The sequence below is a fragment of the Drosophila miranda genome, chromosome XR, assembly GCF_003369915.1.
Source record: "Drosophila miranda strain MSH22 chromosome XR, D.miranda_PacBio2.1, whole genome shotgun sequence".
Taxonomy (NCBI): Eukaryota; Metazoa; Arthropoda; class Insecta; order Diptera; family Drosophilidae; genus Drosophila; species Drosophila miranda.
The window spans coordinates 14,622,502-14,759,926 of record NC_046674.1 but is presented as its reverse complement, the minus strand read 5'-3'; the positions used below and the strand labels follow the sequence as shown (position 1 = coordinate 14,759,926).

The window sequence follows — 137,425 nt, the reverse complement described above, 5'->3', positions numbered from 1 at the left end:
CGCAGCAGTGAAGCTGAATGGAGAATGGCAGAGAGAGGGATAGCAGCGGGGGACTGACGTATCGAGTTGCTCCTCTAATGTGACAGCTCAATGCATTTTAGATGGCAATGACAAACTGAAATAGCAACAAAAGTACCAGCACAGCAAAGCACAGGCAGCGGCAGCGGCAGCGGGAGAAGCTGAGGCAGCGGCAGCAGGAACAGAAATTGCAATTTATGTATTCCGCAAACGGACAGTGGCGCAAAAAAGTTTGCAGCTGCTGATAAATCGTTTGCATATAATGCTTACGCATATTGTAAACCAATGCTCTACACTTTGTAGGATAGTTAAATGGAAATCAGCTGATAATTGTCCAACTATTTCATAATTCCTATGTTATACGTATATTTTAAATTGGCATTCAATGGCAGGGCGTCTTGCTTCTTCACGAACTTTTCCTACCCACTGTAACGTCGTCAGTTTCAAACACACACACTCACACACACAAATAACCGCTCGCTCTCCCGCACTCACACTCTCTGCCAATCACATTTAAAGGTAGCGCGAAATGACAAGAGTGCGGAAAATCATAACATAATAAGGAACCAGAAACAGAACGGGAACGAGCAATGGATACGATACCGTTGGCTGTGTTGCCTGAAGCGGCATGGAATCGGGTGGGGGCATGGAAGGAGGAAAAACAGGCAGCGCAACCGAAACTGTGGCTAAAAATGCAGCGCAAACAACTTTGAACGTCAATTTGTCAACTTGAGGCGAAAATTGATGGCAAAAAAAATCTCTGCACCGCAACGCTGACGCAGGCAGAGCCAATTTCGGACTGCGACTCACTATGCTTGCTCAAGAGGAGGGGGAATCGGCTGCAAGGAGCGGTCCACACAGCCGGTTTTCCGGACTGCATGAAAATGTCAGCTTAATGCCGTTATCGTAGGTGCGGCAAACACGTCGCTGCCGCCCGTCGGTAGCAGCAGTGCCTGATAATGAGCCGTTAAGGCGCGATGGAGAGAAAAATAAGAAGAAGCAGGCAAGGCAGTCGCGAAAACTTCCGCAATATGAAACAGCAGTGTGGGGAAGGGAAGGAATGGAGCTCAAGAGCACATCGAAAGCTGGAGGTCGGTAGAGAGAGATTGAACAAACTGATAAGCCCTCGCTGCCCTAGTCACTCTGTCCCTGTCCCTGTCCCTGTCTCTGTCCCACACACACACACACTGCACACTTGCAGTTACATCGAAATTCGGCGAAATGTGAAAACATTCGCACGTGCTGAGGACACGCAAAGCAAGAGAGTGAGTAGGCGAGCTACAAAGAGAGAGAATATGGAGAGCAGGTCGCAAGCAACCATAAAGTCTAATGTCAACAGTAAATGCAAAAACAAAACGAACACAAGTGGCCGCTGCGCTGCGCCTACGTGAGCGACGGCAACTTCGGGTCTCAGAGCCACAGAACGTTCCCCCCTCTCCTCACCGATCAAGCAACACACCATCCTCATGATTAACAAAAGCAAAAACGACAAGGAGAGTCAGCTTCGAAGACCGATGCCTCAATACCCTTGCAAGTCAATCAGCTCTGATCCGATTTTGATGTATTATAATTTGACTGAGTTATCTGGATCGAAATGAAAATGCACTGCCTGGTTGACAAGTTTTCTTACAAAGACTTGTTTTCCGATTGGCTTGGAGATGTTTCCTACGCTGCGTTGCAAACAGCTAAACAAAATATTAGCATTCTCAGTGTAGGGTATAAATTACTGAAACCCAAAAACATCCATATTCGCCGTGAAATGCAATTCCTTTTTTGATTCTTTTTCTGTTATTTTGCTGACTCGCTAAATTTGTTACCGTGTTTTCAGGCGTTTCGGTTTTTACGTTTTTTATTCGTTTTTACTTTGTCCAAATACAACAGCAACAACGCGACGGCAGCAACGATAACAACTTCTCTCAGTGTTGCTGAGCGTTAAGCGAGGAGGGAGCGGGTAGGGCAGGACCAGGCAGCGACAGCAACAATATTTACAGCTTTGACTGCCGAAACACAGTGGGGCAAAGAACATAGGGCATGGGATTGTTAAAGTGCAGTGGATAATGTGGGATTTTCTAATTTTCATATTATGTGAGCTGTTCAGCTTTTAAATATCGATATATTAATATTCTTATGGTCTAGTAATGTTCAAATATTAATGTTTGGAGTGGTACATTTAATTGTTCGCACGCCTTGCAAGACAAATATTTTTGTGGCATGTGTTCAGACATGCCACAATACAGTCACATTAGCCACACTGTCCACCCATATGTCTGTTTATTAATAGGTATTCATGTGTATATACGCGTAGTATATGGATGCTTGCCTCTCCAGGCAGGCATCATGGTCGCCATCACTTTTGTGGCTAAAGTGCCAGAAAATTTTCTTGGCAGCCCTGTGCCACATGCGCAGAAGGCCCAGCTAACAAACGGTGCCCACTGTGCAACGTGTTGCTGTTGACGGTAGCGGCAGCGGCAGCAGCAGCAGCGATCGCAACTCGCGACACGAGCGAGGCAACAACAAGCACAAGGTTGGAAAGGTGTGTGCGAGAGAGTGTGTGGTGAGAAGAGTGGAGAGGGAGAGTGCTTTGCGGTAGTGGGAGGAGGGGCGGAGGAGCGAAAAAGCAAGTGACGAACTTACGGCCAACAGCAGCAACAGCGGCAGCGGCAACCAGCAACCAACCGGCCCCGCTGCCGCTGCTTGGAGCAGCGCGCATGCCACACACAGTTTAAATATGTGAAATTAGTACAAATCGTGATTTCAACAGCGAACGACGAGCGCCGAACGCCGACGACGACGAAGCGGCGACAAAACGAGCGAGCAGCAACAGCAGCAGCAACAGGAACGTGTGTTGGTGTTGGGGATCGTAGCAGCAACAGCAATAGCAGCACGCAAAGTAGCCGCCAGCCGAGTGGCAACAGCAACCGCCGAGTGGCAGCGGCGTCGCACGTAGTGCGGCAACAACAACCACATGCAATAAAACAGCTGATAGCGCAACAGCAGCAACAAATAGAAACGAACACTACAACAAAGCAGCGCGCATTATCAGTCGGGCAACAACAGGTCTCTCAGTCTTCGTCTCCGTCGGCGCGCAAAAAAAAGCCCGCCTGCTGCCACCGCTGCAAGCAGCACAGCACTCACACACGGATAGACGGACACACGGACAGACAGACAGAGAGAGTCGCACACCTTTGCGTTGATTTTGGACGAAGCGACAGCGTTGACGTCGCCAGCCTGCCCTCGCTCGCTCTCCACGCTCACATTCTCGCTCTCTCTCTCTCGCACAAAGTGCAGCTGAGCTGCCGTTTGGACGCGCCGCTGCCTGCTCCCGCTGCCCGCGGCCGTACTTGCCGCTGCTGTTTCCTCTGCCACACCACACCACACCACACACCAGCAGCCGCCAACCGCCAACCACCGCCGCCGCCTCAGTCGAAAGTCAAAAGCAACGTGTTGTGGACGCTTTTTCGTCGTCGCGTTGCGTTCGCCTTTTTTGCTGCTGCCTCCTCTCTCTCTCTCTTTCTACTCTCCCACCACCACCTCCTCCAGCCGCAGCAGCAGCAGCAGCAGCCTGCACCTCCTACCCACCTCAGCCTCATTGCACCCACCTCCACCACCGCACCAGCACCCAACCAGCCCCATCATTGAGAACAACCAGCAGCTGCAAGGGGGAGCGGGCACAGGAAAACTTTCACCACGATGTCCAGCAGCGCCGCAGCAGCGCAGCAGCAGTACAAGCTCGATGCCAACTCCAATGCCATAGTGCTGCCTCTGCCGCTGCCACTGGCGCTGCCGCCATCCCCAACACCGACGCCAACACCCGTCGACCGTGTCGAATGGTCGCGCGCCACCATCCTGGGCTTCATCGAGGACTACCGGCGTCAGCGGGTGCTGTGGGACCCCAACACGAAGGGCTACCACATTAAGCAGACGAAGTACGAGGCCCTGAAGCTGCTCAGCGAGAAGTACGGCACGGAGATCCGCTCGATTCGCTCCAAGATCAAATCACTGCGCAGCTCTTTCCACCGGGAGCATGGCAAGGTGCTGAGCGGGCGCAACCGGGGCGTGCTTTACCAGCCCATGTGGTTCGCCTACGAGGCCATCCGCTTCATTCTGGACGGAGAGCGAGACGGTGGCAGTGCGCTGGACGGCGACATAACCGTAATGACCGTCGATGGAGTCCACTGCGATCCAGACGGGGATACAGAGACGGACGAGAAGCTGGCGCTAATGCACAGCCTGGATCTGGAACAGCTGACGGCTGCGGCGGCGGCCGCGGGAAAGCAGCAACAGGTTGTTGATCAGCAACGCGAGGAGCTCGTCGCCCGCATCGCTTTGGCCGCTGTGGCAGCGGCTGCGGAAGCGGCGAGTGCCAGGGATCGCGACCGGGATCTAGAGCGGGACCTCAGTCTGGACAGGGATGTGAATGCTGTTGGCGCCGAGGAAGATCTCGACGAGAGCGGCGATACTGGCGGAGGCTGCCGTCGTCCCCCCTCCTCAGCAACTGTGGTAAGCACTCCCCCCTCTCTCTATTGATTTTACATATTTTGCATACACATGTGTCCACTGTTGTATGCATGTACATACATGTGTATGTGTATGTGTAAACTTTTCGTTTGAGCTTTGCATGCGCGCGTGTGCGCGTGTGTGAGTGTGGTTTGACTTGTTTTGCGGCAGCCAGCAGCACACGCGCTGTCGCTGTCTAGCGGTTCCTCAGAAACAGCAGCGAGGCAGAGGCATCGGCGCAACCGAAGGCGCACAGTGGGGCGAGATTTCAATTTCTTCAAACTGTTTCCAAGGGTTCGAGGTTTTCGGTACTATGGAAGCTACATACATATATAACATTTGAATTTAAATCATGGTTTTACTTCAAAGAAGAACACTGTCCATCTGCATCCAAAGAGATGATGATGTTTTAATTGACAATTCAATTAAAAATTTCCGATTGCTTTATATGTACCCATTCATTTACATATGATTTTAAATATACCAAAATATTTACACTTTCCTAGTGCTGATCGCATGGTCCCACTGTGCTTAATCGTGGCTATTGCGTCGCATGCGCTTGAGAAGCTTGTATTGGCGTCAGTCTGCACTGGTGTGAGTGTCAACTGGCTTTGATTGCGCTGCTGCTGCTGCTGCTTCTGTTGCGACCATCATACAAATAGACACACGTACAACCATACGTGCACGAACAGCATAAATGTATGTGTGTTGCATCAGCCGTAGAAATCGACAGCCCCACGTTTTGCACCGACCCTGCCCCTTTCCCATTTATCACCGCCCTCCCATCCACTCATCAATGCCTGGCCGCCCCCAAACCGCAGCAGCTCGGCAGCGCAGCAGCAGTTCCAATACAGCAAAATGCTGGCTGGCTGGACTGCGTTTTGTTGCTGCTGCTTTTTGCTGGTGTTTGCTTTGTGCTTCATTCGCTCATTCGGTTTTTGTTTAATACCCTGCCGCGATAGGTATGTCTGGCACGAAGCGAAGCTTGTTGCTCAGAGAGGGAGGTGGGACGGATCGATTGAGAACGAACTGAAAGAGCATTCATTATTTTTCCATATATGTATATTATGGATAATCCAGTTTTGATTTGTTGTGCTCAACAACGTAGCATAATTCTCATGGGATGGGTAATTTTTTAAGAGGGTATACAAAATTCGATGCCTCTCGAAAAGTTTTGTTGCTTCTTGTGTTATTTTCGTTTGATTTTTCGTGTGTCTTGGTTACTCGTCTCACGTCTATCTGTTTTTCTGTCTGTCTGTCTGTCCGTCTACCCGTTGGTCCACTTCAATGTTGACTTGGTCCCTCTCGATCCGATCCGTCCCGCCCTGCCCCACCATGACTAATTCAATCGCCAGCGGGCCGACTCTGCGCCACTCGACTCGACTCGTCTCAGACTCGGGCCTCGGGCCCCATCTGTGTGAGCTTTTTCATCTGTGTGCTTTTCTTTATGATTATTCTAATTTGTTTTCTATTTCTCTTTCGCCCTCCCAACTCCGTCCCACCCGACTGGATCTACCTGTACTATTATTATTATTATTATTATTCTTTCTTTGTTGCTGTTTGTCTGGCGAATTCCCCGCTAATTCTCTCATTTTTTCTGATCTTTCGCAGACACGTTCCTCCTCCGATTTGGATGGAGAGAATTACTGTAGAATCAGCGCCGAAGATGTAAAAACAGAAATTGTAAGTACCCTCCGATCCGACTGTTAATCGCACTTTAATTGATCTGACAGGTTGAAGTTTTTCTGTGTTTTTGTTTTTTTGTTTAGCGTAATTTAAACTTGTTTTATGTTAACTTTAGAGTGGCCGTCAAATCAAGTGGGTTCGTGGGAGTAATTAGAGAATATTTGTAGAGTTTTCGAATGGCATGGGATTCAAAAACAATACATTTGGAGATATTGTTGTGTCATTACGAATTAGTTATAATAACATAATGAAAATTATAGATAATTTAATTGGATTTTCCAAAGCCTCCATCTTTCCTTGTACATACATACATGCATATTTATGTATGTATGTATGTACATACCTACTTTCCCAGACATAATCATGACTCGACTTTCGGGCCTTATCAAGGTACGACCTCTACCCCCTTAAACGTAGCGTAGACCTACGGAATGACTGACGATATTATTAGAATATAAAGCGATGCTCATCTGGCGATTAGTTGATGAAATAACCTGACACAGATTTCGTCAGACGCCAATGTCATTGGGTATTTTGATGTATACATACGTAGAACAGGTTCCGGTGTTTTCCTCAACAGACCCATCTTTGAATGATGAAACAGGCGCACAGACTTGACTAAGATAGGAAGAGATCTGCCGATTTCCCATTTTATTTAAAAAAAAAACCCTCGATGTTTTCGCCTTTTCTACCACAGATAGAGCACGAATCAGAGATGGGGATGCTGGACAGACAGAGCAGTACGCCCTCGCCCATCAACTACTACAAGCCAACGGACCTCACCTACAATCATCGCAAGCGCAAGGCGCTGGACGAGAATGGTGCGGGCGTGGTCCTGGGCATGGAGCATGTCGTGGGGGCCCTGACACTGACGCCCATCAAGACATCGTCGTCGCCGGCGACGGCGCAGTCGTTATCGCAGGGCCAGCAGATGAACCACAGCCAGCTCGCGTTTCACGCGCTGCAGCAGCACTTAAACCACAACCACAATTGCAACGGGCAACCGCAGCAACATCAACAACAGCAGCAGCAGCACCAGCACCAGCACCAGCAACAGCAAAATCAAGCGTTGCAGCAACAGCAGCAAAACCAGCAAAAACATTCCACAAACATGGCACAAAAACGTGATCGTGATCGTGATCTCTCAGCGTTGGCAGGAGGCAACACCACCAAAAACAGCAACAACAACAGCAACAACCACAACGGTTCCAGTTGCCACACCAGCAACACATCCTTGGACCTGCCCACGGGCACGGCCGTAACATCGAGCAACTGCAGCTCCAGCAGCAGCGGTGCCACACCGTCAAAGCAAACCGGGCTGAGCGCCAACCATGCGGATGAGTACGGCGTATTCGGGGAGTACGTGGCCATCACAATCCGCAAACTAAAGACCTCGAAGTCGAAGATAGCCGTAAAGCACCTCATAAATAATCTGCTTTACGAGGCGGAACTCGGTGCCTACGATCAGGGTATACCATCCACCAAGGAGCCGCCGCAGCTGTATAAGATGCAGTAGTAGAGTGTGAACCATAGCCAGTAGTAGTAGTAGTCCAAATGGAGGTTGAGAAAAGAGGATGCAGGACGAGAGGATAGAGAGACAACGCACTAGTCAGCAAAGCAACAAGGGGGGGAACACCAGAGCCAACAATTCTAAACTGGAAATCAGGGGCGGGGCACATATCGAGCATTTCATTCAGGGAAAACACTTTATCTATCTATCTACACGATATACATATATACACCGATATCTTGGGGATATCGCGAGAGTAAGTCAGTCAATCAATAGAAGAGTGGTGGAGCAACAAACATACCATTAAATAAAATGAATTAATTATAATTGCTTTACGTTAATTGTGTCTTTATACACCATATGAATATACATATGTATATATATATATATATATATGCCTTATTATCATCGTTATTCGATTATATATATATATATACATTTTTTTTTTCGTTATTTTTACTTTATTTGATATAAATTTGGCAATAACAATTTGAACTCAGGTGCCTTTATTTTTTTTTTTTAGTCAATTAAGTCTTGTTATCTTATGCATAAATAAAAGCGAAACAGAAACAGAAAAAGAAACAGAAAAGTGCATAACAATTGCAAAAATCTGCATACAACAAATGAAGCCTTAGCAACATGTAAATTTAATTAACTTTTTACCGCATATGCAGCAGAGCCATATGTTTAATCCTAAATCTGTAAATAGCCTAAAAGCAAAAACAAACAACAAAAAATACACACACACACACACGAGAGACAAATGGAACATGAAATGTGTAAATCTTAATTTTTTTTTATGCATAACCAATGTGTTTGCAGCAGCCTAATAAATTACGGAAATGTTGAGTTTCATTTTGAAAATGATGTGAAATTGGATTTATTCATTTTACGGATGGTAGATGGGGAATTGGCGCTGGGTTTTGGCTTGTGTGATGCCAAATTTGCATATTCATCATGTGCAGCAAATATGTAGCAAGATGCTCGTTCATCAACGGGTGTGAAATCCATGTGGTTCAGTTTTAGAAAGGATACTGTAATAAAACAGGAGGAAAAGTGTTGGGAACACCAGCAACCCTTCAACCGTTCTTATAGCCCTATTTTCTGCAGTTATTTCCTTGGCCTGGTCCAACAGTTGGGGGATATCCTCAGAAAGAATCATGTTCAGATGATCCGTAACTTAGGTGTTGGTATTAGTTTTTGTCGATCATCACTTTCTATTTTACTTGTACTACAAAATGATAAATAAACCCATTGTAATGGCTCATTTTTGATGATATTATTGCGCCTTATTACGACTTTCAGTTCTATTGAGTAAGCGTTGTAAAAAGAGATCAATTGTTTACCGGTGGTGGAGGGGGTGGGGAGGGGACTGGCTAATTATTCCGACTGTAGGAGCTATTGAGCAACAAGCGCCCAGAACAATGAGGCTCGTTGTTCGCCTTCGATACGGTTATTCATATTCATATCCCCACTCGCACATTCGCTGAGGGTCTCGTCCATAAATCACAAACGCTCTCAACTGTATCAAAGAACTAGGCAATTTTATAGAGGGGGGGCCCACAAAGCAAACATTAATTGCTAAATAAACAATTCAGAAAAATGTATGCATGTATACTGAAAATGGTTAATTCTGTTTTTATGGATCGCCTTAAGCAAATTTTATGCCTAAGGCAATTTGTCTGCGGCAATTAGACTTCATAATATGTAGAAAATAGATTAAAACTAAGGAATGGTTAAGGTATGTAGCTCTCAAGATACTTTTAAAACTATTTTATTTACATTAATAGCTAGGAGAAACCGAAAATCAACAATTCTTAATCAAATATGATCAAATTTTAACACTTACGTGGGGTTTCGCATCAGAAAAAATCAAAGGAGAGAAAGACAGATACATATGTATATTAATACCTATAGAAGTTAATATTTATTTGTGGAGTAAACATTTACACTCGAGCACTGCTATCAGTGACATGAAAAGCTTTCGATTTCCGATTTTGTATTTGGTTTGCTGTCGTTTTCCCATCGAGCTGTGATAAGTGATAAATTACTTCCTTTATAACCGAGAAGTATGTTTACTTGAACCTAATCAGCCAGTGCTAACGACGATAAACAGACTGATAAAATGAAAATTTCTATTGATCTCACATTGATCTAGGTCTTTCACAACAAGCCTTAAAAAACTAGGAAGTCTATGGCTATATATGGCGCCCAAATGGCTGCTAAAATAATGGTATATGATAATGATTCAAACATTTAGTTCAGGGCAATTTCCATATAGTTTCCTTACTTATTTTACTCCATTTTCTTAATTTTTAGTCATAAGTTGTGATAAACACACCTACAATCAACAACCAAATACAATGCAAGCAGCAATACCATAAATATACTAAAAAAAAACAAAAATGTAAGTGAAAATTTTCTAGATTATAGTTTATATTTTTGGATATAAACGGATCCGAATACTGCCTTTGTGATCCTTAAAATTTCTTGGGGACGACTAGATGACCAGAGGCCTGGCAGGCACTCACTCTAGTCGAGTGGTCGCTGTTCTGCTGCTGCCTTTTGGACAGCTTCTCATGTCTCTTCCCCACAGTAACAGTACTGGCCGGACTTCATCGCTGAGAAGGTGCTATAACTACATCGAGGTCGATTCCAAAGTCAAGGGCAAGGCAAGTCCCAGCAAGACCTTCGCCGAGGGAGCCAAGCCCAGTTATGGGTTTATTCTTCTTTCAAAACTTAGAAAACTTAAAGCCCAGATTACTGATCCACCAATAACCGTTCTATTTCTGTTCTTGACATTTTTTTGAATGTGTGATCTGCTTAATACTGATAGGTAGAGGGTAAATCGTAATTGAGGTATGCTTTCCCATGAAGCGGGAACGGAAAAGTCCCTCAATAGTTGAAATTATCTTAGTTTTCACTCCATACCCATCTCCAACCTCCAATACCCATAGGCCATCACCGAACCCAATGCCTTTCCTAGTAATTATTATCTTACAAAAGTACAAACTCCAATTTGCATCAAAGCTTGAAGATGGTCGCCCAACTGTCTGAAATATGCCGATTACGGGCCTCTTCCAATAATAGCTGCCTGCCCCTAGGGCATCCTGCTGGAGATACTATGACATAGAACATAGTACAAGTACTACAAACATATATGAATAGTGAAGCCCGTAGCTTCTCTGTGATTCCGCCTCTTTGTCTATAAGTATCTCGCCACACACTGATGTGCTGTAAGTAGTTGTAGTTTTATCACAACTTTTGCGAGTACAGAGTAATCATGGCAAGCAAATATCAATCATGTTCATACAGTCACATACTTAGTATATATGTATATATATGTACATATGTATCTATGCACATGTTTACTCGTATATCAGAGCTAATGTTTGCTTTCCGATATATATATATATGTATGTACAACGACGACGACGACAACCCCAAGTTCAGTTCGTAGAATTTTCTGAGTTTTTCTACGAACCAAACCCATCGTCGATTCTGATTGGGATCCAGCAACGGCGTGCTCTGCCTCTTTGGGGCAGGCAGCAGCCAGCGCTGCTTCGATCGTCTGCCACTTGGACCCAACTTTGGTCTCGTTGGATGAAGAAGGGGCACGGTGCGGCACGTTTGAGTGCCAGAGCATAGCACACTGGTGGCCTGATGCAGGGGGTCGGTTCGGCTTTTGCCATCTGGGAATGACGCAATGTTTTTGAAAACACATCAACACCAAAGTTGTCGGCTGTCGGTCTGCCGGTCCGTCGGTTGCTGTCGCTGGCCTGGCTGTTGTTCGCTTTTTGTTTTGTTTTGCTCGTTGCGTTTCGTTTCGATTCGCTTGGAGAAATCAACAACAGCCGCGATTACAATTGTTAATCTATATAGTATAGCATACACCATGCCTACTTATATGTATGTCCGACCATCTATACAGAAACTAATGATAAATTCTAGCAGCGTGCTTAACTCCTAAATGGAACTGACAGCTGAGCTTATGTTTCGGGGCTAGATATATGGGCATGGACGGGGTCTTAGGTTCGTGGCACATCGGTTCCACCAAAACAATGAGCTCTGAAAATTCGATCTACTGCATGAAGGCGAGTGAGCCGGGGGCTCATCCCCGCCCATCTCAACTGGTTTTGTTACTGCTGATTCTGTTCCCATAAACTTCAGATATATATATATTTCTATATTCTTGCAGACGAGTCTATATAGGTTTTTCAGTTGTACAGCTCTCTCTCTCTCTCTCTCTCTTGGTTAACCTTTGCCCGTATTCTTATCTGATTAAGCAAATTTGGCCATATATCTAATGTTTTTCTATCGCTGGGAAAACAGGTTTTCCACTTGGTAACAGCAATCGCCTTTCTATGCGCTTCACAAATGTTGCACGTAAGCGGTCTGTTGCTGTTATCTCTGTTATCCCCTTTTCTGTTACTTTTATCTATTCTCTTCCTCCTTCCTATTGCTGGCTTTGCTGCTCGGCTGCTTTGGGGGCCCCCCTGTCAACAATCAACAGTTTGCCATAAATTATTTTTGCAAAATGCTCAGGCTCCAATGCGACCCCAGGGAGACACACTCATTCGCATGTGTGTACACACACTGAATGATAAGCTGTGGAGCACATGAAAATACACATACACATAGACATGCATGTATATATGTATGGTCCCATTGCGATTGTCGCGCAATCGAGCGTTGAGCAAGTCCCAATGCAGCCCCAGCGGCCCCCCCCCCCCCCCCCCCCCCCCCCCATTACAGCACCAGTCGCGTAACCCGTTCCCTTTGTTCCTTCGAAGAATATTGTATTGTAAGTGCTAGTATTCGCAAGATACAGATAAGAGCAACAAATACTTGGTGGAGGAAGCCAGTGCCATACCAGGCCAGGCATGGAGGAGCCCTGCATTTGTCGTTTCTGTGTTGGGCAAGGTTCGAAAGTGTTGTAAATCAATTAGGAAAAGCCTTCGGAGCAGGCAGGCCAGCCAGCCAGAAAGTAAGTCAGCTTACTGCGTCGTTCCAGCACAGCCGAGGACTGTGGCATGCACCTCCCTCCGTCCCTTCGTCCCTCCATACCCATCTACCATTATGATTTATGGCAAAACAAAATGCACAAATGCTGTTCGATTCGGCCTGGGATTGCATCTCCGGGTCGTAAATTACGGACGGACCATCCGGCATAGGGAGGGGCGGGAGTGGGGCGCAAAGCTAATTTGTTGCCCTAATGGGACTCCGATCAGGTGCACAGCCAGCCATTCAGTTGGGCGGTGGGGGGCCACTATTGTGGGTGGAACTAGTTTCAGGTTTCTCTCTGGCTGTCCATCTCGATACAATCATAAATAAACGGGCGGGGATGGTGGAAAATTGCCATTTATTACCAAAATGCTGACACGTTTAAGATTTCTTCGAGATTTCCCATTCTCCATGAATTATGTATCCGGTTTATGTACAAGTTTCGTACAAGACACTTCATTTGGGTCCCCAAACAGAACCACACATCGCCCATTTACCTGTTCGTGTATCAATATTAATTTAGGTAATTTGTTTGAACATTTTATGTCAAGCAATTACAAAATCATTTGCTGAAAATGCCAATAAACACTGACCAAAAATTGGTTGCCAAAAATGGGAGTCGCATTTCCAATTAAATTCTGTTAAATATGTGATTGAAAGTATTATTTTTTTTTGGCCATACTCCAAGTTTGGTCCCATAAATTAGTACTGAATGAATAATTCAAGTAAAAATATACTCAGAGCCAGCCTCAAGGCATTTCTGGCATGAATCGTAAGGTAGGATTCATGTTAGGACATAATTTTGGAAATATAAAACAAAATAATACTTAGAGAACAGTATTTGCTGCAAAAGTTCGTAGGAAATGATGTAAATTTCTACGAAGGACTATAATAATAGGGGTATAGGGGTTTTGATAGTATTTAGCCATGACTTATAAATGAAATTATATGCTAAACTACCGAAAGCCTTTCCAAATTCCCGCAATTAAAGTTATGGAAAAGTAATGGAAGCAGCATAGTTTTTTTGTATGTTTCGAAATATTCATCAATGTATAAATTTTTTTATTTGAAATTATTTGTGTTTAGTTTTAAAAATCTTGATATATCAGCAATACATTTTTTAAGCCTGGAAGAAAAATAAAAGCAAGTATTTCACTGAAGAAAATTAAAAAAGAAAACAAATACGATAAAAGTATGCCGTTTCTATTATTTTTTCCATGGCTGTAATTAAAACATATACTAGAACGTTTCACATTAAAAATTGTTAACTACCGACTGCCCTTTAGAGAGGGCTAAACCCGACTTTAGGGGCATAAAGAGAACTCCTAAAAGATATATTCCTAGTTACAAATTTGTTGAATTTACTTATACTTTAATTTCCCAGTCAGATATTAATTTTCGTGTGGAACAAAGGTTCCACTCAACTCTTCTGCATCTTCGTTTCCCGCAACTGTCGTCTCGTCTCGTTTCGTTATTAATAATAACCTACAACAACAACAAAAATCACTGAAAAAAAATATGAAAAATAATTAAAAACCTATTAAAGTCAGGAGGCTAACGAAAAAAAAAAAAAAAAAAAAATGGCCAAGAGAAAAACAACAAAAGTGAGCAGCGCAACAAAAGTGAACAATAACGAATGGAGAACAGTCAAATCAAATTACCCAAAATATAAAGACGGGGGCAGAGTGGAGGGCAGGGAGCAGAAAATAATAAAAAATCATTAAATGCACGAAATGGCAGAGAAATGTGCCATGGCCATTAAGAATTATATGCCCAAATAAAAAGAGAGCCCCGAGAGTCGGGCTGGGAGTAATTATTATGCGAAGATCACGTATTCGCATTTTGCAAAATACATGGGGCAGGGATCCACAAGGATGGGGGGCCTATGGGCGGGGGGGAGTGCGCGAGTATGCAGGCCACAATAGAAGGACGACGATTTATGCGACCAGACACTGTGGAAAGAAATAAAAACATAAAGGCAGCCTCAGAGGCAGGACAACAGGAGGAGTCGAAGACCTGAGTACCCTATATAGAGATTTATGGAATTTGTATACAATAATTGGAACATTTTGAACAAAAACCATAAGGAATGAAATAAGTTCAAGACCATGAGGTAGAAAGAGCGTATCTTTGGCAATTTTTTGATCTATTACCTTCTTCGAAATTCTTCTAAAATTCGAAATGAAATCCCTAGAAATCCCTACAGTATACCATTCTATAAAGTATACCCAACATGTACGAGCAAAACTTATAGTAATCGTATACTAAAGGCATTGGCCCGAATTTAAGTAAAACAACCCATGGGGCTCTTAATGATAGTCTGAAATATGGCTTTTACCTCACAACTCCTCCACTATCTACCCTTTGCTAGGGTATCAAATCATAAAGCCAAAAACAGAACCGAACGGAGCGGAATGGACCGCTAAATGCTAAATGTGTAGCAAACAAAAACAAAACCGTGCCTGTTTGTGCATGTCTGACTCTGTATTTCGTCCGTGTGTGTGTGTGTGTGTGTGTGTGTTGGCCAAAATAAATTTCAATTTTGGTTTTTTGTCCTCGTTCATCTTCATCTCCATCTCCATCTAAACACTCCAACACCTTGCACCATCTCCAACAGAGTGCTCCTCCAGGCTTCGCTTCCATTTTGAGCCTCGTGTTCCCCCCCTCACACCCAGTAATTGGCTCAAATTACAGAAACTCAACCTTCCCTCCCATCCATGACCACAAAAGCAGTCGGTCCCAGACCCAGTACCGGCTCAAACCCATCCCCAGTGCCACTGCCAGCTCCATGCAACAGAGCCGTCCCGTCCCGTCCCGATCCGTCCACGACTCTTATTATTGTCATGGCACACAATATTGTTTCCAAAAATGAAACGAAACGAAACAAATACGTGACCAGAAATTAAAGAAAAAAATAATAATCATAAAGAAGGAACCCGTGGCGGAGTGGTGGAGAGGAGAGGCCCAGAAATATACATATACTCGTATAAAGCCGAAACTACGCCAGTCCCCAGTCCCCACCGAAAAACTGTGCAAAATAAAATAAGGAAACAGCAGAAATCGCGTTGATTTGAATTTTAAAATTTTTCATGGCATTTGTTTTGTTTGCACTGCCAGCTCCCCCCATCCCCCATCACCCAACCCCTACCCAATTGCCTCCCCTGCACTGCTCCCACCATCGCTGCTGTTCAGTTTTGTGGTCTGCCAACTTTGTTTCAGATACAGTGGGGCCCATTACACTCCATATGGTCTAGAGATGGTGATCGAAGTAGAAAAGAAAAAGTAAGTCATTTCCCCAATGGAATAATTTTTCATATTTTACAAGAACATTAGAAAGACCATTTTTCGTTTAAGAAATTGTAGAAAATAATTCAATAACATTTTGCATATAAGACTGGGCCAATCTAATAGAAAATTGATTCATTTATCGGATACAATTAAGTTTTTTCTGAAAGTCGCTGTGGAACAAGCTCTTAAAACATCAGTAACATCATTTTACGTACATTATTTACATATGTAATGTAGGGATAATCTTAACCTTTATATATGCGAAAGTTCAGCCGATAGCACAGGCTATGGATGGTGCTAGAAAGAGATATAATTGGAGAAGTTATAGTCCTGGATAGAGATAATATCATAGACACAAAAGTGGACGAAGTAGATAGATCATATCTCGAAGAATGAAGATGGGGTTACGAATTGGGTGGCAGAGCAGACTACAAGTAACACCAGAGAGTATTTATGTTCTAAACAATATAATCCCAAAGAATGCGTCAATGGAGCTTCCATGTCATAGAGTAGGTATTCTCTCCAATTTCCATTTTGGTTTAGCTTTTCTTGGGTATATTTTTCGTTAGCTCAACCACTGTGCCCATTGGTAATATCTATGGCTATCACTAAAAAAAGTTTTACACTGCCATTTGCTGTCATTGTTGCTGGTTTCGTTTCGTTGTTGCTTTCTGCCATTTGGTGGCAGCAACTTTGCAGCAGCAGCAACACCAACAAAGCCCCACACAGCCACAGAGTCCAACTGGAAGCCGCAACAAAGTTGCAAGCGGCGGAGCCCCACAGTAGACCTTATGCCTTATGTAAATTGTAAAAAAAAAAAATTGATAATGAAACTTTTCAACGCAATAAATAATAGCTGACAAGGGACGGCAATCGTCGAAATAGAGTGAGAGAGAGAGAGAAGAGGCGAGGGAGCGAGAGGAAGCAATAAAGGAAAAGCCTGAAATTCTACGTTTATTATTGATTTCGTGTTGAATTTTTGATTATTTCTAAAAATATTACACGAATGGTAAAAAGGTGGCGCCGAAGGTGGGGATGGGCTCTCCGCCCAACGAATACAGCTCTGCCCCGCGGACACGGCACGTGCGATATGATGTCGAATCGTCGTCTAGGTCAAGTTTTTGAGCATACTTATTATAAGTGAGCATACTACACGGCAGACAACACACCTCAACAAATATTAGAAGTACGATACAGTATGTCTTCCGACTAGCAGATACCTTCTACAAGTTTATGGAACATGATCTCTGTGGAGCTGCCATAGGGAACCAAAAAATGGACTAGAATAGCTCTTTAGAAGAGGCTCAACAAATTACTTCAAGAAGATCTTACATGAAGAAACATAAAATAATGTCTTAATGGTTCTGTTTGGGTCCTTCTGGCTTTAGAAATTGCTTGTAAAGGTTTTAAATATAGAAAACTAGGGGGCAATCCCCGACGACCCAAAACTTGTATTAAACATTTAATAAGACATTGAAATATATAGAAAATATAGCAGAAAATACATAAGGAAGGAAGGAATCGTTCGTGTCAAAAGGGACTAAAAAAAGACATACTCAAGTGCCGTAATCGTACCCTGTATTCATGGCAAAGCCCACCACACGCTTAAAAATATTTCTTTATGATTTTATTTATATTTTTGCGCTCTCGTTTTCGCGAGTTTTTTTCGAGACATAAAACTGAAAAATAAACACGCATAAAAAATAACAAGAAAACGAAAAAGAAGTATAAGTAGAAGGAGAAGAAGCGAATGAGATACAGCAACAACAAAAATTGCTATGCAAATAAAGAATAAGAATATGGCCTCCCTCTGCTCTATGCCTACACCCCCGAAAATCCCTTTGGGGACAGAGTGGGTAAACAAACACTCCTCGTACACCTCTCACACCTGGCACCACTCTCACACTCCCCTCAGCTCCCCTTCCCCCCACCCCCCAATCCACAACACACACAGGCACAGAGATAGATGCTTATGAGTTCCATGGGGTAATGGAAAAAGGTGTGCCCCGACAATGTCGTAGTCTCTCTGTCAGCGAAGGCGGGACGGTGCGGAGCGGGGGTTCGGTTCGGTTCGGTTCGGTTAGGAGATGGAGGTCTCGCCGACGCGCAATAAAAAAATATTCTAAAGCAGACCCAAAACAGAGAAAAAAAAAACTGACAAAAAACAAAGTTACAAACAAAAAACTATAAACAACAAAAAGTCATCAAAGTCGAGTTTCGGTTTCAGTCGCGCTGATAAATGTCGTATACCCTTTGCTCTGAGAGATACAAAAAAAAAAATAAAAATAAGAAACCGTACATAAAGAAAAACCCAAAGAAAAACACTTTCGTTTCCTTTCCCAATTGGATTTAAGAATATTCAAAAATTCAATTATAAGGAGAGCAAAAAGGTGGAAGGTGGCAAGATGGGTGGAAGGCTGGGTGGAAGGGGTGGGAAGGGAAGGGATTATGCTTGGGGGATCACAAATGTGAATTGAAAACTTTTCTTTCACTTTGAATAAATACATATCTGAGGCTCTTAGAGGATATAGCCCTGGGTTCCATTTGCAAAATTAAATTCATTGCATCGACTTAAACTTTATTTCAAATTGGATTTAATCTGCTCTTTGGTTGCTCTTTAATGTTTGTTTAACCTTTCAAATTTCTTTGAGTTGATTTGACTATTATTCAGTTCTTATTTTTATATAAACACCCTTCTCCATCTGACCCCCACCTATGGGTGTGCGGCATAAGAAGAAACTCAGAAAGACAGGGCTATTAAGCTAAGGATACCTCAGACCCGGAACATACCTACATATGCACATATGCATGTAATTGTCCTCAGACCCTTGAAAGTCAAGGAAACTTTATGTCATACCTGTCATAATCATAGCACCGTAATACCTATACAGTTACGACGTACCTTGTTACGCATATTTGAAATCGAGCGCAGAGTGAGCGAAAAAAAAAACCGAAAAGTTCGGATCTGACACAGTAAAAATTACGATAGCGAGCAATTCAATATGATAAAGACGCTGAATCCCTGACTCGAACTGAACGTACGAAGGGAATACCGAATCCCAACGAATCGATTCGATTCAAAACACATACTCAATCATTCCTCTATACCCCGTCTGCCCAATCACAACCGCGTAGGGTATCCGCCTGTCATAACTAGGCTTCACCCACAATCGAAAATTGAAATTGAAAATGAAACGACAGAAAAATGTTTTGCATAAAATAAAACTATAAATTGTGTCTGGCTCGAAAATTGGAAAAATAACAAAACAAAACAAAACAAAACAGAACAAGAACACCTAAAAACCTAAACAAAAACCTAATAAAAAAATAAAAAAAAAAAACGAGTAGAAAAAAAAAGAAATCGACTTGAAGCATTGCACGACGACAACTCATAAATATTCAAATTTCAGGCTGTTCTTCTTGTTGTTGCGTCTGTCTGGGGCCTGTAGTATTCTGTAGTTGCATTCTACGACTATACTTGTGTGTGTGTCCATTTCAGAGATACCCGTACCCGTACCCGTACTCGTACTCCTGCTCGCGTTCTGTCCAAGTGTCGTCTGACAGCGCAGAGTGTGTGCGCGCTTGTGTGTGTTGTGCTGTGGGGTATTTAAAATTTTTATTGATTACGTCTGTAAACAAATAGTTAAAATCGTAAACTCAATTGCAAATATTTACTCTCGACTCTTGAGGCGACGGGCACAGATCTGAATACTGATGCGATACCTGCGAGTGCTAGAATACCCATTCAGGCGGCGGGCCCACACCCTAGGCAGCGACTCCGAGATCCCCGATTCTATCGATCTCTCTGCGTAACCCGCCCAGCTCTCGGCAGCCCCTACCCCGCCTCCGAACACCTCCGGTATTATCGCAAACTATTGAAATTCACACGTCTCGTCTGGTTGGGCCTGTTCCTGTTGCGATTCGTTACGTATGAGATCTATCGAACGAACGTCTAGCCGTCTCGATCGTAAAGTACGATTCTAAAATGCAACAACAACAGATCTGAAATCTCTAAAATAGAAACTGGGGAGAAGGCATTGAGCATTGAGCAGCAGACCGTGTGTCGGGATCGATTCGCATTAGGGGTCCATTGGACCGGCCGAGGCTGAGGCTGTCACTGGGGCTGCGACTGGGGCTGAGGCTGCTGCTTGTAAATTGCTAATTTACTTGAGGTATCTAGAGTCTCAAGCGGATTGCAGGGTGTGGCCGTCAGACTCTGGGGTGCAATTGATTGATCATTTGAATCATGATTAAGTTGTGAATGCAATCAAACCGTTATATTATATTGGGAAGCAGCCGAAGCATCGATAGATTGTTTGTGATCGCAAGAAAACAGCCCCTTGAGCCCCTCTATTTGACAAAGAGATCGTACTAGATCAATCTATTGTTCATTGATTGAAACGAGCAAGTTTTGATCCTTAAAGGCCAAGTGAAAAGCACCATTTAATATTAACAAAATTCGCTCGATTTCTGATAAAGATCGCTTTAAGATAGAAATATGATATATTGACTCACAGAAGTTCCCCAAAATGATACCTCATATTGTTTTTCATCTCTCGCACCCTCTAAACGGTAATCAATATACATTAATCGATCCACTGACGATTATCCTGAACCCGTTCCCCTTGAAGTTGCTGCTGCTTCGCCTCGTGTGTGCCACATAAACGGCTCCACGGCCCACAGTCGGTTCCGACGAGAGCACATTAATTGCCACAATGTTCTATAAATGTCCCATGGGGCTCTCGCCCCCCCCTCCCAGCCAGCTACAAGCAGCGGTGCGGTCTGTTTGTGGCTCACATGTAACTCAATTTGCATTTATTCATATTAATAATATTATATGCCATATTGTTCAACGCTGACTGCAGTTGAGACTTCGACGGCGACTGCGACGGCGACGGCGACAGCGACGGCGGCAGCGATTGCAGGCAACTTTGGCTGCATCGAAATTTAAATATTTAATTTAACAAGTTTTTCAATTAAATTAATAATGCAAATTGTTTGCTCCGCTGACTTTTTCCTGACACTCGCCTTGGTCCGAGCACAGCCAGAAGGCGGGGTAAGGAGAGGGCACGGGGGGAGTGCTGCGACTTTTGGGCCAGGATGGAGTTACGCATTCGACGGGGCGGCCCTTTGTTGAGCAACAAGTAAACATAATTAAATATCTGAGTAAGCTGCGAATAAACAAAGAGAGGGACGAAAACTTTATGCCGAAGAATGAATGAAAACCCATGAATACTCTATAACAAAGAAATCGTCATCTAACATTTGAACTTACTTTGAACTTGGATCCGTGCAGATGAGTAAGCCCATCAATGGTTCTGTTGGGTTCTTAATTCCCAGGTAGCTCCACTTTTCCTGATGCGTAACACACACCAATTGACTCCTGTTTGAATTCGAGCGCATGACAATGCTATCCATAGAACCAATCGGCACTTTCGGATGAGCGTGTTAGAGAAATCAAAACTCCAAGATACTGGGATACATGTAAATATATCTTTTAAAGAAAATACCCTAAAGTATTTAACAATTCAGACCCACCCAAATTATGTCAATTTCTGTTTGTCGCAATGAATACTCGACTATACCCAAGACTGTGAGGGTATGAAAAACGGACATTAACAAGTTGAGAGCTTAATTTATTTGTAGGTCATTTTCATGTAATGTAAATGCAAACTGCAAACTGCAACAAAAACAGCAGCAGCAGCAGATACATCGGAGCAGCCAGCGTCGGCCATCGTCATCATCAGCGTTGCCTTAGTTGCCGCCAGCGCCTTTGCCGTGGCAGAACAATCATAAAACAAGTAAGAAGTATGGGATAAACGTTAAGACTTCAAGATACCCGATATAAAGGAACCAATAAGGATTCTTAAAAGATGGACATACTATTATTACCATTCTCCATTCATTGTTTAATTGATTTATTACGGCTGTCATTATCAGATTGCGATAGTTTTATTGTAGATTGTAAGATGGTACAGAGATGGTATCTCTAGGGAGATAGAGGGATGGTTCCTGCTCCCAGTTCCCTAATGCTTCACAGATAAAATATACCCTTGAACTCTAGAATTAACGGGTGTTAAAACAAATCAGCAAACAGCTAAAATAATACCCAGTACTCATGTTCTCTTGAGTACGCGACAGCGACAACAGTCCCAGGGGCGGACGGACGGGCTAGACTAACTATATGAGACATTTTTATATGGGGAGTCCGTGTCAGCGCCGTTTGCAAATTAGTTATGTAAGAGAGTTATGACAACAAGAACCAGACACAAAAACAACATCCATCCCATCCCAAACATACACCGGAGTACGAGCACGAGAGTACGAGTGTTTTTGTTGTCATGGAAGGTTAAGAAGTTGACATTTGAGGCGTTTCAGTGCTAGAAACTGGCAATGAGCTGCAAAATGATGAGCCTTTTAGGACCTTAAAACATAGAAGCATGCATATATGTACATACTTTCAGAATATGTAGTCTATATAGTATGAAAGCAGACAGCTTAGACAGCTCAGACAGCAAAACATCTCCAGCTCTTATCTTATCTGGGCCGACTTTGGCTGTCAGTATTTGACCAAATAAGTGTATAAAACTTGTAGTCTCAAGTGAAAGCAATTGGACAGTTGTTATCTGTGAACCAAATCGCTATAGAGGTAGGTATATTCCAGTTTTTCTATCTACGGAATCAAGGCTGCGGATCCGACCTTGGCTGTTGGCCGTCTGGGGTAAAATTGCATTACACTTTTGTAATATGAGGTATAAATAATTGTCTGGTTGATAACTGTAGCCTATCTTAATGCTCTTTATTCCGTTAAGAGCTGTGTTGAGTATTATATCGTATACCCTAACCATCCTTCTGTTTCCTTAGCTTTCTTCCCAAGGTTCTCTTTACACTTTCTACAAATACGTAAGCTTCAAATTCTGTTTATATGCTTCCATTGCCATTTCTCATTTCTCCTCAATAGACGAAACCCAAGAATCCCAGCAAGTGTAAACCGAAAATGATCTCTTTCTCCTTCCCGAATCAGCGACGACACAGCACTTGTCTGGCTTCCCAGTGAGTGATCATTGATCAGTGATCACAACATTGCTTCCGTTCGATAATAGTACTCTGCCTATTTAAGCATTTCTCTGGCATTGGAACCGCCTGATTGATTGGGCAAACAACAACAGTCTGTCTGCCTATCAAGTGTCTTGTTTGTGGATCTCGTCGTCGAGTGAGTTGGATTCAAATGAATTTTGCTATTTTCCTGCGAGTGATCATACGAATAAATTCTTTGGCTATCGATGTTGACCGAATTCTTTTCGTATTTTCGGCATAAACAAAAATTCTGGCGAAGACCGAACGTCTAGAAAGAGAGGCCATCGATAAGGTTTTACAATCGCTGGCTGTTAGAAGAGGCTGATAAGAAATGGCCAGGCCATCAAACCATCAGGCCATCAAACCCCGCTGGCCAACTGAATGAGCGTTACGTGGGGCTTGGGCGAGAAATCGCAATCAAATCGAGTACGAGTATACCTGGGGTCTAGAGTGGTTCTATTTAAAAGTCTATCATCTAGTATATAATATACTGTCTGGGGGTTTGCTTCTGCTGTAAGGGGTCTAAAGGTGGGGGCTCTCCATGCGCTTTGCATGCTAAGTGTATCCATATCCAGACCTCTGATTCATTGATAACACGTGCTGAGTGCACTACACCTGCCTGGAAGACAGGCAGACAACCCAGACAGTGTGCAGTTGCTTCAGCAAATACCCGTACTATTTGCACAGATAATTCAGCTGTCAGACAATGCGTTCGTTCTGTAGTACAATATGTAGTGCAGTGCACCATGTGACTCGGGATTCTCCGCCATTTCCCTCAAGTCCTACGTGCACTTCCAGGCACACTCTCTGGCTCTCTGTATGCTCTGTGTGGGAATGGGAACGATCGGAACTGACGCTGGGGGCGGGGGGTGTATGCTGATAAGTACTGCCCTGCCAGCTAATTGATATGGCTGCATCATTCGCCGGTGAACTTTCGACTGCCGTGACTATACGGAATACTATAGACGCAGACGCAGACGCAGACGGAGACGGAGACCTGGACTCAAATCGCTCAATTTTAGGATTACAAATCGGTGCTTTCATGGGGCACTCATATATGTGTGCATACTTTTGTGAAAGTCATGTCATGGCTTTTGAAGTGAAGTCAAAAGTTTTTGCTGGAACAAGGAAAGATTCTCATTCTGAAATTGAGCTGACATCATCGCCGCATTTAAAAAAGAACACTTATTTGCCACAGAAATAAGTTTATGTTTTTAATTTTAATGGACAATGATTCGACTTTCCTCACTTTGGGAATCCGAAGTAATCAAAAGGATGGCGGCTTTGATATCTTATATATATTAAGAATAGTCGCTCAGAATCATTTAGTTTGCTATTAAATACATTTTGGGAAACTTGATTGGAGTACATTTACATAAGAAGTTAGTCCCATCATTAGCTCAGACTGACAGATAATCATTTCTTAGGTCGGACAACGAAGAAACATTTCCATATAAATATCCCTTTAGCTTTCTTCCCAATGCATAATATTTTTTCCAAGCCGAATTCCAGACAGAGTCGCAGCCCCTTCCGACCGAGGGGCGCAGCCGCATGACGCATACATGCAGAAGAGAAAGACGTTACACCAATATTCAAGGAAAATTATAGGCAAGAGAAACGTATGAGATTACGAAGGGATTATATTCCGTTCCTTATTCACTATTCCTATTAAAAAATAAATCATTTATTAAAATATATTTCCAGTCTTTTGTGAATAAGTTTCCATATACATATGTATGTAGTACGTGTCTATCTGTTTGGGATTCATTCAAGGCAAGACCTTCCTCTGAATAGTATTTTCCAGTAATCTATAGCTCTCCGTAGATGAACGCCATATATCCGTATTTGTTTTCCTTAATCTTATCATTGTTTTCCTTCTATATAGCCAATACAGTAGACACTTCCGTGCTGAGTTTCTGAGCCACCCAAGATGGAGCATCCAGGTTGAGCCAAATGGAACTCCATAGAACTTTCTCTATAGAACTACGCGTACATATATCGTGGCTATATAGTAAGTAGATCTGTTTAAGTAAGTAGTAGTTGTATTTGCAGTCGGTGACTAATGGCAAAAACAGCTTGCATAAACAACTTTGAGGCAAATGTTTATTCTCGTTGCGGGTTCAAAATAATTTCAATTCCAAGTGGTCGGCGACGGGCCTCATGCAAATGAGGCCTCGAGTACATTAAGTACCCAAATGCACCCATACATCTGCACCAGGCTCACATTTACACACACACACACACACACACATATCCATCTAAGTATTACTTAATATCATTGACTAAGCGCTGCTCACCGAAAACCGAGCCATCAAAACAACTTTCGATTACGAAATTTAGCACAGTTCATGCCTCGGTCTATGGCGGTACCAAGGGGGTGCCTCTCGAGAGTGGGCTTACGGGGCGGAGGGGGAGGATGGGGGCTGGATGGGGGCTGCCGGTGCCCAGGGAGAAGCCAGCCAGAGAGAACTGCAAAGAAAACCAGACAACAAGAAAGAAAAAAACAGACTTAATGAGCTTTGCGAAATGTGTGTTTGCTTGCCCTTTCGATGGCTGCTGTCAAGTACAATAAACGACAACAGGTTGAAGCCCAAGAACCCAAAAACAACTCAAACAGCTGAAATGGAAAATAATACCAAGCACGAGTGCAAACTTTTGATACCCTTTCGTCAAAAGGCAAGAATTTAAAAAGAAACGAATCAAAGTAGAGGCTGCCTGTGGGAGGTTCATCATCGTTATATTTTAAAAGAGATGTTGATTTGTTGTAGGATTAATTCTACATAAGCTGTAATACGCCTAGTGAAATAACCCATAGATTCACTACGAAAACAAAGTTTTTTCAGTTGATTTAAATATATATTTTCATATCTAAATAAAATATTTGTATATGTAGATTAAATATGTTTCTTACAAATGTAATATATTGTATTTTAAATATATTTTACCTTTTTGACTATATCTGTATGAGTATATTATATTACTAAGGATCGTGGCCTTGTTTTCCGATCAAATCTTCTTCGATGTAGTACCTACCGTATTTCTGCCTGCAGGTTTCTAAAGTTAACTTAAAAAGTAAGCTAAATATAATACAATGATTCAATCATGACTAAACCCACTCTAGAGTAACCGTAACACCAGATCCCGACAATAAAAGACAGATCTTTGCATTGCCAACAGCTGGTTAGAATTCGAATACCCTGTTGCAAGTGTATGCTCAAAAGACCAAAAGCAAAATGCAACTGCTGGCGGTGAGAACGACTGACGATGACGATGGCTATTGATGATGACTAATGCCAATCTAAAAACTGAAACAAAACTGAAAACTCACCCATGGAACCCAAGTATAGGAAAAGAAGAACAGAACTCGAGGCGAATTTCGAATTAAAATAAAGTCATTGCTGTGGTTTTCGCCCCTCTCCATGAGTGTGCGCGATTGTGCGGTTGCGTGGTTCAGTGGTTTGGCATTGGTGGATCGCCTCGTGCATACGTTGTGGTGCACTGCCGTCATGTGGCCTGATCTTCAAATGTTCTGTGAAGTGTGCAAGATGGAATCAGACGTGTGTGTGGCATTGGCTCAGCGCCAAAAGGAAACTTTAACACAATTCGTAATGCAAATTGTTGTATAATAATAATGGAAAGTTAATGGCAAATCGAGTTCTTAAAGAAAGCTCTTGAATAGAACAGGAAATTGATAGACAAGAAACCCGAGTACGAGAGCGAATGGGAAACAGAGGCAGGAAACAGCAAACAAGAGTCTTTGCATTAAGAATTCATTTAAGCTGATAATACATTTTGTTCGAAGAAACCCAGAGAAGAAATGGTAATGAGCACGAGGCGGAAATGAAACTTGGAAAAACATCGGTGCTAAAGGGAAATGAGGAACCCTTGCAGATTAAAAGGTCCTTCTCTAAGTTAACTTCGAAACTCTTTAATTCATTAAACAAACAGAATCTTGGTCTTCGTCTTGGTCTGTGTTTGTTTCTGAGGAGAGCTTCTCCATCTGATTGGTGTAGAATCCATTGACGTTTACCCAATGTACCAGGTTAATAAGGCTATTGGCGTTTTTCCCGGCCGAATATTTGATTTTCAGTAGGAACGATACCAGCAGGTCCTTGAATTCCCAATCGAAACATTGGACACGCTCCACAAGGCTCTCGGACGGCTCCAACAGGCTCTCCTGCTGGACAAAGTCGCAGAAATCGATGCAGATCTTGCACAGCTTAAAGATGGCACGACTCAGGTACGAGGATTCGGTCATGACGCATTTCTTGAGGCACTCGTCAAGGAAGTTCTGGTGGTGCTCGAGCACCTGGTCCACGTTCTCCACCGTCTCCAAGCGCTCGATAAAGTGATGCCAATTGGGCACAATCACCTCGTATATCATGTAGTACTCGATATTCTGTATGGCGTTCATCATGTGCTGCCGCAAGATGCACAGCGACCGGTGCAGTTCCGTGAGCTGACGCGATGGCCGACCTTTCTGCGTGTGGTTCATCTTCCAGATCTTGCAGAGCTGTCGCTCGGCGTGCTTGCAGAAGAAGAGCTGGCGGAAGAGCAGCTGGTACTTGGAGATGGCAATGCGGTTGAGGACGAGCGAACAGGGCCACTTGGCCTCGTACGAGAAGGAAAAGCACTCGATGCCGGTGAGGTCCTGGCGGCGATCCTCCTCCAGCTCCTCCTCCAACTCTTCTGCCTCCTCTTCCTCCCCATTATGGCCCAAAATCTTCGACAGCTGGGTGACCAGGTCATACGTGAGCAGCTCGCAGTGCACATCGTCGTTGTAGGGGTCGTGGCGGGCCAAGGAGAGCCGCAGAGTGAGACCGAGCAGGTTCTCCAGAATCATGGGCTGAACGTCATCCACATTCTTGGACAACTCAGTCTCACAGGCGTCCATGAACTGTGTGATGAAGTCGCCCTGGCCCAGCAGCAAGTAACTCTTCACCGACTTGAGGTGCCCCATCAGGTCGTGCTCCGTCAGCAGCAGGTTGAGGAGCATGCTGGCTGCAAAGTAGTAGGCCTCGTTGATCACCTTCTCGATCCGCCCGCCACTGGTCGGCTGCAGCTGCTCGTCCAGTTTAACCACCTGGATGGGCAGCGTCCCCTTGCCGCACAGTCGGATCACGTTCAGGTACTTGCCGGTGGCCAGAATCATGTCCGTGTGCTTCTTCAAAAATGTGGTGACCCCGTCTCGGCACACGGTGTAGCGTTTCTCCCAATAGTCGTCCGAGTAGCGACCGGGCATAGTGTACAGGCGTCCTGTGTCGTTGTCATGCACCAGGAACTCATTGCTGTCTTCCACCAGCTGTCCCTTGTGGATCCACAGTTGCAGCTTTTGCATGTACGGCTGGGCTGCCGTATTCGTCAGATTGATCATCATCTGCTGGACCGCATTGTTGCCCTCCAGCAGGCTTATACGTCCGTACAGATGGTTCAGCACTGCGGCCCCCTGGCATTTATTCTGTTGAATATTCCGCATCACCTTCCAGATTTCCTCCATCACCCACATAGTGGGCTGCAGGTAGTAGTGGAGCATCTGTATCGTCATCTGCTGCCGCTTCATCTCCTCGTCCACCTTCGAGATCAGCATGTAGAAGTCGTTGGTCAGATCTTGGAGGGCACAATTGAGAGCGTTGAGTACCTGTCCGTGGCCATCGCCGGCCGCCATGATCCTCTGGATGCCCATGAAGTACGTGGCCAGGGGCAGCATGCTCTGCACCACCTCCGTGACACTTTTGTCCAGCTGACTGTCGATGGTAAAATAAGTATCGCCATCGTTCTCATCTGGCGGCAGGGGCTGAATGTAGATGCCTCGGACACCGACCAGACATTGGATCAGCTCTTTGAGTATGACCGGCTGCTGTATTTCCATTGGCAGAGTGGCCAGCTCTGGCTGCACTCTGCACCCATCCTGCACCTTGACGTAGTCCCATAGCATGTGTGTGCGATAGTTCTGCGAGTCCGGCGATGATCCGGAAATGCCAGATACCAAAGACAAACTGCTCGAGCTGCTGGAGCTTCCGCTACAGGAGCTCACCCGTGACGGAATGGGCCTTTCTTTAAAGCTTGCCAGCGAATCGATGCGGGTCAGAGATGGGTTGGAAATGGCGACCAACAAGCGCTCCTTGATCTCATACAAATCGTTGCTGGTTTGATTCTCCTTGAGCGCCAGCAGTCGCTTGCATCTTCCCAATAGCTCCATCGTGGAGAGGACCGGACGACGATTTGTGGGCGTTAAGGACCCGGAAGAACTGCTCTTTCCCACTATTTCGGACATAATTTTACTTGTGTTGAAAATTCGAAGGTTCGACAGCTGTGAAATGTCGGAAACTAAGTTTACTGTGAAATCAAAGCTAACTAGATCGAAAAATCATCGTATTTGGGTGCTGGAATCCTTGTACCGGATTCCCATATAACGTTTTCTGTTCATAAACGAACATTGTGCGGGGATGACCTCAACCTCAACAGAGTCAATGCTTCGTAAGAGCAAATATATGCGAGTACGAGTATCCACACACAAAGGAACCTGTTCAGAGATACAATCCCGGGTTCCTAGGCGGATTATCTCTCGTTTCAATATTTGTTCTTGTGTGTAAATACATAATTAATTACAGAGCTCGCTCTCTCCCAGTATAAATCCACCATTTTCTTTATATGACTATATATTTAGATGCGACTTATCTCTGGCCCACACAAAAATAGATATTCCTCATTTGCTGCACACAAAAGTAGGAATTATCATTGTATATTGTTTGGTTTTTTTTTGTTGCTTTCACGACCGTTAAGTTTCTCTCTGCCATATATGGAAGCAGAAATCTGCCAAGCACTAGGAAAAAACCAACAAAAAACAAAAAACAACACAGCACGAGATGAAGAATACCATAAATTCGCATTTAATTTGAGCATTTCTTTTGTGCTGCCAGATAAAAGCGTAGCGTATCTCGCAGATACACAGAAACAGCAGCAACAACAAATGCCGTACTACTATTATTTAATTAGCGTTGAGCTCTTGGCCCCCTTAGGCCCTCGGGCATGTACTTGAGTGCATATCTCGTATCTAGGATCTCGTATCTTTAGCTCTGGGTCTGACTCTTTGGATGGTGGCAGAGGCAGAGGCAGAGGCAGAGGCAGGCGGCTACCTATAATACGCGCAGATAAGTTGAGCGAAAAATTTACATTTTTTATTGCCTGAATATTCGCATAATAACTGCCTGTGGCCTGTGGGCCGCCACTTCAAGCCCATTCATATGTATCTCTCGGATACGATTTCGTACTGTTTCCCTCGAAATTAGTTTATTTAGCCAACGCTGGAATGGCCTCTGAGGGGATTACGGATATTTCTCTGGCTCTAATCTGATAATCACCGGAGTATTCCCGATGACTTTGCCTCTTATTCCCCTCCCCTTCACACACACACACACACACACACACACCGTCATCCTGCTTATCTGGCCCTCCCTCTCTCCCTCCCTCACTCGTACTCTCCTCTTCTTGGCTCTCAACTGTTATTACCTTCTCCTTTTGTGCTACACTTGCTTCATGGTTTATCTTTTGTTTCTATGCTAAACAATTTCTGCACATGTGGCCCATTGTTCCATGTTGTTGCTTTATGTTCACGAGGCCCATTGTCGTTGCTGCTGCTGCTGCTGCTGCTCTGCTGCTCCTCTGCTGCTGCTCTGAATCGAGCCCCTAGCAACACACACACACACTGATATACCCTGTTATTCGAGTACGACACTATGCTCGGAACATGGAACATGCACCGACTTGTCGATGAGTCACACGTTTTTTTTTTTGTTTTTGCACTTCGTTGTTTCTGTTTTTCTTTCCTTTTCTTTTGTTGTTTGATTTAAGTACACGGACGCTGTTTGTTTTTGTTGTTGGTGTAACTATTGTTGCTGTTATTGCTGTTGTTGTAGATGTAACTTTTGTTGTTCCTTCGATTTCCGAAACCTTTTGCTCTTTGTTATGCCTGTATGTACGGCATTGAGTCCCATGGCATACACCTTTGATTTTAATGGTGACCATCTTCAAGTTTCATAGCACTCAGCTTGGATTTCGTTTATGTATGTATGTGCATGCCTTTAATAGCAGGTTGCATCTCTGGCTACCTCTCTTTCAGCTGCAGTCCATAGCAGGCAGCTTTAAAGCACATGGCAAGCAGCCTGCTCTGTCACCTCCGACATCTGTTTTGAATGCAGTCCGCGCAGTTTAGTTAGCATATCATCCACCCCTTGAGTTTCGTAGCATCCAGTGTTGAGTTTCATAGCAAAATTTACAGTTACTTCAAATTGTTGGCACAAAATACTACAACAAATTTGGAAATGGTATGGAATTGTTGTTGTTGCAGTCGCTGCTCGTCCGCTGCTGCTTCTTTTGTTATACCCGTCTCATTGTTGCCACGCCAGGTAAAAATGGGAAAGTGTACAAACAAACACATATACATACATATATGTATGATGTAAATATGTATGTATGTATCAGGTGTAGCTATCATTCATATTGTGAAAACCTTGGGTCTGCTACAATTACTGTTGACATTTAATTTTTTTTTTCCTTTTTCGCTTTTCGTTTTTGCCTTCGCTGTTGTTCAGTTTCTCATTTCCGCTTTCGTTTCGTTGCCGTCTTCATCCATCGTCTCGTCATTTGTTTGTCACAGCCGATGGCTGCTTGGCTGCTTGGCGGCTTGGCTTGGCTCCGTTGGTAACACCGACAACAACCACAGCAACAACTAACAGAGGCAGGCAGGCCATCCGCAATGGTGTTGCTTATCAGTTAAAAAAAAAAAAACAACCAAATCTACAGCGATACCAACAATTGAGTCAGAGATACAGATACATACATACATGCATAGGGCAAAAAAAACAGCCACAGAAAGAGACGACAAGTTGAAAAACAAAAATTCGTAATGCAATCGTACACACAATCACACACACACACACACACACAGATACAGTGAACGCTCGATAATTAGAAATGCGATTCGGTTCAAGGTTATATGGAATTTTCTTTTGGGGGGAAGGGTTCCTATAGCCAGGATGGTCTTTCTTCGGTGAACCAACGTGATTCAGATCAGATGGATGTTCGATCAGCTAAGAAGATAGATAATGCCTAAGACTACATAGGTAGTCCTTCTAATAACTAAGAATTTCGAATATAGATGCCCCGTAGCTATCGAGCATCTACTGTTCATACGTAGGTACATCCATTACATACCATCCATAGACAAGTATCTGGGGTGAGAACAACTTGCTCATTGAACTCAGACCAAAGAAAGATTTCTTCCTCTGAAACATTCTCTAACAACTTGGAATAGTCGGGGGAAAGACAGCGAAGCAGTCGGAGGAGATAGAGAAATAGAAAGCAGGAGAAAGGAGAAAGGAGGAGGAGGAGGAGCAGGGGAAAGACCATGTCCAATCGAAATAATATATTGTACGATCTATTTGTGGTTTGCTTACAACAAAAGATAGACAGAAGGAGGGCCAGAGGCACAGGCACAGGCACAGCCAGAGGCAGAGGCAGAGTCAGAGTCCCCTCAAAAGAATCTTGCAGAGCGAAGTGCAGAGAAGAGGGCGAAACGAATTGAAAAGATTTGAAGGTCATAGAAACTGTCAAAGAACAGATAGATAGATAGATAGATGCATGGATGTATAGACGTATGGCCCTATGAATGGTATGAATTGGTTGCTGTGATTACCCATAGACAAATTGTCAAGAAACATGACAATTGAGTATTCTTTTGTGGGTCTCCTGCCTGCTCCCTGTTGCCTGGTGCCTGCTGCCTGCTGCCAGGGGCTGTGGCTGTGGCTGGGTGTGGGTCAAGTTTTTACTGTGGGAATAATGACACTTTGAGTGGCGGGACAAGCAACAGCAGGGAACAATCAACCACAATGGCACTGATGGCATTATAATATGGGAGCCGAGACAGTCCGTAGGCGGCTGCAATACGTGGCTTAGTAATGCGAGAAGACAGATGAAGCGATGCGGCAGGGCTAGACTGATAGGGGGATAGAGGGCTTCCCGGGCTAGCAGGTTAGCAAAAGTTTAGTTTGGTCAGGCTGTGGGTCAACGATTAAGTAGGAAATAGAATGAATTATGATTCCAAAAGTTGCTGGCTTAACCATGCCAGAACCAAATCAAGGGTATCAGCAAACAAGCGAACAGATTAAGTGAGATGTCACTTTTTCGGAAAGCATTTTTCAATTTTCAGAGCACTAAACTGTGTAGAATTCGCTGGGTGCTTGCTGCTAAAAAACATATTCCCCACACAGCGATTGAGTGGTCTGCCTCCGCCACGTGCCCCAAACGCAAATTAGAACATCGAAAACAGGTCCCCACCCACGACAAAAACAAAAAAAAAAAAAAAAAACAGAGCCACCAGCCAAGTGACAAGAGTGGCCAAGAGATTCGCTGCGCAAATACGATTATATCGAATCTGTATATGGGAAGGGCTTTACTTAGCTTTGCTTCGGTTTGCTTTGGACCCGACCCCACACGTGCCGAAGAGCTGGAGACTTTCCATGGGGCAGAAGAAATACCCAAAAACTGAAACTGAAATTAATTGGCTCGACAACTGTCAGGGAACGAACGTCTGAATAGAGCGGGATTGTTTGAAAATTAAGACCAGAGGACTTGACACAATATTTGGCGAATTTTTTTTTTTGTCTGTGGCGGCGTTGTTTTTGCCTTTTCGTTCTGTTCCGTTTGGTTCCTCTTAATATATGTACATATATGTATGTATTTCTGTTCCTCAATAACAGAAATTCCGCATTTGAAAATATGCAGCAAATTGTTGACAGAAATGACACACCCAATCTATTTATTCGGTATAGTATTTGTCTTCTAATGGAACGCGAAAGGAAAACAGGGAAAGAGCAATCGAAATAATAGAAATAGAAAGCAAAACAATGCCCGTATGGGAATGGTAATGGGAATGGGGGCCGCCGGAGCAAACAACAGGTTAAATAATATCGCAAATATTTGGTAAGACTCTTTTGAGTCTCTGGCTTTGGCTTTGGCTTTGGGTCTGGCGAAAAACCGGAGTCTGGTCTCTAGCAAAAATGCCGGGGAATACCATGCAGATGTTCCGCCGGAGTTCTGTTTCTGTAGATGCTATGGGAAAACTATGGGAAAATACGCATCGGCTACATCTGGATCTGGGCGAACGGAACGGAACGGAACGCGTGTTGGTCATAATCGAAACGTGTTTTCTTGTTGATGCGAAACTATCAGATACGTATATAGTGATCACTTCCCCGCATCCTGGCCACACACTTCCCACCCCCCCCCCCCCTTTCCCCCCACTCTGCTCTAAAATATTAATGAAAACATCTATAAATTACAAAGTCAAGGAAATTATCAGCGACAGACGCGTCAGAGGCATCATCATCAACATCATCAAATCGCCTTGAATGCGACACAAAATTTCAAAACAACAAAAAGTTCAAAATACGTATAAAAATATAAGAGTAGAGCAAAAAAAAAATGAAAAAAGGAAAAAGGAACCAAAATGAGCGGCATAAAACTGAAAATAAAACGAAATGTCCCCAAAAATATGCAAAACGATTGTGACGTGAAATTGATTTAATTAAATCTTTTATGACGTGACAATTGAATTCTATTTTCGCATCTAATTGGATCTGATTGTCCCATAGTTCGGTCCGGTCTCCGACCAAACAAGATTCCGCACAAAGAGTCACAGAGAGCAGATACTGGCACTGGCACTGGCACTGGCACTGGCACTCGCACTCGTACATGTACTCGTACACGTACTCGTAAATATATATGTATATTCAAATGTTCTGTCAACGATTTTTAAGTTCACTTGCACCCTTTCTCCGCCGTCTATTCTCGGACATGACGGAATATGACGACGAGTCCCGAAAGTGTTTGAGGTCTGTAGTTGCCCCCCAGACAGCATGGGTTATGCGCCGAAATGGTTGATGGCTTTTGCTGTGAGGTAACCTTGAAACGATTACAATTTGGGGGATGATAGATTGTCATTTAAACATTGTGCACCATCTAAATAGGCATAGTATATCCGAGAACATCTGTCCCACAAAGATTGAAAGAAATGGTTGGCAGCATCTATGGGAACTTAACCATAAGTATTCTGAGTTGTCTTTTTCGGTATGGTATGGAAATCCTTGAACTCTTACCCTCTCTTGAGCAAAGTACTAAAGATTATCCCAATATGAAATATCAAAATGGAATAGTTTTACCGGTCATATTATAGGTCTGCTCTTGACACTCTAGATCCCTCCTTTGTGAACCCATTTGACAATAGTTATGAGCACCTTTAGTTCCTCCTAGTCTATGGGAAGTCAAGGAAAAGCTAGCTTTCAGTATACAGATCTTTGTGGCAAATAACAGGCAACCCTCTTCTCGAGGATCCCTCCACCCTGCCTCTTTGCGTGGCACCACAGCCTGTTTTGGGCTGATGCTGCTGCTGCTGTGGCTGCAACGTTGCCGCACTTCAGCCAAGTTCAGAGTACTCCAACGTATACGTATTGTATGTGTACCCCCGGGAAACAACGGGTTGTGGGCCTAGCCCAAACTGGTTGCCCAATTGTCTTCCCCCTGCAGATCGCGGCCCAGCGATTGTTGCAGCAGCAGTGGCAGCAGCGGCAGCACCCAGCGCAACAAAGTTGCCATGGCCGTGGACGGGTTGTGTTGTGCGGGAAGCGACGTTGTCGATTTTCACTGGTTGCGTTGCGCCGCGCCGCTGAAAGAAAGTTGCACCCGCTACAAGCCCCCGCCGCTCAGCTGAGCGCAGCTCCGCCCGTGCCCCCCCTGCCACCCAGCTCTTGTTGCAGAAAAGAAAGCCGTTTTGTTTTAATTTTTTCCACAATTATTTTCCGCTAGCGCAGGAAAAATTATATGCTTTATTTTTTGTAATTTTTTTTGTTTTTTGCCTTTGTTTTTCTCTCTGTACGTGTTGAATGTTGATTTTTTTTGCACAAAATGTTTTTGCGTTTTGTTGGTTTTTTGTTTTTTGTTGGTTTTTTGTTTTGGTTACAAATTTCTCACAATTATTTGTTGCTTTATGCAATAAAAAAAAAACTTAACATTAGATACAATATACGTTTTGTTTTTGCTTTTATGCTTTTTAATGATAAAAAAAAATTAATACATGTATTTTCGTATTTTGCGGGCTTCTCTCTCTCTCTCTTTCTGTCTCTCTCTTTCCATCTTTCGGTAATAAATAGTTTTTTTTCGCTTTGATAGATACTTTTTGCGGGTAATAGATACTTTCGTGTGTGAGTGTTTTTGGATGTGTATCGGTGTATGTGTGTGTGTGTGTGTTTGGGTCGTGTATCTGTGAGAACATTAAGTTATCGTTTTGTAATTTTTTAAAATTATATCGCATTTAGTTTTACATTTAACTTTTCGAATTTTTCCTTTATCTTTCGCTGCTACATTTATGGTTTTCCTTCTTTTTTTTATATCGCAATTGGAGTTTTTACACAGACAAAAAATTTTACAAATTTTTTACGCTTTCACATTTACTGAGATATTTTTTGCCTTACATTTGTTACACGCTACATTTTATTTTAGATGATTTTTGTTTTTTTTTTTTTGTGTGGGTTTACCTTTTTGTTTTTTTTTTCGTTTTTGTTTTTGATGGGGGTACGCGCTATACATTTAATAATATATGTAAAAATTTGTTAAAATCCTAAAATTTGTTGGTTTTAATTAAGATTAATTAATAATTTAAAAATTTTATTGCAGCAAGCTGCGTCTAACTAAAACTCCTCCTCTCTAAAATCCTCCACTGATTGCTCAGCATTTTTAAAGTTAAATTTTAAATTTAGCAAGATCAAGTTTTTGTTTGTTTGTTGGTTTTTGTGTGTTGTGTATGTTTTTTTGTGGTTTATTACAATCGTACGGTCTATATAGCATACAATCTTCAAAAATCTGTTCTGTATGGGTGTGTAAGTGTGTTGTATGTGTGTGTTGTGGTGTGGTGTGGTGTGGTGTGTGGTGTGGTTCGTGGGTGTGTAGGTGTGTATTATCAACGTCCCCGGGCCAGGAGCCTGGAAGGGCCCTGGCCCTGGCTGGGGAGCTCTTAGCATCTTAAACAGTATCACATATTCATGAGTTGTCGACGGGCCCGCCCCCTGGGGGGTGAGGCTGCCATCTTTGAATTTCATGTTGGGTTTTCTTCTCGTTTCGCTTTTGCTTCTGCTTTTGCATTTGCATCTGCTTTTGCTTTGCTTTGCTTTTCTTTTTGTTTTCTTTTCTTTCTTCGTTGGTGAAAAAGGAGAAACAACTTAAAAGTCTAGTTATTATAGCACTACGCATCTAAGTAAATGGTGGTGAGAGTCACAATTACAAATTGAGTCGCAGAGAGAGGCTCTCTCCTGCTCTCGCTCTAGTATTAGTATGAGTGTGTGTATGTGTTTGTGGGTGTTTGGGGGGTGTGTGTGTGTGTGTGTGTGTGTAGGTGGGGTGGCTTCGAATACTTGCTTCGTCGTCGCGTTGCCGATCGCAACAAACTACTCCTCTCGTTTTCTATCTCTCTCTCTCTCTCTTGACATCACAGGGGTGTTGGGCGCTTTCTCTCACCCTTTCTCTCCTACACAGTTGGCGTGGCGATGGCTCGGCTTTGGCTGCTGCCGAAGCTGTAGCTGCGCCTGGCCCCCGGCCCCTCGGCCGAGTACAGCTTGTTCTTGGTGATCGTGTACTCGGGGCTGATCGTGATCGTGCGTGCCAGGCTCTTCATGAACTGCGGGAGCAGCGAGGCCCAGCCGCGGTGGTCCTGGCGCAGCGTCACGTACACCTCGAAGGTTGAGACCGTCTCGGGGTCCAGCTTGAGGGAGGCGATGCGGCGCGAGTTTTTCGGCTCGTCCTCGAACTCGATGTAGATGGTGCAGCCGCGGGTGCCGCAAGGCTCCTTCTCCGACACTCTGACAATGTCGGCCGCAATGCTGGGCACGAGGTCGCAGGGCAGCGACACCTCCGTGCAGGTGAGGTGGCGAGACTTGGCCGCCCGCAGCTCGTCCAGGAACCGCAGCGACAGATGCGACACTTCACGCATGTCCAGGTCGGCGGGGGCCACCTGCTCCTCCTCTTCCTCGGCCTGCACTTCGCCGGCGTAGTAGTAGCCGCCACTGCTGGGCTTCGTCTTCTTGCTGTAGTTGTGGGCATGGCTGGTGGGCGCCTGCTTGTGCTTAATACTGTAGTTGGGGGCATCGCCGCCGCGGGCGGAGGAGCCCTTGGTCTTGAGCGGGGCAGCGTTCACGGCAGCGTCAATGGCCACACTGGCGGACGCGGGCGGTGTCAGGGTGCTGGTCCAATCTGGAAGAACAATGGAAAGAGGAGATGCTGATGAGTACACGATTGTTTAAACAAACGCAAAGAGTGCGCCAGAGGGTGGGGTGGGGTGCGGTGCGGTGCGGTTGGCGGTGGCGCTGGGGCAGAGGAGCATCAAAGGGAAACAGCGGAACAGCGGACAGCGGAAAGCCGCTTGGCAACAACCGCTAGCGAACGGCAAGACAAAAGCGGAACACACAAAAACCGACTGTCAGCGGAGGGGGCAAGAGCCCAAACGAAAAATCACTTTTTATTGTTGCTTCTCTGCCTACGTGACCATGTTGCTGTTGTTTCACTCCCTCTCCCTGTCTCCCTGTCCGTTTGTCTGCCTTTTGTTTTACTTAATTTTGTTGAACAATTTAACATGATTGCTGCTGCCTCTTTTTTATGACATTTTTTCTGTTGTAATTGCAAATTGATTTTGTATGCATTTTTTGTGTAATTATTTTCGAAATTATTTACTGATGCCATTTTCAGGGCTATAGCATAAGGAAGACAACAGAGAGATCAATTCAACGGCAAAAGGGACTCTACTCTATTTTGAATTTAAATTTTGAAAAGTTAAAAAAATATATTTGTATTCTAAACTACACTTTTTTGGTCTGCCTTTTCGCACACTTCTTCCGGATGGTTCCAGAACTTTCTTTCTTTCCTTTTCTATTCTCTATCAGGGAGAAGTTCTCTCCGGTACACTTACCTCTAGTTTTGTTTGAGCCCAGCACACCGCCGTAGATGGATTGAACGGGAATAACCTCCATTTTCATTTGGGGTCGAGTGTGTATGGTGTGTGTGGTTTTTCGAAGGAAATCGAATCGAATCGAATCGAATCGGTTGAAAAATCGTATCAAAATCGTTCGCCTCTTCTCCAAAAATTTCCTCTGTTGGTGGATGTGTTTCGCCGACGGAATTTCTTCTGCTTAGCTTTTCTATCACTTGAAACGTTTTGTTCTTTTAACAAATAAAAAAAATGTTTGTTTTTCTTGCTTTTTCCTTAATAAATTTATCACAATTTGCTGTTGTTGTTGCTGCTGCCGCTGATTGCTTCAATTTGTTGCTGCTGCAGTGTGTGGTGTGGTTGTTGGTTTAGATTAGCTTTTTTTGTTGTTTTGTAGTGGAATCACAGCACTTTTGTTGTTTTATTAATTATTTAAACTTGATTTGTGGTTGTATCACTTTAATGGCGTTGGTCCGTTGCATTTGTTGATGGCAAATATTATTAATTATTTATAGTGTTCAGAAATCTATTTGCTACAAGTACATGTTCTTGCTGTTGCTTTATAGAATTCTTCGTGAGTTTCTGGTCGGACTGCTGCTCTGGCCACTGTCTGTCTCTCAGCAGTGTCTCAACTTGGTTTTCAATTTTCGGCCGTCGAAGCTACTATGAGACCCACAGTGGCAGCGACTCGTTTATATAGCCCTCGTCGGGCTCTGTCGACGTCGCTGCCCGCTGCCGCTGGCTCCGAGGCTCTCTCTCACTCAGTGCTGCTGCTGCTGCTGCTGCCGATTCCGCTGTTGTTGGTTCTCTGCGCAGGTAGAGGGGAGGTACGGCATGGCATGGCATGGCAGAAGCAAGCAAATGGCTGATGTAAGTCGTATGCTTTTTACACAGGCGGCTCTCGCCGTCGCACTCACTCTTGTCGCTCTCTTGTAACCTAGCAACAACGTCAGCTGTTTCACTACCCTCAACTCAATGAGTGCTCAATGCTCAGTGCTCAGTGCTCAGTACTCAGTGCTCTTCTCTGCTCGCTGTTACTGTTGCTGGGTCGCTCATGCGCAGTGCGCACCTACAACCCGGCCGGCGTCGCTGTCGCTGCTCACTCTTCGACGTGCTGCTGTGTGTGTTGGCCGTGCATACGTGACTTTTGCGCCGGTTGAGCGTGTTTCGAAAAAGGATGATGAAAACGTTCTCTCCGGCCGCCACCGCCAGGAAGCGTCAGCAACAACAACAACAAACCAAAGTAACCCTGCCCCTTCCCCTGCCCCGCTCTCATCGCACCATCCCTTCATGCAGCGTTCCACATTACTGCGCTGCCTCAGTCGTCATCGTCGTTGTCGTCGTCGCTGCCACCGCTGTTGCCGCTGCTGCTGCTGCTGCTGCAAGGAGCACTAAAATTTTCCACTGCAGTCTGCCACAAAATTCGACTCCCGGCTAATGGGGCAACAGCAGCCATTGCGTTGCAAGTTGCAGCCCCAGCTCGAGGCTCTGTTGCCAGGCCAGATACAAATGTATCTGCAATCCCACAGATACTCGCACTCGCACTCGTGCAACAATCAGAGTTTTGTTTGGTTTAAACCAAGCCAAATGCAAATTTTCCCCCCTCTTTTCTTGCCAAGTAATTCACAAAGTTGTGGGTCGTTCACGCACCGATTCGTGTTTTTGCGGCAACTCCAATCGAAGTTCATCTTTGTGTATCTTTGGGATGCGATTGGGAAAATCTAATTGAACATTTCTGTGGTGCCATGGTGGAGTGAGGGATGGGGAGCAGCATTTGATGTATTCCTTAAGGACTGACAAAGAATGAAAAAGTTCTCAAATAAATACAAATAAAGATGAAATTCATGATGAACATTTATTACAAAATATTAATAAAAGAAAATTTCAATTGAGTTTTTCAGACATTTTATTTGAGTATTGCCGGACGGCATTTACGGACGGATACCTTTCGTACCCTATTTGTATTGAGTGCTTGTTTGAGTTCTTTCTTGGCGATAAAACAGGTTCGGTTCAGGTCTTGTTTTCAGTTTTCATATTCTGGTGAAATCCAAGGACAATTTACCCGAATATTATTTATTCTTTCATCTGAAATATTAAAGAAAATACATCCAACAATTAGAAGATCAAGTATAACTCAGTCTTTCGTTTATTCTGAGACTGTTTGGTGTTTCAAAGAATATTTCCCTTAAGTTCTATACTTGTTCTGCCCCTGAAATGTATAAATATTTGGTGAACATTTTGTATATATAGTCGCACGATTCTGATAAAAGTAAATGACGAATTTCATAATAATTTTATAAGTTATGCTCGCTCTCAGATTGTATAATATCGTATGTTTTAGGCAGGGGACGACCTGTTCTTATGAATTTCATCAGCAAGTGAAAATTTTCTGACGAGTGCGGTGAGGGGGTTGTACAGAAAATTTCATATTCATATCATGATCCCTGACTGTGTCCTTTCCTTTCAATTGAATGCATTTTCCCTTCCTCGGTTCGGGTTATGCCATCTTCATGTTCATCTTTGTCGTTTCTCCAACGCCATTGTTTGCTGACCAGAGATGTTGCTGCTTCACGTAGATGTAGATTGAAAACGAAAGATTGAAATGTATCTCATGGATACACAAGCACACACACACACACGCCCGCTCCCACACTCGCAAACAGCCGAAACTCAAAGTCCGACTTGCTCTCGATGGCTGCCACAAATACTTGCGTATAAATAAAATCAAATTTCTTTCAGATTGAAATGAAATTCCTTGAAGCACGAATCCGTATCTCTATCTGTGCGATGTGTGTGGATTTGTGTGTTTGCGTGTGTGTGTGTGTGTGTGTGTGTGTGTGTTGCCTGTGTGTAGGATATCTTTCGTGCCACATTAGCTTTATGTAGATGTGTTTTGTCAGATAATAAATGAATTGAAACGAGAACTTCTCTTTGTTGCTGACGTGCCCATGCCCGTGCCAGTGCCCGTGCCCTGCCCCTTGACTTTGCCTCTTCTTTGGCTCTTTTCGAATATTGCGAAACGCTTGCTTTGATAACCTGAGCAATCCCAAGCATTTCGCAATCTTTGAAATGCGACACAGCCCCTTTGCGATTCAGATTCAATGCTCTAATGGGGCGTGGCCCCCACTTGATTAGAAACAGGAATCGGAATCAGAATCGGAATCAGAATCGGCAACGGAATCAAGAAATAGCCCAAAGAGTGGCAAAAATAAACCACAAAGAATTGTGATTCATGTGGCAACACAGAGGTTAATGAACAGCCAAATTTTATAGATCGTCTATAGTACACATGTATATGCACTTGTTTATATTTGATTCTATATCAAAGATAATAGAAAGTTTCGTTCATTTTTTGCGCGAAGAAAGGAAACGTATGTATATTAAATCGAAATCATTTCGCCGGGAGAAAAACTAACTTACGTATATAATAATTTTTCAGAATTCAGAATTTTTCAGAGTAAATCAATCAATTTTGGGCCTGAATTGGATTTTCTTTATGATTTTTCGATGTTTCGATGGGATTCCAATGGGGTTCACATATGTGTACGAGTATGTGTGTATGAAATGAAAAGAAAAACACCCAGGAAGAAGTTTACCTTTGCTGTTGGGCCCTCAACATTCTCTGTTGTGTCTGCTTTTCCGGGAAAGCCATTTCCCCAAAGTTTATGCCTGGGCTTTTGGCTTTTGGCGTGCGGCTGCTGCTGCTGCTGTTGCTGTTGCTGCCCCCCTCTGAAGGCAATTTGTAAATTTAAATTAGTTTTTTACTAAACACAACACATTTTCACCCCGGCACACAGACACACACTCGCACACATGCATAAATTTTCATTAAAAAAACGGAAAAGTGAAAGGTGGCAGGGAAAAATCAGAAGAAAATCACAAGACGTGTGCAGAACCAAAGAAAATTAACAAGAACAAGTTGGGGGAAAACCATTGCCAAAATGTTTCCCAGAACTGGTTGAGTGGTGCCAGCGGTGCCAGAGGGGCGGCAGGTGTGTGCGGCAAGTTACTGTGTGGCATGGCAGCAGCCTGCAAAACACTAAATTACGAGCAAATTATCCATTTATCCGACCCAAAAAGAGATCGACTTTCGCAGAATTCTCAAAAAAAAAACCACAAAACTATGACGAGCACAATTCGGGGAGTTCATTGCACGCAGATACATTGAAGATACAGACACAGATGCAGATGCAGATACACTGCCCTGCGGGCAGTGTGAATCCCTCAAAATCTATCTGTAATATCAAGAAAATGGGAAAACGGGGAAAGCGCCGGAAGCGAAACGGCGATAAGCTAATGTGATAAAGCCGTTTGATCGATCCACTGCGATAAGGGGCGAATCGAATGCATCAATTGAAAAGCGAAACTCATTCGATTGGGGGCGATAATTATGGACACGATTCGCTCAGAGATATGAGGTCATCGCGGCAGAGCCTGCCTGGCAACAAAAGGAAAGAGTGTGAATGTATAGCTATTCGATCGTCGTGTGGTGTTCGAGCCTTTGGGTATCTGGAGATAGGTAGAGATTTTCCCTCATCAAAAGCATGCCTTGTCCCCCAAATGTCCTCTCATAGGATCCCCAACGTAGTGTCTCCAAAACGAAGCAAAATAATCATTTTTCCATCAGAGAGAAGCAAAAACGGCATGCCTGGGGCCATCTAGCGGACAAAGTTTCCTTTGCAGCAGTTCAAAGCAGAAGAGAAACTAATTTTGAGTACTTTTGAGAGTCACAGCTAACCGGAAATGATATACCCCATAAAAGTTCCTTGAAATCTTTTACCCAAAAGTATCCCCAACTAAAGACAGAAATTATTTTTTCTTAATAATAAATAAAAGCGAGAAATGGCATGCCTGCCTCCATCTGGCGGCCGCCGTTTCCCTTGCAGCAGCGACGGACGTGACCGGCTCAATTTTTGAGTGGAATCGCAGCGAGCGAGCAAACGAAATGATTTTTCTTTGGCGAAATGTTGGAAATTGGAGAATAAATTGGACTTCAATTGAATTGAGATGTGGGCGGAAAAGTATACGACAGATTCATAATTGATTTATGCAAAATAAGTCGAGGAAAACTTTGAGGACCCTAACTTTGTTCTTGGAAAAAGTAACTGAAATTACTAGAAAATAAAACATCAAATGTCCGTCTATTTTGCATTTTTTTAGACAATTTAAACTTTTTGGATGCATTTTCCTCCTCCTTCATTACCATAAATCTTTATTTTTCATTGAAATTTTCATGGAAATTGTTTTCCAATTCTTCGTTTAGGTTTGAGTAGTTTCGAATAAGAGCAAAGTCTTAAATTGACTAGTTTCTCTTTGGTACTCTCAAGAATTTAATTGCTTTCGGTTTCCACTCAAGAGCTTTCGTTTCTCTTAAATATTGTTGGCAAGTCTCACTCACTGTGGATGTGCTCTCTGACTAATTTGCTCTCCACTCAAAATGAAATAACTGGTTTACTGCTTATTCGCTCTCCCTCTTTTGGTGTTCACTCAAACAGCTGTTGGTTCTCTTGTTCTCTTTTCGCCGACAGCTGACTCTCTCCTGCTTCTACAGACTGCCTCTTGGCTGGGAAGAGGGTAAAAACTGTTCGAATATGATTAAAACTTTAGATTATAGCTTAAATATCCAACTCGATTGGATATTTAATCAATTATTAAGTTTAGCGAACATTTTCATTCAGTTTTCACCGTTTCTTGGACCTGCTGCACTCAATCTCTCTCACACAGCTGACAGTGCTATTCCCTCTCCCGCACCCACACTTCTTCAAGTCTTTTGACAGTGCTTGCAGCGCCCTCTCACTCAGCTGGTTTTTGGTTCTCTCCCACTCAATCGCTCATATGCTAGCTACCTGTCTCTTTCTGGCTGCTGCAATTTGGGGTCCAGTACTTTACTGCTGCCGCTTCTCTGCCAGCTTCGCTGCTGAGTTTGCAGCTGTTTCGCTCATCATATGTTTTCCGTGGCTCCACTGCACCCCCCCCTGCAACATGCATGTGTGTGTATTTGCATTGTGTATACAAAATCAGCAGCGGCGGACGCTGCAAGAGTTGGTTGCTCTGCTTCGTCTAGCTCTGCTTGGGCTCTACTCCAGCGCTCTGTTTTACCTCTGCTCTGTCTCTGCTGCTCCAAACGCAGTATCTTGATTTTCCAACTCGTTTCGCGCCCCCCAAAAGGCACCCATACATACATACGTATATGAATGGTTACATATAAGTTGTGTGTGTATATAAGTGTGTATGCATGTTTTATGCCTTAGGTTTTGTTGCTGCGCTGCTGGTGCTGGTGCTGCTGCCGCTGCTGCTGCTGCTTTTGCCTCTGTGTGTGCCTCTGCCTCTGCTGACTTTGTCGTTTTCTTATTGCCTGCCTGCACACAGTGCACTGTTGCCGATTTTCACACACTGGGCCAGACGAGCTGCCTGGGAACGAGTTGCTCAACGGCAACGTTGCTTCCTCGTCAACGTTTCATCTGTTTTCCATTTGTGCCTCAGTTTCTGTGTGTGGTATTGTGTGTGTGAGAGAGTGTGTGTTGCGTTGCTGTTTGCTTGTTGTTTTTCTCTTTCTTTTCCTTTTTCTTTTAGCTTGCTTATTTATTTATTTGTTTTTTTGTTGCTTTGCTGCAAGCATCGCCAGTGAGAGAGAGAGAGAGAGAGAGCCAGCCCGGCCGGCCTTTCTCTGCCCGCAGTCAATGCAAAGTTTTGAGCTGCTGCTGCCGCTGCCTCTGCCGCTGCCGCTGATGGTATACCCTTCTCAGACGGTATCATGACTTTGACCACATGTTAGGAGTTAGAGGTTGGGTATGCATTTCAAACAAACGTAACGTAACTCAATCGTTTAAGAGAATGTGCTTGTATACATATACATACGTATGTACATAATATAGGCACATATTTATATAGTATAACAATCGCTCTGCAAGGGTATTAAAAGCCTCGGCATCCTAAGCCTGCCGTCCCCCTCTCTTGTTGTTTCTGTTGTTCGTTTTGCTTATGGGCAATCATCTGTTTTATTCTGCACAGACACACACACGCGTACATACATATCTATGCATGGAACCCTCGCATGCACATGTGTGTATGTATGTATGTATGTACGTATGTATTTTGTATCTGCTACAAAGTCATGCCATGTATCTTTTGTATCTTGTGCTTGTATGTTGCATTCGCCGTCAGCTTTTTTTTCCATCAATAGTTCATTTTCTGCCTGGCAACGGGTTCTTTTCTCACTCTTTCAGTCGTTCTGCTTCTCCCTCTCTCCCCCTTTCACCCTCTCTCACTATTTCTATTTCTTCTCCTCGCGTTTCGACTATGTATGTAAAGATTCATGAAATTGGAGAAAATGATGAAATTACTAGACATACCTCCGTACATGTGTTCTGGGAGGCAGCACTCCTCTTTCCACCTATCTGCACCTACACTCCCCCTATCATTTTTCGCTGCTATGCTGGCTGCTGCCCCCCCCCACCGCTTGCCATGGATTAGCTTCACGGGAAAACTATGCAAAATTTGATACAATATGTGCAGATAGAGCAACAGAACGAGTACAGGAATAGGTACATAAATGCTACATACATACATATGTACTTATGTATGTGCATACATGTATGTATGTATGTACATGTGTGTACTGCTGGATGGATGGGACTGGACTGGAGGCTGATTGTGACAAACCTGTCATATGAGATCCAGCTGAAAAGAGTAGCACAGAACAGCTGAAAAGAGAAGGTTAGTGGGTGTGAAAGAGAGCGAGAGAGAGAAAGAGAGATGGGTATGGAAAGAATAAACATCAGGCGATTCGAGCCCATTGCAAGTACAGTGAAAGCTCGATCTGAAAGAAAGATCTGTGACCTCTAAGATGAAGTGACTCTGGCACTTCTTATTGGACAAAGATAGCACTGATAATAGTCATAAGAGTGCTCGAATGATCGATTCTGATAAGGGGAATGTGACTAATTCTACATGACAGGTGAACCACCCATAAATAAAGAACTCTCTGTTCAAAGTCTTATCAAATGTATAAGTATTATGCACTTTAATTAATAATACGTATGTATATTAATGATGTCATAGGAAGATTGCTGGTTCCAGCTCGGACAACTGTGACCCGTACACCATTTAAATGAATGCTAATGTCAGAGGATATCCATCTATCTAGTTCTCAGAGCATTCATCTAAAGAACAGAAAAGAAAGCGTTCCGTAACCCCTTGCCAAGATCAACTACCCCTCCCTCTCCACAATTAGGGATGCACATAATAGGCACTCGACTCTTTAATGGACAGTTCAGAACTCAGAACAAAACTCTCAGCTGGAGTCGTACGGTACGGTACGGTACGGTACGGTAATATGCCAAAAGGGAAATGGACACCGTAAAAAAAACGCTGAAAAACGAGGGAAAACAATAGCAACCCCGAGCCAACATACAACTTCCTTTCCAATCAAGGCAATTTATCAATTTAGCACTCAACCCAGGCCCTGTCCCTGTCCCTGTCTCCGTCTCTGTCCCTGCTCCTAGTCTAGCACTAGTTCGGAATCAGCTCTCGACTTTCGATGGGAATGGGAATGGGAGTGGGACTGAGAGAGTGGTAAGGGAAGGTACGAGTAGTATATCGTACCATGTGCCCAACATCTGAACGCTAATCACCCTTAAAATTGCGTGTGCGACATCCAAGACGAAGGTCAGCTTCGCTTCGTCCACGACTAGACAGAAGACTCGAGACCCTGCTCTGCTCTGCCTGTTGACTCCCTCCGAGAGGTCCGGGACACAACCAAATTGAGGGAGTCGTCGGCTCGAACTTCGAACCCATCGACTAAAAATAGCTCTGAGCTCGCCAGAGCACATCATTTCGCTTCCCGGGTCATGTCGTACTAAATCAATTAAACAAAATTGAGTCTATTGAATAGATTTAGCATTCCAGCAACAACAACAGTACCAACAACCACATCTCGACAACCTATCGAGTGTCAGACCCCGTTCGCCGGGGTCTGCTCGAGCTGTGGATGGCCGTAATTTATGCAGACCGTGCAGATAGCTTGATTTCATCAGCCAGAAGTGTCGTCTCCTTCCATCTGTGCCTCTACCTGACGCCGAGTCCGGGTCCGAGTCCGAGTCCCTCATCAGGTTCAGTTTTCCATGCCGATACCTGAGTCGTCCTCTCAACCCAAATGATCCGCAAATTTTCCACAATGAATTTTTTTTCGGGTTTTTCCAATGTTTCCCTCTGGAAGTGCACTCACATAGCAACCAAGTGCTATGGCATATACATTTATCATAAGAGCAGGGGGACCGATATGCGTTCGGTTCTGGGTAGAAGATTAAGTTCCCTTTAATGTTCGAGAACTTTTTGCATGGAATATTCCAATGCTTAAATATTTATATAAACATAAACATGATCACGTCGAAAGCAGCCATAAACATATTTCCCTGAACTGAAACGTAACTTCACAGTGGAAGAAGAACGTTTGTTTAAACCTTTTTTATTATTGTTATGAAATATCAACAACATATCGAATGATCTGTAAATATGGGAATATGGCTAGATATACGATATTCCGATGTGGAGTTTGTTTCCTTCCTACTGAAATGGTGAAATGCTGGTTATCTGATGATACTCTATACAATGTGTTGAGAAATGTGTCAGCCAACTGGCTATGCTTCAGCAAAAGCTCTATGAATTTTCAGTAATTTCAGTAAGATGTAAAGTTCAGATATTAAAGATGGTATGGTCATGGATTTTCCTACCAAGAGAAAACAAGGAAACGAAAATCAAAAGTATCACAACTTCTTAAGGTAAAGAGCCATTTAAATCTTATAATATCCAAACAAAATACCAACAATACTTATAGCTAACGAAAAACAAAGGAGTTCCTTGTCGATCGAAGAGGATTGTACCCAAGATGATGCCTATGTACATATGAAATATGTAGTGCCTTTGTAGATCCTTCTAAGCATTCAGTCCCTTTGTCAACCCACTGTCTGTCAAGGAGTCGTATTTCTTTTGTGGGGGGGAGGGGGGTGTGGTTGAGGTCGTTGTTTTGTCGCCTATTTGTCTACCAGATGTTAAATACGATAGCGATAACACTGCAATTTGCGATTGTCTGAATATCAGTCAACAGTTTTCGCAACAAATATTTGCCCTCATTGCTCCTCCACCAACTCCTCCTCCTCTGCCTCCAGCCCCCCCTCAGAGAAAACTTATCTAGGTCCAAGCAACAAGCTCCAACGACGACGAATCGTCTGACTGATTTCGTGTACATATTCATATACAAATGTGTGTGTGTATAAAGAAGTGTAGGAGCGCTGGATAGGTGTACCTGTGTGTATATCAGAAGAATATTAAATCAATATTCAACGGTGCTAGGGAAAATATGCGTCACGTTCCTATATAGCACTCTCTTCTCTCCCCCTGACTCCTAGTTTTATGGCCCTTTGTCTTCGGTGTGTGTGTGTTCACCGGTGTGTGTGGTGTGGAATGGGCAAGGTCGCGTGTTTTATCGCCAACATTTTGCACTTCAGATACGCTGAAATGGCGTGGCTCCATAGCCCCCATAGGATCCACCACCCAGCCGACATGTCCCAGACCGCGTAGACAAAGCGTCTGCCCAGTTTCGCAACCTTCGCGAACAAAGACTGACTCTTCGTTTGGGCCCCGATTAGATCATTGGGCAAACACGATACTGATAGCGACTGATAGTGCCGCTGGTCTGGAAAGTGTGTCACGCCTCACGCCGAGCCTCCGTTTCGGGGCAGGAAGTGGAAGTCGCTGAATGGTCGCAGAACAGTGGCCAGATCGGTCGCGGATTGCATCAGTCGTCCAGAACTGAGCCCATGGCAACCCGATTCGCATTACTCAACCCACAGATGGATGGGTCGTTCGCTCTGTCTTCAGTATTTCATCAGCCGTGGGGCTCGTGTTGAGGGACACGTCAGCCCCGCCAGGCCGTCAGCAATGCAGATGGAGACGAGGAGAGAGGGAGACAGAGAGAGAGAGAGAGAGAGAGAGAGCTATTCAAAGGGAGAAATCCATTTACGTAAGAGACCGAACGAACCTCTGAGCCCACAGCCTATGGGAGCCTTGCCACCGAACAACAGCTGACTCCGTGACTCAACTTTCGGTTTCAGTGCGAAATATTGTACTCTCCAGCGTATGAATTTTTAATGGGTATTGCTAATTCTGGCTTCACATTACAGATGCTATATATATAGATAACCGTAGCGTTTATAATATTTTCACCACTTAAACAAATTACACTTAAACAATTATAGGAGTATTTGGACTTCCTCTTTAATCGTCCAAGAGGGTGGCGTGGATCCTTCTATCTGTTCAAAGTATGGGAAAACCAATTCAGATAATGTACTTAATGTACAGATCGTTTCAGATGTATTATATGTATATATTCCATTCTGGCATTACGTTTCATTCGTTAATGAAATTATATGCCAACTGGTTAAATTAGAAAATAATATCGGGACAAAGTAAATGGAAATCTATTTTGATTGCCTTTTGTTTATTTTTGCATGGTTCCTATAGGTACTATGTTATAGTATAAAACATGATGTGCAAATGCGTAACACGGGTAGATTTTTATGGAAATTTCCCTATGTAAACACAAAACATGTTCATGGCTATCCAATATCCAATATCAGATCTGTTCAAACAGTTTAATTTGCACGGTTCGAATGAAATAGTACCCCTAGCAGTGGACAATTTGCTCAATGGAGCACTTAATCTGTATATATATATTTGCATGTACATATCCATCTGGACTCCACAGAGCGCATGAAATTACTTGTCTCAATTTTGCAAATCAAAGCGCTTTTCTAGTTTCCATTATTGTTCTATAAATACAAAAAGCAAGAGAAACAGAAACAGAACGAGAGCTCGAAAGAGAAGTTGGTAATACACTGAAAAATTCATCAGAATCCATTAGATGTTAACTAGAGATCAAATTCGATCTAAAAACAATGGCAGATGGTTTTTATTGAACAAATTTAACGAGCTTGTGAAATAATATTTATGTAAGGCCTTTTGAGAGTTTGTTCGAGCAAATCCTAAGAAATGAAGAACGGGTGAAAGTAACTAAAGCTGTATTTTTAAAACTTAAGGATTATCGTTTAATAGTCGATGGGAATCCAATATCTAAAGAGCAAATAATACCAGAAGTTGTTATAAAAACACTCCTGTGCGATCTTTTTCATATGATATACTGGGGAATTCGACCACGACGACGGCCCAAAACTTTTTTTATATAAAAATAGATAGATAGTGTTGATCGGTAGGCATTGAATATTCTTGACAAAAGGTCAAAATAAAATTGTATACCATATGACTGTAAATATCAATGATACTCTTCCTTCGGCAAGGGCATGAAAAAGAGGCTCGCGCTGTCATGATTTTCACACACACACATTGAGAAATAATAATGAGTGTATCGGAAAAGTGAAACAAAATAAAATAAAATAAAATGATAGGCAAACAGCAACTGGCAAAGTGATTATATAAAAGCCGTTACCAGCAAAGCCGCGAGCAAAAAAAAAAAAAAAAGAAAAAAAAACAATGTGGGGAAAAAGGGGAGAAAAAAACGGAAAAAAGAAAGACCCAAAGAAGGGGCAAAAGAAAACAGAATAATGCCAAAGAACGATTTCGATTTATCAGCAAAAAAAAAGAAGCGAGAAACTGGAGGGGGAGTGGGTGAGGGAGAGGGAGAGGGAGAGGAGGAAGGAAGGAGGGGAAAATACGCGTTTTTATCTCGTTGCTCAATTGATTTACATAATCAACGAAATCGCTTTTTATTTCGCTCCCTCCGGCAATCGTCCCTCCATCGACCAAACCCCTACCCCCCCACACACATGCGACAGCCAACCCCTTTTGGCCGATTCTCTGTGCATTTAATTAAATGCTGATTAAGTTTTATTCAATGGAGCACACACAGATACCCACACGACAGATACAAATACAGATACACAGTGAGCGACCATACAGAGTTGTGGGAGATACACATATATTACTATTATGGAGCAGGGATAGTACGTATACGAGTATTGTATATGCCCATGTGTGGCCCCGTGCATAGATTCGTAGATTAGTCATTGATATTGGGACAACGTGCTCGCATCGAGTCCGGCGCTTTTGTAAACGTGAATAATTTAATAACGTTCTCATTAAGATAATGAAATTAGTTCAAATAGTCAATGGACCGGTCAGATAATGCAGCCATCCGCCACATACACTTTGATTAGAATGGGTTTTCTATACATACATATGTACATATGTACATATATACAAGTAGAAGTATATACATATAATGTACGTGTATGCTCGAATTTGAAGGCTATTCATATCGCGCTTGTGCTCCCATATCATGTATTCTAGAAACTAGTAAGGTTTGCCTAAACATCAATGCACAGTGCGGTACATACGCATATCGTACGACAGTGGGTTCCTTGTGCATAAATCAGATAGTTATAATAATATAATAAGTTTCAGAATGGAGCTGTAAGAATTTACTTCAGAAAGGAGAAATTTATTTCCCAACAAGCTAGTATTTATAATGGCAATATCTTAAAAAATACTAGTTTTTTGGTATAAAATAAGCAACTCAAATCGTGGACACGCATACAGTAGTGACTATGTGAAAACAAATTAAAAACAAAACAAAAATAAAATCCAAATTCGATTTTTAAATTAAATGTTTCTTAGAGAAAAAAATATAAAAAAAATCAAATTTTAAAATAATTTTTTAAATAAAATAAAAAAAATATTTATGGATAAGAACAACGAGTATTAGGTTTTAAATTTATTTAAAAATGTAATGTGACTAGCGCAATAATAATAAGTCGAAACTTGTAGCGCTGGGGTGTAGAATGAATTGTATAAATCCAATTTTAAAGAATTCCCCACCAATAATTCTCTTTCTTAAGCACTCGTACATTAATTTTGATATATGTATTTTCCCCCGTTCTATTTAATAATTTCACACCCACTTTTTGGTCTGTGGACTTTGATCTTTACAGACTTCCTTATTAAGTGGACTAATTACGTGTTTCTTAAGATACCACCATTTCGTGGGGAGGAATCAGAAACGGAAACGTTATTCAACTTAATCTCATTTGATGGGCATTAATTTGTGAAAATCTACGCCCAACAATATACTTAGAATGAATTTTAATATTTTAAGAGGCTTACAAACACACACAAACACTCTGGCACACACATGCGAGTATCGTATATTTGGTTTGATAATATCCAATTATAGATTGCAGGGGGGACAATCCATAAATTAACAGGCGATTCCCCATGCATTATATCGTAAATTAAATAAATATACGCATTTATATGAAGTTGGCAAAATTCGATTTGCATATTAAACAGGTTGATATTGATTCACTAATCAGGAATCGAGTGAGATAAATATCTTCTGGCTGGGAGCGTGTGAACCGAACTTTTGTCAATGAACTAATCGGGCAAGAGAGGAGCCAAAAACTTTGGATAGACTTGCAAATATATTACATTTTTCCCCATCTGTAAGCTGTAAGTAACTGCAAAAGCTTCACACATCCGCACAGAGAGCGATGCGATGGAGTCCGAGTCCGAGTCCGAGGATGAGTATGAGGATGAGGACGAAGACCCAACCCGAACCCACAGCTGGGGCCATAAATCAGGGGGGAAAAACTGTTGCCGTAGCAAACTTGCCGATAAGCAGAAGGTGGGAAAACTGTTGAATTATTTCCCAGGGCACACGCACACGCACACGCTCACACTCGGACAGGACAGGACAGGACAGGGACTGCTACATTTTCACACTCTAAGCCAAAGCCGTAGACAATAAACTGCAAAATTCGCATAAAATATTGTGAGGAAATTAGAACAGAAGCATATCTAATGCTAGGAGTCGAGGAGCAGAAGGACATGTGTGTGTCGTTGGTGGAAACCTCAAGGAACCCATAAATCCATGCTGAGAAAATCTCCGAGGGAAAACAAAAATAGAAAATGTGTCAATGCAAACAGGCAGCGACAAAGAGACCTGGCCATAACTGGCAGAGGGGCTCGCCGCTGTTGTTGGCTGTTGGTTTTTGGGTTTGGGTTTGCGCTTGGGATGTGTTGTATTGGCCATCGGCACCGGATCGTCGTGGACCAAGTGAATCTGGGCCATAAAAGGTCCATTGGACCAGCAAAAGCACCTCAGCTAACTCTCTATAGACCCCGGCTCGTTCCCATCGCATGCAATGCACTCGTTAAGAGGACAGACCCGGCATCGGCACCGGCACCGGCACCGGCACCGGCTGACACTTGGACATGGGAAGCGGTGGGATGGCGATGGAAATCGATTTCTGGGCTACCTGCGGGGCTCAGATCGGTTCGGTTTTGGCTTTGCTTTCGGGGACGGGGACGGAACGGGACGGGACGGGTGTTATACGTATTACCTGTACCTTGCAACTAATGGCCAGACGACCGCGCGACCAACATAAATCCATAAAAACACAAAAACACAAAAAGGTAAAAGAGAGAGAGAGAGAGAGAAATAATTAAATTGCAATTATGTGCAAACAATTCCAAATCCGGACGATTCGGAAAAAGTTAATTACACGACAATAAAGAGCAGAAGAGTGGTCTCCGTTTCGGCCTCAGTCTCGGTCTCGGTCCCAGCTTCAGTCCCCGACTCTCTCCTTCTCTCTCTCTCGCTCGCTCTGTGTATCTCATTCTGAACACCAACGCATAAGACCTTACCATCCATCCACCTATCCACATCCGTAGGTTGATTGTTGAGTTGAATGAGGATGGAGGAGGAGACAGCACTTTGCATTCGGACTCGACTCGGACTCGGACTCGGAGTCGACTTAAGCCGACATTAATGGGTATTTGAATGTGGCTTCTGGTTGCCTGTTGCTGGTTTAATCGGTTTGCTTGACTGATGCCCGGTGACACGTCGTCCACATTATCATTAGCGTCTGGGCCTTGACTCAGTCACCGTCGTCAGCCCCATGCGGATGATCGCAATTTACTGATTTCGCGACCACCACAACTGGCTGTGGGATCTGGCCTGCTCTGGTATGGTCTGGCCTGCTCTGGGTCTGTCTTCTTTCCTAATGAAGACGGACAGACAAATTAGTTATGGTCTTATGATAAATTAGCCCGATCCAATTGCCTGCAGTCGGGCAAAAGGGGAAGTGGACAGTCGTCGAATTAGTGACAAGATCGGATCGCAGCACTAACGACTACTTTCGATGTATGTAGATCTTCGAGGGGCATTAAGTGTGATTAAATTAATGCATATGTCTTCTTCTAATCTGCAGTCAACTATGGGCTGCATTTCTTTGGCTGGAATGGATAAGCATAGACGAGTGTACGTTCAATTGCGATACGGTACGGTACGGTACGATAAGGCTCTGTTTGCCTTAGTGGAATGAGAATGAGGTAAGAGGTTAGATAAGACATTGGCAGTTCGGATAAGGCTGGAGCGGATCGCAGCGGATCAGCAGGTAGGTTGGGTTCGGTCAGGACTGTTGCGGTTTGTAGTTAAGGAAAGTACCAAACATTTACTTTCTTATGGTTAGGTATGTACATATTTAAAGAAGGTTATGGCTTTTATGGCTACGATATGTTAGCCCTTTCAGATGTTCAAAAGAACAATCGATAGACATCGGTCTTATTCAAATTCTTTTAATAGAAGTCGAAATATTGAGAGCAGAATCCAAATGCAGACTCCATTCTTCACAGTCTGAAAGGGATATACAAAATGTTCGGGCTCGGGGTCACCAAAACAATAATTTCGAATGGTAGATGGTAGATCTCGTCTCTACATATTGCTCAAGGAAAATGTTGCCAATGGGGATATCCCATGCCTCGGCTAACGATCCATAAGAAGCATAAAATCTCAGGAAACTTTATTACAGGAGTGTTCCAAGCGACTGGAACTCCGAGCAACCTTGAACACGTGAGTTGGCCAAACATTTCCCCCTTCCAGATGACCAGGAGGCCAGCCACAAAACCCTAATTAGATTACCTAACTCAGTCGAAAGTTTAAATGTTAGTAAAGCAGGTCAGCCAACCCGACCGACGACTGACTGACAGTTGGGGGCGACCCCAGAGCCCAGAGTTCGGGAAAGTTTAATTAGATCTGCATACGGAATGAACAGCCCGGCCCGTGTCCATGTCCATGTCCATGTCCCTAAAAGCAGGTTAACGAACTGTCAGAGCCGAGAACCGGGCCGGTACCCAGTGTGTGTCTGCAGGTGAAAGGATGCGCTGGCTCTGGCTCCTGGGGCTCCTGGTGGCACATGTGTCTCTGACACTGGCTAAAGGCTGGACAGGACTGTCGCGTCACCTGCTGCCGCTGGATTTCTATCAGGCAGATCTGAAGGAGCTGCTGCAGAAGATTCTGTGGGCGGCAAACGTGAAGAGATGCTTCGGTGTCATCACCGACGACCTTCACTATCCCATCTACGATCGGAGCTACTTCGAGGCCGTGGGTCGCCGGCTGGTCCCCTTCTATGTGGTGCGGGTGAATGCCAGCGAGGATCTCCGCCGGCTGCCCGGCGAAGTGGAGCTCATGCTGCGTGCCATCAAGGCCAGAGACTGCGATCTGCACGTGATCACCATTCTCAATGGCTGGCAGGTGCAGGGACTCCTCAGGTTCGTCTACGACAACCGGGCCCTCAACATGCAGGGGAAGTTCCTCCTGCTGCACGACTCGCGGCTCTTCTCCCCGGACATGCTCCACCTGTGGACCGTCTTTGTGAGCAGTGTCTTCCTTAAGCGGCAGCTGGATAACAGGTGGGTCTAAGATATGCTCCGATTGGTTGATTGGATCCCCCTCTTGCAGATTCCAAATCTCCACTGTGGCCTTTCCGGGAATTTTGAGCGGCGTTTTGGCTCTGAAAAATCTCGCCCTTTGGGAGCTGGGTAAACGCATCAACGGAAGCATTCTCTTTCTGGACAATACAAGTGATCTAATGGGTACGGAATGTTCCTCCAACTTAAGCCATATTACGAGTAAATCCCATTCCCATTTCCAGGTGCCGCACTGCCAGTGGCCGTTGTCGAGCATGTGCCCATGGTCCAGTGGTCGAACACAACGAACAGCTACCAGGGCGTTGAGGTGGAAATAATGAATGCTTTAGGCCAGGCCCTGAACTTCCTGCCGGTGTACTATCAGGCGAACGGTAGCGAGGCCACGGATTGGGAACAGGACGATGAGTTTGGGGAGAACAAGACCCACATAGACTCCAAGCTTATCGAGGAACTGGTAAGCAGACCTCAATCTCCTCTGCCTAAGCGGATTTTACTCTGGAATGTTGTCCTGCACACAGGCTCTGCACAGCGCCCGGTTTGCCATTGGGGATCTGCACCTGTTCGAGGTCTACCTGCGGCTGGTGGAGCTCAGTCTGCCGCATAATTTCGAGTGCCTGACCTTCCTCACGCCCGAGTCCTCGATGGACAACTCCTGGCAGACCTTCATACTGCCCTTCAGCGGGGGCATGTGGGCCGGGGTACTGCTCTCCCTGTTCGTTGTGGGGACTGTTTTCTATGCGATAAGCTTCTTGAACGCCATCCTAACGGGCAGCGACCATGTGGGCTTCTCCCGATGCTGCCGCAGGAGTCGCGGGAGTCGTCTAGAGCCCCCGGACCCAAGCACCTATCGACGGCTGAGCTTCCGCGTGGCCCTCAGCCGCTATCGTCCGCCGCTGGGTGTGGGCAAGCACCGCGATCTCTTCGACGACTATGCCACCTGCTTTCTCCTCACGTACAGCATGCTGCTGTACGTGTCCCTGCCGCGCATGCCACGCAACTGGCCGCTGCGGGTCCTTACAGGCTGGTACTGGATCTACTGCATCCTCCTGGTGGCCACGTATCGCGCCAGCTTCACCGCCATCCTGGCCAACCCGGCGGAAAGGGTAACCATCGACACGCTGGAAGATCTGCTGCGTTCTGGGATACCACTAAAGGCTGGGTCGGCCGAGAACATACAGTTCTTTCTGGATGCCACCGATGAAGTCGCCCAGAAGGTGGGTGCCAAGATGGATGTCCTTGAGAACAACGATGATCTGGTAAGCAGAAAGATTCGAGTGAATGGAACCCAACAAGAAATAATCAATCAGATAAGATCTTGATTCAATTTGACAACTCCAATACTACAAAGCGTGTCACCTTTGAGCCTTACCAAAGACCCCAGACCCCGCACTATCTATCGTATTTGGTCTTCAGCATGGTAAAAAACAAAAACCAGTTTCAGTCAGTTCCAAATAACAGCAACTATCGTATCTTATCTCTGCGATAATCAAATACGGGAAAGTTTTCAGTCTTTTGAGCCTACAAATCACTTTAGAAATGACATAAACAATACCAAATATATTATAAATATCACATATAGAATCGCTCATATGAGATCACCCTACGATCAAAGTCTTGAATGGGAAAACCTTTCTTTGTATCTCTATCTGTGTTATTGATTCGCAGACCGCTCGCATTGCCAAGGGACAGTGCTCCTACTACGACAATGAGTTCTATTTGCGATATATGCGCGTGGGGGACGAGTCCGGAGGCGTGGGATCTGCCCTGCACATCATGAGGGAGTGCGTCGTTTACATGCCTGTCGTGCTGGCCATGGAAAAAAACTCCGCCCTGAAGCAGCGCGTGGACAGCTCCCTGCAGCACATGATCGAGGGCGGTATGTCCTCTCCAGATACTCCTCCGATCAAGTGGCTCCCCGACCTCACGTCTACTCTTCTTTTGCAGGTCTACTAGCCAAATGGCTCAAGGATGCGGTCAAACGGCTGCCGGCCGAGGCACCTGCCCAGCAGGAAGCTCTCATGAATCTCAACAAGTTCTGGAGCTCCTTTGTGGCCCTGGCGATTGGGTACGTGGCATCGATTCTGGCACTTTTGTTCGAGCATTGGCATTTCAGGCACATCATCATGCGGCATCCCATGTACGATGTCCTCAATCCCAGCTTGTATTATAACTTTAAGCGTCTCTATCCAGACGAATAAGTATGGAATATACTTTATAGTTTCCATAGAAAATACATACAAATTTGGAGCCACATAGGCTTTCCGTTGATCAACTTTCTGCCAAGAAAAGGGAAAGAAGACAAGTGCAAACAGCAAGGAGCCACGTAGCTATACAATAAGCCCGTGACTTTATGAATGAAACACAGGTTTTGGATAAACAATAATTTTATTGTTCAGCATGTTCCAACGTTTTTACAATTACAATTTGTATCCCTGTCGAAGGAATAGGCATCTTTTTTTTGTTGGAATCTCTTGGAAACCTCATCGTTGGCATCAAATCTGATTCCGCCGATCCATTTCTTCGGGTTTGGAAACCAGAAATAGTCACTCGTGGCTTCTTCAAATTTTGACAGCATGCAACTGACAGATAGCTGTTGACAGAAGCAGTGTTGCCAAATCCAATAGGAGGCGGGACTGTATGCCCTTGAATTTCGACAAGCAGAACCCCGCTTTGACCAATAAATTGATATATTTCGAAAAGGCTTTTTGTAACACTATAAGCATACCCCTCCGAATGATTCGATGGAATTCCCTTAACTCACTACAAAGTAAATTACTGCGATATGTGAAGGACAGGACAGATGGGTATTTGTACATTGGGCTTATACCCTCGCCCATAAAGGGATGATATAGAGGCAATGCTGATAATTACCAGCGGCAGATGACAAATGTTTTGGGTACTCGAAGTCGAATGGCAATTGAAAAGCTGAAAATCTGAAAAGCTGAAAAGTCTTCATTGACGCACCACGAAAATAGCGAGAGGAAAATACATGGAAGATGGGCGATGGGAGATGGGATGGACATAATGCCATATATCATGACGGGCCTCAAGTCCAAGTGGCCTCAAGTACCAGCAATGTGGTGAATAAATTCCAAGAGCTTTGCGATGCCTTCAATCACTTTTCGTAAATAATGATTTGCATTGTTTATGAGTTAATGCACATTAGGCATTATTTGTTTATGGCCATGCCATCGACTCGGCGTACGGGTATCACAAATCCTGCTATTCCGTGCCCCGATCGGATGCTAAATGCTAAAAGCCCATAAATAAACCGCTTTTAAGTGCCGGACTAAGCCCAAACAGACAAAGACCCCAAACATTTCTATATAAAAACGATGCCCCTCTCAAGAACAGAATGGAGAGAGATATCGTCGGATATTGCGGGGCAGGCACTCAGGGGCACTTCATAATCAGAATCCGCATCAGAATCCGAATCGGAATGGTAATGGCAATGGGAATGGGAATCAAAATGGGGGGGATTGCTGGAATCGGGGAATGGGAGGTAGCCAGAAAACCAGACGTGTTAATCCATAAACAACGCAAAGGTTAATAACAATCATAATAATTAATAAGCGTTTGTTTGGCCATCTCTTTAGCAATTTCTCAATAATTCTTTGTTCTTTTTTTTCTCTCACAAATAAAGAAATACATAAAATAAAAGAGAAGACTACGAAATATCTGATAAGTTCTCCAAAGAAGCGTTACGGGTATGTACATGCTGACATAATCCTCACGATGAGGATCACATGATCTCCTGTTGCCTAAGAGCTTAAGAGAAAGTGGGAGATCCTTGCAACTATTGGAAATTCTTTGTTTGGGAGAATAATCGAGTGTGAAGAAAGCAGATCGGAAAAAGAAATTTGAAGTGCAGGTTATCATATACTTATGTATTATTTTCCTTGGTCTCCCGTTTTTGTCTTTTCGTTCAGAATCGTTCCCATTGCTTTTACTTCTCATGTGCGGCGGAATCTCTTATGTAACGGCCCAAGACGATGGATCAAATGGTTAGATCAATGGTAAGCTATGGTAGGATTGCATTGTTGAAACGATAGGTTTTCCAATCCATGTGATTCCTATCGTACATTTTAAACTTACGATGTCCGATTAAATCCATTTAAATAATACTACCAATTGATAGAGTCATTAATGCCATACCAAACATTTATTCAAATTCGTTTTCAGCTAAGCATTGCCCCAATGCATACGAATTTATTTGAATATTTACTAGTTGTATTGCAAAATATTTAATTTGATTATTTCTGGGGTTCGAAACTGTTTTTTTCAGCATGAAATTGTTTTGTTTTGTTTCTCCTTTGATAAATATTTATGGGGTGTTTTATTTGTTTTGCCTTAGCGCTGGAGCTCGTTGTTTTTTTCATTTATATTTTATATAATTTAATTAGTTTTGCTTCATTTTATTGTGCTATTTGCTGGCCTCCCCCGCTCCTTGCCTCTCTCCCACTCCTCTATATATCTCATCCATCATGGGGCCGTCCAGTCTCTGCATTACAATCACACCAAGAGTCGGGGAAATTCTTGTTATTCACACTTGCTACCCCTCAGATATGGGGGTATTTAAGGCTTTAGCGTAGGATCCATATGGAAATAGAAAATGGGAATATCATTAGTAGATCCCTCAATGAATTATAGATGAACAATAGGTACAATAAATCTACTAATCATATATACATAAATACATAAATACAAACGAGTACAGAGTATCTGTAGGTGTAGAGTATCCTCCTCCCCTCCCATTGCATCATTCTTTCCACTTGTTTGGTTTGTTTTCGTTGTGCTTTCGATGTTACACAAAATCTAATTGACGTTTCCTTTTTATCCCACAGCCACCAAGCAGCAGAGCACCCACTCTCCTCTTCAGACGGACATTCCCCCATGCCCCATACATATAAACGAAATTTTGCTTCGTTTTTGTTCTGTAATTAAAATTCAAATATTGTTTATCTGAGAGTTTGCATTTTACAAATTCCACTTTCGTAATTTGTTTACTTTCAGCCAAAATACATTCATACTTTTACGAGTACGAGTATTCACGGATTTACGGATTTGTTACACTTTTAGCCTTGAACTAAGTTGGGAGGGGGCTCTATTGTTCAGAGATATGGATTATTGCCAGGCATTGAAGGTGCAAGAGAGAGAGTCTAGGATTGATCTTACCCTCAAGGATCTGTTAGTTTTGGATTAACTTCAATAAACTGTGACCAATAGGCATATCAACGGAATTCCAAGGGGTGTCTACTTCAGCCTTTCATGATATTTATCCTGTCGATACGATACGAATAGAGCACAACAATATCTCATCTATACATTGACTTATTCAGCTTTTTGAAGGCCACACAGTAACCTAGAACCCTCGTAGAACTGCGAAATTCATTGATCTTTCCCAATAATTTCCATTCAAACAAAACTGTATTTGGCAAATGTGTATAGTATTTTTCATTCGTTTATTTTTGTTTATCTAAAAATATTCGCGAAATCAAATAACAAGAAATAGGACACAATACGGTAAACAATTCGTTCATCATTGTTTAAATACTTAAAATATACAAATTTTAAAAATGTTATAGACGGCTGTTGATCAGTTTTACTTTTCCTTGTGTTAAAATTAAATTTTCTTTAAAATAGTAAATAATAGATGTGTGTTTTAAAATCGGGCAACTGCTCGGGAAACCCCATCAATGGACATTCCGAATGGCAGGACATTATCTGTTGAGTGCTGGATTTTTTAAACTATCTTTAAACGATATTCCTTCAGTTCTATTCGGTTAAAATCTATTTTGCTATCCCACCCAAATGACTCCAGATAAAAGGCCACGAGCAGTTGCGAATATATATGGACACCGACACCACTGGTTGACTGCTATGCTAATTCTGTTTTGCAGTTTCGAAAAAAAAAAAAAAAAAAAAACTTAAACAATTTAGTTTTAGTTAGTTTAAAAGCAAATACCACATATGCTCCGTAAATATACTATGCAGATCTCTGCATACACATACAATATATGTAGTATGTAGTACAACTAGTGTTTCCATTGCATGTTCATATATAAAACTAGATCGTATCATAACTAGTTATGTAAGCTACCTTCCATTGCGTGTTCTGTTCGCACATACCATACATACATGCTCGTACATAAGTGTATCAAAAAACCTACAGACATGAGTTCATGAGTTCATGAGTAACTACAAAATCCTACGACAAAATGAACTAATTCCTTGCATTTTCTTGTAAGCATATAACCGGTCGAAGAGAGAACTGATCTTAGCACAAATTACAAATTAATTCAATTCCTTGTGGTCCGTTGTCCCGATGGGGGATCAGCAATTCTTATAATACAAATATTTGTGTAGCACTTGGTCGCGAACCGCTGACAATAGCTGGGCCGGGCCACTTCTGAGTATTAGTTTTCCTTCATAGAGTGTATTGCACCATAAGCAAAATTGAAGACTGAAGAGACTTGAATTTGTAATCAGAAACGGAATCGATTGGCTATAATCTATGCTGTTGTTCTTTTACAATTAATACGGTTTCCTGTTTAGATTTTGAACAATTTCTTCTTTTGAACAAACATTTCTGTTTATGGCATTTTTGGACAGCATTAACTTTCTATCGCTAAGCATATTCTGTTTATTTGGTTATTCGATGATACTCGCGGCATTCAAAGTACAAATAAATCGAATGCGCAGAATGAAGGATCTGGTATTTGCAGTATGATCCAACTCAGAGAAGGTTCCATCGATCTCTAAGAAATACAATATGTTGTACATATATATGTGTATATAGTTATGTATATATCGAATCTATGTATCACTGTTGCTGGTTTCGCTTTGTGTTCTTGTTCTTTTTGTTGTTGATGTTGTTGTTCTTGCGGCCTACTCGGCACTGCCCTGGGCCGCAGTTTCGGCAGACTCCCTCTCGAACACGTCATCGGACTCCTGGCCCACATAGTCGTGCTCCTCGTCTGCCTCTGGCTCCGCCTCCGCCTCGTCGTTCTCATCGTAGTCGTCCACATATTCGCCATACTCTGAGGACTCACCAAGCGTCCAGGCGTCGTTTTCCACAGAGTTTCGAGGACTGTAGCCGTGGCCCCCGCCCGTGATAGTCATATTGTTGTTTGGGCGCAGCACACTGTCGAACACAAAGAGCTGCGATTAGTATTTCCATCTCATTCAACAGATATTACTGTAGTATAGCTTCTCTAAATGTATATATAGTTGGTAATGCAAACAATTTGGATGGGTGTTATGTGTATTTACTCGATCATCGGGTGGGTTTACCTCTGGGGAGAGGTCTAAAGAAAGCGTTTAATCTTTGTCTAGTATGTGGGTGGGGTATGCTGGTTGGTTGAGTGAGTATGTGTTGTTAGCTTGGTCTACTGGCTGGCTTATGGCTTATGGCTTATGGCTTTGAGTGTTAGCTTGTTAGGGGTGTGTGTGGTAGATGTGATGTCGGTTAAGTTACAAACAGGACAAACATTTGTACAAGTTTTGAGCAATTAACAAACGATTTTTAGTATTATTAGGGAACAAACTATATGTACTATACACATTCGTATGTGGCTAGCTGGCTGGTTGGCTTGTTAGATAGTTAGAAGAGTTGCAGAGGGAAGATCGCTTTGGGAACTGAATGATTTCAATTTGAACAAATTTCGAATAGTTTCAGAAGTGTCCCCCCTTCAATCCATTATTCTGCAGGCCAATCAGAGTTCAAACCATGAAATATTAATGGAAGCTTTTCATGATGTATTTATATAAAGTTAGAGCTGATGCAGTTTGGTTATTGCTTTTCGATCTTCAAGAGCACCTTGCGATTCGGTTGCTCAGCCAAAAACAAACCAAAAACGAAAAAAAAAGATAATCAAATGAAAGCCGCGCGCACAAGACAAAGAAACTAACGAGCTGACGAACGTACGAACGAACTGAACAAACTGGTCGAGAGACAATTGCACAACACAATTGCAAACAGCAACAAAATGATGGATATTTATGCATAAAAGTCAAACAGTATTTATACAACAGTTGTTCTGAGTGACTTCTCTATTACATTGGCAGCCCATGGCTGGCAGCGCGGCTTCTCGGGGTCGTTGTCGTTGTTGCTGTTGCTGTCGTTGCATGTTGCATGTAGCATGTTGCATGCTGCATGGGAAAATCGTATTTGGTGGATACCACGAGATAGATAGATAGATCGTTGTTCGATTTGATTCGATTCGATTCGATTTGGTGCGGACTGTGTCTAGCACTAGAACTGCCTCTAGTGTCCCAATCTGCTGTGGCTCTCAGGCTGCTGCGGCTGCGGCTGCTGCTGTTGCTTCTTCTTCTGCTTCTGCTCTTGCACCGTGTGTGTGTGGGTGTTAGATCATGTGGCATGTGTTGGTAGTGGAAAGTATTTGGTTTTTCTTTTTGGCTTGGTTTGTTGGTGGAAAGATAGCTGATTGAATGTTTGGTTTGGTTGTGGTCTGTGTTCTTTTGGTTGGTGTCTCAGAAGTCGGTAACTAGCACGCCCTCCGCAGGTCATAACTGTCCACGGCGATAGTGAGAGCGTGATGGTCTACCGATTCGATTCGATTCGTTGTAGGTGTCGAGTGTTGGGTGTACAGAAATTAAAAGAGAAAGAAATCAATTAGCGAAACAATAATTACAGAATGTTGCTTCATTTACGACTTAGTTCCTATTAGAGCGGTGTTACAGATACAGATACAGATCTTAGATTTCAGATACAGATACAGCGCTCGCTGCTTGTGCGCTCCGTGGCGATTACTGAGATTAAACCAAAGGCACAAAACGAAATCATAAGTATCTAAGCTAAGAAGGGTGGTTCATGAGAGATATATGTAGAGTAGTAGTTTTAGGATTATATGGATAGCTATACGTATTAAGTGACTTGAGTGGCTATGGCCGAAACGCACCTTTACCTCTAGCCGCGATATTACCCACAACCTTAGGCTAATGGTAAAAGAACCAAAATAAATAATGTTACAAATCACAAATCAAATCGAGAAAGTTCAACAGAGTCTGCTTAAAGCTAACATATTTACTAGAGGGAAACGTAATGTATTGAGAGAATAAATAATTTTGAATCTGAAACCCTCCATCCTGGGAGGAATACTACATATTGTATGATGAGTGATATCTAAGCAGCTAAAATATAGTATGGAAAGTATTCGCCACAATTGACATTTGAGTGGGATCTAAATGAGAGAGACCTGATGTTCAAGAGCTGTCTAGATTATTCTTGAATGGTCTGAGCAAAACTATTATTCCAAGCTACATATATCTTCATAGGAAACACGTTAATGGCATATGCCTTGATACCTTTTAAGGGAATTCTTCAATTGAAAATAGTATTGATCTGTTCAAAAATGTAGGAAAGGGTTAAAAGATTACAAAAAGAGCGACTTGAGACGCTTTTTACAACTATGGCTAGATTAACTAGTAACTTTTACTAGTAAAACATGAGACTATTTCTTAGTAGCTGAAGCCCTCTCCTTTCTAACATAAAATTCAGTAACGCGGCAGGGGCCGCGGCTCGACTTTTATACTTTTATTCTTATACTCTTATACATTTATGATTTATGTGACCTATACTACATATTTGATATGTCTTTTGGTATCGCTGTTCCCAAACAGGAACTATTTCAATTTGGTTCGATCTTGTCATGAGAGTAAAAAGGGTCAAAACAGAGAGGATTACACTTCGTATATCCCCTTTTCACCCAATACATAATGTCCAATTTTATTCGAATTTGAAAATATTTTATTTGTTGCCATTTTTACGCTATATCTGTGTCTCTCTCTCTCTATCTTTCCACCAGCAGCTGTATGGCTATCTCGTTCACCTCCGCCAGCGGGCGCACGGGGTAGAGTGAGAGAGAGAGAGAGATAGAGAGAGAATGAGTTGAATTATTCATTCTGGCTATAATAATGATCCAATCTGGTAGATATGGTCATTATCTATGAATGCGTTTTCAGTTTTCTTTAAAACGGTGTATGACCCAGATTTACACTTCTAACAGTGTGATATTACAAAATCTGTAATGCTCTCGCTCTTATGGTCTCTGAGATCTAGACATCTATGGACATCCACATCCACCACAAAGCTAATATATCCCTAAACTCTTTGAGTACCGTTGATGAAAAACGGTTATCTGAAGACACAAAAACATGAATGCATGTGCATTGATACCTTTTAAAGGGGTTCCTCAAATGCAGGGAATATAGATCTGTTAAAAATTTAGGAAAAGGTAAAGAAAACTTCAAAAAAGGAACTGTTCTAGACGCTTACTTTTACTAGTATAAACTCTTTGCTATTTCTTCGCTAGGTAATATTTCTTACACCAAAAGTCTATAATGAACTAAGACAAATCTCATTCCTGAAGTTAACTAGTAAACGATTGTGCCTTGATTCTCTTATATCAAAAGTCTAATTGGAGTATTCATTCCTTGTTCTTATATCACTAGAAAAAAAACACCTCTTGGTAAGAACAAAACACTCTAGTATTCGGGGAGGGGTTGGACTAAGAACAAACGAGTTGGGGGTTTAACACATTCGAATCACCTACAGATATTATCTATTTTAGAGTGGGAATCGGGGGAAACGAAACCCTTGGACGCCTTGCCACTTGGCGGACCATCTAAATTACCTCTCGAAAGGCACTTCATCGGCCTCGTCGTTCATCTGTTGCTGACTCTGCGTCTGGTTCTGGACACGACGCGCTTCCTCCTTTCTGCGACGATCCTCGGCTGCCGCCTTCATGGGGTCGTATGTCGAACGACGCTTCCACATGGCCATCTCGGCCTCTTTTTGCTTGTTAACTGAAAGATTTAAGCATTATTGTATTGTATTATTGAAATTGTGGGCAATTTGTGTGCAAAAAAAGTATCCACTAACCTGAGGCATCTCGTCGGGCAGCGGAAGAGGCCCGGTTACCGGAATTGCTGCCGCCCAGGGATGTGGTACTGGTGTTCATGGCGGAGACGGTGCTCCGCACACTGCGATTGCTGGCACGGGTGCCCTCGCCCCGGCTCAGGCCCATGGAGCTGGCACTGGGACTGCGCTTCATCTGGTCCGACGGCTTCAGCGTGCTCTTGGCGTCGTTCTTCCGCAGAAAGCTGTTCGACTGTGCCGGCTTGTACTTGGAGATGTCCATATACTTGGGCTGCACTCGCTGTTCCCTGGCACCGGCAGCCACGCTGGCGTTGGCCGTCTGCAGCAGCTGCTTCTTGGCGTTGGCCAGGGAGCTGGGCACCTGCTGGGCCAATCGACTCAAGCTCGTCTCGCGCGGCATCGACTGGCGGGTCTTGGGCCCAGAGCCGGGAGCCGCCCGCGAGGCACTCCTGATGCCGCGTCGCGGCAGTTCGGGCGTGTTGGGGCATGCCACGAGGCCTGCCCCTGCCTGGGCAGCGCTCAGCTTGCCAGCCGGCGCTGAGGAGGGCTTGGCTTGGGTCTGTCCGGTGCCCGCCACCCGCTGCTTGCTCCGTTCGATGCGCATGAGCAGGGCCTTGTTCATCCGCGTGTTGGTGAGCGGCACCGAGCCCTGGGACTCCTCCACCTCGTCCTCTTCGTTGCTGGAGTAGTAGGCGCCGGTGGTGCCCAGCTCGTCCTCGTCGTTGATGTAGTACTGCAGCTCGTTGTCGTAGTCGCTGTAGGCCTGGTCGAAGTTGTTGCTGCTCGCCGACTTCTTCAGCTGCTGGACCATGCTCAGGGCGTGGGCGTGACGGGCCGCGGGCGGCGTGTACAGGTTCTGGAAGTTGGGTCGGGCCTGCCGCACCGGATGCTGCCCTTGCCCCTGCTGCTGCTGGAAGCTGCTCGATCGACGCAGCGGCGACAACGGGGCAGCCGCCTCAGGCGGCGACTTCTCGTACGCGTGCTCGTGGCGGTACAAGTGCTCGACGTGCTCCACATCGTCCAGAGAGTTCTTGCGGCGCCGCAGCTGCTTCAGGAGGTACTCTCCGCTGGTCAGCAGCTGCAGCTGCGCCTCGTTGATGCTGCTGGTCATGAGCGCCCGGTGCAGCGGCGATCTCCGGTAGCCACCGCCCGCCCCTGCCTCCAGGCTGTGCTGCGGACTGCTCTGTGCCGGCGACTTTACGGAGCTCCTGCGCGACAGCGACTGCTGCAGGTTGCTGATGGCCGCCGCCGTCTGCTCCAGATAGGCATCGGTCTGCGGCCGCGACCGGCTGGCACTGCGCCCACGTCCCAGCGTGTGCAGCGGCGAGGGTATCTTGCTGGGGCTCTTGGGCGGCTTATACGGCGACTCCACCGCCTGCCCCGGCCCCAGTCCTCCTCCGCCCCCGTGACTGCACAACGCCGGATCGCTGGCGTAGTCGCAGTCGCCCAGCAGCCGGTAGCGCTCCGCTAGACTGCGATTAAGCTTGGCGGCGGCCGCATACTGTCGCTGCTGGTTGTACAGGCTGAGGCTGTCGTCGGTGAGCGAATCCCCGCCAGTGTCCGAGCAGTTGTAGCTGCGTGTCATCAGTTGCTGTTTCGGGTAGAGAGAGCGGTACGAAAGCGTTTATTAGGTGTGAACTGAGGTACTGCTCCTATTCCATCTCCATTTCAGGTGATTTGCTTTAGATATTTGTCACAGATTGATCCCAATAGACTAGGGATATTCTTGACCTGACAAAGAGGCAGTACATGCCATTTTAAAGATACAAAAAACGGAGCTATAAGCCCGAAAAGAAGAATTAAATTAAAATGTAGCTGCCATTTTCCCTACAACTTATCTACATCCCAACTACATGTGTCCATGGCGAAGCATTCGACTCAAAGTTGCATATATTTGTATTAGATGACTTTTTTTTTTAAATGATTGTCTGATTTGAGAGGATTTGCATGCATGTCAGGACTATCCATTGGATGTTAAAATGGTGCTACGGGGCTGCCAATGAAAATGTTACACGCTTTTTACATGAGAATGTGCATGGGTTCATGTCTCTGCTAAGAATGTCTTCGTTTTTACATTTCAAGTAGAAAACGCGGGAGAAGACCAAGAAATTCCGAAAACTATTCAAAATTAGAGATTTCAAAACAGATTCTAATATTGTGGACTGAAATTCTTGAAAGGGCTGCACTTAAATACTTTTGTGTAGTATATATGATGAATGCATGAAAGAAACATTCTGTGTAAAGATTCTATTACTTCTAATTCTTTAAAATACAAAAGTATCATTAAAACCGGCATTGAGTGAATCACTCCCTCTTTTACATAGAACACCAGACCAGATTTCTTTACGATTCTAGATCTTAACATCGCAGTCTAGAATTTCAGATTTACGTTCGCGGATCTCACTTAATCAATGTCAGAGGTAAGCCAAATTAATTGAAATCTAAGCCCTCGCTAAATACGATTCACTCATTAAAATCTGACCAAAAATTAGCAAATTAAATGAGTTCTTCGAGACGATTAATCAGAAAAAGACTGAGGGGGATAAGCCCCATTGATATTCCCCCTGATGAAGGCTCACCTGTGCCTGGGCCTGGGCCTGGGCCTGCTGTTGGCGTCGACTGGCACTCGTGCCGCTCACATCCTGGGCGAGACTGCGTGCCCGTGCGTTGCGCGCCCACTCCTGGATCCAGTCCTGCTTCGTCTGCGCGGTCTGCATCAGGGCCGTGTCCGAGCTCTGTGTGGGCGTGGGTGGCGTCTCCGGCAGCTGGTGATGCTGCTGTTTCTGATGGGGTGCCTGCTGCTGGGTGGTGCTGGTGGTGAACACATTGAGGCGGTACTCGGCCTTCTGCCGATCCGTGGCGGAGCCGGACAGGGCCTGGGTGTGGCGCAGCTTGGCCTCGTTGCTCACGTACTCGGAGCTGTCGATCTGCGACGTGGACAGGCTGTGGCTGTGGCTGTGCCGCGTCAGCTTGTTGGGATGCGTGTCCAGGGCCCGCTGCTTGGCCAGCACTCCGCTGGTGGTGACGCTGGTGAAGCAGCCCACATCGGCCGCCGGCGAGGGCGGAGTGGGTGGCGACAGGGGCGCCTGTTGGCGCAGCACACGACTCTTCAGCTGATCGAGATAGGCACCCGTGCTGCTCTTCTGTGGCTGCTGCTGCTGGTGCTGCGGCGGGTGCTCCTGCAGCGGCGTCTCGTGGTAAAAGTTCACCTCCAGCACATTGCTGCCTCGATTCGACTTTACCGGCAGCTGCTTCGGGCGCACCTTTACTCCCGCCGCGGCTCCTGCTGCTGCTACTGCGGCTGCGGCTTTGGCTGCCGCCGCTGCGGCATTGCGGTCGATGTTCATGAGATCCTTCTGCTCCTCCGTGTAGTTGTCGCCGTCCAGCGTGTAGGTGCCCGCCTCGCTGACGGCGTCCTCCGAGAGGGGCTTGCCATCGGCCAGCGGTGGCTGCGGGCACATCATCTCCACATGCCTGAGGGCCAGCTGCATGGCGGTGGAGCGGGGCGTGAACTGGTTGGCGGTGCGGTTGGCCACCTGGTTGGCGGCTCCCTTGGCGGAGGCCGGCGGTGGCAGCTTCGATTTGCTAGCTGGACGACTCGTGGGCGTTGGCTCTGGGGCTGTAGTGCCCGAGCTACGTGGCGACCAGCTGTGCCGCTTGGAGGCGTCTCGCACCCGGGAGGCACTCCGCTCGCGCACTCGGAGCCTCACCTGCGGCGCCTGCTCGGAGGTGGGCGTGGACATGTCGTCGGCCATACTGCTGCCGGCGTCCAGGCTGCTCCTCTGCGAGTGCCTGCCGCTGCCGCCACCGCCGCCGCCGCTGTTCGTCCCGGTCGTGGGGGTGGCGTTCTCCGTCTCCAGCTTGGACATGGAGGCCCCACGCTTGTGTCGGTTCTGGAAGCGCTCCATCATGGTCTTGTAGCGGGCCGCCTGTGCCGCAGCATCGTTCTCCGAGGCCTCAAAGTGGTCGATGGTGAAGGCCAGGGCCTGCTTCGTGGCAGTCGTCGTTGAGTTCGATTCGGTCGAGTTGTCTTCCTCCTCTGCCTCGCCGGCGCACACTCTGCTGCTGCTGTCGTTGCTGTTGCTGTTGCTGTTGTTGGAGCGAGCGTGCCCGATCTGATGCTTCTGGTGGCTCGCTCTGGTCTGTGCTGCCGCCGCTGCAACGGAGAGAAAAGAATCGGAATCGGAATCAGAAGCAGAAGCAGACAAACAATTTAATTAGCATTTATTCACAGTTATTATTATTACCATTTAAGAGCGGTGAAAACGAAACTAAGCGGCAAGAGTAAATTAAAGTGAACTCCATGCAACATAAAGTGGCAAGCAACAGAGAAAGATACAGCCCAGGAACGGTTCTGATCAATTGAGGGTGTTGGGCGCCCACTAGAAGGGAGTTAGAAGTGGAGCTGCACCCTAGGAGCCCCTTCAGTTGGGAATAACACCTGTTCAACGATATCCGATCATTATGAAAGCTGAAAGACCCACAGACAATGCCTTTACATAAACCTCTGCCACAAACGAGCGATGTACAGTGCAGATTGTGGTAGCTATAGCACTTTTAACAGCCAAGGGCTACTAGTATAAATTATCTCAAGTCTCAACCAGTTTAAAGGGAAATAAGCCCTTGCCCTACATGTACATGTCTTCCTTTAAAGAACAGATCCAATTAAATGTTCTATTTTCTAATGAAATTAGCGCCATTTAAGGTCCGCTTTAATTTGGCCCGCTCTTTTTATGGGAAGCCCGAAGGCAGAGCCCGGATGGACATCGCTTTCGGCCTCAAGTTCATCCGATTGTAGGGCCCCGAAAGTAGCAGCCCGCCCACCTGCAGGCCCCGACGATCCCCCACTGCTTCCGTTCCGTAAATTTCTATACATTTCCGCGGCAAAAGCAGAAGCAAAGAAGAAAATCAAACAATTTGCTTTCAGGTTTTGCCACGCCAAGTGGCACACACTCTCTATGCCGCCGCCTGCCTCTATAGAGAGAATCGAGGAAGCTCAACCGTCTAGGGGGCCGCCTCTCGGAATCGTGATCTATGGCAGGGTGTCCGTCCACGTACATATGTAGGGCCCCCCCCCCAAGTGAAGGTTAGAGTTCGCTGATTTCGGTCAATTGTAGGTTTCGACTTGTACGTTTCGGGGGAAGGTACAGGTACGGGTAAGGGTGTGTGCGGGGTCCGGTAGCCCAGTCGAAACAAAAGTTTCACGCTCTGCCAGACTTTGGCTCCGCTTTGCAGGTGGCTTCCGTTTCGTTTGAAACAGTTTTTGGTATACCACGAAATGTATTTGCAAGATGTCCGATCCAACAATAGATTTCAAAATATTCACAATATTCGTCTGTGTGTGCTTCCGTCTGTATCTGTGTCTCTGTAGTTTCTGGTCACGAATAATCAATAACCATATTTGGGCGAACCATAATTATTGCCGTTAATTTGTTGCCAATAATCAGGGTAACCCAAATATGGGCCAAGTAGATGGCCAACAAAGCGTACAGCCAAGGTGATAATATCGCCATTATTATTACGCTTTACTGGGGAGTAACAAAAGTATGCCCAAGTGTTGATATATTAATTATATGTTTATTTTAACACATATTCTGAAGGATTGAACAGAACATCATACGGCTGTAGATCTTCCGAAGATTAGCTGGCTCAAAACCCATCATACTCAAACCCTAATGGCATACAATTATCCTTCTAATAAACCCCATTTTCATTTTGTTTTCGTGTTTCTAAAAGCACATATTAAATCATTAAAATAATTGTACCTTTAGCAAAGATTCTCCGATGTTTAAAATGTTTAGAATTAATTAGTTACACTTGAACTTTAGCCCTTGATTGATGTGCATTCGACCATTTGTTTTTTTTTGTAATATTACTTATTATTATTTTCCCTTTAGGTCATCCGCTTGGGCTTCCTCTGATCTAAGCAAAATTATTGAATATTTCCTTATAAGTCTCAAACAGTTTATTTGTAATGATCTTGAATGATCCAAGCTTTTCATATCCAATCAGAGGAATATTACTGCAAGAGACATCTGTAATCGCATGGAATCGGTTCAACGAACCTCCATTATTCGATTACAACGATTACTTGGATTCGTTTGGCTTTGGTTTCTAGATTCAAAGTAGAACGGCGTTCATTATGCGCTTGTTAGATCACTAAATTTGCAATCTACTAATTGGGCAGGAAATACTCGAATGTACAGTGCTGAACGAGCGATCACCGATAGACAATAGACCGCAATGGGTGTACCGACTAACGGTAATTACGCTGCCCACTGTGCATGGCCATAAAATGTCTCTGAAGTCGAGTTATCGTTGCCCTCTCCTCTCTATAGACTGTCCTCTGCCTCTGTCTCTCTCCTACTCGCCGTCCGACCAACCAACAATTGAAAACTGTTGGCACAAATGTCGAGTATTACTGCGAGTGCTATTATTATTATTATTATTGCTGTTGGCCATTGCCGCGTAGTGGCCCGTTCCGAGTCTTTTGTTGGGGTTTGTGTATCGCTTTTACTTTTTTGCAATAAATAAAACAAAACGTAGTTACAGTGCAATACGTATTTTTTTCTTTCTTTTTTTGGTTTTTTCGTTTAGCTGTTTTGTTGCCGTTTTGGAAAGTCGATCAGTGGATACCGTCCGACCGCCCGCCGCCTTTTCCATTGCTTGTTTTTGTTTGTTTTTTTGGTGGGATTTTCGAATGCAGCTCTGCGGTAATCGCGGCGACGATCGATAACGATTTCACACGCTGCTAATCGAAGGGGCAAGCCAGCAGCATGGTCGCTCCAATTGGTTTCTAATTGGGTTTGCTAATTGCATTGGTGCGCGTCTTACGTCATGCGCGACCATTCAATCATAAAGATTTTGCTTCGGTTTTTAGTTCCACTTTTTGTGGCACTGTTCGAAAATCAATCGCCTAATGAATTCACTTTTCACATTTAAATAAATGTTATTGGGAATATGGATATTAATATCTTTTGAGCTGAGAAAGCGTCCGTCCGCCGATCGGCATCATCATCTGTCATCTCTGAATGAGGTCATCGGACTCGCGGTCGTTTGTCGTGATTATTGTTATCGATGATTGTCTGGCCTGATGACGGTATCGTGTGTTGCTCTGTGTGCTGCTCTGTGTGTGCGTGTGTGGGGTGTTTCATTATACACTTGAGATCCTCTTTGAGTGCTCGAGAGTTGAACGAGAATTTTGATGGGAAGTGGTTCAATGAGATCTTCCACAGTCTTCTGACAGAGACATCTAAATGTGGAATATCGATATTATCCCACACAACTTCTAGTCAAAATAAATATAGAAAGTTCTACATTTTATTTATATTTTGTGGCACTTTTTATGACACCTTAGGTTAACGAAATTCTTGAAATATTTCTGCAAATTTCCCAAGACATTCCCCTGACAAGAAATACCCAAATTTTGATCAACCAATTATGCAGGCCTAAACACGATCAATTTGGGAACAAGGCCACGGCGGAGGGCCCCCCTTTGGAGGTTTGCCAAGAATTAATGTTTCACATTTATAAAGATTCGGATCTGATAGGTAAAGAGAGGTACAGGGAAAACATAAACAAAATATACAGTATATCTAAAGCCATATGGTTTGGGTTTATCAATTGTTGTACTTTGCCATCGGGCAATCGGGGAATAATAAAAAGATAAAAGAGTTTAGAAAACAACCAGTCGATAGCCGATCATAGCTGATCATTTTCGCAAAAGGAATAAGACATTTAAAAGGAAATATCCATTACAAAGCGACAGCCATTTGACCGTTTCCCCAAAAGAACAAAGGCACCCATAGATAGCCCCCCTTTTCGGCTGAATGAATCATATGTTCCCCGCATGACATAATCCACTTTGGCTCACTTTTTGGCCCCATTGTCAGCCGTACACGTACTTCAAGGCAGCACACAGTCTCGTCCCAGTCCCAGATCACCACCTTCCTTCTCAAGGTAGCTGCTCCAATTTGTTTCTCATAAATCTGGCATTTCACATCTGGCGTTTTGTTGTTGCTGCTGCTATCAGTTTTGTTGGGCTTTGCGCTTTGCCAAATCTTACACAATTTCAGCAGTCGCCGGGCCATTATCTCACACACAACATTTTCATTCCACATATTCCATGCACGCAATTCATTCGCCAAAAACAAGACTTGTTCGGGGAGCGGGGCTGTCGCTCGATGCGGATGACTCAGCGCGGCAGCCACAGACCCACAGACGGTGGCCGGTGATCGGTGATCGGTGATCGCTGATCGATTGGAGGTTATTGAGATACAGACACCATTGAATGTTGTCTGTGTCGGGCTTATAAATATTAACACACAAATATTTAGTTGGAAACAAAGAACACGCTGGCAATCTCCTAGACACAAATGTTTCCACAGCTCCACGGGCAATGTGCTGAATATTGAAATTGTTTTCGTTTATATTTTTAACCAAATTATGGAAATTGTTTACCTTAACAGGCCCTGGTGCTGCCGCTGCTGCCGCTGCTGCGTTCGAGTGGGGAAATTTTCGTTTCTTTATTGCAGCGTTGCCTTTTTAAGGATCTCTGTTGTTGGGGCATTTGCTCGTTGACTTTTTACAGAACAGGGAAATAACAGTCCAGAAAACCACCCAAAGAGAAATAGATTTGGAACAGAGCTCAATGATCTCATCACCAAAAACAGAACAAGTGAACCTATAGAGAACACCCATTTTAAGAAAAGTTTAGAATGAGCTTCTTTTCCAACATTTGGAAAATCTGAATCTTTTTCTCCAACTCTTCCAATACTTTGAAATCTTTATTTTATACCAGATTTCTTTGCAGAATATTCACTCTCTATTCTCATTCCCATTCTATACGTCTTGTTTCCGCATAATCCATTTAGTTTGAAAGACAGTGAAAGCTGTTTAAGGCGAAAACCAGAAAAGTACTCCCACAATATATGGAATTTATTTTCACCCATCGCCCCTCAGGCGAGCTTTCACTGTACTTGTACGCAGGCTTATTGGACGACTCCTTGCTTCTGGCGCAAAATGCCATAAATTCTCATTAACAAAAAAAATCGCACAGCACAGCTGATGTCACTTGCCTCCGCGCTGCGAAGGCTGTTGATCCCATTCCACATTCCCGCAAACAGAAACGAGAATTTGTCCCACTGTGCACACACAATCAAGGTGCGTGTGTGTGTGTGTGTGTGTGTGTGGCAGCAGGCATGACTATTGCAATAAATATTTGCGCTTAGCCGTGGCCAAAGACTCGCCCCTCGCACAAAATAACTTCATTAAAAATTCAAATTAACTTTAAAAAAAAAGCAACAACAACATGTGCAAATTAGCCAATTGTCAAAGTGGTTAATGTTGTTGTTTTTGCTGCTTCTTCCATTTTGCTCACCTTTTTCGGCCGGCGATGGCGGCGGCTTGCCAAGACAGAACTTGCCGCTTGACTCATCGATGGCAGCGCCCAGGCCCACAGAGCCCGGATTCACCTGACTCAGCAGCTGATGGCGGGGCGATAGGGGCGGATGCGAATGCGGAGGCGGAGGCTGCGTCTGGGGCGTGGCCGGCGCAGAGACAACCTTATCCGCAGTCTGGTCCATGATCTCGGCTATCTTCTTGATGTTCTCGGGCGTGGTGTCGGCCTTCTCCCGTCCATCAGAGCTGTTGCCGTCCTCGTCGCTGTATCTCCCACCACGGCCAATGCGCAGGGTATCCCCGCTCTTGGCCTTGACTTTCGATGATTCAACTGCACCAGCCACGCCTCCTACGCCCGCCTGGGTTGCGCCGGCTGCTGCCGTTGCTGCTGCATTTCCTGCTCCAGTCGCTGCGGCAGCCGCCGCTGCTGCTGCTGCTGCTGCTGCTGCTGTGGTTGTGGTCGTCGTTGTGTCATTTGCGTATGATGTCATTCTGAGCCACGGAGCCGTGTCTATCGATGCTATTTCAGGAGACAATGTATCTGGTTTTCTCTAACGGATTGTATGACGGGCTAACGCCTATTTACGCCGGCTTTCTCTTTTTAATTAGTTAATTCATTAGCGCTTCATTCCTGCGCCGCCTTCCGGGCTGCTCCTGCTCCTGCTCCTTTGTGGCGTGCGTGGCGTGCCTCTTCTACTCCATGCTGCCACCACCACCGCTGCGACCAAATTTTTGTGCGTGAGGGGTGCTCCTGCGAATTCCTGAACGTTGTTTTTGCCTTGTGGATAGTAGAGGGCAGGACAGGAGATGAAGGTTACATAAATTCAAGAATACGATTCTACACAGGATGCAACCGCTTCGGAAAATTAACGAGTTTCAGGTTAAGGAAGGCGCACACGAGCGCGAGTGTTTCCAATTGTTCTGCGAATACTTTTCCGATTGGACACTTGGGAAAACTATTCAGGCTATTCAGGCGATTCAGGCGGCAGGGCAGGCATTTCTTTCACACGAAAATAGCCGCGGCCGTGTCGAAAGCAAAAGCTGAAAGAGCGCTGCCCGCTCGTCGATGCTTCTTGGGTGCCTTTTCAAGGTTGCTTTTGTTTTAAAAGCCTAATCGAATGTTTATTTTTACATTGAACAATTTTGGAAGCAAAGGCACGCACGCAAAAATACAAAAAAAAACAACTCGAACACACCCATACACACACACACACGCACGAATTCAAGGGCAGCGTCCGCTCGGACTTTTTTCACTTTTAATTTTCACTCTTCTTTTCCCTTCTTCTTTGTCCCGCTCGTTCTGTTGCATTTGATAATGAACTTTTGGCTTTATCTCTGTTTCTCACTTCTGAATTTTCCGATTCTCGATTCTACTAGACACGCGCTCGTCTGTCCGGCCAAAAGCTTACTCACGCTAATACAGTTAGGACTGAAAAGAAACGGCGTCAGAAAGAGTCACAGACAACAAAACGTCGCTGGGGCTGTGCCAGTGTATGTGCGTGTGATGGCCAAAAGTGCAGAGAGAGATGGTGAGAGGGAGCGACAAGCGAGAGGGAGCGAGAGCACGCGACAATGGTTACAGAGAGCGAACAGCAAACAGCTGTTTGGTTCATTTTTAAATATCGCGTGCATGCATTATAAATAAAAGAAAACCGCACATAACGATACCAAAAAATACGGGCTGAAATTACAAATCCAATATTTGGCGCAAATAAACATTAATAAATACGACGCTTACGCATTTATATTAAATATAGGAGTAATAGGAAATGAAGGAATTAAAAACTGCAACTAAATTGAACAGTCTGGCAGCACAAATCACTCTCTTTGGTGCTCTCTCTCTCTCTCTCTCTTACTGTGCGCTCTAACGAAGCAGCATTGATTGTTTTGGCCAGAAACTTCCATCTAATAGAAGATAATTAAGCCACTGGTAGTTGCAAGACGAATAGGATTCACAGATCGAATGAATATTCACGATCAAATCAGCATGACTTATGCAAACGAATGGATACGGCCAATTCACGCTCGAGTAAACAATGCACTCGACAGGTGGTGGCCTTGGGCTGGCGTCGCTTACGCTATTTATAATTGAAACACTTGTACACGCTCTTTTTTGCCACTTGAGAACAGGTGTAATACAAAAAAAAATTATCTAAAATATGAAATGTTGAAAATAACGAAAAAAAATTTTAAGTGTGGGCAGAAGCAAGAACAATTGCCGCCCAAATGATAAGAGAGAGCACAGCACACGTACGAGAGAGAATGCGCGCGCTCCTCGCTCTTTCTCGCCTCCGTTTTTGCCTCCTCCACCACACACAAATTTATTTTGTATTGGCATTTGCTGGCCCGTGAATTTTTTTCTTTTTACGCCCCTGTGTGCACTTGTTCATTGTTGACTTTTTCACTGAATATTTTTCCCTTTTTTTAGCTGCTACTGATTCGTTTTTTTCTTGCCAGAGCCGTCGCCCGTTTCGAACTACACTTTTGCACAATATTTCAAATTACAAAATGAATTTACTTGCTGTAAAAGCGCGAAACGCGACGCCAGGAATTGCAAGTTTTGGATTTTTGTTGTGCCAATCAGAAAGAGAGTCTCAGTGTCATTGTCGTTCTCTTGCGTTCTCCAGTGTTGCCAGTATTTTTTAGAAAATTTTAGCTAACCTGACTAAAAAAAGCTGGAATTCTATCAAAAATCGGATACAAAAGGCTATAACAATTCATTGATACTTCTTATTTTTATGCTTGGTATTCAAAGATAATATGAGTATATTAAAATCGATTCGTTTCCCATCCCTAACCTAAAAGTTTAGAATTCTCGCTGCTCGCTGTTTTAAATTGTTTCCCGCTACTTCACTTTGGAAACAGCTAGATCTGATGTGAAAAAGCTTATCTGGTTACACTGCTCTTGCGCTCGAGAACTCGAGTTTTATGATATTACGACGATCGCACAATGGTCACACTATGCGCGCGCAGCTCAAATATATTAATCCCATTAAGGCCCGTCTTAATTATTTATTACAAGAAACAAATTATTAACACGAAATGGCATTAGATACCGATACGTGGCAAGCAGCTTATGCAAGCTGGAAATATCGCCCGAACTAAGCAGTGGTCGGCACTAATACAAGCATATTTTTCCGTTTGGTTTAAATAAAAAAATTTAGTAAAGATAAATATTGATTGAGCATATCTTTCAGTGCAACTAAGACTGTGTAGAGGGAAAGGTGATGGGTTTTTTGGTTTTAAAATTGCATTTATTCAGACACAATTACATATACATATATATTTATATATAGTTATGCATTTTATATATGCATGCATGCATACATTCGTGTGTATGTATGTTGGTATCAGGATTCAATGCCTCTGAAGGCATATTGCCAATCTTGTTGTCTCCCCGAACAGAACTTACAGAGCTAATAAAAATACATAATAAAAAAAACTAACGAAAACCTTCTGGCGTATTGGGTTTGACGCTGACTAATGCCGAGCTTGGTTGATGGGTAGCATACTGTATTATCGGATATATAGTCGGTATATACGTATACATAAATATATATATCTGGGATGTGTGTGTGTGTGTGTGTTTTTGGGTTTGTGTAAAAGCTTTATCGCGCTTTATCGCGCTTTATCGCGCTTTATCGCGCTTTATCGCGTCTCTTCTTGGAACTGTACAGAAACTGAACTGATAAGTAACTTGGAAAGTACACAGAATACTCTTGAAAAGCTGGACTGGACATGTACTGGGGGCTGTATTGGGGGGATACACTAATTTAACGCCCGTTCCAATAGCATACGTGTCCGTTCTCGAATGCCAGATTGATGCGCGGATGGGGCAGTGGCCTGGCCGCCTGGAGCGGCTGAAGCAGCTGCTCCGGCGTCGATGAATCCTCCTCAAAATATAGACACTGCCGCACAAATTCGAGGAAAAGTGCCCGCGTCTGCTCGGCGGAGTTGGACAGTACCTCCAGATTAGAGTCGCTGCACAGGCCATGCACCAGATGCTCGCAAATTCTTGTGTTGGTGTCCACATCGAAGAGCGGGACACCGAAATTGACGTCCAGCAGGGTCCACTCCTCTGTGGAGGCCTCTGGCTCTCCGGATCCGTCCTCCATAGCAATGGGTATCTCCACGGAGCTCTGCGAGAGCAGGTCGGCGCGACTGGCATGACGCGATGATTGGCTGCACTTGGCCAGCTCGCTGGCCAGCACTTGGCTGCAGTCAGGCGCCGTAAACTCATTGGCCGGTCCATGCTCGGGTGTGGCCGCAAAGTGGTTCTCGTCGGGACTCTTGAGCTGGTAGCTGGTCAGCTCTGTGGCGGGTGTCGTCGCCTCACTGGTTGGCACTTGGTTGATGAGCTTGTTGCTGGCTGGTAGCGAGGAGCGTTTGCGCTGCGGTGGCTTGAGTCTCACCTGCAGTTCGTACTCCTCGCAGCCGAGATCGGGCACGCCCGTGTTCAGGAATGTGATGTAGCCGCATTGCTGGCGCAGGTCCAGTAGGGCGTTCAGCTTTTGGATGGCCCTATGGGCCGCCCACTTGACTTGGCGCCCATCAGAGGGCTGGAATGGAAACGATTCGTAGTGGAGGGTGCCAGGACAGCGGATCCCATAGCCCTGGAGCAGCACACAGCCGTTCTTCAACTGCTCGTTCAGATTGCGGAAGCTCTCCGAGTTGAGGACGTACGAGTCTGAGTGTAGAATGTTCACCAGCAGCTTGCCATAGCCCAGAAAGAGGCGTGGCAGGGTCTTCAGCACAGTGCCGCGACACAGCAGCAAACTGGGAGGACCATAGCCTGTTAATAAATGTAAGAAAATATATAGAATAAAGCCAGTGGGGGAGTTATTGCATTTGCCGCACCTGTGATATGGTTGAAGAACAGCTTGCACCACAATGGCGCGACATCCGAGCTGCGCAGGAATTGTCCAAAGAACGGAATGCTGAAGGTGTGGCTCAGTGAAGCGGTCAGCGGCGAGGCCGAGATGATAAATTTGTACTTCTTCTCCAGTACACGATCGCGCGTCTGCCTGTCGAGCCCCTCGAGGCACTCCAGCCGCAACAGGTCCAGACCGCCGGGCACCAGATGTCGCAGCGAGCAGATTGTCGACCTGAGGATCACGGCATGCGCAAAGTACCTCGACACATCGCCCTCTCCTTCGGCGTCCAGCAGCGAGACCTGCTCCAGCTCGGTCAGAAAGCTGTCCATGCTCTCCTCGCACAGTTTTCCTACCTCGAACATGGTCACGGCGTGGTTCTTCAGCCCCGGCGACAGATTGCCCATCATCAGGAATGCGGTGAGCGTCGAGTCGAACAGGAAACCCACGCGCTTGCCGCTTTTAGGAGCCATCGTTGCCGCCGCCGCCGTACCTGCTGCCATTGGCTTCTTGGAATTAATGGTTGTGGTGCGCTCGCTTACATCCTCCAGCTCGGAGCTGACATCCTGCTCGTCGCTGTTATTGGCGTTTGGGCCAGTCCCCGTGGGAGTAGTGTTCAGATTGGCAAAGCTAAAGTCGCTCGTGTTCCCATCCGAGGAGAGGTAGCCAATCGAGCTGCTGTCCTTGTCCTTTTCTTGAGGCTGTGTCGCTGCCTTTGGCGTCTTGGGGGACTTGGGGCTCTGCTGCGGCTGCGGCTGCTGCTGCTGGTCAAAGTCGAAGCTGCCGGCGTGCAGGTTGTAGTTGAGTGGCGTGATCTGGGGCGTCTCTGGCACCTGCTGCAGGTTGTAGCTCTCCCAGCTGGGATGGTTAGACTGCTGGTCTTGGCCCTGTCCAGAATCGTGTTTGCGATGGGCGAATCCCAGGCGACAAATGAACGAAATCGCCTGCTTCACGCAGTCCAGATCCAACTGCAGCATGTGGCCAAGCTCGGCGATGGTCATGTGCTCGTCGGCGCTCACGAAGATCTTATACAGCAGATTTTCAAAGTAATCGCCGCTAACGCGGTTCATCACGAAGTTCCGCAGGGGAGGAATGGAGATGCGATCCTCCCCGCAGATGGGCACGTCCAGATATATCAGACCCCTGCGGTAGAGACTGTGCACCACATGGTAGTCACATTTGCCCGCCGGCTGGGCACCGAAATCGATGAGGTCATCGAGCAAGCTGCGCTCCGAAGGGGACACATAGCGAATGTCCGTCTCCAGGACGAAGCCGATGTCTATGCGCCACCAGGGCTCGACGTGCACCAGCACGGGGACGCGCGGCAAGAAGTCATGCGGATTCGGCTTGGCGCTGAAGAGCAGAGTGCGCGTGGTGTGTGTCTTCAGATTGCTAATCAGGCCCAGATACTCATTGCGGCCAATGCCCAGGACCCGCAGACAGTCGGCCGCCGTGAAGTTGGGCAGCGTGTCGTAGCTCTTGTCGCTGCGCAGCAGCTGGCTGAGCACTTCCAGATAGTAGTTGAAGGGCGTGTAGCGCAGTCCCTTGGTCACAATGTCCGCCAGGTGGTAGGGGAAGACCCCGAGCCCGTTGATGTTCTTTTGGATGAGCAGCTCGTAGTAGCGCTGCTCCTGGCGGAACACCTTGGAGGCCAGGTTTCCCCGAAAGCGCAGCTGGTTCTTCAGGCTGTAGTTGAACACGAACTTCTCGTAGTCGCGCTGATTGTTGTGCAGCACCGACCGCAGGTGCACGGGCAGCTGCTGCCATGACACATTTCCACGCACGCAGAGCTGCAGTTGGGCCTGGCAGTTGCTGTTGCTGCCGCCGTTAGCCATCTCGTCTTTCTCCGTCATCTTGTTGCCAGCCGCTGGATTCGGTTTGCTCTTAGTCCTGGATTAACTCATTCCATCGTATACACTTCACAATTCTCGGCACTCCTCTAATCTTTTCCTCGTTTTAACGTTTTCCTTGCAATCCGTTGCGTTGTATTTTATTATATTTTTTTTTTTTAATTGGAAGAAGTGGAAAAGCGACAGCTGATAAAAACCGTCTGACTTTGGAGCTTTCCAGCACTGGCGATAGGTCAAGTAATAACTGGCGATATCTGTATAGAAGAATACGAATTTAAAATACCTTTTGTTGTTATTATAGCCTGAGGGCATTGGTGTGAATTATACTTATTATTATTTGCTATTGATTTTTTTCAGGAAAAAAAGGAATACGTTGAACTCGAATAATTTGGGTTTACGAATCATCTATTTGTTGAATCAGAAATTATGAGCTCCAATGATTTTATAAGTTGACACAAACTCTCTCCACATCCTACTTTGCCTACAAAAATATATGTAACTATTTTCTTTTATTTTCTTACTTTCAAACGATCCCCAAGCATATTTGAAAAATCGATAGACTTGGCGGCGATATCAATAAACCGTATCGTGCGTTCTGCAGCACTTGCACTCATGCAACGAACGGTCTTCGACTCTGGGAGCTCTCAGTTTTGGCTGAGAGTTCTCATGAGATATCCTTTTTGATTAGAGGTCCCAGCGTATTTGAGTGTATGCGTGCTCCTGTTTTTTTTTGTAGCATATGCGCTGCATGCATTTTATGAATTCAGAGCTAATTTACTTTAAATTTTGTAGAGTATTATGATATTTTTTGAATAAGCTTGCCGAAGGCCTCTGGGAGATCTCGCTTCAAATTGTGTTGGTACGTTTACGTTTTAAAAACTGGCACATCACATATGTATGTACTGTAACAATATTGTTAGTGCCAAAGAGTGCTGTGAAACACTTGTCGTTGATGATTTTCAATATTCGGCCTGGCCTGCGACTCATAAACACACTTGTGTCTAGTGCTAAAAGTAAAAATTTTAAAATAATTTGTAAAAAGAGAAAATAGTGAATAGAACGACAACAGATAATTTTCCAATGCCCTGTAAGCAGAGGCACCGCGTCGGGAAAGAGGTCATAGCAAACAATAATTCGAGCAGAGCAGTGAGAGAACGACAGGGACATCAACATCGATTTTTTTGCACCCTTTTTTGTGCATAATTCGCATCGCACTTTAGCACACAAAGGAGACGGCTTGGTCACAGGCAGCAGGAAGCACGCAACCCAAAGAGTTCGCAGAACCGTGTCGTCGAGTCCGGGCGGGAGTGTAGCATTGTGGAACGGTTGGAAACAGTCGCAGAATGAGCGACAGTGGGGAGGAACGCGACCATCAACCGATGGCGCGGCAAACTTCGTCAGCACCGTCGCCGCCACCGTCACCGTCACCGTCTGCGTCTCCGTTGCCAGGCGTCTCAAGGTGAGTTCGGTGCTGTGCGCCCATGCATAATGCCAGATCCCAGACCCCGAAACCATTTCACTGTTCGATTTCCTCTTTCGTCTGCAGTGCATCGACGTCGACCTCGACGGCACCCGGTGGGCAGGCCACACCGGAGATGAAGCGCTCGACTGTGCGCACCCTCATTCAGTGCTATTTCCACCAGCTGCAGTCCGGATGTGGCAATGAGCAGTGCACCAACGTCCACTGCGCGTCCAGCGGAAGGGTGACACCCATGCCGCCCAACGAGGTGGCGGCCCGCGCACTCCATCTATTCTCACAGGAGGCCCGGCTGTGCGTGAATCCCGAGCAACTGCAACCGCCACCGCAAGCCGAACTCGCGCCGCAACCGGAGCGGGTCGCTCCAGTAGCCATCAGGTAGGATCCTCACATTCATTCGCTTATTCCGCCTAATCCGTTCCTGACCCGACAGCCCTCATGATATCGACATGCTTTCCCCCAACGAAAGCAACAGCAGTAGCAGCAGCAGCAGCAGCAGTAGCAACAGCTCCACCAGCACCATCACCTCCGCCAGCACCACAACAACAACCAGCGCCCAGTCGCAAAGCTCTCCGGGTCCAACATCGGTTTCAGTTCCCGGTCCAAGTCCAAGTCCCATAGCGACAGCATTGCCGCGAATGGAGCAGCCCGAACTGGTGGCTCCAGCACCTGCACCTGCCCCCGCCTCTTCCACCTCCACCTCCTCCTCTGGAGCGTGCACACCAGAAAATCTTTCGGAAGTCAAATCCCTGGAGGCCAGCTGTTTGATATCCCTGTACGAGGAGTGTGTGAAGAAGGACAGCTATGACAAGCTCTACCAGGCCGTCGGGGATGTCTTCTCGTGCGTGGAACGACTGAGCAGGAGCTTTGTGCGCACTCCGGACACGGAAGAAGAGGACACAGCTAGCGTGCCGATCTTCTTGGCCAAGCCTCCAGAGCCCCTGAACAAGGAGCAGCTGCGCACACTGGAGGGAGAGCACGACAAAGACGAGGACAGCACTCAGCAAGCAGGCGCAATGGAGGCCTTGGCAGGTACGGACACAGAAGCCGAAGCGGTGGCAGACGTGGACGGAGACAATGACGATGATGCTGGGCCGGAGGATGCCGATGATGAGGATGTGCCCATGGAGCCGGCTCCCAAGTCAACGTCGAACGCACATCTGAAGGATTTATTGCTGAGCAGCGACACTCTGGTGGACTTTGAAGGACTGCGACGCGTGCAGAAACTCTTGTTTGCCTCCAAATCGCGAACTGTCATCGACAAGCTCACCAGCAGCGTCATCCAGCTGGCGGACTGGATCCATTACATGCGGCGGTACACCCCAGACTGGGAGAAGGTCGTCCACTGTCTGGTCATATGCTTTGACCTGGCCACCAACAGTGAGTAGCAGCCCCCCAAGCCACTTATCGGTGGAGGACTTCCATTGATATGCATTTTTGACCTTTTCGCTACTCTGCACGCAGCCAAAAACATGGACTACGTGGATCGGGTGCTGCCCAAGCTGTGTCTGGCAGCGGCCTCCATGTCCGTCATGGCGCAGGCGCGTCTGGCCCGGATATGGGCGGCGCATTGCGCGGACCAGCTGCATACGCTGGTCGCCTCCTGCCAGCAGCAGATCACCCTCCAGGTCCTGCTAGACGAGGAGGCAATGCGCGAAAACGAGCAAATCATTGGCTTGACCAAAGTTCTGAAGGTAACCATCGCCCCGCCCCGCGCAAAAGGTTTCCCATTGCTCATGCCCCGCTTCCATCCGCAGATAGTGTTTTATGCCAACATTCTGGCCAGCGAACTGGAGCGTCGCTCCTGTCGGATCTCGCTGGAGGAACAGGCGGAGATTGAAGAGGACAGTACTGAGGACGGTGAGCCCCCCGAGGAAGACCTCTTTCTGTACAACCAGGTGGGGCATCCCCACGTGCCCAAGTTCGCCGAGGACCAGATGGAGAAGGCGCTGAAGGTGTCGGCCATCGACTGCCGCAAGCCGCTGGTGCCTCTCGAGGAGTTCTATAACGAGGCGCTCAGCGAGAATATCCAGATGCACCACGACTACCTCTCGTACAAGTCGCTGGCCATGGAGAGCGAGGTGGGCTCCAGCCACAGCAACTACTTCTCCTTCATGCTGTACGCATTCATCCTGACGCCCGCCACCAAGGTGGACGCCCTGTACTACGACAGCCGGATGCGGATGTACAGCGAGCGCTACTCCACGCTCTATTCGTTCATCAACAACTTTGGCCAGGACGGGCAGGATGCTACCCACCGGCCGGATCTCAAATTGACCGTGCGACGCGACCAGCTGATAAACGATGCGCTCGTGGGGGTAAGCAAACGGTTCGGAGAACTCTACTAAAAGATCCATAATCTAACAGTGGGCACTGTGGGGTTTTTCTTGCAGCTGGAACTGGTGGCCATGAGCAATCCAAAGGATCTCAAGAAGCAGCTGGTCGTGGAGTTTGTCGGCGAGCAGGGCATCGACGAGGGCGGCGTATCCAAAGAGTTCTTTCAATTGATCGTTCAGGAGATTTTCAATCCGGCATTCGGCATGTTTTTGCAGCAGGAGGAGACCAACAACATGTGGTGAGTGCCAGGCCCCCTGCTATTCATGTGGCCCCTCTCTCATGTTTCCTCGTCCCTCGTTCAAAAGGTTCAATGCCACACCCTTCGAGAATGGGGCACAATTCACTCTGATTGGTATCATCATCGGATTGGCCATCTACAACAACGTGATTCTGGCTGTGAACTTCCCGATGGTGGTCTACCGCAAGCTATTGGGCTATCGCGGTACTTTCTGCGATCTGCGCGACTACAGTCCTATGCTGTACTCGAGCCTCAAGTCGATGCTCGACTTTGAGGGCGAGAACATGGAGGACGTCTTCGATCAGACGTTCAAGATAAGCTACACCAATGTGTTCGGTGAGATGGTCGATCACGAGCTGGTGCCGCAAGGCGACGTGGTACTCGTCGGGCAGCACAACAAGCAGCTGTTTGTGGACCTGTACGCCGACTTTCTGCTGAACAAGAATATCCAGCAGCAGTTCAACTCCTTCCGCAAGGGCTTCGAGATGGTCACCGACGAGTCGCCGCTGAAGCTGCTCTTCCGTCCCGAGGAGATCGAGATGCTGGTCTGCGGCAGTCGCGTGAGTACCCTAGGCTAACAAATTCTCAAAGAGCAGCAAATGGTGCTAAAAGCTTTTCTTTGGGCTCTGCAGGAATTCGACTTTGTGGAGTTGGAGAACGCCGCGGAGTACGAGGGCGGCTACACGGACGAGACGCAGATAATCAAGGACTTTTGGAAGATTGTGCATGCCATGCCGAACGAGTCGAAACGCAAGCTGCTCGAATTCACAACAGGATCGGCCCGGGTGCCCCTCGGGGGGCTCAAGTTTCTGCGGCTGATGATCACGCGGCACGGGCCGGACAGCGATCGGCTGCCCACTTCGCACACCTGCTTCAATGTCCTGCTGCTGCCGGAGTACAGCAGCAAGGTGAAGCTGGAGGAGCGCCTGCTGAAGGCAATCAACTACTCCAAGGGCTTCGGCATGCTGTAGGCAGTGGGACCCGAGTCTGGGCCCCAATTGCATCGTAACTGATACCACCTCTCTAGGAACGAACACGATTACATATTGGGCTTTAGTGTTTTTTTGTTGTTGGGTTATGCCATTTATTTTTGATACAACCTGTTCAAATGAGACAATATACATACATATATGCTCAATTTCTGGCGCGATGGCAAGCTAAAATAATGAACGGACACGACTTTCACGGTAAACACTCGAGAAACTCCCCTACCATACTGTTCTTTCTTTTGTCGCTCAGTTAATTGTAAATATACATTTACTAATATATGTACAATAACATTATGTGTATTCTCACCCATGTAACTATATATATATAGGTCGCCAGGCACTGAATTTATTAATAAATTTAAAGTGCGCGCCAAACAAACAAAACTTACTCGAAGTTTCTTCCATGCCTATCGACCTATCGCTGGCTCGCTTTGCAACACTGACGCGTCAGCTGTGATGCGGGCGTCGGATCCCTGCTAGTGGGACGCTTTGGGTCCATTCATTCGTCTTTTTGGGGTTCTTGGGTTCGGCTCGAATCAAAAAGTTGTTCCACTTGAAATCTAGTGCACTTGAAGGAACAGAAAATGCAACAATTATAACGCAAAGTGCTTCATATCCCTACTGTCTAAACAAATTTATGTGCCTAACAAATTTATTCCGCGCGTGTGTGTGAGAGTGTCTTTTTTTTTCTGTGTGTGTGAACAGAACCGTAAAATCCAGCAGAATGCAAAAACAAGAGCGCACATTGTTGTTGCGCTTTGGAGCGCTGCCCGTATTGTTTTTGCTTCTGGCGTCGCAAGGAGCCCACGCAGATGCAGGCGCAGCGGCAGATGCTGCTGCCGACGTCTCTGCAGCAGAGTCCAATTTGAATGGTTTGTTTCTACTGCACTGCAATGAGTGAGAGCATCTCTCGAATTAGTCGAGATGGAAAATTATATTGTATGCAAAGGCGACTGACTTCCTCCATCCCCATCGCTCACTGTGGTTTTGTTTATGTTCTCATGCCCCTCCTTTCTGCATTCCATCCTGCTGCCAGTACCCTGTACTTGTGCAGCAGAAGGGTATATTGGATGGGCATTCAATCGCAGAGTCACAGGATCTGCCGTAATACCGTGGGGCAGATTAAGGGTTCCTTTAGGCCGCGAATGTAAAAAAATTATAAATTTTCGTAATTACGAAGACTTTGGACTAGTCCTGGGCACACATTTCTGTAAAGCAGAGGTATCTTTAGGTCGCTATAGCGACCACTTGTTCTGGTTTTCGTTCCGTCTGATGTATGGGGCCGTTCACACTGGAATTGCATGGCAGGAGCATCCACATATGCGGATCGGTACCGAAATAGCAGATTCTAATGAATCTCAATTCATTATTCTCTTGTTTCAAACGCGTTCAACCCGTTGATTAAGCAAAATAAACCAGTTAATCAGCCAAAACGATCAAAAAGACTCGTCAAACCAATATCTTACTTGTGTGTTTCGGCTTAGATCCCTTATATACAATTCGATGAAGCCAATCCACTAATCCACATAATCTTCTCTCAATCCCGCAGATAAGGTCGAAGTATTCACGGTGGCCACTGAACCCACCGATGGCTATGCCCGCTATATCCGTTCAGCACGCATTTACGACGTTAAGGTGAGATATTTCCGTTTATTTTAAGACACTAATTTTAGCATCTATGTAGATTGGACCACATTAGTCCCAGGTCTAGTTTCATTAGCACTCGATATCTAAAATCTTGGCATCGGCTTTGCGGTTTCGCAAGAACCGTTATGAGTGCCAGAAGAAAGAAAAGAATCGACAGATTAACAAATGCGACGCACAGTTAGTCCATAAAGTATGTTTATGGGGTGGATCAAAGGCTTGTTTATAGAGCAGTTTCTTATTTTAGAACTGTTTAAAGAAGCAGTTCCATCAGAAATTTGTGTATTTTTCCTTATATAAATCATTACGAGCTGACTTTTCAACTGGTGGAAATTCTCGTAGACCAAGAAAATCCTATTTAATACAAATAAAAAGTGTATTGCCAGAGGACAAAGGGATCATGAAGACTTTCATGAGGGATTTATCAATAGGTTTTCCTTAGCACGAGTAGTACTCTCTTAAAAATGACCAATAATTCTTTATAAATCTCGTAAGTTTCCTCAGAATATCATAGGAATCGAAAGCGTAAACCAAAATTTATTCTGCCACCAATTCTTTCGCATGCAAATGAGAGCTGATTGTTTTTATTGATGAATTTCTAATTTGACGTCTGTCTGGAGAATCTGTTGTTCATAAAAACTTGTCTTAAAACCACAAACTATACTATATATGTATGTACATGGTACATATATATATGTGACAGATAAGGGGTCGGGTTCGGATTCGGGTCTGTGATGTGCTGTATGGTCTTCCAAAGATCTCGAAGAATCGCCGGTTGTCGGCCTGTGGCACACTTTCATAACTTTGTATTGTTTTATGTACGAGTTATGGGGCACATATGTACACTATATGCGGCCAAGCATCCGGCGTGGCATCTGATGTGTACCCCAGAGATTGGCTGGACTTGTGGGGCACCGGCAACATCAAGTGCACACATGTTTAAATTCCAATTCCGATTCGGACTCGGATTCGTATTCCTAGTCGGATTCTCATGCTTGCGGGCTCGATTGCGGGCATTAATCACGTAGTCCCATTGCAGTTGCCGGGGGTTATTAGAACAGAGATTCGTCTCTATTCGGTTTCTAGAACTTTTTTCCAATCATCTTCCACATACAGAGGGGGTTTGACTTCTGCTTATCAGGGATTTGCTCCCTCTAAGCGATGACAGTTTCTGATGGTGGTTTTGTTTTGCCCGATTTTGTCAGGCCGCCCTCTGAGTGTGAATGTTTCGGTATTTCGAAGGGAATACGAATACGAAAATCTGCTGATTAGCCCGCTCCTGATGGTCCCATGGCCCCCCACCCCCATCCCCATTCCCCTTTGTCTTGAATTTCGTTATGTATTCGGAGAACTGTGTGAGCCCCAAGCGATTGCAGAATGAATGGGGATCGGAGTTGGGGCATTCATGTTGGGGTTTCATGTTTTGTATGTGCTTCCATTTATTCCATTGCTTCTTTGTTATATCTTTTTGTTCTGGTATGATCAACATTTCGAGCAACATTGTATCCTTTAAAGCCTTTTAATACCTTTCAAAGCCAATGGTTTCCAAGGGAGTTCTATGATATATCAGTCTTTGCTAAGATTATAAAGGTTAAAGATTCTAAAGCCTTTAAAAATCAATTAAATAAGGAAATGAACCACATACCAGTACGAGAAAACAACAAGATGATCCGGGGTTATCTATAAAAGATCTTGCTATCAATTAAGAACCGGATCCAAATCACATTCAACAAAATTAGAGAAATATTTTTCGTCTAAGAAGATAGTGAATCCAATTAAAAGATTTGTGTACCAACAGGTCACAACCTTGGGCCTGGGCGAGCACTGGAAGGGCGGTGATATGCAGCATCCCGGAGGCGGTTTTAAGGTCAATCTCCTTCGCAAAGCTGTTGCACCCCTGAAGGATGAACAAGACACAATCGTACTCTTTACAGACAGGTAAGAAGGTACCAAAGAGCTATGCAGAAACCAAAATCAATCCATTATTTTCCATAGCTATGATGTGATCATCACCGCCAAGCTGGAGGAGATTGTAGAGTTGTTCAAGGAGTCGAAGGCCAAGCTGCTCTTCTCCGCAGAGAAGTTCTGCTGGCCGGACAGTAGCCTGACCGATGCGTACCCCGAGGTGGAGGGCAATGCCTCGCGCTTCCTCAACTCGGGGGCCTTCATTGGCTACGCCCCGCAGGTGAACGCCCTGCTGGAGGAGGCCATCGACGACATGGACGATGATCAGCTGTACTACACCAAGGTGTTCCTGGATGAGGCTAGGCGGGCCAAGCTGGGCATGAAGCTGGACACGCAGTCACGCCTGTTCCAGAACCTGCACGGCGCCAAGAACGACGTCAAGCTGAAGGTGGACATCGAGAGCAACCAGGGCATCCTGCAGAACGTGAACTTTCTGACCACGCCCGCCATTGTCCATGGCAACGGACTGAGCAAAGTCGATCTGAATGCCTACGGCAACTATCTGGCCAAAACGTTCAACGGCATCTGCACTGTTTGCCAGGAGTATCTCCTGGAACTGGATGTAAGTGCCGGCCATCTCCTCAACAGAGTAGATCTAATCCAGCTTTGAATTTTCCTCCAGGAACAACATCTGCCCGTGATCTCCCTATCTGTGATTGTCCCCATGGCCGTGCCCTTCTTTGACCAATTCCTCGAGGGCATCGAGAAGATCAACTACCCCAAGCAGAACCTCCATTTGCTCATCTACAGCAATGTGGAGCTCCACGACGCGGACATCAAGTCGTTTGTGAACAAGCATGGCGAGAAATACGCCAGTGCCAAGTACACTCTCTCCACGGACAATCTGGACGAGCGTCAAGGCAGACAATTGGCCTTGTAAGTGCTTAAGGGAACCAGAAATTACTCTTACGGGATGGTACTCGAACTGCTTGAATGGATATGCTTTAGTTCTTTGAAGGATTGATTCTTCCTAAAGATAGAGAAGGCTGCATTCACTCAGCAGATGAGGGAATGTCTTAAGATCTGAGAGAGTTTCATTGACATAAGTATTCAGACATAGACGTTGTTCTTACAAGCGGTGCTTCCTAGGGAAAATATACCAAAACTATTGTTTCGACTAGCCTTTTTGACTCTTTTAGAGAACATTTAAATTATAATTTCTGATGTTTAAAGACTATAAACTATAGACTCTGAACAGTCACATAATTATCCAAGAGTTAAGGCATATTCATTCACATTCTTTGCCTCAACCCAAGACTAGTTCAATATTTACGATGATTAATTCTCTATTCCAGCGACCAAGCCAAGCTCCGCAAAAGCGACTACATCTTCTTCATCGATGGAGATGCCCATATCGATGATGGCGAAGTGCTACGCGAACTGCTCAAACTGAACAAGTAGGTCACGGCTGAACTCTCTAAGTCTGAACACCGAAAAATAGTGATGCCCCCTCTTTTGCAGGCAATTTGTGGCGCCGCTGTTCGCCAAATACCACGAACTGTGGAGCAACTTCTGGGGCGCACTCTCGGAGGGCGGCTTCTATGCGAGGTCGCACGACTACGTGGACATTGTCAAGCGGGATCTGATGTAAGCACAAACAAAAAAACGCTAGGGTTTACATCTTGTATGCTATGTGCATCGATTTTATTGCTTAAGCCTAGGGAGCCACGCCCCGAACTGATTCGGCCGGTGGTCGGAGTCGATCAGTCGAAGGCAATGGAGAAATCTGTTTTGAAGCTGCGCCGATCGATGGAGTACATGTTGTCGGCGGTGCACTCGTAGAGGCCTGCGTCCATCTGTGTGGCCGGGTCGATTTCGATCTTGGACTTTACCCTGTCATCGCCGATGGTCCACTCGTGGACGTGCATGTAGAGGTGCTGGTAGATCTCGGCCCCGTCCTTGTACCAGGTGATGTGTGGCCGCGGGTTGCCCTTGGCCACGCACAGGAAGGCGATCTTGTGGCCCAGCACGTACTCCAGATCAAAGTGTGAGGCCTGCAAGATCTTGGCTCCCTGCAGGAAACCGCAGATTCGATTCGTGATCTTCTTTCACTCAACTACTGTCACTCAACTCACGTTATTGTTGTTGTAGTACTGATCGGACTCGGGATCGCGGTACTTGCCCGTGATGGGCAGGCCGATCTGGACCCTCGACTTGGTGCGTCCGCGACCACGGGCACGCCGCGCCTCGCACACGGGACCAGTGCCCAGCATGAGCAGGCCCAGGCCGAGGCAGATGATCAGGCATTTGACCTGCATTGTGCGTGTGGTGCTATGAGTGGTGCGATGTGTGGTGTGCGGTGTGTGCTCTGTGACTCCTCCGATGGCTTCGCCCGACGGTGCTGTGCGAATCTCGTCTGCTCGGCGACTGATCCACTCTGCTGTGGGCCCTGGTCGATGCCTCGATGTCTCGATGCCTCGATCTGCCTGCCCCACGTAATTTGCCACAATTGGCGTCGCCATATAATCCGTGGACTGTGCAGTAGTGGATCTGCGCTCTCCAATCTTTTTGGACTTGGCCCGGGATATGGTTCCTCATCTCTGCACTTCCATATTCCACACTCAATTTCATCGCTTGATTTGATTTGGGCGCTCGTTTGCAAATGGGAAGCTCTTGTCACCCCTTTTCCTGATATTTTTCGCTGGGATTCGGACAATGGCACAGTGGGGAAGGGTCCATTGAAAGGGAAATGATATGGAAAAGATGTTTCGACTATGATTTCCTTATGCCTAATTCTGTTGCGAAATATGAAGGTTTTTTTTCGGGCCTTGCCTTCTACAATTATTGCCAGCCTTCGGCCCACTGTGCACCTGTGGGGTGACATTTCAAAGCCACTGTTGTGGGCCTCTCAGTGTGGGGTTTGCTTTCACACATTTTAATAAAATAAATGCAAAAAAATCATTTGAATTAGGTAATTGAGCCAATTTGTCGGCCACGCATACAGATGCGCCCTTACAGAGCCGGAGACAGAGGCAAACACAGAGAGGCACATGAGGCACATGAGGCATAAGGTCGTGAACGAATAGAATTTATATTTCCATGAAATGAGACGCAAAAAAGTATTTTTATACATTTTTTGTTTTGTTTGTTTATTAACTTTAGCTGGATTCAACTGGATTCAAAGCTTAGATTTCATTTTACTGCTTTACTGTGCTAAAAGTTAACCATTACGTAGTCCGTGCGAAAGCCCCGACGATCGATGGCATAGATGTTATCCGCCTGGCATTCGTAGTAGCCTGAAAGATGGATGGAAAGAGAGATGATATGGGGGGTAAACACCTTGTTCCACACTGCCATGACTACTTACCCGCATCCATCTGCGTAGTGGGATCTATTTCCATTTTACTTTTGATAATATCCGTCTCTATATGAGACTCGTGCACCTAAAGCAGACCCAGCAGAGTGTCAATTGAGTGATCTCTAAGTGTTCGAAAGAAGTCTTACCTGAAAGAACCGATGCTGGTAGAGCTCAGCTCCATCCTTGAACCAGGTGATGGTGGGCCGTGGATTGCCTGGGGAAGATACGTGCCTCTATACACCCTTCCAGTGAGCAGCAAACCCCACTCTACTCACCTTGGGCCATGCAGAAGAAGGTGATCTTGCGTCCCAGCGTGTAGTCCAACTCGAAGTGCGAGGACTTTATTATCTTGGCACCCTGCAACACACAGAATATACGTATGATATCTGTACAACCTCTGGCGAACGTCGTCACTCACATTCTCATGATCGTAGTAGCTGACGGCATCCTGGGAGAGGTGCTGGATGACCACGGGCTTCTTGCCCGTGTAGTTGCGTCGCAGAACATTCCTGCCGCCCGTGCTTCCTGGGAAACAGGAGTTACTAAACAGCCGAGAACCCAGTGGATAGGGGGATATATATGCTAGTGGATCACTCACTTTGGGCTGCCACGCGGCCAAGATCGCTGATCAGCAGCAGGAGGCAGAGGCCGAGGCCGAGGAGAGACGATTGCTTGAGCTTCCAGCTCCAGAGGCCACAGAGACTGGTCATTGTCGAGCCGCGTGATTCCGATCGGCGATCGTCAACGGGGAATGTTGTTTTGATACTGCGCTCTGCATCTGCACGGCACGTTATCCACTCCACTCCCATCCCATCGTGGGTCGTCTTCCCCCTCTGTTCTTCAGCGTGGATGCGGGCACTTTTGATTGAATTACGGGCAGTAAATGGGGGGATCAGATCAGTTGGGTGCGACGCCACTTTCCATTTCGCAACTTTGTTGCGAATCCACTGCGCAATGAGTGTTGTCACTGGCTCGCCCTGTTTTTGGCTGGTTATTCATCAGTTCTCGTTCTCGTTCTGTCCATTCTTCTCCACTTCTCCGACAGCGGCATATTCAACGTGCCCCATGTGACGAGCATCTATCTGGTGAGGAGCAGCGCTTTCGACGTCCTCAGCTTCCAGCACAGCGAATACGACGCCGATATGGCCATGTGCGAGTCGCTACGAAAAGCGGTAAGTACTTTATTCCTACTGATTGGTATTTCCTTTTGTCAGATACAAGATCCTATTGGTATACAGACACTTCCCATTCTTTGTCCCCACAATTGATAGTCCGATGTTCTCTTATCTGCTGAACGTTTTCCTATCCACTTTTTGCTGGGTGCTTTAGATGGGGCCTAATTCACATACTAATCCAAGTTCCGGCTTTGTTTTTCAGGGTGTATTCATGTTCATTAGCAATCAACGCTACTTCGGACACTTGGTCAATGCCGATAACTTCGACACCAAGGTGACACGTCCCGACTTCTACACGCTGTTCAGCAATCGGTACGACTGGACCGAGAAGTACATCCATCCGAACTACTCGGAGCAGCTGAACGCCAGCACGGTGATTGAGCAGCCGTGTCCGGATGTGTACTGGATGGCGATCGTGACGGACGCCTTCTGCGATGATCTGGTGGCCATTATGGAGAACCACGGCACCTGGTCTGATGGCAGCAACAATGACAATCGTCTGGAGGGCGGCTACGAGGCAGTGCCCACGCGCGACATTCACATGAAGCAGGTGGGCCTCGAGGTGCTGTACCTGAAGTTCCTGGAGCTGTTTGTGCGACCCCTGCAGGAGCGTGTCTTCACCGGCTATTATCATAACGTGAGTTCATGGATAGATCCCGGGAGATCGGATTGCTAATGTTAAACCCACCCACAGCCTCCTCGCGCGCTGATGAACTTTATGGTGCGCTACCGGCCCGACGAGCAGCCCTCGCTGCGGCCCCACCACGACGCCTCGACCTACACCATCAACATTGCCATGAACCAGGTGGACACCGACTACGAGGGAGGCGGGTGCCGCTTCCTACGCTACAACTGCTCCGTGACGGAGACAAAGAAGGGCTGGATGCTGATGCACCCTGGCCGACTGACCCACTACCACGAGGGACTGCTGGTGACCAAAGGCACACGCTACATCATGATCTCCTTCATCGATCCGTAGACGTGGATGGGCGGCAATACCAAATAAGAGATTCGAATGGACATTTAATGGTTACTATATGCATCATGACTGCCATATCGGCCACTCCAAAGAATTGTGTATCCTAAGATCGAACAAAACCCGATCAAATCTAGTTAAAGTCCCAGAACAAGAAGTGGGGGGTTTTCGGCCAGTCTGAATTTTTTGAAGATTTTACATACCCGACTACTTTGAGACCGATAGCTTTAGAGTCCCTAAAAAGAATCTGTTTAATACCTAAGTTAAATGTAAGTCTTTTTATAACGTATTCAACGTGTGCAAGTCTGCAATCAAATAAATGCAATAATTAAAAGGTTTACACTTCGGTTCGATTAATATAAATACTTATCTATCCAGATCTTTAACGTTCGGGGACTTCTCCTACAACACATTGCAAACTTTTTTGCTCTCAACCATTATATTATTTGTATCACAATTTTAAAACCAATAGCTACAGCAGAGCAATGATATATGTACATATGAACATATTCGTTGAAGAATTATTTCAAATTTAAAAACTAATAGCAGCACAATTTTAATATGAAATTTTCCAAATGAAACACGTAAAAATAACTTTCGAACGACAGTTCATATGGTAATGTTACAGTACATATAGTTTTCTAATTGGTATTGGTGTGTTTTAAAGAATGATTTTCTTTGCAAAACCCGATAAAAGAAACCAGAAAGAACCTTTTAAGTATATCCTCACAGATCGGTATTTAACTACAAATATGGTAATGCAGAGTACAGAGGAAACAATGGTTTTCTTTTTCCATTAAATCCTCCCATACAAAATGAGACGTTGGATAAGTTATTACCTGCGTTGAGTATTTGAAATTGTAGACATTTTTTCTAGCTTGTAATTTATGTTTATTTCCATTTCAGACTCGTCGAAGTTCTAATCTCTCCACGACCACTGTGCGAGCAAATGCACCCGCTCTTATCTGTTTAAGAACCGTTATTTCGAGTCTTGCACACCACTGCGCCTCACACAGTGCCGGGTTAACAGGCGCAGAGAGAGCGAGAACTGAACAGAGCGCTGTTAGAACAGCTGGGGCGTCGCCAGCAGAGGCCCCCATGGCCTCATGGCCCCATATGCACAAGCAGAACTTGCAATCGGCCGTGCTCTCTCTGTCTCCGTCTCTGTCTGGCCATTCGCTGTGAGCTTTGTGGCGTCGCTGTCGCTGTCGCCGTCGCTAGCCGTCGCAGCAGCGGCTTCTTGTTTCCGTTCCGTTTCGTCTGGCCATTCGCGTTTTTCCTAGAGTCGGTGCGGGCTTCGTTGCGCGGTTGATTTACAGTTGGTCTCTGGCCTGCCTGCGGCTGGATAACGCAAGTGCGTGTTAAAAATAGCTAGAAAACGAAGAAAAAACCACCCACAAAGATAAAAACACAGTTTCGCTTATCGTGGCGATGGATATCAATGAAAAACAAAAAATTATCAAATAAATAAAATGCGGAAATGCAAATTTTTGAGGGATTTTAAAACGCCGCATCCTGGAAAAGTGTCTGTGACTCTAGGTTTTTTTTTGTGTGCGTGTGTGTGTGTGTGTGTGTGAAATAAACAAAAAGGCGAAAGTTTGTTGTTGGTTCTCCGCACAGGCTCTCTCTCGCACTCACTAACGAGTAACGCTCTTAGTTCCTGTTCCTCGTTCTCTTTTGCCTTCCTTCCTTTGGCCGCGTGCAAGGTGTTTTTCAAGCAAGGTATGCCACTGGCGCTGGCCCTGGCTGCTGTATGCAACTCGGCCCACCTTGTGCGAACACACCTTCCTTTTCCTGTTTCATTTCCCTACATTCTTTTTATTACTCTATTTACACTTTCCGACTCCTTGTGTGGGCGTACACACTTACATATGTGTGTTCGTGTGTGTGTGGCTTAGCGAGTGAGTGAGTGCGCGTTTGGGGGCGGCTGACATCTCACACCTGACGTTGCTGCTGTCCTTGTTGTTCCTGTTGGCCAAGTTTTTTGTTGCTTCCAGAAGTTGCGCTGGCAACCGTTATGGCAAAAGCAACAACATTAACGAGGGCGAGTTTCTCTCATGCTGTTCAATTTTCTCTTTAAAAGAAAACCCAACCAGACTGCCTGCTGCCTGCTGCCTGGCTGCCTGCCGGCAGAACAATCCAATTCATTGCCAACTCTGAATTTAGCCGGCAATAAAACCGAAAGTGTCTGGCAGCCAGCATTCGTCCTCCTCTTTGATGAGCCGCCGCCACCGCAGACGCCGCTCGGATGTGATTGGAGAGATCTTGGCGTTTCCGCCGTGCCGTGTCCTTCCGCGTCGCTAACAAGCTGAAGTGCCCGTGACTTGAGGTGAGTACAGTGTGCAGTGTGCCTTTTGCCCTACTCCTCGTATGCTTGGGTATTGGTGAGGGTAGTGGGTATGATAGCTTCGATCAGCGTTTGGCAACGTAGATTTAGCCCTCTAGCCCTTACTCAAATGCTCTGGAACAGATTCAAACAAGGAGTTGATCTGTTAATCTCTTTTGCCAAGGACTTCGCTAGGGCATCCGAGCGTCGGGTCGGAAAGTAAAGTTTACTTCCAGTTTGATTGCCGTTTTCTATTAGCGAACGGGCAAACGGGTAAACGGGCGGGCGCCTGGTGTTCCTTATCCGTCGCCACTCGCCCGGAGAGAGGAACACGGTCCCAAGCAGCTGCTAATGGCGCGCGTTGGCTTGTGAAAAAAAGCGAATGCGAAGAGAAGGGGGCGGAGGAAGGGCTGGAAGGCCATTTAGGGAATAGGGAGGTATAAGCAAGTGTGAAAGTTCCATATCCCTGCCCCATACCCCATGCCCCATGCCCCCTCCTACATATGGTGGTCCCCAACATATGGTGGAAGATAATTTTCTTTCGACTTCTCGAATCTGTGAGCATACCATATGTACATATGTACATATATAGTAGGTACGGCATAAACACAGAAGCCACTCGTAGGTTAATATTCTATTTAATATGTATTTGGAATATTTATTCAGTGGTTAAGTCAATTATGTGGGAATATACGAGTATTTAATGATCCTAAAAGTTGGAATTAGCCTACCATCCGATAATCCAGTATTTATTATTCAAATGAAATCAGTTTCCTGCCTTTCATCAATTTGATGTGGCCCCAAAGACAGACGGACAGACAGACACTCGGAATCTGTCGCTTAAAGTGACCCTAGGTCCTGGGACCTGGGACCTGGGACCTCGTTATGTGCACACACAGAGGGTCCTAAATCAAATTTACATTCCGGCAATCATCATAAAAGAAAGCAGCAGAGCTTGCCCCCGGGGCAGGTGCAGCCCCGTCCGAGCCACATAGGTACATATGTATATAGTATACATATGCAAATGATGGGGATGTGGCCCAGTGCCCGGGTCCCAAAGTCCCCCTGAAAGTCCCTCCTTTCACGCAGGACATGTGCGTGCGTGCGAAATCTGCGAAAAAAAGAGGAGAGAAAAAAAATGATTAACAAAGGCTCCCCGAGGTGCGGCTAAGGATTGGGGAGTGGGGAGTGGGGAGTGGGACGAACCGTACTCACATGGGGAATTACATCCATCGTCGCGTAGACCCAGACGGAGGCGGAGACGGAGACGGAGAAGGAGAAGGAGCCTAGCCCCCTAGGGACAGGCGCAGTGCGGCTGTCAAAACAAGGCCCGGCCCTCCCTTTGAGAGGGCCAGCTGCTGCTCTACTGGTTAATGGCATTTGAGGAGGGGCCGCCCCCCCAGCTCCTAGCCCCCAGGCCACAGCCTGAAACTCGAGCGAGTAATTTGTGTCACGTTTTAATTTTTGACGCCGCAAAGGACATTCGAGTGTCTCAGCGATGCGCTGCTCCGTGATTATGACAATTAGGATTGCGTTGCGTTCTCCTTGGTATTTAAAAGGGTTTATTTTGTAAGCCCCTTTTCCAAAGGCAGAGCACAGCGGTGGAGCAACGTGAGTACTCGTGTGCATAATTAAGGCGACACAGGAGCCGTGTACAGTCGCTTTACAACGGACCATATGGCATGGTATGCCGCTTTAAAAGGTTTCAATATTTAAGGGGCTCTCTGGGCCAACAGAGAGAGACAGAGGCAGGGTTTTTGGAGTTACTCGGCAAGCCACAGGTCGTAGGTTTGTTCAGCAGAATATTGATAGATCTATGAATATAGATCCCTAATGGGTTTTCCCGTCCCTTCCCTACCTTCTCCTTCTGTAAGCCATTTATCAAGCGTTATCTATTGGACATTTCCCGTTCGAAATTATTGAATTTTAATCCCAAATGCCTTGTGGGTATAACCTGAATGAGTCATGAATCACCTGAAACTAGATGGGTTTCACGAGCTAAGTCACATATCAATCAATTCCGTTGAGGTCGTTAGCAATGGCGAGGGGTGTTTGAGCAGTGTACATCATATTTAAATGTTTGTTTTTCTCAGTGTAATCAGCTATCATTCATCTTTTGAACCGTCGCTAATTGGATGCGCTTCCATATCAATCACTTGCGGCCATAATTGCAATTGGGAATATTATTTTTTAGCCTTGGAAGCGTCCACTTCTCCTGTGGCTGTCAGCCGCCGCGTCAAGTGGTTGGTTCAACATGCCACAAAGCGGCACAGAATCTGTCAGTGAAATGTCCAACGCCATTTGCAGTGATTTCTGCTCTGCCACTTTGATGCTGCCACGGGATCTGATTCTGAAACGCAACTCAAGCATCCCTGGGCTGCGTCAGCGCCTGTCAGACTGCGTAACTTTCAAATGGAAGACCGGAAGGCTGGAAGGAAAATGTTGAAAAGTTTGACAGTTTTTCTTGGGAAAAAGTGCAAGCTGGCCAAAACTAAAGACAGCTACGACAGACATTAGATAGTCCGGGCTCCAAAGATCGGAATGGAGTCCCAAAAGAGACATTATACAAATATCCCATAAGCAAACGGCTATGGGGACCATTCGCCTGGAATGCGAAAATGGGAAAGGTGGGATGGGAATGCTGCTAATGGAACTGTTTTGGATGATCCCCAAATAATGGGCTAGGCTCTAAGGACTCCATCCTTCATCCTGTATCGATAGCAAATGTCAATTGAATTCCGTTTTAGTTGCATTTCCTCTGAACAGTTACCGTCATCTTTATTGGGAAACCCTCGGAAATGAGATGGTCATGGACTCACTTCGTCTCCTCTGACTCCTCCGAGTCCTCCTTTTCAGAGAGATAGAGAGAGGGAGGGCATTCAGGCAGCGTCAGCGAGAGGTAACCAACAACTGCGTAAACAGACGGAGACAGGACCGCGGCAGGACATCAAGGAGGCCCGAGGAATGGCCGGGAATGAAGGAATGAAGGGGGGTCTTCAGTCAATTTGACAAATATGACACAGAAACGGAAACGAGAACGTCGCTACACAGCTCCTGACTTGCAACTTGGGGCAGCACTGGCAGTTGCCTTAATGGACACTCCTCAGAATAGCTGCCGCGGGGCATTCCTCCTTCAAGGAGCAGTGGGGCGGCGATGGGCAGAAGAGTGGAAAGCGAGGGCAGAGAGGGAAGCGAGGGCAGAGGGGGAGCCTGGCAATTAAATTTTTAAAATGCCATTTCAAAAGCAATTTCGAACGGCAGTGCAAATTAAAAATGCCAACTGTCTGCCAGTACGAGGCCGAGGACGAGGACGAGCACTAGAGTGTGTGTGTGGTGTGGTGTGGTGTGTGGATAGGCGAATGGGAAATAGAAAGCAGAGAGTATACGGAGAAGCACAGGGCCGTAGGACAGCAAACAATATTTTCAAAAATGAACGTAAATTGAATTTGTGGCCAAGGAATGGCAAGTTTTGTCTGCGGCTCTGCCCCAAAGAAAACTGTAAGGAATGCCAGCAGTCGAGGGCGGTATGCCGACCATTAGGATACCCCGCTACCAGGATTTATAGTCCTTATAGTCCACCAGACACGCAGTGGCCACAGAACTCCCAAAATGATGGAAAAAACTCTCCGATTTGGATGAATAAAGGACAATAGCCACTCACTTCTGCAATGGCCTATATACCCGTCTAGTCTACGATTAGAAGGTAATCTTCAAGCAAAAGAAAGTTTTGCCGAGTTTTCTATGTGCTTCTGGGCTCTTTTTTTTGTGGGTCGGGTCGTCATTGCAGTGTTGTGATCCCAGGCAAGCCGGCGCCAAGTGCCGGGCCGGCGCCTGGCTGGCTACTTTTTCTTTCGGCGAAAACCCATGTGCCTCGCCCCGCTCCGCCCCGCTCCGCAGAGCCCCGGCCAGTGCCAAAAGAGAATGCGTTTTTTGGGGGTTCTGTTTTGCTTGGAACATTCGCAGGACGGAGTGCCGATTCCCCATCAGCTGTTGGCATTCCATACCCCCCTCTCGGAAGGGAATTCCCCGAGGAAATGCAATTTCAACTGTTACCCGCCCTGCACCCCAACACTTGAACTCCCTTCGCTTCGTTTCGTTTCATCTCATTTCGTTCCTTCAGGTGTACAGGCTGTACCGTTTTTCCGACTGTTCCCCCAATATTCTGCAATCTTCACAGACTGTACCTTTTTGTTATCCGTTAGGTTCATTCAATCTTAAGGCCCTCGACTGCTCAGACTGTACTTTTAGTTTTCTTTGCCATTTTCCTGCCTTGCCTTTTGTCGTACTTCGTTTTACTGTTTTCCTTGGAGTCTGTTTCGGTTTAAGGGATTTTTCTTGCAATTAAATTGGCAATTTTTCGAGCATTTTTTCACTTTCCCGCTCCCTTTGGCCACCAGCCAGCCATGAACTTTGTCCTGCTGGTCGTCCGGTCCAATCTCAATCTCAATTTGATCAAAAATGAAATGAAAACAATGTTTTTGTGCATTCTCCTTTGGGCCATTTGAATGCGGAATGGAATCTTTTGCAGAACTCAATTTGATAATGCTTAAGACAAGCACTTTCCCCATTCGAATCCATATTTTCTTTTGACATTCTTCTTTTTGAGAGCAGAAATGGGCAGAAAGAAAAGTTAAGGGTTCTCAATTTAATTTGCGATGGGTAGGGAAAATCTTTAATTTGTTTCCAAGAAAAAGGACAGAATCCAGGAAAGATATATGTAAATACATATCCGAGTAGATAGAGAAGTTTTACTATTAGAGTGGACATCAGATGAGGCTTACTGAAATGAAATAAGAAAATGAATAGAGCAAAGTCCTTTTTCCAAAGGTTTGTCATAAGATGAGCCTTGGGATTGTCAGATATTGAATATAATGAAGTCAAAAGAGGGGCTTAGTTTAGGAGGTTACTTATGTATAAGAAGATTTTTGGCAATGAATAATTTTGTTAGAATAAATATATGATCCCATATCGATCAGTGAGAGTTTTCGAATAACTAAGTTAAGGAAGTAATCCAGCAGAACATCGAGAAATTCGCCCTCCATCTCTTTCTCTTCCCCAGTGTGGCTTTGCAGCTTTCTTACTGGTTAGTCCTTGCTTTTCTTTTTAGAAACAGGTGGTACTAAAGTACTTCCCTACCCCGATTTCATAATTTTCGAGGTACAAGCAGTTACATAAGTGGAATGACTGATTGGATGAATGAAACCGGATCTCTAGCATTTCCCCCCCATCCCCACATTCCGAAGTGATAATCGTAAATGTTGGAGCATGGCTTTTAGTGGGTTCGGATACCGTTTCCGTTTCTTCGGGAGGGGCCCCCCCAGTGACTAAACGAAGAATTTCCTAGGCAGAGCCAAAGCGGAATATCAAAAGAGCAAAGCGGAACGAAACGAAACGAAATGAAATGAAACGAAACGGAGACGCACAATGAAATCACTTCGCGTACGAGTATCTACTATATGGTATGTGGGAGAAGTGTAGTCGTAAAACCATGATAAATACATATGTATTTGGTTATCACACGCCCAAAGCCAAAGCCATAATCCCAGTCGTACAGGCGATAGGCCACAGGCCACAGGCTACAGAAAAACATGCATATAAAATATATACAAAAATAGTACAAATGTATTCCATCAGCATGTACATATATGGTGTCGTGCAGATGTATATATGTATCTTTATTTATGTTTTATCTGCATACCAGTGGGCTGTTTTTTCGGTTTTTTTTTTTTGCTTTTATCAGCAAAAGAAATTGTAGGTTAAGTACTCGGCGACATTTACCATCAATTTTGGGTGACAGCGCACCCCGGATAGAACTGGCGGTAGGTTGGAGAGGCCAATTACTGAAATGGAAATAAATACTTGGTTCACTTTTCAACATAATCTGCTTTAAGAGAAATTAATTATATCGAGTGGTCCCCCAAATGGTAGCCAAGGTCCCCCCTCTCCTTCTGCTGAACTATTTTTTTTTAAATACAAAATAGAAGACAATATTCTGTGGAGAGAGTAATGGGGAGTAGAGGTTGTTGCGGAAGTAATTTGTAGCCCAGTGTCCAGGGGAATTTTTCGAGATAAGGATAGATCAGCCGGCCCTTCAGTGAGCATTTGACCTTAAGGAACATACATAGAAAGAAGAATACTAGGAATGGAACATCGTTGAGCAAAGCAGTATTACTCACAGTCCCAATGGCAGTCGCTTATGGGAAACTTGTCCACAGAATCAACGTCATTCGCATCAATGTGAAACAGTCATTACTTTTGAAATGTTAGAGAAGAAGCTTCACTCCGATGGAAGTCTATTTTGATTCGATAGAGATAATATCCCTACAGTCAATAGCTGAATACAAATGAAACCAAAGCAATCTCTTTGTACGTACACACTAGATGACATAATAGCTAGAGTGAATATAATATCATAAATAATGGTGCAATATCATATGGGCACAGGGTGTGGCATCTTTTATGGCGTTTGTGAACCGATTGACGTGAATTCAATTCAATTTGAGCCATGGATCGCTTCACATCGAAACAACCCGCTGAAGTAGTCCTTCATATCGTGTGCATATCGTCGAATCGCGTGAAAAAGGTCTAAACGCAGATTTCCCCAGATTTGAGGCCTCCGGGGGTGTTATTTGTGGGGCAGCAAGCCTCAATGTCATTGAATAGCTCAAGGCCGAAATCATCGCTATACCTCCCGAGATGATCGATTGTTTTCCCTTACAGTTATTCGATGTTTACATGGCGCACCCTGTACACGTGTCCGATGATCCAACAACACGTTCAGAAGTTACAGTAAACTCGATCGTTTTGAGGCGTTTACCTGCCACGAGTTTCCCATTTCCTCACGACTGGTGCTGTATTCCCCAAGAAATGTGAAATATGACATGTGACATGTATGACACATGACATGGCCCGCCATTTGAGGCCTGGTTTCAATAAATTTGAAACATATCCCACGGCAATTATCAAAAATCAGAACTTCCTCACGTGCCGAAACCCCATAAAGTGGAGAAGTTGACGGAACTGCTTATTAATTGATATTGGAAAATAAATTAGTGACGGGGCGAAAAAGAAGGAACAAAGCGCGAGAGTGATTCAGTCGAAATGTTGCGATAACGGCTCCCCCTTCCCCTCGCCCAGGCGAAGGAATATTCGGGTCAGAACTTTAACTTTTAATCTCTCAACTGTTGCGCTGCCAAAAACGAACGGAGGGAGTGCCACGCAACAGTTGCCCCGCCCCCGCAAAGTCCCCGAAGGGGGATTGGGGCGTCCTGCTGGTTGCGTGAGTTCGATTGATGACGCTAACGATTGATAGTTCCCGCTGGGGCCGAGAGCTCGGAAATTCCATGCCATTCATCAGCTCTCCGTTCCCTCTAATGTTGTGCACAGTGGAATGGAACAGCCGGAACGGCCCACTCGTATCTGAAGGTTAATCCGAACTTTACAGACAATTTGCTTCTGGTTATGGATGCATTTGAACAGCTGTCGTCGCACTGTCATCAAGTTTTATTGGCAAATATTACAGAGAGGCAAACACCTTGTGTCGATGTTTGCCCAGAGCTCTACCAGTTCTGGTTGGCAGCAAAGTAACGACGGGAATACAGAAATGAAGCTGAATCTTCTTCTGGGAATATCCTACTTCAAAAACTTCATGCACAAAAGTGCTAGAGCCTACCCACTGTTCCAGTCGTTGGCATTAGCCTAATAGCCTTGACCAATTCCATTCCGAAAGCCCATTCCCATTTCCATTCCCGTACAATCCCATCCCATAGGCAGACCATTAGTCAAAGCACACTAATTTGTTGTCATAAATTTTATGGATTTGCTGTAAAGTTGCTTTTTATACGGCCTTTTGTTAGGACATATCACAGTGGATTCGTCGGATATAGACATATGTAGATACGAATACGAATTGATAAATGTAATCTTCTTTGACTTTGTTTATGGGTGCAATAGGTAGCTACGTTTTTTCCTTATGTATGTAATGGGCTATAAGGTAATACCCCATACGTCATTGGCTCCATCGTTCAGTTGTTCGAAATTACAGCAGGAGCTAACATGCAGAGTGCTTTTCCCCTGAGAATTGTGTTCAAATCTGAGTCGGAACATAGACAGATGATACGTCCCATATCTCAAGAACTATTCTCTAAAAATGCCTTTATAACAGTGCAATAGATTAGACTTTTGTTCAGTGCAAAAAACCATCGAGTGGTTATCTAAAGCCACACAAGAAGTATACGATATTTGTTAAAAAGTCAGACGTACATACATATGTATTTATTTATTTATCTTTGAGGTCTAACAATCGACCGTAACATTGGCTTGTTAATTAGACCAAAAGCGCTTCGAATCGATTGAGTGGAACCACTTGTCGGGGATGTTGTCTGAACGTCGGGCCGACATGTAGCAGTGAAGTGCGACTCTCGGGAAGTGTGAGGTTTTCCATTCACTTCATTAATGGACCAAACCCCTGGATTGAGTGGCTTTTATCGAAATGAATCGAACGCCAAGAAGCCATTTATCGATTAAGGAAGAACGTTTATTCACTGTATAAATGGACTTAGGCTATGGATTGTGTTGGATCGATTAACAATAGAAATAGATAATTGCCCCAACGGTTTTATTCGCAATCTCGGAATATGCATTCTTAAACTTTAAATCTCGAATCAAATATGCTGCCTCGGGCTCGAGTGGCCTCAGTGCAGTGCCATCGCAGGGACATTAATATAGTGCATACTCGTAGATGCACTTACTTTGCCACTTCATCAGGCACGAGGAGCTCCGCCGAAGAACTCCACTCTGAATATAAAAAGAACCATTGGCCATGCTCTCTCAAGTATTGCCAGCACGTACCCATTGATGGCGTTTGAGAGGTGCCTCCACCAAGTCGGGCATATCGCACGAGTCGTATGTGGCGCTATGCACGATAATTCACATGACCATAAAGGCATTTCAGGCAACGCTTCTGCCGCCCCGCTGCCCCCGCTGAAAAGGTTCGTTAATCCATTAAATTTGATATATGCTCGTGTGGGTGGCCCTGGGCTCCCCGGGATCCCCTGGAAGTCCTGCTTGCATTTAGACAAATGCCATTCGGTGGGGCAATGCCTCGATGCCGATGTGTCAAGTTCCTAGAGAGATGCTGCTGCCAACACAAATCAAAATGGAAAGAACTCGGTTTCACTTTTGCCATTTCTCTGCACTCTGGCCACCCCAGCCACACTCTGCCACACACTGCCACAGTGCACGTGCCCCCACAACATTATGCAATTGTTTTTGCCCCACACACACACGCACACATAGCCACAGCCACAGCCCCTGCCACACGCTGAAAGGAGCACATTTTGATGGCTCTCACAGTGGGACGCCTTCATTTGGATGCCGTCGGGATTATGGCCGAAATAAACTGAAACTGAAATTGAAATGCAATAAAATACAACTAGATATTGCAAAAGCGACTCTTGAATGCCCCTGGTCTTGCCACAAAACGAGTCATCCGGCACCCCAGCCGCAGCTGTAGTTTATAGCGTGTTTCGACTGTTAATATCGAATGGGCACAGTGGTCCAAAGCGGTTCTAAGCCAAAGAAAACCCACAAAGAGAAAGCAGAAAGTGGTAGTAGGGATTTCTATATGGGAATATCGTTTCAGATCCATCGTTTTTCCATTCTAAGCCCAACTCCTGTGTCTCTATCTGTCTCTCTCTCTCTTTCGTTTCTCTGGTGATCGGCGCCTCTCTCGTCGCACTCTCAGCAGGAAAAGAGATAGCAGTAAGAGCACACATAGCAGACATGCACTACGTGCATTAAATAATATATTTTCTTTAATGTTTAATGCTTAATCTTCAAGTGGCTTGTACTATGGCTGTGCATAAGAAAGGCTGCTGTTGAAATGTTAATCGGAATATTTTAGAAGAGAGCAGAGCAGAGGAGAGGAGAGGAGCCATGCCATACAGCGATACGTGACAAATGCGAGTGTCTCTGGATCGGATCTGTCATTACGTAATGCTCACATATCTGTGTGTCCCACAGTGCCTGCCCCACAGCCCACAGCCCACAGCCCACTGTGCGTGGGTGGGTGGGTGGGGGGACACGTCCGTTCAAGGACGCATTGCTATGGCACCGCTTGAAAATGGCATCCGGGTGGGTGCTCGAGTGCAGCTCCATGGCGCCGGGCACTGGGCGCCGCCGCCGCTGCTCCCTTGTGGCCCTGGCCATGGCCAGAATGTACCATTTCCACTCTATGGCACACTCTCATCCGCTATCCGCTATTCGCTATTCGCTAGCCGCCAGCCGCCATCCCCATCCGTGGTGGGATTCGTTTCTGTCAGCACTTGGCACCCACTTGTGTGGTATTTTGCTTTACACTTACACTCTCCCGCTCTCTCTCTCTCTCTCTCTCTCTCTCTGCATCCTGACCCCCCATTCCGCCCCCTATTTCCCCTCTTCCTCTTCCTGTCTATTTGTCTCTCTTCCTCTCCCTCTCTCCCTCCCTCCCCTCTTTGCCTGTCTGTCTGGGATGCCTTTTGTTTCCTTTTCTGTTTTCGGTTTATTTGTGGGGAAGGAGTCGGCTACAGGGCGACAGGACGACAGGGCGACAGGACGACAGGAATTGTCATGTAAATGGGTTAAATTCTGACATTAAATTGTTCGTCCCAGAGATTTTTCACTTGTAAACTCTGCCATGCCGCTTTGATGCTCGGAAAACATGATTTCCCATTTTCAGCCGACTGGCCACAACACCCCACAGCCCCGCAGCCCCCCATTCGCTCTTTCATTAAAACTGAAACCCAAACCAAAACCAAGAACAGCCCTGGCTGTGAATCGGTGCCTGGGGGCATAAAGGGATTTGCAGCATTTTGTTGATAATTGCATTTCGAGATTTGCGAGAGAGAGAGAGAGCGAGAGAGAGAGAGAGGGAGAGAGACGTCCTGCCAAATCACTGACGGACCACAGAAATGGTATTCAAATAAAATGGATTATAGCATTTTAGAGAATCTTCTGCTCGGTTGATAATCTTAAATAAATTAAAACACAAGAGAGAGCCCTCTCTGGTGGGTGGAGAGACGTAATATTGCTAATCAATGCATTGAAACTATTTTACTGCTACTGGACTTTTACATAAAAACGATAAGGGAGTATCTAATCAACAAATGATAATTGAAACTGATAAAATTCTGTTCGCTAGAAAGTGCAACATCGACCCTACAGACAGCTGCAGTGCTTCCAAGAATGGCATTTGTTTGTTCATGGGAAAAGCAGAGCCTCAAAGAGCTTCTGTGGTAGTACAAGTGGATTAGTAGGTGGGCACGTCCTTGCTCCCGATTGCCAGCCAGCCAGCCACTCTGCAGCCTACTGAAAAGTTAATTGAAAGATCTGTATGCACATTTATGTACTACCCTTCAAATCAATAACTATTACTTAAACAAAGGGGAAAACAGGGGAGGGAGAGGAGGGCGAGGAGTGACTGTGGGTGCAAGTTTAATTGCATGCAGATTGGGGGGGCAGATTGAGGGACGAAAACAAGGTGAAACAAAACGGCGCCCAACTTTTGTGCGGGGGGAATCATGCAGAGCGCAGCACATTTCAAATTGGCCATTGAACTTTCATATCAAAACACACAAAAAAAAAAAAAAAACAGGCAGCAACAGCGAATGGCCAACAGAACCGGGGCGAAAATGGCTTTTAAAATGCTAAAAACACGCGAGAACCGCGCCCCATCATAATTGGAAATGTCTGTAAGAATCGTAAGAACCCTCTCCCCGAACCCGCCCCAACCCCCGCCCCCGCCACATAATGGCTCGTACGAGTACATCTGCTGCGCCCCAGCTCCAGCTCCAGTCCCACCTGCGGCGCACCTGCCCCCGGGCGGTTGTTAACAACTTTGTGGAAATTACAATGGGGAAAGGAAAGTGGAAAGTGTAATCAAAGTGGTTAGGAGGTCGTTGCTTTAAGGGCGAGCGATTAGCGTGCAGCCGGGGCCCGGGGCCTACATGCAATCCCATGAGAAATTCAATTTCCCGAATCGATTTACATATTATTTGCGTGGGTCCAGCACTGGATTGATCTTTTTTCATCTTTATTTGATGATCAGTATGAGATCTAGCACCTGTTGGGATCACAAAGAGCTTATCCAAATGGTGGATATATTGCTTGGGCCTATAAATAGATCGAAATTGGAAAAAGTTTTCGAATTTTTGTTGCACCTTGCACTCGTTATCCAACCATTTTATGGCTCGAATGGGAAACGGTTTATCGTGTGTGCAGAATTGGCTTATAAGACATCAATAATTGTCTGATAAAAGACATCCATACATATATATGTACATAGATAATAGATAACCGAGCTATTAACAGTTGATTGCTGAGCTAAAGAGAGTCATATAAATGTACGTGTCTCGATGGCATTCAAGTGGAAAGAATACCGAGCTATCTTCTCTGCCAGTCCTTCAATACATAACTTAAAGAACTAAATATTACTCATTTGAAAACATATTTAAAGTAAGGGCAAGCACTCAGTGAAATAAATGGCACCTCTCGTTAATCCAACTATCAGGCGATGGCAATCCAAAATAGACTTCACAGACTTTAGTGTTCACATCGTTTTCGGAATATTAGATTAGGTTAGGTTAGTTTAACCCGGACGGTCCCCAACGGGGCCACGCATAGGCCAGTATGGCCCTTAGCTAAGGGAATATTAGAACCGTTTTATTTAAAAAATTATGGATACCACAACAGCCACAGCAGAGCTCAAAGATCCCATCAATGTAGGAAATAGTATACCATACTACTCTCTCCCTCCCTCTCTCTCTCTCCCTCTCTTTTGTGCAGGTTTGTTCTTATCAAGGTCTCTTTCTGTAATGGCCTTCGAAGGCATAATTAATTGCAGTTCCCAAAAAGAACAAATTACTGCAAAGAAAAGCTGGTTTATATATGTACATATGTATGTCGTTGAGTGCTGTACATTTCGCTTTCGCAGAATGGATTTTAAATATTTAAATATTTAATTTAATTAATGGTAAATATGAATTCCCTCTCAAGAGCGAAAGAAAAATGAAATATTGACCACACATTCGCACATAATTTCGTTTGCTTTTTGTCTTATGTTTTATCTGAAGAACGGCCATGGAAACACTATCATCTGTTTGTAGAGATATACATACCATTATAGCATCCCAAAAACAGTATATAAAGATGGTATAGATATATGAAATCCATATAGAAATATTGTTTGGGCGTAGAGTAAAATAGAAGTGAAGTTAATCGAGTGAAATCTGTTAATAAATCGAATACCATCGGCGTCTAAAATGGAATAATCTTTTTTTCTTGGTTTTAATTGCAGTTTCCCAATGCCACTAATCGCACCCGTGAAATGTAAGTACAAGGCTTTAAAAAGTAAATAAAATACCATTTGGCATTAAAAACTTTCAGACTTCGTTGCGTAGACGTCGGGGCCCTATCGACGTCCGTCCCGTCCCGTCCCGTCCACGCCCCCCGCTTCGCCTTCACTGCGTAAAACAATCAGAAATCGAGTGAAATAAAAAACCCGAAAAAGAAAAACCGCACACAAAGCAAATAAAGAGGAGAGAGAGCCAGAAACAGAGCCAGAGCCAGAGCACACAGTAGAATATACAGAGAAATCAGCGGAAAATAACATTCGAAAGCAACGGCAAAAACGAAACGAATGAAATCAAAACACCAAAGAAGAGTAAAGCGACGACCCACACGGAAGAAAGCAGCAGAACGACAACAACAACCACAGCAGCAGAAGCAGAAGCAGCAGCAGCAACCAGAGAGAACCCCATAGAAGGGAGCAGGGTCCACCCACTATATGCCCTAGTATTGTCCGTACACGACGAGTACTTTATTGTGGAATGAAGGGCGGCGGTGCCTACATCAGCATTGGCTCAAGCACCAGCAGCATCAACAGCATGGGGAGCGGCAGCGGCAGCGGCAGCAAGATGACGCTGGGCAAATCTGTTAAAATGTACCTGACCATATTCATAGCCACGACCTGCATCTACATGGTGCTGTATCAGTATCACATGTCCCGGGAACCCTTCGCGCCCAGCGAAGTCGGAAAGGTAAGCCAAACCACAAAATAGAGCCTTTAGTCAAGGCCCAGATTGAAGGGCTCTCTGGGAGGACATTTACTGGGAGTTTCCAAAGCGATCCATCCATAAAATTCATTGATTTTATCCATCTGAAGCTCTTAGAAGTGAGTATTCGCCTTACAAGGCAGCTCCAAGCAGTGGATGGATCTGTAAAGCAGTTGTTTTTTTGCCGAGAGAGGAGTTTCACTCTGATATCTCTCTCTCCCACTGCCGTTTCCATAAGAAAACTGTAGAAATTTCCAGTAAGTGTCATACGGGCTCAAGGAACCGTTGATTGCAGTTGTCGCCGCCGGCCCTCGCTCGTTCTTCGTTTTGTTTTGTTTCCATTTCGTTATCTGTTATACATTGTTATTCTGCATATGTATGTCTGTTTGTGTCTGTCCATATGTATGTATGTGTGTAATTAGATACCGTTTGTTAATTAGCTAGAGCGAGTTCTAAGCACACTTCTCTCCCACTCGCACACTGTGTTGTACAACAGTCGTCACCAGCCATCGCCCACCGTCCACCGCCCACTGCTACGAGATGTGGGACATCATTAATATAACAGTTATTAGATAAACCAACGTATCGGACAGGCAGGAGGAGGCAAGATTGATAGCCAATGCCAGGAGCTGGTCGAAGATAAACATGTTATCTTTGATGAATGGATGTTTGAAAGGGCTCCAAAGGGATTACACAAATCGTTTACGCCAGCGATAGGGAGCGCAGCGCAGCCCAGGGGCGTGGTAATAGAAGGGGGCCCTAGATGATAGTGTGACAGGTGTGCCCATCAAAGCCGTACAATAATAGATCTACTACGTGCCTTTACTGTTGTTCCGTCTATCTCCATTTTAATGGGTGAAAGTTTGAGAACTTGGATTTTCAAACACATATGTTAGTGTTTGTAGTTATATCTTGTGATTGTTGTTACCGATTGGGGGTTTCTGTTCAGTTGGGCTAGGTTAGTTTCCGTCTCTTGTGATTAGCTAGTTGCTATCAATCCTATGTATGTGCTCGTATGTGTGTTTGTTCTCTAATCAACTATCTATATCTGTCTGTAATTGTTTCCTTTATGTTCTATTTCTTGTTCTATTTCCACTTGATCTCCCATCCGTAATCTAATCGCAAACAAAACGTAACTTTAGCATCAAGAGAAATCATCATCATCGTCATATATCGCCTCATATTTGTGGTCACCCATGTCCCTGCTAATGGCCAATGCAACAACAACAACAACAACAACCACAACAACAACGACAGTGTCTTCAACAACAACAACAACAGCAACAGTAAGCAATGCAGGACAGGTGGGACAGGGATCATCCTCTGGGTCCATCCGAACGGTTTCATTAGCTGCCACCCGACCCACACAAGCATCGTCATTGGCATCGGCATCAGCGGGTGGCGCCGCCGCCCATAAGACTGCAGCAACAACAACAACAACCACATCAACCACTCCCCCAGCAACAGTTACAACAACAACCACAACAACAAGAGCCAATCCGATCGCCAAAAAAGGTCCAGCATCCACATCCATGTCCCAGTCCCAGCTGGACGCTGCCCATAAAATTCGACCAACATTCGTTGCCGCTTCAGAGCCCGTAAATATATTGACGTAATCGTAATCGTAGCCGTAGCCGTAGCCGTACTCGTACCCGTATCCGTAGCTTTAGTTTTTCTGTTTGTACCCCCCGTAGCACTGCACGGAATGTGGATGTCACAACCAAAGCACGAAGTCTTCCTTTTTCCTTCCACTTTTAATGCTTTTCCGTTGAGCGAAAGATCGAAATCCTAGCCATAACTGATTGATGCTTTGGTGTGGCATACCTTCCATATAGAATAAGTATTTTAACGATCTATCCACAGTGTTTTTGCCCCCCAACAGCATCCGCTTTGTATATTTTTTGTTCGTTTTTCTTTAATTTGGAGAAGTGCATCCACTCTGTGTACATACTCGAATAACTTTCGCTTCTCTCCGTGCAAACACGAGTACTCGTATGTTTGATTGCTAATTATGATAGAACTGGTGGCTTGTGTTGTGGCTTTTTTTGTTTTTATGTTCTTTTCGTAATCTGAACTAACTTTAACAATTTCCTTGATTGGTTTTTGTGGCTTGCATCGCTGGTCGTCACAAGTGCGTAGCACGAGGATGTCATTACACTGTATACATATGCACCTAAATTGAACAACAAATTAGAGCGGGCTGTTGACTTGGCCATAAACCAAAGCTGAATGGCAAACAAGCTTAAATTTTGGTTCGAATGGAAATGCCTTACGGGAAATAATTAAAGCCTCAATCGGAAACAAGGCGTTTGCGGCACTTGAAAGTCGGTTAAGCAAGCCGACAGTATAATTTGCACAAACACAAATTAGTTGACAAATGCATTCCATATTTGCCAGACACCAAGCGGAGCCACTCGTTGCATGTTAATTATAGTGCCATTAGGACCATAAATAGGCATAGATATAGATTGCCTTCAGTGCAATTGCTGTATTGCTGTATTGCTGTATTGCTGTATCGCTGCTGATGTTTGTCTAACCAACTTTTGTTGGCCACACGATGTGCAAATTGGTTGGCAGCTATCAGTATCACGATTTCTGGGTTAATCACATGCATTATACTGGAATTAACCAGCCACCGCGAACCAACCATTCCCCGCTCCCTTTTCTGTTCCACATCCTTTTCAAAACGATGTGCAAACAAAAAGACTTCCGTTCAGCATTTTGCATGAGTCTAATTTGAAAATTGCTCAAAATGCAGATACAAATACAGATAGAGATAGTGATAGAGGGGGAGAGGGAGAGAAACCGAAACCGCCGACAGTAACAGCAACAGCAACAAATGGTATATATATATATATATATGTGTATATATTATGTTTATAGAACATTTGACTAGCATTGAAAGGCTCTGGTGGGTGGGTGGCTGCTGATCTAGTTTCTAGATTCATGCAAAATGCAAGCCAATTGAAAAGATTCACGCGCATTTGTTGGTTTCTGTCATTTAGTAGTAGTTGGATCCACTAACAGCAATGCAGCTGCCACTGCCCCTGCGTGTGCCCTACACTCAATGTCAGAGGTTGGGCCCATCGGCTGGGAAGGAAAGTTGGGGTCACCCTTTCACTGCTAAGCCACTCTGCGAGAGAGGGCTGGGGAAGTTGTGGTCTTCATTCAGTAGCTTTATAGTTTGCAGTCCAGTATAGTGCTAATCAATGCAGTGCAGTGTTGCGCAACGCAGCTCAGTGTTGAGCAGCGGGTGGCATCTTATCTACCTCGTGCAAACGGAGGAGATCTTGCTGTTCAGCTCAGCCCATAATCCATCCAACTTAGTGGCTTTTTTTTGCATGCTGCCATGGACACATGATCCCTCCAGCTCCGGCTCCACCTCCACCTCCCATCCCAACCCGTTCCAATCTATCTCTTTTCTTTATTTAAATATCTGGGTTTATTTTGCAAAGTAAATTTAAATTTGAATGCTGCTTCCACCCGCATTTTCCTCTGCGACCGCCACTGCGACTGCCATTGCGAGTGCGCGTATGAGTGTCAGGGAATGGACAATTTGCAAAGTAGTGCGGCGGTTTATTTATTTTCAACGTCAGTCGTTCAATGGGCCATTCGGTTACATGCATACAATACAGTACAATACCATCTGGAAATGGAAATGAAAATTGAAATGGAAGTAGAAATAGAAATGGAAATGAAAATGAAAATGGGTGTACTATTATGCCAGTATGTCGGTTACTGGTGCTGTGGGGCTTGAGAATGCGGTCTAGACACGCAGCCCCCCCCTCTGCGAATGGGGGCGGATGTGGTCCAAGCCGATCCGTTCGCCTGTAAATTAATTTGCATAATTGCTCATAAAAAGAAACTCACGCCGCGTTACGCATTACCACACCCCACTCCACTTCACCCCACCTAACGAACCACTTTGCCACCCACCAACCAGAACAAGTGCAATGCACACACACACACACTGCCACCACCACTACCACTTGAGAGTACGGCCGTAGATAATCCTATCCTTAAACACTTGACCCCGCAGCCGCCCCTGTACATAATCACGCCCACCTACCGGAGGCCCGAGCAGCTGGCGGAACTGACGCGCCTCGGATACACGCTGAAGCACGTGGCCAATCTGCTGTGGCTGGTCATCGAGGATGCGAACAAGACGAACCCGCTGGTGGCGCACACCCTGGACCGCATCGGGGTGCCGTACGAGTACATGGTGGGTGAGTATTGTCGTCCGGTGTCATGTCCACACCCCATTCGAGTGATATTTACGAGTTCCCGATGCCCATCCCATTCCACTCGCAGCACCCATGCCCGAGAAGTACAAGCAGACGAAAAAGGCCAAGCCGCGCGGCGTCTCCAACAGGAATCGGGGCCTCGAGTATCTGCGACAACATGCCACCGAGGGCGTGCTCTACTTTGCTGACGATGATAATACCTATGACATTAGCATATTCGAGCAGGTATGCCATCGACATTAAGGGGCCGTACTCCATTAAGTACTGACGACTGGGCTTGTCCTCCTTCTCCTTCTCCTCCTCTTCCGCCTCCTCCACAGATGCGGTACATCAGCAAGGTGGGCATGTGGCCCGTGGGGCTCGTGACCAAGACGGGCGTCAGCAGCCCCATTATACGGAACGGGAAGCTAGACGGCTACTACGATGGCTGGATAGGGGGACGGAAGTACCCCGTGGACATGGCCGGATTCGCGGTGAACATCAAGTTCCTGAGGCAGCGACCCCACGCGCAGATGCCCTTCAAGCCGGGCTATGAAGAGGATGGCTTCCTGCGGAGTCTCGCGCCGTTGGATAACGACGAAATAGATCTGCTGGCCGACGAGTGCCGAGATGTGAGTGTCTCCTGCCTGCCTGCATTCTGAATTAATGATCGAACTAATCATGCTTCCTATGTGCTCTACAGATCCTCACCTGGCACACGCAGACCAAGAAGAATCCCCCCGCACAGGCGTTGAACAAGACGCGCTACAGCAACACCAATCTGGTGCACATAGACAAGCTGCTGGTGCGTCCGTAAGGACGTCAGACTGTAGTTAGATATAGATAGATATAGATAAACCCGCGCAGGGGGTCCGTTTAGGAAAGCGAGTGAGCTCACAAAGTGTCCATGGACTTGACCAGTTGTACAGGTACAACCTTGTGTTAAAGTCCCGATTCCACGCTTTTATGTGGACTGTGAACCAATCAGAATTGATCAGATCAGTAGATCCAGTAGGTGTACATTATTACCATAATCATACGATACGATAGCTAGCTCTAAGCGCGCACTCTCCTACGATACAGCCAGGCTTTGTTTGACCCCAGACTCCAGACACCAGACACTAGACACTAGACACGGCTCCTACTACATGCATACGAGTACACGTATATTTGTAATCACACCTTAAGTACTCTACTCTACTCTAAATCATATCGTATCGTCCTCGACTACTACTACTAATACTTTTTGTAAATATTCGCCAATCTTGATTTATGTTTAAGCAATACTTTTGTTTTGGTTTAAGTGGAAATTTATCAGATTTCTCGGCCACAACGAATTGGATCGGATGTTCCTAAAGCTACAAGAAGATACCCCACAAATTGTGCATTCAATTCCATCAACCTTTTCACTCATACCCAAGAGACAACCAATGCGCGAGGTCAAGGCCTCCTCCCCAACCACAACAACTATTGGTAAATAGTAAATGGTAAATGTTAAATGGGGACAAGGTGTCAACTAGAAACTTATTTCCCGGTAGCTCCTAAGGAACACTACCCAAAAAGCAGCTCAAATGTGGGCCGCAGCCATTTCAATAATTCATGTTGACACAGTATGTTCTGCAGGGAGACACGAGCCGGGCGGCACAGATACTACCACTGCGACTATCCTACCCGTAACTCAAGGCACGGACTGGCCCCAAAGCATACCGAGCTCTGGGTGAACCTCCGAATCGCGTGCAGAGCTGCATGCCAGTCGATGCGGCGGCGGGAAGTACAGCAAACAGTTTACTATATGCTAATGGGATTCAATGACTCAAAAGTTTTGGCAAAGCAAAGCAAAGCAAAGCAAAAGCAATTCCAATTCCTGTAGAAATTATGCACACTTTGTTTGTTGAATTTTGTCCTTTCAACACACAAACACTCTATCTCTCTACCTATCTCTCTCTCTGTAGGCCTAAGGATCTGTTGTACGAGTAGTTTCGAATTCTAGGTTTCCAAATGCAACACTTTCGCACTATCCCTAAGCATCTAAGTATTTGATAGTGATAAGTTAAGTTTACAAAGATAAAGATAAATACATTTGTATTGTACTATATTCAAGTTATGAACTGCACTGAAATACGCCTACGTGTAAATAATATATTCACCAAAAAGTTGTAACCAAATTTTTACAAGTCCCGATATTGTACGGGAGCTATGGAGCTAAGGAAACTATGACAAATGGTATTATAAAATTTATACAATTTATACAACGGAATACGGAATACGATAAGCAGCAAAGCAATTAGTTAGGTACTTACAAAAAATCTTACAACAAAATACTAATATACTATTTAAACTACGAGTACGACTACGAGTACGAGTACGAGTATATATTGATTGATATATAATGTAAAACCAAACCTCTTCAAGATATCTCAGAATCTTCCCCAGAATACTAAACGATACAGAAATAGTACACGAGTACGTCTAAAGCTATTCTCTTATTCAAGTAAATTACAACATAAAATGTTTAAACCTGACAGAACTTCAATCATTTTTTAAGCAAAATAACTTTCAATAAATTTATCAATTTTCTAAACCATTTTCAAAGTACATACATGATTCCCCCATCTCTTGTTTTTATTTATACAATACATATTTCTACACACAATGAGAACAAACTGATGGAATGGATCGAGAATCTATACATGGAATTTATTTCGAAACAAAGATATATATGTCGTATTCTTATTAACCGGAAAGTGCAACTGGAGTAATCGAAGCGTGTTGGCGATCTACTATATATAAGAGTTATGTATCGACTAGTGGCTCCAGGCGGCAGCATCAATCAACTGGTTTAGAGTTCCTGCAGTCGCTCTTCGCGTAAAGAGAGGCCTCGTCCCAGCATTTCCCATTTGCTGAAAGTTTTCTCAACTGTTCAGACATATGCCATGGCTGGTTCGCATTCGATCAGATACTTGCAATATTTTACGTGTATTTACCATCGCTGTTTGGGCACTTCGAAGCTGGTTCGAATCTCTGCTCTCAGATATACTTTTTTTTGTATCTTTTAAAGTACCAATTCTGAATTTTCGTCGGATGCACAGCAACAGTAGGATTCTACTAGGAAGAGTGCGGGATAATCGTATGAGTTCTACAGATAAGAGAGGACAGTGCATCATCTAAAAGCTTACATTAAATGGCACTAATCTGGTCACTATTTTTATGTAATATAGTAGATCCTACCCTTCTTTTCGGGTTCGTTCCTTTAACAATTTGCAAATAGTAAAATATTGAATCGGAAACTTCTTAATATGTACTTTGTAACTTTTTTTTAAACACATCTAGGTTCTACGTAGAGTAGAGTAGAGTAGAGTAGAGTTTGAGATAAGAAAACTATTATCAATTGTGACTACTTGGAACTTAAGAAACAAACCTTATGTGCATTGGTCATTCGCCAAGAAAGTCGATTTATATCATAGATCAAGAGACAACATACCAAGCTTACATGCGGACAACAAGACTTGCAGGGATCTTATTCAAACGGGAGAGCTTCGAATCAATCGAAAAGAAAGCGTTTGCAAAATTCACATTTAAGATAAGATCACTTGCGGGGTTTGAAAGTAGTCGGGCTGATCCTACAGTTTCTCGGGTATCGGGTGTGACCGATTCCTAGTTCCGATCGACTCGATCCGGAGTGCACTCTACTGTGTGGTACTAAAAAGATAACTCAACATCGATGGCTGCACGTGAAAGCTTATAGTTGCCTCTTCCCACTTGGTACGAATCAAACGCTGCAACGGCGTGTTGAGCGTTGACTCCTCCTTGGCGACCACATCGCTACTACCGCTAGCGCCACTAGCAGCACCACCAACACCGCCGCCGCTAGCGGCACCCACACCGCCACCGGCAGGAGCACCTCCACCCGGAGTCGGAGCAGCGGCAGCGCTCGCTTCTCCATCCTTTCCGGCTGGCTTTCCCGCCATCGAGGTACCCTCCGGTGTGATTGGTTGCCGCTCCAACATGACCAATGCCTGCTCATTGTACGTGCGATTGTCGATGGTCATCTGTATCTGATGCCCCGAACAGCTGTAGTAGTTCACATCGAAGCGCGACTCCGCGTGGTAGTTGCGCAGCAGGTCCGGATTCCGGTTGAACACCACGCCGTAGTGGCCTGTGCAGCTCGTTACCCAGATGGGATAGTTGGGCGTCTTGAGCCGTGAGCCCGGCTGTCGGGATTGATTAACCGCTGCCTGTATTCACAGTAAGAAAGTGTCAAATATACATAGATATAACGCGGATCGCCACAGTTTTAGAGAACAAAAATAAGAGCATTAAGTCCGTACTTACGCTAGAGGACTCGATGTCCCACAGCAGCAGACCGATCATACATCGTTTGAGCACTCCGTACTGCGGAACCGCCTGAAAACAAACACGAAACTCAATACCTTTGATGGGGCCTATCTGGATCTATATCTTCTTCTTCGGGTTACGTTACACACATAGCTACTTTCATCGCCCACATTGACGACGCCGTTGTGTATGTAGGGCGTGGCACGTCCCGTCAGCAACAAGGTGACAATCATCAGAGAGCCCTCCTCGTGGTTGCTCATTGTGAGGGGCGAGGATTTCGAGGAGTCCAGGTCCGTGCGAACTCTGTAACGATTGGAAAAGTATTCACCGCCGAATAGCGAATGATTAGGGTCTACAGAATGCATCTGATACAGAGGATATATGGATATATGACGGGTATATGCGGACACTGGATCAAGCTGAAATCTTACTTTCCCATGGATCGCGTGAGGACGGCGCTATAAAGAAACAGCAGAGTGCCAGGGGTCTCTTCCTCTGAAAACTTTGAAGCGGGTTAGAGGGATACTTTTCGATCAGAGAAACGTATAATTCAATTGTGGAAATTCTGGGTCTTACGTATTTGAAATTCCGCTTCATAAAATGCTCTAGCTCCTCGTTGGGCGACAGGGTAAAGACATAGAGCTGCAACGAATTTGGAATGCACTTTCTACCTGTGTTTTTTTCAAGGAAATCTCTTTCCTATCGAAGGGCTTCCATCATGTAATAGGGGGACGGGACGGGGCAACTCACCTTCTCGGTTACCGAGTCGTGGAAGTAGCTGGCACTGTGATCCACAAAGACCTCGTCCTCTGACGGCAGTACCATGGTCACCTTTCCCTTGTCCGAAATGGTTCGGAGTATCTCCACCAGGGCACAGAAGAGGGCTTCCCGCTGCATCTCGGCGTTGGCCAGGAGCGGGCTGGAAGAACACACATGCGAATGCGAATGGGGATGAGCTGAGCTCTGTGGATTCCAGAGGGGGATTCGAACACGCACTCGGTGAGGGCAGCCACACGGCTGGTCTTGCGGGCGAAGAGCAAATACTTGAGAACGAATCCTTGGACGACGGACAGCAGGCCACGGGTGGCGTTTCGGGGCGATCGAAGGCCGTATGCAAGCTCCTCCTTGGGCGCTCCAAAGACAAAGGACGTCTGCAGCCACTCGGCACGCATGGGGATGGCGGCAGTGCCAAAGATCAGATTGCGCAGATCCTAAATGGGACAGGACAGACATCAGCACTGTAGCGCCGACGAAAGAGGCGTTGCCTACCGTTGCCAATTCGGATGTTATGGGCAAACCACCCTGGGTGATGAACTCCTTGTTCATTTCTAATTGGATGCCGTGTTCTGCTGGATGATTTCTGTTTCCGCTAGAGACCTTTGCTCCACTCTGCGACTCGTTGGCGAATGATTTCTCGCGAGGCACAGTTCTGTGCCCTGTCTGGACTTGGCTCCGCATCGGGTTGAGCCTGAGAGAACGTTGGCACTGGGAATGGGCATGGCAGACAGCTGCTTTTAAGCTATTTCACACTTCAGAATGGATTTTTAATTTCATATTTAGTCGTGGGCGCACGAGGCGTATGCGCAACGAAGCAAAAGCCAGCAGTCAGCCAGGACTCACGGCAATGCCAGTGGCCACCTGACAGTGGGCACCACACATACTGAATTTGCCCAGACGCCAGGCACCAGGCTTGGGGATGGCACAGGAAGCTTCTGCATGGTGTTGCCCGATTTTGGCCCACTGTTCTGGTCCTAGGATTAGCTTTGGAGGGTCGTTCGCTTGTCTGTCAGTCAACGAAAGTAACTTTAAATGAAATTGAATTGAATTTAGTTCTGTGTGCGGCACACGAAACCCGATGCACTGGTATGTGGCACAAGAAGTGAAAGTGTTACGGAGAAGCTCAGAGACTGCTACTGGGACTGGGAATGGGCTTGGCCCTGCCCATACTCGTATGTGCAATATATTTTGCAGGAATTTGGCATGTTGAGCTTGTCAGAGCGCTCCACACAACCGGAAATATGTAGTTGACGCCCATTTTGAGGCAGGAACACGTGTGCCCGTGTTAACACCGGGGGGACTCCCATGAAAAGCACCGAAAACATTTCACTGGCCACCGCATTATTCTCGGCTGAGAAATTTTAAATTTAGACAGCACTTTAGACTTCTTTTATGGCGATGCGATTGATTTGTTTAATTTCTGGGAGGGCCTAAATGGAAGTGAAAGTGGCCAAATAACTGGGGGGCTGCTCGGTTATAGCCTTGGGCATGTCGCCTGCGATTCATTAAAGTGCAGACCCTGACATGCACACCTGAACAGAACGACAGTAAATCCCACTGCAGAGAACGAGCCCGGCCCAACCATGTGTTGAAGGACAACCCAGCAGCGTCTGATGGAAGGTTTTCATATCAGTTTCCGACGGGCAGTTGCTAACTAGCTCGAGAGGTGTTAACTTGGATTGACATTTAATTGGCTTACGGATCATGAAGAACAGTAGTATACATATATATTATGTGCTCACACGCCATTATTACACGGTAGTAACACAAAATTGGCTATCTGGCCCCATCTGCCCGAGATATGGCGCCCCGAACTTTTGAATGGGCCAATAATTAAAGTACTGCAACGCCTATGCAATAGGCCTTCTTTAATACACAATAATCCCTACATACAAATACACTTTCTTGCTTAATTTATAGGTTCAATAATTAAAAGATGACGTCGGCTCAGCTTGGGATCGGGGAGCCGTCTGGCTGGGTCAGCATATTAGGCATAACCGTCCTGGCCGATGCTGGGGCACGTCCCACTAGGTATAGTGCATTGAAGTACATACTTATAAGCCGTAGCCTGAAGGCCGACTCCCACAGGCAATACTCAAAGTATACACGACGAAACAGCCAACAGACGTACTGGTACGGCGACGATTGGCCGCGATGCATGTAGAGACAACGCTGGGCGTAGCGGGCCATGACACGAGGCCGATTCACCACATCGCCGTGCTGGTGGCTAATGGCGCGCACGGTGTTCAGGTTGCGGACCTAGGCACGACATAAATTGGTTAGAAATCACAGCTAAAGAGCTTCTTTTCAAGAAGAATCATACAACAAACAGCATGCTGCGCGGCATTTCCTTCAGAGTGCCCATTATGGATTCAAAATTCTTCCTGGCCACCTCCTGCATGTGCTGGATGTCCTCCTCCGACAATTTGCTTCGGATTCTGCCACCGCGGATGCGAATGGGCTGCTGGAAGAGCACCTCGGCGAAGCGCATGTAGTCAGCGATGCCAATCTTCTCGGCGGCAGCTTGCATCTTCGATTCGTTGCGCAACACGGTGGCCTCCCAGAACTCGCAGAGCGGGCCACGCACCTCGACCGGCAGCTCCTCGTACAGGCCATGGTCCAGCAGAATAATGTCGGCTCTCCCACTGCTTTCATTTCTACGCACAAAAACTATGAGGGAGGGTGGATAGAATTAGCACTGACTGTTGCCTGGAGCCTGCCCTGTTACCCACTGTTGCCGGGATGCGGATCGGCGTGCACAAAGCCGGTGTAGAAGATTTGCTCGGCAAACGTGTTAAAGAGCTTCACATCGATTTCCTGCACGCTAAGCTTTCGGGACGCTATTGCCTCAAGGTCGTTGATCTTGCAACCATCCATCCATTCAAGGGTGAGAACGCGCTGAATGACAAAAATTTAGTCGAAGCATTCCGGACAGGATAAATAGCGAGCTCACCGTCTTGGTGTACGGCCAGTAAACTTTTGGCACATGAACAAAGTTGAATTTCTTCATATCGAAGGCACAGCGCTCGGCATTCCGGCCCTCCTGCACAAAATTCATCTCCTGGACCAGATTCTTGCGCACATCCCTCAAAATCCAGCCGAAGTTGTAGTCCTTGAAGAAGAACTCGATGATGTCCTGCAGGAACATGATGGTGCCCAGGTCGCTGATGAAGCGCTTCTGCAGATCGCTGTACTGCACCTTAACGGCCACGTGCTCGCCACTCGGCAGCTTCGCCTGGAACACTTGGGCCAGGCTGGCTGCTGCTACCGGCTTGTAGTTGAATTCCTCATAGATTTGCTCGGGCAGCTGGCCAAAGTCCTTGTGGAACACCTTGCGCACATCGGCTTTTGTCGTCGGGATACATCTGTCCTGCAGCCTTGACAGTGTGCTGGTGTACTCGATCGGCAGTATGTGATTGATGGCCGCAACGCCCTGGCCCACCTTTATATAGAGGCCGCCATTGAGCAGACACGTCTCCAGCAGGCGCTCGGCACTCTTTTGGTGCAGCGCCTTCAGCCTGGTCTCGTACTCGGCAACGTTCTCGTCCAGCCACATATAGTCCGCAGCAATTAGTCCGGCTGTTTTGAGAGAGCGCACAAAGCGCACCGACGCCCCGCAGTACGTAAAGTCGTTGACAATTCCATCATAGCCAATGGCGCCGACACCGGCCAGGACCAGGCCCACCCGTCCAATGGGAAATGATCTCCTCTCACTGTTCTGGGGAACCTGACTTTGTCTCCCAAATCTTCTAATACGAATCCAGCTGCCCAATTGTAGGAGTTGCTGCAGTCGCTAGTGGCCGACAAAATGGGAAGGATCAGAAGCGTTCCCGGCCCTTTTTTATGAAAAGTACTCACATGAGTTCTTTGCATGTTTTTTCCAAAGCGTTCAAAGCGCAAAGGTTTCGTGCCCGTGGACACCTGATATTGTTGTTGCAGAACAGCTGTAAGTGATTCGACGGTCCGGCAACATTTTCAGTTTCAGTTCAGTCACTAGCCAGTTCACACAACAAACACGCCGCACACGAATTTGCTATGGACGGTACCAGATCTTCGGTTCTGGCGGTTGGCTCCCGCTGCGTCATCATGAGCCAGCCCACGGTGAATTTACTAAAAAGGTGACGTCGTCCGCTGTGGTGAGTGTAATTACTTAGCTTCGAAATTAATATTGATAATTTAAATGGTGAACATTTTCCAGGTCAGCTTGTACATATATAATATTTGTTATATGAGGGAAGAGTATATTTACCCCATCTATTAATAATATAAAACTAATATCTATTAACAGACACAGATATGGAACAGTCCATCCCTAGGCGCAGGTGTCATCCCTCGATTTACACAGGCCCCGACAGAGCAACGGCGACTGAAACCTTCAAATGCACACATAGAAAAAGTAACGGTAAGTAAGCCAATGCAAAGCGGACAGAGAGACCGCCGCAAAGTGGGTGAAAGAAGAAGAGAAAGCCCATATTCAAAATGTTAACAAAGACAGTCGATGGGGACACTGGGAATCGGTGTTTTGCGCCGTTCAGGATAAGTTAAAATCAGGATCAGCTCTTAGATCCGTCCTGAGCGCCGGCGAGTAGCATACAGCGACCAGCCGTCGAGTTTTGTGGGCAAGAAGCCAGTCCATGGATAAATTAGAATTCGATTTTGTATGTGTGTTATGTTCTGCAGCTTAACAAGTACTTCCATTGTACTAATACTAGTTTTAATTGTTACATTTTCCATCTGCGATGCCTTTGAAACTTCTCAAGACATATGTTGGCCACATCCTGTACTGTGTATGGACGGCTAGGAGTTCGGAAGCAATTTATGGCGTTCTGCCTGCATATTTTTCATAAATTTAAAAATGCATATTTCGTTAAAATCCAATTGTCTTTTATTTTCTTTTGTTTCTTTTTCAATTATAATTATTCAAAGGGACTTTAATACAAATACTTGAAAGAGGCACTGCGGCACATGACGTTCTTTTGAAGAAGAAGGCCTTCTTCTTGATCAAGACTTGTTATACCCTGTACTCAAAGAGTATAGCGATATACCCGATTCGTATAGATCAGTGGTTTTCCGGGCCTGTTGTCTATGTATGTACATATGCAGTTTTTCATGACATCTGTTTGATTCCTTTTCCTGCTCTACGCAGATGCCTTAATCTACTTCAAAAACACTTAAATTTAGTTCTGATATTGCAACCCCAACGTGTCGTTGGGCCTACGAGGGGTTTAAGAATTATCAGAGGTTGGGATAGCTAAGGGATCGTCACGATTAACTTTCTTTGCTTTCGTGACATAGTTCGCAAGTTTCATAAGCCGGTCGTGTGCATATTGGAAAAACTTCTGCGAAGCCCGGTCGAAAACGGATTCATCAAAATCGCGATATTTTTTTCTAGATGCACCTGTAAAAGCAGGGAACAAGGGTTATTATTTAGCAATCACTTAACACTTAAAATTAACTCTCACTTCGAATAGCCAGTGTAATGGAGAGGGGCCTAATGCACTTCTTTGTCGTGGTTCCCCTCCAGCAATATTTCTCGGCCAGCTCGTCCACAAATATTTTACGCCAACACATTCGAATGTATTTCTCGTAGTCGCTGGCATTCAAATTCTCAAATTCCTTGACCTGGTGCACAAAATAGAATGTTTTGTAAAAACGAAAAGATATCAAAACCTTTCGTCTTACCATTCTTTTAAGAATTTCGTCGTCTTGAAGGCTTTTCTCCAATGCTTCAAGTTCGGATACTAGGGTAAATGGGTTCAGCGGTATTACTTTTGTGGGCCACTGACCACTGTCCGCACTGGCTGCTCCTATTGCGAGGGTACCATTCTGCAAAGCCTCCAGTTCATTGTCAATTTTGTCCAGCCTCGCGAAGATCTCCGCGTCCCTATCTTTTTGCCATTCCTCCATGGCTTTCTGTGTCTTTTGTATGCTTTTAAGACGGTCGAGCATCTCTTTAAAAGTGGAAATGTGATACCCGAATGAAGGGAAATATAAATACAATAAGCTTACCCTTTAATACATTATTGTACAATATGTTGTTGAGCGAAAGCAACTGTCCCAAGCCTGAATTGAAGTCGGTGGCACCTTCCGGCTCAGTATCTATAGGATTGTGAAGCTCTCTTTCCGCACAATTCTCCTGCTTCAACACCCGTGTGGGCTTCGCCGAGTCGCTATTAGTTCGTTGTTTTTTCCCAGTCAAAACAACCTCGAAGTCTGAACTGGGACTATCCTCTAATGCGAAGCTACTGACATGTCTTTCGTCGTCGTTATTGTCCCAGTTTCGATACCCATTTGCGTGAATTCCATTTCCGCGGGGCGCATTAGTGCGGATTTTCCTTTTAGGCGGCATTTTGTTGATGCGCTAAATACAGAAGCATTAATAAAGGATCGCCAAGAACATTAATTGATCATTTACCAAAACGGAGAGCAGAGTTCTCTATGATATTGTTTTACGTGAGGGAGCGGTTAGGTCAGACAAAGAGCACCTAAAGCGAGCAATAATCGAGCCTTTTGCTATCGCCTTCCGCTCGCTTGAGCGAATGTGCGCTAGTACGTCCTGAGGCAGCACCCACGAACAAACCAATGTTGTAGACCTTTTACCTGAGTGTACTATCCACTTATCTTAGGCATATGACCATCTGCTGCCACTTATTCGTCGTATTTTAATAGTTTCTGTGGAAAGAGGAGGCGTGGCGTTTATCAACAAACCACTGTAGATGCAACAGCTGTTTTCTCATCGCTGTCAAATATCGATGACTGCTGGCTGCTGACTATCGATTATTCGACCATCGCTATTCTGTATACGAACGCCGCCGCCGCCGCCGCTTTGTTTGTTGCAGCGGTGCGTTTGAAGTTTTTTTTAGCGTGCAACAAATTGTTTACCTTAGCCAGTAGTGTACGCAGAGGAGGCGCAGTTCATTAGCTCGAGTCGCCATTAGTCTTCGCCCCAGTCAGAATGTCGGGAACTATACTCGAGAACTTGAGCGGACGGAAACTGTCCATATTGGTTGGCAGCCTGCTGCTGTGTCAAGTGCTGTGCTTCCTTCTGGGTGGGCTGTACGCGCCCGTGCCCGCCGGCCATACTAATGTGCTTGGCTCGCTGTGCAGGGAAAACCATGCGCGCCAGAACGACACCAGCTTCTTTTTGTACTCGCGTGGCGAAGGATCCTGCACCCAGGTTACCCGCGAGGAAGTGGAACAGGACTCGATGAAGCTGGCCAACCAGATTGTGCATGTCTTCCAGATGCCCCTTCCGCGCGACAGTCGTGTGCTGGACTACTCGCGCTGGCAACAGAACCTCATTGGCGTGCTGCAAGTGGAATTCGGATATGACTCCTCCTCGGAGCTGCGCGAACCCCCCAAGGAGCTACAGTTGACGATCGACATGCGCCTGGCCTACCGGAACAAGGGGGATCCCGACCACGCGTGGAAGCTGTACGCGCATGGCGTTGAACATCGTTATCTTGATTGCGTTGCCGCCCATATCGGAAGCTCGGAGACGCTCTACACCTGCGACATGATACCTCTTTTTGAGCTTGGGGCCCTGCATCACAGTTTCTATCTACTGAATCTACGCTTCCCGCTGGACACGCCCAAGCAAATGAACCTCCAGTTTGGGCACATGCACGACCTCACGCTGACTGCAATCCACCAGAACGGTGGCTTCACCCACGTCTGGCTCATGCTGAAAACCCTGCTCTTTCCCTTTGTGGTGGGCATCATGGTCTGGTTCTGGCGCAGGGTTCATCTGCTGCAGAGGTCACCGGCCCTGTTGGAGTACATGCTCCTCTACCTCGGCGGAGCCCTGACGTTCCTCAATTTGCCCTTGGAGTACCTGTCGCTCACCATTGAGATGCCCTACATGCTTCTCTTGAGCGACATTCGCCAGGGCATCTTCTATGCCATGTTGCTCTCGTTCTGGCTGGTATTTGCTGGGGAACACATGCTGATACAAGATTCCCCCAACAAATCGACCATTCGGTCGCGCTACTGGAAGCATCTCTCCGCCGTCGTAGTCGGATGCATCTCTCTGTTTGTCTTCGACATTTCCGAACGAGGAGTGCAGCTGCGCAATCCATTTTACTCCATCTGGACGACCCCGCTGGGGGCCAAAGTGGCCATGAGCTTTATACTTCTGGCGGGAGTTTCGGCGGCCGTATACTTCCTGTTTCTGTGCTACATGATCTCGAAGGTCTTCAAGAACATTGGTGACAAGCGCACTTCGCTGCCTTCAATGTCACAGGCGCGTCGCCTGCACTATGAGGGTGAGTAACACTAATTTGGGAGACCTTATAGAAATAAAACCGACAAATATCCACCCAGGACTTATCTACCGCTTCAAATTCCTCATGCTGGCCACACTTCTCTGCGCCGCTCTAACCGTGACCGGCTTTATCATGGGCCAGATGGCCGAGGGCCAGTGGAAATGGAATGATGACGTTGAGATTCAGCTGACTTCGGCCTTCTTGACCGGCGTATACGGCATGTGGAACATCTACATTTTTGCCCTGCTCATCCTGTACGCTCCCAGCCACAAACAGTGGCCCACAATGCACCACAGTGACGAGACCACGCAGTCGAATGAAAATATCGTGGCCTCAGCGGCCAGCGAGGAAATCGAGTTCAGCAACCTGCCCTCCGACTGCAACCCCAGTGAGATATCCTCGCTCACCTCCTTCACCCGCAAGGTGGCCTTTGAATAGGGGGTCGCAGCCGCGGAGGAGAATTTTCATTCAGTTGTGGGCCAAACTAAGATTAAAACTTGGCTTTGGCCCGCAGCTGTAGCGCTCAAAGTGTGTGTAACGCTCAGTTTATTAGAAGTAGAGTGTAGCATTTCTTGCCTAGTTTCGCACTTAACAATCTGATCAGCATTATTAATTATCTTTATTATTATCATTACCAGATAGATTTCGGTAGATTTTCTCAGCATGCTCTAAGTGTTTTCCCTTCGATACATGTATTCTCTTTATGTTTGCCTCGGCAGTCAGTATTATCTTTTGAGTCCAATTTAATAGCCTGTAAGATTTTATATACATATGTATTTATCAAGTAATATTTAGGGGCATACGCCCCAATTTAATATTTATATATTTACCAAACCTATGCGTAGAATTCTTCCCCATTTTTGTAACTGAAAACGTAGAGCAATTTCTTACTCAAGTAGCGATGCAACGAATAAAAAGCAATATTTAAAATGGCAAGGAGCTGCATTTTCATGCCGCGCATCAGAAAACTAACGCAGAAGTTTGATAAATGCTTAAACCATATGCAATATTGCAGCTGTGAATCTGTCTGCCCGCCACTGCAATCGTTTCGAAATTTCGGGAATGGTATAGAATATGTGAATGGTGAATCGGGGTCTGAGGTCGGGTCTGGGTTTACCAAATGATTCTCTGCGGGGTGCTGTAGTCCTGCCAGTAGAACTCTTTGGTGAAGTACACATAGAATGTGGCTACATTCAAGAGCAGATGGGCGCCCAACTCCAGCCACTCGGAGTAGCCCTTGCGTGTGTGCCGCGTGTTTAGCCGGAAAAGGATGTAGGGCACCAGAAAATATCGTAGCTCGAGGAGCCGCTGGAAGCACAGAACCAGCACAAGGCTGAGGGGAAACATCAGCTTAAAGCTGTCGGGCATGTGACGCAGCCCGCAGTAGAGCACGGTCATGGCGAACAGATAGGCAGGCGCCATGGCATAGCGAAACCACCAGAACCGACCATACAGGCGGCTCCACACATAGAAAGTGTAGTGACGGTTATCGGCCAACAGATATGGATGCACAACCGTGTTTAGGTGGATTACCGTAAGTATTGAGACCACAGCCAGAAGGGCGAAGATTCTATTGCGGCGAAGCATCTCCACCGCGGGACGAAGCTGGCGTAATGTGTTAGATACGGCAAAGACAGCAGTAAATATGGCAAAATAGAAGATTTGCGGCAGATTTAGGGAGGCTTCGTGGGCGCTCTTGTCACCCACTACAATTGAACCGTTGATGCACAGGAATCCAACGAAGGGCAGTATGACGGATATGTAAAAGCAGCACTTGGCCAAAATGCTCAATATACAGCTAAACAGCAATTGGGGAGTGCCCAACAGCTGCAGCCACATCTGAAAGGGAAGGGATCACTTAGTTAACGAAAATATGTATTCTGTGCTACTTACATCTGCTCCTAGGAGTCTGATATGTCCTCTGGGCACTGCACGCCTCTTGGCGCACTGTTGGACGAGCGTGTCCAGCACAGTGATTCCGGTGACCATGCAAACCCACACGATGTTCGTTTGGCGCATTAGGACACTGGCAGCTCCAAAGACAGCCGCGGGCAAGTGTGCCTCATGCTGCCAGAAGTGGTAGAACATAAGCACCATAGTCAGCGACAGGGTGTCCGTGTAATACAGGTGACTGAAAAAGTATAGTGGCGGCAAGACCGATAGGGTTATTGCCTCGTGCGCCGCATAGGAATTGCCGCCTGTGCCGGCCAACGTTCGACGTCGGATCCTGTAGAGCAGCATTATGTTGATGCCCGCGCCGATAAGACTCAGCAAGCGTAAGCCCGTCACTGTGCAGTAATTGAATGGATTCAAGATGAGGGCAATCAGATATAGGCCGGGAAACGTTGTTATCTTCGGGTCCCACTGAAATTGAGAGTGAGTCAATGAGTGCGAGCGTGGCCGACTGGTTTCTGCCCAGTACTTACCACGTCAAACTGTTTTCGACAAAAAGCAAGGCCCTGTGGGATATGAAACTCCTCGTCGATGATGTAGTTTGAAGTACCGTTGACTCGCAGAAACAGAGGCAGCGAATACATCACAAAGCCAATGGGCAGGACCAGTTTCCAGGATCCACTCATGATTAGTCCTGCAGCCAGCGGAACTGGCTCCTTCGATTGAGTTTGTCTCCTAGTTGCTTTTGTTTAGCTTTTTTTGACCCCACCGGCTGCTGTTCAGTGTGACCCGCGGATTTTTCCCTCAGAAATATACCAAAATATACCGTCTCTTATTAAATATGCACCGTAAATATACTGACGAATAGCTTGTAGCTTGTCAACCGGAGTACGGATATTTGTATACCCTATTCCGTTAATTTAATATGAAGATACGGTTTAAAAACGTAAATAAATAGATAAAGACCTTTTCTCAGATTGATATGAAATCCCAAAAAAAAAGAGAGCAAGTCCCACCAAATTTTAGCGCCAAATAGAAATTGTTTGAAAATGAGTGAGCGAAAGGATTTATATGAAATGCATTAGAATAAATGCTGCACGTAAGTACGATTTGAAAACGAAAATTAAAAAAACCTGTGTATGGAACTTGCTAAATCCTTCCTTCTTAAAAATACCTTTAAAAATTAAATTTAATAGATTGATGAAATTGATAATATATACCGTAACGGTCACACCACCCAACCGGCAATGTTGCAGAATGGCATAACGCGGTTCCCGATCACGAAGAGACATGCCACGCTCCGATCAGCTGCCGTATAGCTGAGATATAGCGTACAGAAAAAAACAAATATTCAAATGATTTGCACATCCAAATCTTCGGAAGGCTATAAGTCAGATATATGGCGCCAGATCGGTGCAGGACCCACTTTCCCAGGATCGTGGGGATCCACACTGTCGTTCGGCACCAAAATCTCGACTACGAAAATGAGGCCGATTTTTTGCAAATTTAATGATGTAACCATCATGATTTTTTGCGAAAATCGTGAGAAAATGGATGTCCCTTTTTCTGGTGGCAGTCGGTTGGCAGGACTCTCCCGATCACGAAGAGACACGCCACGCTCCGATCGGCTGCCGTATAGCTGAGATATAGCGTACAGAAAAAACAAATATTCGAATGATTTGCACATCCAAATCTTCGGAAGGCTATAAGTCAGATATATGGCGCCAGATCGGTGCAGGACCCACTTTCCCAGGATCGTGGGGATCCACACTGTCGTTCGGCACCAAAATCTCGACTACGAAAATGAGGCCGATTTTTTGCAAATTTAATGATGTAACCATCATGATTTTTTGCGAAAATCGTGAGAAAATGGATGTCCCTTTTTCTGGTGGCAGTCGGTTGGCAGGACTCTCCCGATCACGAAGAGACACGCCACGCTCCGATCGGCTGCCGTATAGCTGAGATATAGCGTACAGAAAAAACAAATATTCGAATGATTTGCACATCCAAATCTTCGGAAGGCTATAAGTCAGATATATGGCGCCAGATCGGTGCAGGACCCACTTTCCCAGGATCGTGGGGATCCACACTGTCGTTCGGCACCAAAATCTCGACTACGAAAATGAGGCCGATTTTTTGCAAATTTAATGATGTAACCATCATGATTTTTTGCGAAAATCGTGAGAAAATGGATGTCCTCTTCTAAGATGGCAGTCGGTTGGCAGGACTCTCCCGATCACGAAGAGACATGCCACGCGCCGATCGCCTGCCGTATAGCTGGGATATAGCGTACAGAAAATACAAATATTCGAATGATTTGCACATTCGAATCTCCTTGATATCCTTGGTCCTTGAAAAGTACTTCATTAAATCAGGGACATTTTCGGAGCACAGGAAGCCGTCGCATGCCCGGATCGGCCCACAAATAACGAAACGAAAAACGAAGGCGCCACCGAACAAACAAAAACTCGCGTCAAATGGCCAAAATCTGGATGAGATACCAGACGAACAGAATCAGCAGCAAGCAACTTTAGAAAATGCAAACAAAAGGTGCATACGTATGGGGGCTCCAAAATTTAAAAAATTCCGAGATGGGATAATAATTATTCAATAAGAATAACAATTATAATAATAATTATACGATAAAAATCAAGAATAACAATTATAATAATAGTTATTCGATAAAAATCAAGAATAACAATTATAATAATAGTTATTCAATAAAAATCAAGAATAACAATTATAATAATAGTTATTCAATAAAAATCAAGAATAACAATTATAATAATAGTTATTCAATAAAAATCAAGAATAACAATTATAATAATAGTTATTCAATTAAAATCAAATAACAATTATAATAATAGTTATTCGATAAAAATCAAATAACAATTATAATAATAGTTATTCAATAAAAATCAAATAACAATTATAATAATAGTTATTCGATAAAAATCAAGAATAACAATTATAATAATAGTTATTCGATAAAAATCAAGAATAACAATTATAATAATAGTTATTCAATAAAAATCAAATAACAATTATAATAATAGTTATTCGATAAAAATCAAGAATAACAATTATAATAATAGTTATTCGATAAAAATCAAATAACAATTATAATAATAGTTATTCGATAAAAATCAAGAATAACAATTATAATAATAGTTATTCAATAAAAATCAAATAACAATTATAATAATAGTTATTCGATAAAAATCAAGAATAACAATTATAATAATAGTTATTCAATAAAAGTCAAATAACAATTATAATAATAGTTATTCAATAAAAATCAAGAATAACAATTATAATAATAGTTATTCAATTAAAATCAAATAACAATTATAATAATAGTTATTCGATAAAAATCAAATAACAATTATAATAATAGTTATTCGATAAAAATCAAGAATAACAATTATAATAATAGTTATTCGATAAAAATCAAATAACAATTATAATAATAGTTATTCGATAAAAATCAAGAATAACAATTATAATAAT

General features: G+C 45.3%; 16 protein-coding genes and 2 long non-coding RNA genes across 29 annotated transcripts in view; 7 read left to right on the top strand and 11 right to left on the bottom strand.

The window, feature by feature from the left end:
* LOC108153478 overlaps window positions 1-98 on the bottom strand; it is a 3,244-nt gene extending 3,146 nt beyond the window's left edge. Inside the window, exon 1 of the long non-coding RNA XR_001774914.2 lies at window positions 1-98. This exon is cut by the window's left edge and continues 264 nt beyond it. This is a non-coding gene — a long non-coding RNA (uncharacterized LOC108153478).
* Window positions 99-2,880: 2,782 nt separating this feature from the next.
* On the top strand, window positions 2,881-7,811 carry LOC108153340 (AF4/FMR2 family member 4). The gene is made up of 3 exons (XM_017283275.2): window positions 2,881-4,518; window positions 6,127-6,198; window positions 6,899-7,811. Exons 1-3 carry the CDS (start codon window positions 3,709-3,711, stop codon window positions 7,715-7,717), a joined length of 1,701 nt encoding a protein of 566 aa, XP_017138764.1. The 5' UTR covers window positions 2,881-3,708; the 3' UTR covers window positions 7,718-7,811.
* Window positions 7,812-26,025: 18,214 nt separating this feature from the next.
* On the bottom strand, window positions 26,026-30,041 carry LOC108153590 (gamma-tubulin complex component 2 homolog). 2 transcript variants are annotated; one of them, XM_017283671.2, is made up of 2 exons: window positions 28,719-30,041; window positions 26,026-28,652 (listed from the first exon to the last, which is right to left on the bottom strand). In XM_017283671.2, exons 1-2 carry the CDS (start codon window positions 29,352-29,354, stop codon window positions 27,009-27,011), a joined length of 2,280 nt encoding a protein of 759 aa, XP_017139160.1. In that variant the 5' UTR covers window positions 29,355-30,041; the 3' UTR covers window positions 26,026-27,008. The 2 variants fall into 2 exon arrangements, with proteins under 2 accessions (XP_017139160.1, XP_017139159.1); XM_017283670.2 differs by having other exon boundaries at window positions 26,027-30,039.
* Window positions 30,042-35,909: 5,868 nt separating this feature from the next.
* Window positions 35,910-39,422, bottom strand: LOC108153094 (protein scylla). Its single transcript, XM_017282875.2, has 2 exons — window positions 39,090-39,422; window positions 35,910-38,377 (listed from the first exon to the last, which is right to left on the bottom strand). Exons 1-2 carry the CDS (start codon window positions 39,154-39,156, stop codon window positions 37,656-37,658), a joined length of 789 nt encoding a protein of 262 aa, XP_017138364.1. The 5' UTR covers window positions 39,157-39,422; the 3' UTR covers window positions 35,910-37,655.
* A 13,462-nt stretch (window positions 39,423-52,884) lies between these two features.
* On the top strand, window positions 52,885-59,160 carry LOC108152442. 2 transcript variants are annotated; one of them, XM_033386610.1, is made up of 7 exons: window positions 52,886-55,323; window positions 55,391-56,870; window positions 56,920-57,053; window positions 57,113-57,342; window positions 57,407-58,144; window positions 58,554-58,764; window positions 58,833-59,160. In XM_033386610.1, the coding sequence occupies exons 2-7, from the start codon at window positions 56,338-56,340 to the stop codon at window positions 59,084-59,086; spliced, it is 2,100 nt and encodes a 699-aa protein (XP_033242501.1). In that variant the 5' UTR covers window positions 52,886-55,323; window positions 55,391-56,337; the 3' UTR covers window positions 59,087-59,160. The 2 variants fall into 2 exon arrangements, with proteins under 2 accessions (XP_017137277.1, XP_033242501.1); XM_017281788.2 differs by lacking the exon at window positions 58,554-58,764 and having other exon boundaries at window positions 52,885-55,323; window positions 58,833-58,878.
* Window positions 59,161-62,615: 3,455 nt separating this feature from the next.
* Window positions 62,616-79,804, bottom strand: LOC108152440. 5 transcript variants are annotated; one of them, XM_033386609.1, is made up of 7 exons: window positions 79,706-79,791; window positions 78,534-78,616; window positions 77,168-77,965; window positions 70,368-71,944; window positions 67,792-69,379; window positions 67,544-67,715; window positions 62,616-64,032 (listed from the first exon to the last, which is right to left on the bottom strand). In XM_033386609.1, the coding sequence occupies exons 3-7, from the start codon at window positions 77,676-77,678 to the stop codon at window positions 63,777-63,779; spliced, it is 4,104 nt and encodes a 1,367-aa protein (XP_033242500.1). In that variant the 5' UTR covers window positions 77,679-77,965; window positions 78,534-78,616; window positions 79,706-79,791; the 3' UTR covers window positions 62,616-63,776. The 5 variants fall into 5 exon arrangements, with proteins under 5 accessions (XP_033242500.1, XP_017137269.1, XP_017137267.1 ...); XM_017281780.2 differs by lacking the exon at window positions 78,534-78,616 and having other exon boundaries at window positions 79,706-79,804; XM_017281783.2 differs by lacking the exon at window positions 62,616-64,032 and adding an exon at window positions 65,280-65,451 and having other exon boundaries at window positions 77,168-78,616; window positions 79,706-79,792.
* An 849-nt stretch (window positions 79,805-80,653) lies between these two features.
* Window positions 80,654-84,332, bottom strand: LOC108152331 (protein FAM91A1). Its single transcript, XM_017281581.2, has 3 exons — window positions 84,236-84,332; window positions 82,045-84,162; window positions 80,654-81,979 (listed from the first exon to the last, which is right to left on the bottom strand). Exons 2-3 carry the CDS (start codon window positions 83,909-83,911, stop codon window positions 80,961-80,963), a joined length of 2,886 nt encoding a protein of 961 aa, XP_017137070.1. The 5' UTR covers window positions 83,912-84,162; window positions 84,236-84,332; the 3' UTR covers window positions 80,654-80,960.
* Window positions 84,333-84,843: 511 nt separating this feature from the next.
* LOC108152330 (ubiquitin-protein ligase E3A) lies at window positions 84,844-89,643 on the top strand. Of its 3 annotated transcripts, none has more exons than XM_017281579.2 (8): window positions 84,844-85,367; window positions 85,455-85,763; window positions 85,855-86,765; window positions 86,850-87,079; window positions 87,143-87,703; window positions 87,779-87,960; window positions 88,028-88,520; window positions 88,593-89,643. In XM_017281579.2, exons 1-8 carry the CDS (start codon window positions 85,252-85,254, stop codon window positions 88,929-88,931), a joined length of 3,141 nt encoding a protein of 1,046 aa, XP_017137068.1. In that variant the 5' UTR covers window positions 84,844-85,251; the 3' UTR covers window positions 88,932-89,643. The 3 variants fall into 3 exon arrangements, with proteins under 3 accessions (XP_017137068.1, XP_017137069.1, XP_017137067.1); XM_017281580.2 differs by having other exon boundaries at window positions 84,845-85,367; window positions 85,861-86,765; XM_017281578.2 differs by having other exon boundaries at window positions 84,845-85,367; window positions 85,819-86,765.
* Window positions 89,433-98,347, top strand: LOC108152797 (procollagen-lysine,2-oxoglutarate 5-dioxygenase). The gene is made up of 10 exons (XM_017282383.2): window positions 89,433-89,821; window positions 90,499-90,584; window positions 92,392-92,531; window positions 92,589-93,120; window positions 93,181-93,434; window positions 93,854-93,955; window positions 94,020-94,145; window positions 96,902-97,028; window positions 97,234-97,668; window positions 97,726-98,347. Exons 1-10 carry the CDS (start codon window positions 89,674-89,676, stop codon window positions 98,008-98,010), a joined length of 2,235 nt encoding a protein of 744 aa, XP_017137872.1. The 5' UTR covers window positions 89,433-89,673; the 3' UTR covers window positions 98,011-98,347.
* Window positions 94,173-95,235, bottom strand: LOC108152798 (immunoglobulin domain-containing protein oig-4). The gene is made up of 2 exons (XM_017282384.2): window positions 94,634-95,235; window positions 94,173-94,570 (listed from the first exon to the last, which is right to left on the bottom strand). Exons 1-2 carry the CDS (start codon window positions 95,018-95,020, stop codon window positions 94,262-94,264), a joined length of 696 nt encoding a protein of 231 aa, XP_017137873.1. The 5' UTR covers window positions 95,021-95,235; the 3' UTR covers window positions 94,173-94,261.
* LOC108152799 (contactin-4) lies at window positions 95,619-96,853 on the bottom strand. The gene is made up of 6 exons (XM_017282385.2): window positions 96,455-96,853; window positions 96,275-96,381; window positions 96,132-96,213; window positions 96,003-96,070; window positions 95,866-95,941; window positions 95,619-95,794 (listed from the first exon to the last, which is right to left on the bottom strand). The coding sequence occupies exons 1-6, from the start codon at window positions 96,663-96,665 to the stop codon at window positions 95,712-95,714; spliced, it is 627 nt and encodes a 208-aa protein (XP_017137874.1). The 5' UTR covers window positions 96,666-96,853; the 3' UTR covers window positions 95,619-95,711.
* Window positions 98,348-99,241: 894 nt separating the features above from the next.
* On the top strand, window positions 99,242-121,230 carry LOC108152786 (galactosylgalactosylxylosylprotein 3-beta-glucuronosyltransferase P). Of its 3 annotated transcripts, XR_001774851.2 has the most exons (10): window positions 99,242-99,361; window positions 100,091-100,336; window positions 113,667-113,698; window positions 113,756-114,408; window positions 115,566-116,021; window positions 118,463-118,649; window positions 118,735-118,892; window positions 118,988-119,278; window positions 119,350-120,119; window positions 120,185-121,230. XR_001774851.2 is itself a non-coding variant. In XM_017282369.2 (9 exons), exons 4-9 carry the CDS (start codon window positions 114,199-114,201, stop codon window positions 119,461-119,463), a joined length of 1,416 nt encoding a protein of 471 aa, XP_017137858.1. In that variant the 5' UTR covers window positions 99,242-99,361; window positions 100,091-100,336; window positions 113,667-113,698; window positions 113,756-114,198; the 3' UTR covers window positions 119,464-121,230. The 3 variants fall into 3 exon arrangements, 2 of the variants coding, with proteins under 2 accessions (XP_017137858.1, XP_017137859.1); XM_017282369.2 differs by having other exon boundaries at window positions 119,350-121,230; XM_017282370.2 differs by lacking the exon at window positions 115,566-116,021 and having other exon boundaries at window positions 99,255-99,361; window positions 119,350-121,230.
* Window positions 121,231-121,322: 92 nt separating this feature from the next.
* LOC108150852 (inactive ubiquitin carboxyl-terminal hydrolase MINDY-4B) lies at window positions 121,323-124,469 on the bottom strand. The gene is made up of 8 exons (XM_017279155.2): window positions 124,251-124,469; window positions 123,978-124,192; window positions 123,732-123,900; window positions 123,558-123,623; window positions 123,413-123,483; window positions 123,131-123,284; window positions 122,979-123,050; window positions 121,323-122,881 (listed from the first exon to the last, which is right to left on the bottom strand). Exons 1-8 carry the CDS (start codon window positions 124,437-124,439, stop codon window positions 122,333-122,335), a joined length of 1,485 nt encoding a protein of 494 aa, XP_017134644.2. The 5' UTR covers window positions 124,440-124,469; the 3' UTR covers window positions 121,323-122,332.
* Window positions 124,470-125,591: 1,122 nt separating this feature from the next.
* LOC108151772 (uncharacterized aarF domain-containing protein kinase 5) lies at window positions 125,592-127,731 on the bottom strand. Its single transcript, XM_017280618.2, has 5 exons — window positions 127,617-127,731; window positions 126,712-127,551; window positions 126,491-126,656; window positions 126,082-126,428; window positions 125,592-126,017 (listed from the first exon to the last, which is right to left on the bottom strand). The coding sequence occupies exons 1-5, from the start codon at window positions 127,629-127,631 to the stop codon at window positions 125,706-125,708; spliced, it is 1,680 nt and encodes a 559-aa protein (XP_017136107.1). The 5' UTR covers window positions 127,632-127,731; the 3' UTR covers window positions 125,592-125,705.
* Window positions 127,732-127,804: 73 nt separating this feature from the next.
* On the top strand, window positions 127,805-128,627 carry LOC108151778. Its single transcript, XR_001774759.2, has 3 exons — window positions 127,805-127,894; window positions 128,047-128,160; window positions 128,519-128,627. It is a non-coding gene; the product is annotated as an uncharacterized LOC108151778 (long non-coding RNA).
* A 20-nt stretch (window positions 128,628-128,647) lies between these two features.
* Window positions 128,648-130,490, bottom strand: LOC108151775. The gene is made up of 5 exons (XM_017280620.2): window positions 130,174-130,490; window positions 129,768-130,119; window positions 129,441-129,709; window positions 129,221-129,380; window positions 128,648-129,156 (listed from the first exon to the last, which is right to left on the bottom strand). Exons 2-5 carry the CDS (start codon window positions 130,105-130,107, stop codon window positions 128,984-128,986), a joined length of 942 nt encoding a protein of 313 aa, XP_017136109.1. The 5' UTR covers window positions 130,108-130,119; window positions 130,174-130,490; the 3' UTR covers window positions 128,648-128,983.
* Window positions 130,491-130,549: 59 nt separating this feature from the next.
* Window positions 130,550-132,958, top strand: LOC108151771 (protein wntless). The gene is made up of 2 exons (XM_017280617.2): window positions 130,550-132,022; window positions 132,081-132,958. The coding sequence occupies exons 1-2, from the start codon at window positions 130,714-130,716 to the stop codon at window positions 132,458-132,460; spliced, it is 1,689 nt and encodes a 562-aa protein (XP_017136106.1). The 5' UTR covers window positions 130,550-130,713; the 3' UTR covers window positions 132,461-132,958.
* LOC108151774 (putative Dol-P-Glc:Glc(2)Man(9)GlcNAc(2)-PP-Dol alpha-1,2-glucosyltransferase) lies at window positions 132,623-134,708 on the bottom strand. 2 transcript variants are annotated; one of them, XR_001774758.2, is made up of 4 exons: window positions 134,449-134,708; window positions 133,916-134,386; window positions 132,853-133,861; window positions 132,623-132,773 (listed from the first exon to the last, which is right to left on the bottom strand). XR_001774758.2 is itself a non-coding variant. In XM_017280619.2 (3 exons), the coding sequence occupies exons 1-3, from the start codon at window positions 134,599-134,601 to the stop codon at window positions 133,136-133,138; spliced, it is 1,350 nt and encodes a 449-aa protein (XP_017136108.1). In that variant the 5' UTR covers window positions 134,602-134,708; the 3' UTR covers window positions 132,623-133,135. The 2 variants fall into 2 exon arrangements, 1 of the variants encoding a protein (XP_017136108.1); XM_017280619.2 differs by having other exon boundaries at window positions 132,623-133,861.
* Between the last annotated feature and the right edge of the window lie 2,717 nt (window positions 134,709-137,425).

Coding starts and splice junctions, on each gene's coding strand:
- LOC108153340 (XM_017283275.2), top strand. CDS start 3,709: ATGTCCAGCAGCGCCGCAGCAGCGCAGCAGCAGTACAAGCTCGATGCC. Junction 4,519..6,126: donor CCCCCTCCTCAGCAACTGTG/GTAAGCACTCCC, acceptor GATCTTTCGCAG/ACACGTTCCTCCTCCGATTT. Junction 6,199..6,898: donor AAGATGTAAAAACAGAAATT/GTAAGTACCCTC, acceptor TTTCTACCACAG/ATAGAGCACGAATCAGAGAT.
- LOC108153590 (XM_017283670.2), bottom strand. CDS start 29,354: ATGTCCGAAATAGTGGGAAAGAGCAGTTCTTCCGGGTCCTTAACGCCC.
- LOC108153094 (XM_017282875.2), bottom strand. CDS start 39,156: ATGAAAATGGAGGTTATTCCCGTTCAATCCATCTACGGCGGTGTGCTG. Junction 38,378..39,089: donor GGGCTCAAACAAAACTAGAG/GTAAGTGTACCG, acceptor TTGTTCTTCCAG/ATTGGACCAGCACCCTGACA.
- LOC108152442 (XM_033386610.1), top strand. CDS start 56,338: ATGCGCTGGCTCTGGCTCCTGGGGCTCCTGGTGGCACATGTGTCTCTG. Junction 57,054..57,112: donor CAATACAAGTGATCTAATGG/GTACGGAATGTT, acceptor TCCCATTTCCAG/GTGCCGCACTGCCAGTGGCC. Junction 58,145..58,553: donor TTGAGAACAACGATGATCTG/GTAAGCAGAAAG, acceptor ATTGATTCGCAG/ACCGCTCGCATTGCCAAGGG.
- LOC108152440 (XM_017281780.2), bottom strand. CDS start 77,678: ATGACATCATACGCAAATGACACAACGACGACCACAACCACAGCAGCA. Junction 71,945..77,167: donor GCCATCGCCGGCCGAAAAAG/GTGAGCAAAATG, acceptor TCTCCGTTGCAG/CGGCGGCAGCACAGACCAGA. Junction 67,716..67,791: donor TGCCCGACGAGATGCCTCAG/GTTAGTGGATAC, acceptor TAAATCTTTCAG/TTAACAAGCAAAAAGAGGCC.
- LOC108152331 (XM_017281581.2), bottom strand. CDS start 83,911: ATGACGGAGAAAGACGAGATGGCTAACGGCGGCAGCAACAGCAACTGC. Junction 81,980..82,044: donor GTTCTTCAACCATATCACAG/GTGCGGCAAATG, acceptor ATTTATTAACAG/GCTATGGTCCTCCCAGTTTG.
- LOC108152330 (XM_017281578.2), top strand. CDS start 85,252: ATGAGCGACAGTGGGGAGGAACGCGACCATCAACCGATGGCGCGGCAA. Junction 85,368..85,454: donor CCGTTGCCAGGCGTCTCAAG/GTGAGTTCGGTG, acceptor TTTCGTCTGCAG/TGCATCGACGTCGACCTCGA. Junction 85,764..85,818: donor GTCGCTCCAGTAGCCATCAG/GTAGGATCCTCA, acceptor CTGACCCGACAG/CCCTCATGATATCGACATGC.
- LOC108152797 (XM_017282383.2), top strand. CDS start 89,674: ATGCAAAAACAAGAGCGCACATTGTTGTTGCGCTTTGGAGCGCTGCCC. Junction 93,121..93,180: donor AGTATCTCCTGGAACTGGAT/GTAAGTGCCGGC, acceptor ATTTTCCTCCAG/GAACAACATCTGCCCGTGAT. Junction 93,435..93,853: donor CAAGGCAGACAATTGGCCTT/GTAAGTGCTTAA, acceptor TCTCTATTCCAG/CGACCAAGCCAAGCTCCGCA.
- LOC108152798 (XM_017282384.2), bottom strand. CDS start 95,020: ATGGCGACGCCAATTGTGGCAAATTACGTGGGGCAGGCAGATCGAGGC. Junction 94,571..94,633: donor AGTACTACAACAACAATAAC/GTGAGTTGAGTG, acceptor GGTTTCCTGCAG/GGAGCCAAGATCTTGCAGGC.
- LOC108152799 (XM_017282385.2), bottom strand. CDS start 96,665: ATGGGAGTGGAGTGGATAACGTGCCGTGCAGATGCAGAGCGCAGTATC. Junction 96,382..96,454: donor TGGCCGCGTGGCAGCCCAAA/GTGAGTGATCCA, acceptor CCTGTTTCCCAG/GAAGCACGGGCGGCAGGAAT. Junction 96,071..96,131: donor CTTCTTCTGCATGGCCCAAG/GTGAGTAGAGTG, acceptor TATCTTCCCCAG/GCAATCCACGGCCCACCATC.
- LOC108152786 (XM_017282369.2), top strand. CDS start 114,199: ATGAAGGGCGGCGGTGCCTACATCAGCATTGGCTCAAGCACCAGCAGC. Junction 118,650..118,734: donor GCCGTACGAGTACATGGTGG/GTGAGTATTGTC, acceptor TTCCACTCGCAG/CACCCATGCCCGAGAAGTAC. Junction 118,893..118,987: donor ACATTAGCATATTCGAGCAG/GTATGCCATCGA, acceptor CCTCCTCCACAG/ATGCGGTACATCAGCAAGGT.
- LOC108150852 (XM_017279155.2), bottom strand. CDS start 124,439: ATGCGGAGCCAAGTCCAGACAGGGCACAGAACTGTGCCTCGCGAGAAA. Junction 123,624..123,731: donor ACGACTCGGTAACCGAGAAG/GTGAGTTGCCCC, acceptor AATTCGTTGCAG/CTCTATGTCTTTACCCTGTC. Junction 123,285..123,412: donor CTCACGCGATCCATGGGAAA/GTAAGATTTCAG, acceptor CAATCGTTACAG/AGTTCGCACGGACCTGGACT.
- LOC108151772 (XM_017280618.2), bottom strand. Junction 126,429..126,490: donor CGATCCGCATCCCGGCAACA/GTGGGTAACAGG, acceptor CCTCCCTCATAG/TTTTTGTGCGTAGAAATGAA. Junction 126,018..126,081: donor CGCGCAGCATGCTGTTTGTT/GTATGATTCTTC, acceptor TGTCGTGCCTAG/GTCCGCAACCTGAACACCGT.
- LOC108151775 (XM_017280620.2), bottom strand. CDS start 130,107: ATGCCGCCTAAAAGGAAAATCCGCACTAATGCGCCCCGCGGAAATGGA. Junction 129,710..129,767: donor GTACAATAATGTATTAAAGG/GTAAGCTTATTG, acceptor CCACTTTTAAAG/AGATGCTCGACCGTCTTAAA. Junction 129,381..129,440: donor ACGAAATTCTTAAAAGAATG/GTAAGACGAAAG, acceptor TTTGTGCACCAG/GTCAAGGAATTTGAGAATTT.
- LOC108151771 (XM_017280617.2), top strand. CDS start 130,714: ATGTCGGGAACTATACTCGAGAACTTGAGCGGACGGAAACTGTCCATA. Junction 132,023..132,080: donor GCGTCGCCTGCACTATGAGG/GTGAGTAACACT, acceptor ATATCCACCCAG/GACTTATCTACCGCTTCAAA.
- LOC108151774 (XM_017280619.2), bottom strand. CDS start 134,601: ATGAGTGGATCCTGGAAACTGGTCCTGCCCATTGGCTTTGTGATGTAT. Junction 134,387..134,448: donor GTCGAAAACAGTTTGACGTG/GTAAGTACTGGG, acceptor TCTCAATTTCAG/TGGGACCCGAAGATAACAAC. Junction 133,862..133,915: donor TCAGACTCCTAGGAGCAGAT/GTAAGTAGCACA, acceptor CTTCCCTTTCAG/ATGTGGCTGCAGCTGTTGGG.